We start from the raw sequence: 144,179 nt of genomic DNA on the forward strand, positions 1-144,179 counted from the left end.
CCCATCCCTAGAAATGGTGGCGGTGCCTAGCAAGACCACCCACCAAATCATGATGCTAGCTACAGCCGGCATTTCCATGGCGGCGATGCTGCCATAGAAAGGCAGGTGGGGATTAGTGATGGGGAACCGTTTCAGGCCCCCCTTGTGTTGGGGGGAGGTGAGGGTGCACTTGGGGGGTACCCATGGTACCACCCTACATTTCACAGCACTACGTGGCAGACACCGTGTTGTGCCTGCCACGTAGTGCTGTGAAATGTACAACATGGCATATTGACATCACGGCAGGTGCTGCTCTCAGCCATCCCCCATCCTGGTGTAAACCGGGACCATCTGCCATGCATGCGGCGGTCCCGCAAACCTGATCATGATGCGACCGCCACCAAGGTGGTCAGATCATGATTATTAACATTGCAGCGGGTGCTGCTGAGAGCAGCACCCGCCGCAATGTCAATATGCCATATTGTACATTTCACAGCACTACATGGCAGGTACCACACAGTGCCTGCCACTTAGTGCTGTGAAATGTAGGGGGGTACCATGGGGGTACCCCGCAATGGGTCCCCGTCACTAATCCCCACCAGCCTTTCTATGGCAGCATTGCCACCATACAAATGCCGGCTGTAGCCAGCATCATGATTTAGTGGACGGTGCCTGCTAGGCACCGCCACCGTTTCTGGCTATGGGGACCGCCCGCCAGGCAGCCTGTAACATTGCTTTTGGCAAACCCATAGTGGACGGTCCACAGTCCGAGCGCGATTCCCTCCACCATCGTAATATGGCAGGGGAAAATGGCAGGGGACAATAGCGGTACAAATGCGGAAGGACAACCACCGCATGGCTGAAGGTGACGGCCCCTCCGCAATCATAATCAGCCCCTTAGTGTATTTCTGTTCAGCAGTTTATTTTTGTATTGGACAGCAAACGTTTCTATGGTAATTAAAATGGTAATTTTTACTATTGCCCTTCTTCTGCCACTACTTGACGGTTCAGCATAAAACTTTCCATGAAAGAGCAAAAGTGAATGACCTTTTATCTTGGAAAATTTGGTGCAGTGTCATCAAATGGTACAAGGTTATTAAGAAAAAAATTATGTCCTATGGAAAGTCTATCTTACCCACACCTACCAGGGCACTACCGCATGGCCACTGCCAAACCTTTTGTCTTTACCCTCCAATATATTTGCTGAATTTGTTTTTGCTGGCCTTAGGACTTTAATACTGCTAACCAGTGTTAAAGTGCATTTTCTCTCTCCTCTAAACATGGTAGAATTAGCTTACACCCATTTGGCATATTTAACTTACTTGTATGTCCTTAGTAAAATGGTACTAGATGTCCCCAGGGCCTGTAAATTAAATGCTAATTAAATGCACCTCAGCAGCCATGCAAACCTATCTAAGGCCTGCTGATTCCCTGTCCACCCCTTCCAAAATGTCCCCGATGACGATGGTGGACGGTCTCCCCCCCACAAGTATGGGCCCTCATCGAGACATGCTGAGGGAAATACATGAGTCCCAGCTGGCGATAGAACAATGACTAGGGCCGATCACCACTGATCTGAACCTCCTCACCGACGATCATGGGAAACTTGCGGACGGGATGAAAACCAATGAGTCTGCCATCCTTACACTTTACTTATGCCAATGGAAAGCTGAATACACCGCTACCATTGCGTAATTCCAATGGCAAATTGAGACATTGCAGGAACGCACAGAAGACGGCTTAGAGAGGGCGCATTGAAACAACGCTCCAATTATCGGGCTGATTTAGGAAATTGAGAGTCCCAATGCCTAACACTTTTGGGTGAACTGGCTGAAAACTACGGTGGTGCCGCCTGATCTCTCTGCGTTTTTCACTGTTGAGAGGGCACACAGGGTTCCTGTAAAGAAACCACTACTTGGGGCACTACCGTGCTCAGTGGAAGCCCGCATCCTGAACTACAGAGATTGAGATACCATCCTCTGAAGCGTGTGAGAAGCAGCACCGATCCTAGCGGATGATGTTCGCATATCCCTGTACCCTCAATACACACTCTCAGTCCAGTACCGGAGAGCTTCATTTCAGGTGGTTAAACAGGGACTCTGAGTGGAGGGCCTCTCCTATGCATTACTTTTCCCAGCTAAACTCAAGGTGATCCATGACCACAAGAGCAGCTTTTTTGATATGCCAGACGCAGAGTGGGACTGGATGGTGCAACCTTTCCTGAACTCACATGGATTGGAGGACCCGATCCCTGCCGCCCAAGAAGCAACGGCTTTCTCGGAAACGTCAGCAGGGACTGTGGCAGCAAAAGCAGAGGAGCGCAGCCCGATGCCAAGACAAGGTCTGGAGGGTCAAAAACCAGCTCTTCTGTCAGCAACATCCCTCTAGGATACTCAATCACCTTCCAGTAATGCCTCTATATCAAGCAGTGCTTCCAATTCAGACTCGGAGGGCAGCATGGCGTTGTTTTCTTCTATTACACAGCAGTCAGCTAACGACTTGCTGGGGTAGCAACCTTGAATGTGCTATCGCTGGGGTGAGAATAGTATGGGGATCTGAATGATGACTGGAGGGCATGTTTTAGCCCTCTGGGTATACGTTGCCACCCTGCTGCCTGCAAGAGACACGAAGATGATACAATATATGCGGGAGCAACTACTACACGGGTAACTCCCTGTCCCTGCAACTGTGAGGTTTTTATTTTGTACCCCACAGCTATATAGTATACGCGGGGCGTTTTCTGCTTCCTCCCCTACAGAAGGCATGTTTTGTATAATTTGGATGATGGGCTCATGCCTGGGTGTTACTTTGTCCCCATAGAAACGGTTTGTTCACTATACAAATGATTCTCTTGCGCAGGTCACATACCCCACAGTTGATTGTACGTACTATATTGTTTACATTTTATTCTTAACAGGTTTGGACAAATGAGACCTTCTCGCTGGACCTTGTATTAGGGGATATTCCTGTTAATGTTAAAATGGCATCAACCGAACTAATGTATATGCACCAAGATGCTCTGAGTTGGCACATGTATGATGTTTTATACCTATTTGAAATAAGGGGAAATGTAGGTAGTAAGTCACTAAAACATTCTTATTTGGAATGTACGTGTTATGGGGGCTGTACATAAGCGATATAGAATACTGGCCCAACTACACCACTGCTGGGTACATGTGATATGTTTGCAAGAAACACACCTGGCCATGCATTAGGCCCTTAAACTACACAAAAAATAGAGAGGGCAATTGTTTCCCACCTCGTATTCTGCTTTTTCACAGGAAGCCACGATTTGGATGTGCTCTGGGGTCCCATCCAGAATACTAAATTTGATGCACATGGTTGCTATGCCCTCCTACAAGGTACTTTGTGTTAAATGCCTGTAGTGTTGGGTAGCATATGTGCTCCAAATATGGAGCTGGATGTATTCTTAGCACATTTATCCAGGGTTCTGACAGAATGGGCAGAGTACCCCTGGGTATTGGGTCACGATTTTAATGCAGTACTTGACACAGAACGGATTGCTCACTCCCGTCGCTGCCAGGCATGAGCTTGATTATGCAAGCCAAGGCCTTGCAGCATTGGGTACAGGGGTGGATGTTGTGAGTTGTGTGGCAGAGTTGCAATGAGGGCATGTATGAATATTTATTCTATTCTCCCTCACATACACTACATGCATGACTTGACCAAATCCTTTGCATCCCTCTAAACCCATATAACGTATGCAAGGTATCTTGGCAAAACCCTATCTGACTATAACCCACTGGAAGTGACACTCCTGGGAAAGGTTGCCAACGCCTGTGCCTAAGTAGCACCTGCACACATGGCTCTTAGAAAATGGAGCATTCCGGGATACATTGGCCACTAGGTTATATACGTATATACAATGTTAGGTCTTTAAAAAATTTAAAAAAGGTGAAAGCTATAGGCACAATAATGGGGGCCCGCCAAATAGTCGACAGTGAGTTTGCTCGCAATGAGGACAGTGTTGTACCTCTGGAGCAGGTAGCAGCATCGGACGCTTCATGTTCACCGGGATTACAAACAACTAGAATTGAATATGCAGAGCTTCTAGAGAACCTGCGTGTCATAGACGATAGGACATATATGCAGAAAATACAAAGTGAACCAGATGAATCTAGTACGCTCCTCACCCATTTACCCATATGATTCAATGATCACCCTTGCCCTATCCTGTCCTTCTTATTATTACTCCACAGATGACCACCTCTAACACACAGCTCGACATTAACATATCGTTTTGCAACTTTCATGCAAATCTGTACACTACATGCCCCTGACCAGCACTCCTACAGGGTCTGTCTTTTCTATGGCTGCCAGTTACAGATAGAGAGACCATTGCTGCTCAACTGATGGTGGGTGAGATCCGTAAAGCCCTTAAGGACCCACTGTGTAACAAATCCCCGGGTACAGGTGGCCTCCCAGTCAACTTTTATGCAGCTTACTGTGTACAGCTGATTCCACAGTTGGATAGGTTGTATAAGACCTCCCTGGAGGAGGGTATGCTACCCCCAACTACTAGACAGGCATTGGTAATCTCTATACTAAAACCTGGTAAGATCCCAACAGATATATCCTTCTATAGACCACTGGCATTGCTCAAAAAGGAATATAAAATCTTCAGCAGTTCCTAGCACATAGACTCCTTCCACTGTTACCCAAGATCATTCATATCGACCAGTGTGGGTTCACCCCTGGTCATGCAACCTCTCTCAATATCTATAGGTTGGTGTTCAGACAGAAAATCAAGTTGGAAATGTGGACTTACACAAATATCGAGTTGGAAATATCGTGATTCAGAAATATCAACAGCAAGAATATCGTGGTCAAGAATATTGAATTAAGGTAAGAAATCTTGTTTTAAAAAAATATAGAAGTCATTAATATTGTTTGCAAAGCTATAGTTGTTTAAAATATCGATTGTTTAATTAGTGTTATGTATTTCATTGTATACTTTAAATATATGAGATGTTTTTTTTGTATAAGTATTGTTTATATTTTTTAATATATGCGTCAAATTTTCAGTAGGTATCAATTTTATTTTAATTACATTTTGAGTTTTTTAGTTCTGTAGCGGGTTGTGTTTATAGAGGAATAGGGAGGGAAGTAATTTAGTTATAATAAATTAATGATTATTTTAGATTTATTTAGTGTTAATTACGGGAAGTAATTTATTATTAATTGGTTGTTAATTAATATTAATTAATTAATAGATAATTACTGATGGTAATTGTGAGGGAAAAAATAGGTCTGGGTTGTGAGGTTTATAGGGGTAAAGGGTGGGAAGTAATTTATTTTTGATTAATTAATAATTAGTTGTTAATGTATTTTAAGTTACTGATTGAAAATTAATAATGGAAATTCTGTAATTAATTTTAGGTGCGGGTTGTGGGGTTTATAGGGGGAAAGGGTGCAAAGTACTTTATGTTTAATTAATTAATAAATAGTTGTTAATTGATATTAACTAATTCATGGAGAATTAATTATGGTAACTTTGTGATTTTGTTTAGGTGTGGGTTGTGGGGTTTATGGGGTAAAAGGTGGAAAGTCATTTATTTTTAATTTATTAATAATCCGCTCTTTAAAAAGAATAATTAATTGATTAAAAATTAATTACAGAAATTGTGTAATTCTTTTTTGGTGCAGGTTGTGGGGTTTATAGGGTAAAGGGTGGGAAGTAATTTATGTTTAATTAATTAATAATTGGTTGTTAATTTATATTAAATCATTAATTGATAATTAATTATGGTAATTGTGTGATTTTTTTTAGGTGTTGGTTGTGGGGTTTATGGCGTAAAGGGTGGGAAGTAATTTATTTTAATTGATTAATATTTAGTTCTTAATTAATATTGATTATTTAATTAAAATGTAATATGGAATTTGTGTAATTAATTTGAGGTGTGGATTATGGGGTTTATAGGGGTGAAGTGAGGGAAGTAATGTATGTTTAATTCATTAATAATTGGTTGATCATTAATGTTAATTAATTATTTGATATTTAATTAAGGTAATTGTTAATATTTTTTGCGTGTGGGTTTTACTCTTTTAGAGGTAAAGGTGTTGAGTAAAATTATTTTACTTACTTTATAATTAGTTTTTCTATACTATTAGTGTTTTAATTGAAAATAAGTTTTAATTTTGTGATACTTTTTTTACAGTTTAATTTTACCAGTGCTTTGTGGGGTTTATAGGGTTAAAGTGGGGGAAGTTTATCAATTTTTATGAGATTTAATTTGTTTTTCAATTAATACTATTTCTTTAATTGGTTATTGATTATGTTAATTATGTAAGTAATTTATTTTTATAACATTTAGATGCGGGTTATGAATTGTGTGGTGTTATTGGGTAGGAGATAAAAAGAGTAAGGGGCCGATTCCGATCCTGGAAAAATATTCCCCGTACGAATCGTATCTGGATTTTTTACCGTACGAATCGTACAAGTCCCGTACAAACTGGCAAGTACGATTCGTACATGAAAAAGTCCATACGAATCGCATTGGGTAAATTCCCCGACACGTCCTCGGGTCGGAAAAGGTGTCCGACATGTCCCCGGACATTTTTACGTCCGAATCTGAAAACTGAAGTCTGAGTGCGCAAGTACGATTCGTACCGTCCGTCCGATTGTACAACCGTATGGTAAAAAGACCGCCCGGAGCGAACTCCTATAGCAACCATGGCGAGGTCCAAACAGGTGCCCGGTACGCGCCAACACCCCCCCCAGCCCCCTGTATGTACGTGCCGTCCCCCCCTCAGCCCCCCGTATGTACGCGCCGCCCCCCCCCAGCCCCACGGATGTACGCGCCGTCCCCCCCAGCCCCGCGGATGGACGCGCCGTCCCACCCCCAGCCTCGCGGATGTACGTGCCGCCCCCCCAGCCCTGCAGATGGACACGCCGTACCCCCAGCCCCCCGCGGATGGACGCGCCATACCCCCAGCCCCCCGCGGATGGACGCGCCGTACCCTCACCCCCGCAGGTACGGCGCGGAGCCCCACCCGTGTATGTACGGCACGTACCCCCACCCCCGTAGGTACGGCACGTACCCCCACCCGTGTATGTACGGCACGTACCCCCACCCCTGTAGGTACGGTGCGGACCCCACCCGTGTATGTACAGCACGTACCCCCACCCCCGTAGGTACGGCATGTACCCCCACCCGTGTATGTAGGCATGTACCCCCACCCCCGTAGGTACGGTGTGGACCCCCACCCGTGTATATACGGCCCGTACCCCCACCCTCGTAGGTACGGTGCAGACCCCCACCCGTGTATGTACGGCACGTACCCCCACCCCCGTAGGTACGGCACGTACCCCCACCGCATAGCGCTGGGGGTCCGCACCGTACCTACGGGGGTGGGGGTACGTGCCGTACATACACGGGTGGGGGTACGTGCCGTACATACACGGGTGGGGGTACGTGCTGTACATACACGGGTGGGGGTACATGCTGTACATACACGGGTGGGGGTACGTGCCATACATACACGGGTGGGGGTATGTGCCGTACCTACGGGGGTGGGGGTACGTGCCGTACATACACGGGTGGGGGTACGTGCCATACATACACGGGTGCGGGTATGTGCCGTACATACACGGGTGGGGGTACGTGCCGTACCATACACGGGTGGGGGTACATGCTGTACATACACGGGTGGGGGTACGTGCCATACATACACGGGTGGGGGTACGTGCCGTACCTACGGGAGTGGGGGTACGTGCCATACATACACGGGTGGGGGTACATGCCGTACATACACGGGTGGGGGAACGTGCCATACATACACGGTTGGGGTACATGCCGTACATACACAGGTGGGGGTACGTGCCGTACATACACGGGTGGGGGTACGTGCCGTACCTACGGGGGTGAGGGTACGTGCCGTACATACATGGGTGGGGGTACGGCGCGTCCATCCAAGGGGGGGCTGGGGGTATGGCGCGTACATCCGCGGGGGGCTGGGGGGACAGCGCATACATCCGCGGGGCTGGGGGGGGCGGCGCGTACATACAGGGGTCTGGGTGGGGACGGTGCGTACCGGGCCCCCTATTCCGCTCGCATCCCAGCGTCCTTCGCTTTTCCGGCACTTTTTGGGTGCCGTAAAAATATTGCCGTCCGGACTGCTGTCGGTACGAATCGTACTTGCTGGGACGTAAAAACATGCCTAACTCCATCCGGACGTCACGTCCGCGGAGTCCCGGATCACATTCGTATGGATTTTGCTGTCGGTCGGTGTTTTTTCCGACTCGTACGGAAATGGTGTTTCCGTACGAATCGTACTTGCAAGTTTGTATGGTGTTTTTACCGGGTACGAGTCGGACGGAGAAAACGCTCCGACCGACGGTTCGTACCCGGTTTTTCCAGGATCGGAATCGGCCCCTAAATGTATGTAATAATTAATGTTTTTGATTCTAAATAATTTCTATTTACAAATATTTATTTGTCTGAAAATTATTTTTTATTTTACTTATTATATTATTGGTAGGTATTTGTCATGTGCATTTAACATTATAACATGTTTTTTATTTGTAATATTAAATATATTTGTATTTTAATTTTCAATATTTTTTTTATTTCTCTTGCTTTTTAAATATTTTTGTTGTTAATAATTTTGTTTGTTTTTACTTTTGAACTGACGAGTGAGAATATTAATTGTTACCCCTTTCCAATCCAACATTTTCCCTACTGTTGCACTGATTGGAGAGGGATTAGTAAATGTATCTTGCCACTATCCAAAACTTTCCCTACTGTTGCACTCACTGGAGTGGGAACAGTAAGTTTTATCCCTCCACTATCCAACACTTTTCCTACTGTTGCACTGATTGAAGTGGGAATAGTAAATTTTACCCTCACACTATCCAACACTTTTCCTACTTTTGCACTCACTGGAGTGGGAATAGTAGGGTTTACCCCTCCGCTTTCCAACACTTTTTCTTCTGTTGCACTCATTGGAGTAGGAATAGCAATTTTTTTAACCCTACACAATCAACAATGTCCCTACTGTTTCACTCACTGGAGTGGGAATAGTAAGTTTTACCCCTACGCAATCCAACACTTTCACTGCTGTTACACTGACTGGAGTGTGAATAGTAAGTTTTACCTCTCCGCTATCCAACACTTTCCCTACTGTTGCACTCTTTGGAGTGGGAATTTACCCCTCTGCTATCCAACACTTTCCCTACTGTTACACTCACAGGAGTGGGAATAGTAAGTATTACCCCTCCGCTGTCGAGCACTTTTCGTATTGTTGTACTCACTGGAGTGGGAATAGTAAGTTTTTCCCCTACGCTATCCAACACTTTTCCAACTGTTGCACTCCTTGGTGTGGGAATAGTAATTTTTACCAGTACGCAATCCAACATTTTCCCTACTGTTGCACTGACTGGAGTGGGAATAGTAGGTTTCACCTCTCTACTATCCAACACTGTCCCTACTGTTGCACTCACTGGAGTGGTAATAGTAAATTTGACTTGTCTGCTATCCAACACTTTCCCTACTGTTACACTGACTGGAGTGGGAATAGTATTTTTTACCTCTCCACTATCCAACACTTTCCCTACTCTTGCACTCACTGGAGTGGGAATAGTAATTTTTACCCCTACGCAATCCAACACTTTCCCTACTGTTACAGTCACTGGAGTGAGAAGAGTACGTTTTACCCCTTCACGATCCAACACTTTCCCTACCGTTGCATTCACTAGAGTGGGAATAGCAATTTTTAACTTTCCGCTATCCAACACTTTCCCTACTGTTGCAGTGACTGAAGTGGCAAATTTAAGTTTAAGGATTTTTAAATATTTTAATGTTTAATGTATAATAGAATGTGTTTTTAATAGATTTTATGTTAGTGGTATATTCACTGAAAACCACTAGGTTTTAGGGAAAGTTATAGTTAGTTGGACATTTCACTTGTACAAAACCAGAGAAATTCCCCCGTTATAGTTAGTTCAGCTAACTATAACTCGCGCCCCCGCAAAGCACTGCTGATGACGTCACATATTACATCACTCATGACATCTCAAATGACATCACTGATGACATCACTGATGACATCATCCAGTGACTGTGTGCTTCTGTAAAGTTTAAATATATTTAATATATATATGGAAAGGCGTTTTGAAGAATGAGTGGGTGTCTAAGTGTCTGAATGGATAATTTAGTAGGTGCGTGACTGACTATAAGTGAGTGATTAAACGTATCTTACTGAACGCATGGGTTAGTGACTAAACTGTGTGAATGTCTGTATCAGTCTGTCTGTTGTTGTGTAAGCGTCCTGCATGGGTTTGCGAATAGCTACATGAGTGTCTAAAAGGGGTATTGATTGGTTGTCTGAGTATCTGTATGGGTGCCTGAGTGTTTGTGTGGGTGGGGTGTGTGTGACTCTGTGCATAGATGTGTGAGTGGGTGATTCACTGGGTGCATAGTTTCAAGAATACATCTGTGATGGACTGTATGGGTGGGTGAGTGTGTGTATGGGTGTGTTAGTGAGTGAATGTATATCTCAGTGGTACATGTGTGAGTAACTACATATGTGAAAGGCAGTATATATGTGTGTTGAAGTATATAAATGTCTATAAGTGAGAGTGTGTGATTGTGAGAGTGGCTGTATGAATGAGTGTGTGCTTGTATCAGTGATTGTATAAGAGCATAAGAATGTGCTAATATTTGTATGAGTAATTGAGCTGGTGTGTGTATAACTGTATAGGTGAGTAAATAGCAGTGTGATTAATTATTTGCATGACTGACTAGGTGTCTGAGAACCTCTATGGATGAGTGGCGGTGTGGGAGTGTCTATATAGGTGTATGAGTGCATATGATAGTCCTGTACTGATTGACCATAAGTATGAGTGACTGTATGGGTGAGTGAGTGGATGTGTGTGTAAACCTCAGAATCAGTGAATGGGTATGTACTTATTGGTGCTGGAGTGTCTATGGTTTTGAGAATGTCAGTCTGTAATTTAGAGTGGGTGTATGAAAGGTTATATTAGGGTGTGAGAAGATGCATCAAATTATCACATGGATGATGTCATCAGTGATGTCATTTGAGATGTCATCAGTGATGTCATCAGTGATGTCACTGACCATGTCATGAGTGATGTAATATGTGAGGTCATCAGCAGTGCATTGCGGGGGCGCGAATTATAGTTAGCTGAACTAACTATAACGGGGGAATTTCTCTAGTTTTGTACGAGTGAAATGTCTGACTAACTATAACTTTCCCTAAAACCTATGGTTTTTTCAGTGAATTTCTAAGGTTTTTTAAATGCTAATTTCTAACTATAACGTGCCTGAAACCTATGGTTTTTTAGTGAATTCCAAAGGTTTTTTAAATGCTAATTTCTAACTATAACATGACTGAAACCTATGGTTTTTTAAGTGAATTTCAAAGGTTTTTTAAATGCTAGTTTCTAACTATGCCTACAGAGGTAAAACATGTGAAGAAAGAAGAAAAAACACACAGAAAGACGCAAAAGAAATGCAGAAAGAAGCAAGTCCACACAGACGAAGAAAAGTGCAGGAAGAAGCAAGACGTGCAGAAAGAACCAACAGAGGAGCAGAAAGAGGCCTTGTTGCAAAATTATCCTGTGCCCACAACTTTTTCAGATGGGTACCGGTGGTAACTGACTTTGACTAACAAGACCTAGAGAAAGTGCTATGCTAAAAGACACTTAGAATACAGTGAAAACACCTACATACACTAGGGAACACTATGCGTTAGGGTCCCCCTGTGATTAGCATGACCTCCTCTGTAAGCCCCTAGTATATAATAGGGCAGGGGGATTAAAACTAGGCCTGGGCAAAAATGTTGTTCCGTTCGCAGAAATTGCGATAAGTTGACATTTCCGCGTTCCGCGGAGAGCGCGAAAATGTCAAAATTTCCGCTTTCCGCAGCTTGGCGATAATTTGTTTCTTGCTCGCGCTGTAAAATAATACATTCTAGCACGCACGCGATCACCTTGCCTCAATCCCTGCGTTCGCCGACAAGTTTTCTTGATCCGGTTGCGTTCTCCATGAGATGTTGGATTGTTTTTAGCCATTTGCGCTGACTCGCGACAGTTCGCGCCCGCAGTGACGTCATGCGTCACGCGTTCACGTCTTTCTTTTTTCGCGATCATGCACCGCGAGAAAACTCAAAACAAGATGGCCGCGCCCGCTAGCATCCACATGGGTAAGTTGCCGACCCGCAACCATGCAGAAAATCTCGCGAACATCTGGGGAAAAAAATTCCGCATCTTCGCGATATTTCCGCTTGTTTGCGATACTTTTAGACATTTTCGCGATAATTTGCGAAAGTGGATTTCGCAAATTCCGCCCACCCCTAATTAAAACTACCTCTTAAAACGCGCCACAGGGCATGTTTGCACACGTCATCTCAGGCCCCGTCCCCTCCCTTCCCCACTGTGTAAACACGCCCTGTGGCCATTTTTAGTTGGGAGATTAAGTTCATTTGAATCCTGATGGTCCCTCGGGTCCAACTCGCCCACTAGGTACCTCCAGTATTTATTTTATTGGCCCCCCTTCTTTTTCTAATTTATTGGCCCTGGGGACCCCATCCCCCAGGGCCTGCCCCCTAATTTTGTTTTTTTTAAATATAAAATTTGGAAGGGGGCCGCGTGACCCCCTCCCAAGGCCTTAATCGGCCCCGCGGACCCCAACCCCAGGGGCATGGCCTTTTTTTTTTTTTTTTATTCATTAGGAGGGGGGCTGCGTTGCCCCCCTCCTCAGGCCACTTATGGCCCCGGGGACCCCATCCCTCGGGGCCGGCCTTTGTTTTTTATTATTTTTTTATTAAATATATTTATAGAAACACCTAAGACATGCTGGACAAACCGTATGTACCTATCACCATGACGATTTGCGTGATATTCATTAAAAGGTGACTATGCAAACAATGAATCCACGTGGAATGTATTTACAAAACTAGTGAAGCTCTGACGTGTCTTACGCCCTACCGTGCCTAATCCCGGCGCCCCCGCCGATGAGTACTCTCCAAGTAGACACCCTTGTTGTTTATTTATACAAACATGGGTAGCTATTGACAGGCACATTTAATACACATGCACACCAAGCCATTCAAAGGGAATTCGACAAAAATTCAACCAAAACTATGCAAGAAACCCCTCTCACGGTTAATAAAACACACATCCACTGCCGGATGTGTAATACTTTTTATTTTACTCTCTGGAAAGGAGACAAACCACACTTGAGAGTCACAGCGCGCTCCTGCCTGAGCCCAATGCCGTGTTACACCCACCAGTGCCTTCGCACGGGTTATATTGCAACATCTAACGTGCCTTCCTCGATGCCTATGTTATAACGCACAGCGCTATGCCATACATATTACAATCTGGGATCCATATCTTTGTCACAGTGCATATGCAACGTTACACTCCCCAGCACATATTTTATATTATAACTTTAGAGATTAGTTAGGTTACACAACACTGCCCTGTGCATATTACACTCCAAGTCGCATATCGCATAGCACACGCTAGTGCCTGTGCTATCTCGTGCTCTCCAATGGATCTGTCATTGCACACAATGTATTGCATATTATATTTCACGCCCCCGGTTCATCTTATATCACACTTTTTGGTGCATAGTTTATACCATACACTATATCTAGTTTTCATTTTCAATCGTGCTCTTAGGGCTATGTTCTATATAACACTGCGTTCATCTACCCTTTTTACGGGCATTACATTTTGCGATGGGGGTGGAGGGTCAGGGGGTGTTTCTGCCTAGTGAGCCCGGAGTCACAGTCACAAACGTCCTCTTCTTCCTGAATAAAAGTAAGATAATGCTGCATACTTGTTCATATTTTAAGCAGTTCGCATAGACACACATTTTGAAAACAATGACGTTCCTAATACCCACCTTCTCTGAACAGTAAGCTTGCTGCCCCATCCACCTCCTCCCTGTCCTCTGTTGTCTGAATCCATGGACTAGCCTCTTCCCTCCTGCCATGCATGGTCTGATGTGCTGCCACTACCCTCCATTTAGCATGATGTACCAGTCCACTCCTTCTGCCCTCCATTGCCCAATTCTATGCCCCATCATTGACCTCCTGCTTTGCCTCTGTGCTTAGCTTGCTGCCCCTATTCTCCTTCCCCCTGCCCTCTGATGTCTTTGTGCATGCCCCTGCTCCATCCTTTTTGCCCACCATGTTCCATGGACCTGCCACTCCTATCTACCCTGAGAGTTCTGTTGAGCTGCCACTCCCCTCCCACCTGCTTAGCATTGTCAGATGACTATAACATGTCCCTGCCACCTCCACCCTGCCTGTCCACATGCCATGCCCCTATCCCCTTCATCTTGTCCTCCATGGTCCAATTTACTGCAACACCCTTCTGCCCTCCCTGGTCTGTTGTGCTGCAACTGCTCCTCCTGCCTGCCCCGCGTGGTCTGTTGTGAGACCCCATCCCCTGAACTCTCTTGTCTGTGCCCAGGTGCTGACCCTCCCTTCTATCCTCCATGGTCCTTTGTGCATGCCCCTGCACCCTCCTTCTTGCCCATCATAGCCATTGTGCTGCCACTAACTCTCCCGCTTGCCATGCATGGTCTTCTGTGCTGCCACAGCCCCTCCCACCTTCCCTGTGTGGTCAGCTAGCTGCCCCAGACCCCCTCCCACCTTCTCTCCATGGTCTCTGTGTATGCCATTATAGTCTCACTGTTGCTCTCCATGGTGTGTCTTGTTTCTAGTGCCCATCCTGCCTGACCTCCATGGTCATCTTGCTGCTCCTGCCCTGCCCCCTTGCCCCCAGCCCTCTGTTTCCATGTGCAGACCCCTATTCCCTCCCTCCTGGCTTGTCTGTTCCATAGTAATGCCCCTGATCCATCCCTCCTGCCCTTTATGGTCTGTTATGCTGCAGCTTTCTCTCCTGTCTGTCCATTATGGTCAGCTAGCTACCATTGCCTCTTTCCCCTCTCTTCTCCGTTGTCCATGTGCATGGTCCTGTCCCCTCCCTATTGCTTTCTATGGATTGTTGTGCTGCACTCCCGTCCCGCATGCCCTGTGTGGTGTATTGTGCTGCTGCAAACCCTGATGCCTGCCCTGTAGGGTCAGTTTGATGCCCCTCTCCATGTCCGTCTGTCCTCTGTTATCCGAGTCCAGGTACCTACCCCGATTCCTCCTGCCTTCCATGATCCAATGTACCATACTTGCGAACATTTTGAACTCGGTAAGAGGGAGATTTTGAAAAAAAACTGGGGTATTGATTTTCCCCTTTGAGTTACATTGAAAAAGAGGAGATTGTAAACAGGAGCCAGATCAAATAAAGCCCATTTGAGCTTAAAAACATTTGACATTGATGGAGCGCAAAAACCCTGGTAACGGGAAAAGCAAACCCTTACCGATATCCTTCCTTCGTCACAGACCCGGCGTCACACTAACTCATTCACACATGTAGTCATTGGTGGGGCCCATAACACCAACACTCACACTAACCATTCTCAGGTCTGCACACAGTTGGAGGGATGAGCGGTTCAAGCGCTCGACATGTGGGGGAACTACCTTATCTCCTATAGGGAAAGAAAAGTTATTTTACAGAATATACATCAATATCTCTTCAACCTACAGATCTCAATCCTAAACAGCAAGGCACTCCTCCCACGTGGCCAATGGACCAAATAGTTGGATTGGTTGATGGTGATCTAGAACCAGCGAAAACACATTTTAAGATTTTGATCTTACCCTTCTCAATAAATCACAAACTCATTCTTTGTCAATCAAATCTCTTTATCTCAAATTTCTTAGCAAAGTTAAAGTTGCATTTGGAGAGTTTATATCAAATTTCAATTAAATCGCAGAACATCATATTTACCTATTTTGACTATATGTAGTCCTCTAAGTCTGTTGTCATTCATCAAAGCAGATTAATGTTCCAGTTCTGTGCTCAGCACGCCACAGTCTCAAAGATCGACCACGACCAGAGACGTGCAAGCATCCGGCAATGCCCATAGAATTAGGAAAAGTTCGTAGTCATCAGACAAATGGGCAGCATCCGGACCATTTAGGATTCAGGAACGCAGCAGTCACCCTAAGTCGTAGAGTTCGCGTAGTGTCACCATCGTGGTCATCGGTCAGTAAAGTAGAAAAAAATGGGGTAGCGGTAGGTTCCTCTCTATTCTGTCATGTACTTATATAACAAAATAACTATAAAAGTTACATTTTGGTAATTTCATACAATCGTGATTGGTCGGTTGAGATCGTCCGACGGGATTTAGCACATTTTGAGTGGTGAGGTCACAGTTCAGTCCATTCCGTTTTCTTTTGTAAACGTCCTTTATTTTGTCACTTGGCTGTTGTCCCACCGTGGCCTTGTCTTAGTACAGTAGGTTACGGGTCATGCAAAAAGGCTGCAGTCATCTTTGTTGCACATGCTCTGTTTGCTCCGCACCTCTTGGGACAGTGGCCACATCGTCATGTCATGTCGGCGGCCATATTTATTTAGGCCCAAACGCCAACTTAAGTGAAACAAACACAAAAGAGTAATTAATGCATAGAAATAATAAATCTAATGTTAACCCCTTACTAATCCCTCTATGTGCTTGTATTTATCTAGCGTATAGCAACATTTAAAGCGTTTATATTCACCCTTTACGTTGTCTTCTCGGGCAACATTACAGTGACATCACAAAAGCAACATATACCATGGAATATTCTATTTATTACATATACTACTGTAAGTATGCGTACGGATTTTAGTTATAAAGGTTATTTAGCCATGCAAAATGCAAATCCCACATATATTTTGTATATTAATAATGTTGATTAATAGAACATGCAAACTCATTTAATATATTATACTTAATAGATTATTCAATTAGTGTTCTAATGCAGAATAGGGGGGGTATACAAAATGTTGTACTACCCGCTCCATCAACGTTTCCTGGCTGAATTGGGTCTGTTGGCATGTATGGTTGTACTACCACTGCCTCTTCCTTCTGCCCACAATGGTCTATTATATTGCCACAGCATCTCTTGCCAGTCCTGTATTGTTGGTTTGTTGCCCCTGTTCCCCTTCCCACTGCCCTCCATAGTCTGTTGTGCTGCCAATGCCCTTCCTGCCTGCCCAGTGTGGTCAAATTGTTGCCTCTGCACCCTCCTACCTGCCTTCAATTTTCAGAGTCCGTGCCCCTGGCCTCTGCCTCTCAACAGTATCCTAATGAACAACTAGATTGCTAACATTCTATATTTATTACAAAAGTGTGGAACACCTCACGTCATCTTGATGTAATCAAAACTGTAATACCTAGAGCATTTCCTTTAGAAATTACATATATGAGAGGGTCTTATTTGCATCAAAAATATGGTTAGTGCTCTAAAAAACTAAAATGAGAACATATTTTCTGAGTTTTCAAATAGCGACAAAGCGCTTTTAAATTATTTGTTATCTTTATGTTTTTTTATCCAGTTGACCACTTGATTAAATGTTGCACTTAGGGGAGAGGATGTGGTGTTACTTCCAGAGCTGCAGACTTTGCCCCTTTGGAACCAGGTTGTAGTTTCTGCTTCAGCTCAACATTCTGTGATTCTGGTCAAATCACTTAATCTCCCCATGTCTACAACCACAATGAATTTGATCTTGTGTGATGTAACCAATGCTCATGTAAAGCACTCCAATACCTGACAAGTCTGCACTATATAAAACTGCAAAAACACAAAAAATAAGTGTTTTGCACACTTCTGTCATTGGGCTACATGTGGGCAACATCTGGGTGATATTTGTGCTGCATTTGGGCTCTTTTGTCTCTGGTGGCCATCTTGAGAGATTTATTTGTTATGAAGTTTCCTAATTTCCACATTCACTGCAGTCTCCTCAGTAGGAAATGCTTTCAGTTTTTTACTTTGATTCCATCAAGAAGGTATTCATATATGTCACACATTTGCCATAAATTCTGAATGTTAGCACTCTAGTTGCTCATTAGATCACTGTAGTAAAGCTACTGCACACCATGGAAGTCTGCTGCTGGTATTAAAAGTGCATGTTTCAGTCTGCATGTCAGAATTGTTTATGAAATAGAAGAGGATTTGAGAAGTCAAAATGTGCCCCAATGTTTCTTTCTGCAGCACTAATCATAATTTCTATGGCAAAATGAACCCCCTCATTCTGTACCTTTGCAAATTAAATGTTTTAAGTGTAAACACTTTAGTCCAATCAAGATGGCTTCAGGTGTGCCATACTTTTGTCATAAGTAAGACTGTTAGCGGTCTAGTTGTTCGTTAGAACACTCTGGGACATTCTGTCATTGGGCTATACTTGGGCTACATCTTGGTGATATTTGTGCTACATGTGGGCTCTTTTGTCTCTGGTGGCCTTCTTGGGAGACTTATTTGTTATGAAGTTTCCTAATTTTCTCATTTACTACAGTCCCCTCAGTACGAAATACTTTCCGTTTTTTACTTTGATTCCATCAAGAAGGCATTCAGATGTGTCACACATTTGCCATAAATTCAGAATGTTAGCACTCTAGTTGCTCATTAGATCACTGTAGTAAAACTACTGCTCACCAGGGAAGTCTGCTGCTTGAAAGTGCATGTTTCAGTCTGCATGTAAGAATGTTATAATGAAATAGAAGAGGATTTGAGAAGTCACTCAAAATGTACCCTAATTTTTCTTTCTGCAGCACTAATCATACTTTCTATAGCAAAATGAACCCCCTCATGTTGTTCCTTTTTAAATTAAATGTTTTAAGACTTACCACTTTATTCCAATCAAGATGGCTTCAGGTGTGCAATACGTTTGTCATAAGTAGGACTGTTAGCGTTCTAGTTGTTCTGTAGAACACTCTGGGAAGCTGTAGTAGAACACAAAGGAATCAACTGACAGTCTCCGCCCTTTTTGGATGTACATGTTTTACTGAGAATGTTAGACTTCATTATCACATGACTGAGAAAGATAATGTCAATGTACAGAAAATATGCTCTCAGTTTAGCTTATAGATCACCTTCCAAACCTCTGTGTGGAAAAGCATGAGAAAATAGTTTTCTCTCAAACATGATTCATGATATCACAGCAGAAGGCTTTTTCACATGGTAAAATCACCTTAGAACACACCAAAGTTCCTACAATGAGTATGGTACCATCAACAAATGATTTATAATGTAACTAAAGTCTTAAATCCTTCTATTAACTGCAATGCTTTTTAATCAGGTGCTAGCATGTATATTGGTCCCAAGATGACTTCCAACACTTCTTGGATGAAGTGCTGATAGCCAATCAGATCTGACAATGAGATGTGTGGTTAGGCTCCGCCCAGATATATATGTTATTTTGATTTTGATTTTCTCAGGAACTACTGAACGGATTTACACCATTTAAGCAAAAGGCACGACTCTGAACCAAGGTCTACTTTTCTGCCAAATTTGGTGTAATTCCGTTAAGCAGTTCGGGCTGTAGCTGCGGCTAAAGGTCCTATGTGAAATTGCATGGGGAAAACATTTTTGGGACCCCCTTTCTTCTCAGCCCCCGCTAAACGAATCATCCCGAGACTCTCAGGATAGAAACGGACCGGAGCTGGCCAAAAGTTTTGAAAATTTCGCGAAGATTTGCCAAAGGGCGCCAAAGTTATTCCAAATAGAATGTTGCGGATTCCCAATGGAAAATAGGTCCTAACTATAACTACCTGCTGGCGACCGCCAGTAGGTAACATATATATATATATATATATATATATATATATATATATATATATATATATATATATATATATATATATATATATATATATATATATATATATATATTATCTACTGGCGGTCGCCAGTAGATAGTTATGGTTACAACCTAGTTTCCATAGGAAATCTCAAAATTCTATTTTGAATAACTTTGGCGCCGGTTGACGAATCCTCGCAAAATTTTCAAAACTAATGGGGCGCTCCGTTCAGCTCCTACCCTGAAAGTCTCGGGGTGATTCGTCAAGCGGGGGCCGAGAAAAAGGGGGGGTCCCCTTGCATTTTTCCATAGGACCTTTAGTCGCAGCTACAGCCCGAACGGCTGAACAGAATTACGTGAAATTTGGCAGAGAGGTAGCCATAAGGTCAAGGAAGTGCCTTTTGCAGGTCTGGTGTAAATCTGTTCAGTATTTCCCGAGAAAATAGCATTTAAAAGCATATATATGTGGGCGGAGCCTAACCACACATCTCATCCTGAGATCTGATTGGCTGTCAGCACTTCATCCAAGAAGTGTTGGCAGCCATCTTGGGACCAATATACATGATAGCACCTCATTAAAAAGCATTGCAGTTAATAGAAGGTTTTAAGACTTTAGTTACATTATAAATCATTTGTTGATGGTACCATACTCCTTTTAGGAATTGTGGTATGTTCAAAGGTGATTTCACCATGTGAAAAAGCCTTCTGCTGGGATATCATGATTGAGAGAAAAATATTTTCTCATGCTTTTATCACAGAGGTTTGGAAGGTGATCTATAAGCTAAACTGAGAGCTTATTTTCTGTAAATTCACATTATCTTTCTCAGTCATGTGAGAATGAAGTCTGACATTCTCAGTAAAACATGTACATCCAACAAGGGCAGAGACTGTCAGTTGATTCCTTTGTGTTCTACTGCAGCTTCCCAGAGTGTTCCAAAGAACTATTAGAGCGCTAACAGTCCTACTTATGATAAACATATGGCACACCTGAAGCCATCTTGCTTGGATTAAAGTGGTAACTCTTAAAACATTTAATTTAAAAAGGAACAAAATGAGGGGGTTCATTTTTCCATAAACAGTATGATTAGTGCTGCAGAAAGAAAAATTAGGGCACATTTTGAGTGACTTCTCAAATCCTCTTCTATTTCATTAAAAAATTCTGACATGCAGACGGAAACATGCACTTTCAATACCAGCAGCAGTTTTCCCTGGTGAGCAGTAGCTTTACTACAGTGATCTAATGAGCAAAAAGAGTGCTAACATTCTGAATTTATGGCAAATGTGTGACACATCTGAATGCCTTCTTGATGGAATCAAAGTAAAAAACTGAAAGTATTTCCTACTGAGGAGACTGCAGTAAATGTGGAAATTAGGAAACTTCATAACAAATAAGTCTCCCAAGATGGCCACCAGAGACAAAAGAGCCCAAATGTAGCCCAAATATCACCCAGATGTAGCCCAAGTATAGCCCAATGACAGAATGTCCCAGAATGTTCTTAAAAACAACTAGAGCGCTTACTGTCTTCATTATGACAAAAGTATGGCACACCTGAAGCCATCTTGATTGGAATAAACTGGTAACACTTAAAACATTTAATTTAAAAAGGAACACAATGAGGGGGTTCATTTTGCCATAGAAATTATGATTAATGCTGAAGAAAGAAATTGATGGCACATTTTGAGTGACTTCTCAAATCCTCTTCTATTTCATTAAAAAATTCTGACATGCAGACTGAAACATGCACTTTTAATACCAGGAGCAGACTTCCATGGTGAACAGTAGTTTTACTACAGTGATCTAATGAGCAACTACAGTGCTAACATTCAGAATGTATGGCAAATGTGTGACATATCTGAATACCTTCATGATGGAATCAAAGTAAAAAACTGAAAGCATTTCCTACTGAGGAGACTGCAGTACATGAGGAAATTAGGAAACTTCATAACAAATAAATCTCCCAAGATGGCCACCGGAGACAAAAGAGCCCAAATGTAGCCCAAAATCACCCAGATGCAGCCCAAATATAGCCCAATGACAGAAGTGTGCAAAACACATTATTTTGTGTTTTTGCAGTGTAATATAGTGCAGACTAGTCAGGTATTGGAGTGCTTTACATGAGCATTGGTTACATCACACAAGAACAAATTCATTTTGGTTGTAGACATGGGGAGACTAAGTGATTTGACCAGAATCACAGAATGTCGAGCTGAAGCAGAAACTTCAACCTGGTTCCCCAGTTGCAAAGTCTGCAGTTCTGGAAGTAACACCACATCCTCTCCCCTAAGTGCAACATTTAATCAAGTGGTCAACTGGATAAAAAAACATAAAGGTAACAAATAATTGAAAAGTGCTTTCTCGCTATTTGAAAACTCAGAAAATATGTCCTTATTTTAGTCTTTAAGAGCACTAACCATAATTTTGATGCCAATAAGACCCTCTCATATAAGTAATTTCTAAAGGAAATGCTCTAGGTATTACAGTTTTGATTACATCAAGATGAGGTCAGGCGTTCCACACTTTTGTAATAAATATAGAATGTTAGCAATCTAGTTGTTCATTAGGATACTGTTGAGAGACAGAGGCCAGGGGCACGGACTCTGAAAATTGAAGGCAGGTAGGAGGGTGCAAAGGCAACAATTTAACCACACTGAGCAGGCAGGAAGGGCCGTGGAAGCACAACAGACTATGGAGGGCAGTGGAAAGGGGGGCAGGGGCAACAAACCAACAATACAGGACTTGCAAGAGAGGCTGTGGCAATGTAATAGACCATTGTGGGCAGAAGGAAGAGGCAATGGTAGTACAACCATACATGCCAACAGACCCGATTCAGCCAGGAAACGTCCAATGTTTTTAAGCTCAAATGGGCTTTATTTGATCTGTCTCCTGTCTACAATCTCCTCTTTTTCAATGTAACTCAAAGGGGAAAATCAATACCCCATTTTTTTTTCAAAATCTCCCTCTTACCAAGTTCAAAATGTTCGCAAGTATGGTACATTGGATCATGGAAGGAAATGGGGTAGGGACATGTACTTGGATAACAGAGGACAGGAGGGACATGGAGAGGTGCACCAAACTGACCCTGCAGGGCAGGCATCAGGGTTTGCAGCACCACAATACACCACACAGGGCATGCAGGACGGGAGTGCAGCACAACAATCCATAGAAAGCAAGAGGGAGGGGACAGGACCATGCACATGGACAACAGAGAACAGAGGGGCAAGAGGCAATGGTAGCTAGCTGACCATAATGGACAGACAGGAGAGAAAGCTGCAGCATAACAAACCATAAAGGGCAGGAGGAACGGATCAGGGGCATTACAATGGAACAGACAAGTCAGGAGGGAGGGAGTAGGGGTCTGCACATGTAAACAGAGGGCTGGGGGCAAGGGGGCAGGGCAGGAGCAGCAAGATAGCCATGGAGGTCAGGCAGGATGGGCACTAGAAGCAAGACACACCATGAAGAGCAACAGTGAGACTGTGATGGCATACACACAGACCATGGAGGGATGGTGGGAGGGGGTCAGGGGCAGCTAACTGACCACACAGGGAAGGTGGGAGGGGCCATGGCAGCACAAAAGACCATGCATGGCAAGTGGGAGGGTTGGTGGCAGCACAATGGCTATGATGGGCAAGAAGGAGGGTGCAGGGGCATGCACAAAGGACGATGGAGGATAGAAGGGAGGGTCAGGACCTGTGCACAGACAAGAAAGTTCAGGGGAAGGGGCCTCACAACAGACCACACGGGGCAGGCAGGAGGAGCAGTTACAGCACAACAGACCAGGGAGGGCAGAAGGGTGTGGCAGTACAATGGACCATGTAGGACAGGAGGAAGAGGATAGGGGCATGGCATGTGGACAGGCAGGGTGGAGGTGTCAGGGACAGGTTACAGTCATCTGACAATGCTAGGCAGGTGGGAGGGGAGTGGCAGCTCAACAGAACACTCAGAGTAGATAGGAGTGGCAGGTCCATGGAACATGGTGGGCAAAAAGGATGGAGCAGGGGCATGCACAAAGACATCGGAGGGCAGGGGGAAGGAGAATAGGGGCAGCAAGCTAAGCACAGAGTTTAAGCAGGAGGTCAATGATGGGGCATAGAATTGGGCAATGGAGGGCAGGAGGAGTGGACTGGTACATCATACTAAATTGAGGGCAGTGGCAGCACATCAGACCATGCATGGCAGGAGGGAGGAGGCTAGTCCATGGATTCACACAACAGAGGATAGGGAGGAGGGGGATGGGGAAGCAAGCTAACTGTTCAGAGAAGGCGGGTATTAGGAACTTTATTGTTTTTAAAACATTGTGTCTGTGCAAACTACTTAAAATATGAACAAGTATGCAGCATAATCTCACTTTTATTCAGGAAGAAGAGGACGTTTGTGACTGTGACTCCGGGCTCACTTGGCAGAAACACCCCCTGACCCTCCACCCCCTATTGCAAAATGTAATGCCCGTGAAAAGGGTAGGTGAACACAGTGTTATATAGAACATAGTCCTGAGAGCACGATTGAAAATGAAAACTAGATATAGTGTATGGTATAAACTATGCACCAAAAAGTGTGATATAAGATGAACCGGGCGTGAAATATAATATGCAATACATTGTGCGCAATGACAGATTCATTGGAGAGCGCGAGATAGCACAGGCACTAGCGCGTGCTATGCGATATGCGCCTTGGAGTGTAATATGCACAGGGCAGTGTTGTGTAACCTAACTAGTCTCTAAAGTTGTAATATAAAATATGTGCTGGGGAGTGTAACGTTGCATATGCACTGTGACAAAGATATGGATCCCAGATTGTAATATGCATGGCATAGCACTGTGCGTTATAACATAGGCATCGAGGAAGGCACGTTAGATGGGGCAATATAACCCGTGCGAAGACAAGTGTGGCATGACATATTCACGGGGTGGTGTTACAGTGCACATGGGCTAGAGAGTGTCATAGCATATGCACTAGCTAGTGGAATACAACACAGAGGTGTGTGGCACTCGGCAGGCAATGGTGGGTGTAACACAGCATTGGGCTCTGTCAGGAGCGCGCTGTGACTCTCAAGTGATGTTCGTGCCCTTTCCAGAGAGTAAAATCAAAAGTATTACACATCCGGCAGTGGATGTGTGTTTTATTAACCGTGAGGGGGGTTTCTTGCATAGTTTTGGTCGAATTTTTGTCGAATCCCCTTTGAATGGCTTGGTGTGCATGTGTATTAAATGTGCCCGTCAATAGCTACCCATGTTTGTAAAAATAAACGACAAGGGTGTCTACCGGGATTAGGCACGGTAGGGCATCAGACATGTCAGAGCTTCACTAGTGGTGTAGATACATTCCACGTGGATTCATTGTATGCATAGTCGCCTTTTAATGAATATCACGCAAATCGTCATGGTGATAGGTACATACGGTTTGTCCAGCATGTCCTAGGTGTGTCTATAAATATATATTTTTTAAAAATAATAAAAAACAGTGGCCGGCCCTGGGGATTGGGGTCAAAAAAATATAATTAGGAGACAGGCCCTGGGGGATGGGGTCATCAGGGCCAATAAATTAGAATAAGAAGGGGAACCACACAGCTCCCCTTCTTAAAAAATTAAAATAAATAAAAGACTGGCATCGTGCCGGAGGCCATGCCCCCTCCGTGCAGCACTCTGCAAACGCGCCCCCAACAGGCATCTCCAGTATGCGCCAGGGAGCTGCGCTGCAGACAGGTGTTCTGAGGCCAAGCCCCTTTTTACACCTCTCTGCAACGCAGCTCTGTGGCGCTTACTGGAGGTACCTAGTGGTCTAGTTTGACCCTAGGGACCCTTAGGATTCAAGGGGACTTAATCTCTCAATTTAGAACAGCCACAGGGCGCGTTTACACAGTGGTGAAGGGAGGGGACGGGGCCTGAGGTGACGTGTGCAAACACGCACTATGGCACGTTTTAAATTGGGGATATCATTTCCCTTCAATACTGAGGGCCCCTGGGGGCTAACTAGCCCACCAAGTGCTTCCAGTAAGCGCCACTGAGCTGCATTGCAGAGAGGTGGTCCAGGCCGTGCCACTTTTTACACTTCTCTGCAACGCAGCTCTGTGGCACTTACTGGAGGTACCTAGTGGGTTAGTTGGACCCTAGGGACCCTCAGGATTCAAATGAACTTAATCTCCCAACTAAAAACGGACACAGGGCGTGTTTACACAGTGGTGAAGGGAGGGGACGGGGCCTGAGTTAACGTGTGCAAAAACGCCCTGTGGCCTGTTTTAAGATGTAGTTTTAATCCCCATGCCCTATTATATACTAGGGGCTTACAGAGGAGGTCATGCTAATCACAGGGGGACCCCAACGCATAATGTTCCCTAGTGTATGTAGGTGTTTTCACTGTATTCTAAGTGTCTTTTAACATAGCACTGGCTCTAGGACTGGTTAGTCAGACTCAGTTACCACCAGTATCCGTCTGAAAAAGTTGAGGGTACAGGATGATTTTGCAACAAGGCTTCTTTCTGCTCTTCTTTTTGTTCTTTCTGCACGTTATCCTTCTTCCTGCACTTTTCTTCGTCTTGGAGGACTTCTGTTGCTTCTTTCTGCACTTCTTTTGTTTCTTTCTGTGCATTTTTTCTTCTTTCTTCACATGTCCTATCTCTGTAGGCATAGTTAGAAATTAGCATTTAAAAAACCTTTGAAATTCACAGAAAAAACCATAGGTTTCAGGCACGTTATACTTAGGAATTAGCATTTAAAAAACCTCAGAAATTCACTGAAAAAACCATAGGTTTCAGGGGTGTTATAGTTAGCTGGACTTTTCACTTGTACAAAACCATTGAAATTCCCCCGTTATAGTTAGTTCAGCTAACTATAACTCGCGCGCCCGCAATGCACTGCTGATGACGTCACATATTACATCACTCATGACATGGTCAGTGACATCACTCATGACATCACTGATGACATCTCAAATGACATCACTGATGACATCACTGATGACTTCATCCTTGTGATAGAGTGGCAGACCTCCTCTCACCCTAATATAACCTTTGATACACACATTCAAAAATAGACTAACATTTTCAAAACAGTGGACATACCAATACCAGTTACAACAACCTCTTCAGTAATTCTAAGATCCACATACACATCCACTCATTCACCAACAGTCCTATACAGTCACTCATACATGTACTCACTCATCATATGTACTCATAAACCTATACATCCTGTTACACAATGACACTCATCCATAGAGTTACTCACACACATAGTCACTCATGCTAATAAAGAATCAAACATACATTTACTTGCATATACAGTTATACACACACCACCACACTTACTTCTACGGAAACTTACACATACTTAGTCTTTTAAACAATCACTTATAGAAACACATACTTATTCATACAGGAACTTTTTCAATCTCTCACTCTCACATATACTCACATATATACACCAATAGTCACATATACTAGTTTAAAACATATGTAGTTACTCATAAAGACACTATTGAGACAGTCATTCACTCACTAACACACCCATACACACACTCATCCACCTATACAGTCCTGCACACATGCTGTGTTCAACACATACAAACAGTGAGTCACTCATTCATGCACCTATGCACTACGTAATACCCCCCACCGAACCATGCAGACACTCAGACTGATACTCAAAAAACCAACTAATAACCTATATAGACACCCATGTAGCTACTTGCCAACCCATGCAGCCACTTATACACAAAGTGAGAGACTGATACAGATATTTACATATTTAAACATTACTCACTAAGCCATGTATTCACTATGATACACTTAATCAGTCAGTTACACAATCAATTTAAAAAAAACCCATCCATTTAGACACTTATATACCCATTTATTCTTCCATCGACCTTGAGATATACATATATAAAACATATTTAATTTTCAGAAAAACACACATTCACTGGATGATGTCATCAGTGATGTCATCAGTGATGTCATTTGAGATGTCATCAGTGATGTCATGAGTGATGTCACTGACCATGTCATGAGTGATGTAATATGTGACGTCATCAGCAGTGCATTGCGGGCGCGCGAGTTATAGTTAGCTGAACTAACTATAACGGGGGAATTTCAATGGTTTTGTACAAGTGAAAAGTCCAGCTACCTATAACACCCCTGAAAGCTATGGTTTTTTCAGTGAATATATATATATATATATATATTTATATATATATATATGTGTATATATATATATATATATATATATATATATATATATATATATATATCAGCTCCACACTATCGGTCGGTAGTCGTACCGAGTCACAGAAGACAGCACTCACGGGGGAGAGTTCCAATAAGTATTTATTTCAGGAACTCTGGGCGCACAACAGACGCGTTTCGGCAAGTCGCCTTTTTCGATGTTTAGCACGAAACGCCAATATCGCCATTGCCTTATATTCATAGTTCGCGCTCAAAATTGACAATCAACACAGTGAAAGGACTAATCTAGAAAGACTCTGCAATCAGGGTACTAAGAATTCGCCATCTTTGAACGTTCAAAGTAGTGCCATATCACCTAAAGTCAACGTGTTATAACGTATGATACGATGTACATTCATAGATACAATTCATAGAATGACAAAGTTTATAATAGCGCCCTGGATGGGCATAACATCATGTATGAACACACAGCATGAACAGAATAACTCTCATGGTGCAATGGACGGCGGCTTCCAAATTTCTTAGTAAACGCAAACATGCAATAAATACAATTTTCCAAATAATTCAATTGAAAAAATCATTACTCAAATACAGAAACAGACAAAGATATATATCAAAGATATGTTCATATTTCATTCATTAATCACCTAAATGGACAGCTAATTCTTCACTACTATTTAGACCATATGGATTCTTACTCTGCAGATCAATTATGTAACGTGATTCAAGACGTCTAAGTCTTTGAATCCTATCACCCCCTCTCGGATTAATGGGTACATGATCTAAACAGAAGTATGTTACCAGGTCTCGATCCCGTTTATGACATTGATTGAAATGTCGAGCAACCGGGTAAGACTCATCCATGTTGGAAATAGCCCGCATATGCTCAAGGATCCGAATCTTGGCAGGTTGTATGGTACTGCCGATATATCGAAGTCAAGCAGTATACAGTGTATGGTGTGGTGCATGTGAGAAATTTGGTGATCTTCCTCGGTGTCGTGAGGCCTGGAACATTATAAGATAGAACCCTTTTGCTCTTCTTACAGGCCTTACACTTACCACAAGGAAAAAAGCCATTAAGCACCCCAAATGGTGATTTTAAGTCCACAGTGTGCTGATAACTGTGTACCAAGGTATCTCTGAGGGATCGAGCCTTCTTGAATGTAATCAGAGGGTTTGGAGGTAAGTCACTACCTATGATGGAATCAGATAGGAGGGTCGGCCAATTCTTTCTCAGGATACGTTTGAGATGGCCTGCGTCTTTCGAGAATGTGGTGATCATCCTGAATTTACCTGTGTTGTCCTCTTCCCTAGGCTTACTTTGATCACTTAAGAGGTCACTTCTACTCATGTGTTTGACTTTATTGAGAGCTCTGGTCAGTACCTCCTCACTGTAGCCCCTTTGTCTAAAGCGGCCAATGCTCTCTTTAGCTGAAAATTCAAAATCTAGATCCCTGGTGTTATTCCTCCTTAAACGTAACAGTTCTCCAAAAGGGATACTATCAATCAGTTTTTTAGGATGGCTGCTTGAAGAGTGTAGAATAGCATTCCCGGCAGTTGGTTTGCGATACAATTTCGTATGCAATCTACCCTCAGCTATGAATACATTGAGGTCTAAATAGTGAACTGATTCTGTACTAACTTCCCCTGTAAATTTTAAGTTCACATTGTTGGCGTTTAGAACTTGTATGAACTCTGATGCCAATTCAGGGGAGCCCTTAAAGATTATAAAAAGGTCATCAATATAACGATGCCACACCACTACTTTGTCCGTCCAAATTTTGTTGTTTTCTGCCCAGGCCACCTGCTCCTCCCACCAGCCTACGAAAAGATTCGCATAGCTGGGGGCGAAGCAGGTGCCCATCGCCGTCCCAGAGACCTGTCTATATAGCTGTCTTTGATAGATGAAAATATTATGGGTCAAGCAAAAATCAATGAATTCCACAATCATGGCATTATGATCCATGAAGCACAATGGGCGATTGGCTAAGAAATATTTCACTGCTTTAAGCCCATCATTGTGTGCTATACATGTATAAAGACTGGCAATATCCAACACCATTAAACAAAAACCTTCTTCCCACTTAACTTTTTCAATATGCACAAGAAAATCTTTGGTATCCCTGAGATACGATTTTAATTGTACAACCTGTTGGAATAGAAAGTGATCAATGTAGATGGACAGATGTTCAGTAAGACTACCCATGGATGCCACTATGGGTCTTCCAGGAGGGTTTGTTATGTCCTTGTGGACTTTAGGTAGATTGTAAAAAGTCGGAATCGTAGGATTCAAGCACCTCAGGAACAAATGTTCGTCCACGTCCAGTAAGTTCTTCCTATACCAAGTAGATATCATGAGATGGTAGTCTGTGATGCCCTAATTGTAGAGTTGCACACTGGTTTTTTCATAATAGGAGGTGTCAGTGAGTTGTCGGCACACCTCCTGGTGATATTGCTCTTGGGTCAATAGAACAATGTTACCTCCTTTGTCCGAAGGTTTACAGACAAGTGCATCGTCTTTGCACAGTTTATCTAGTGCCAATTGTTGTTTTCTGGAGAAGTTGTTGTTGCCCCTACGATATTTAGCTTCACTCCGGAAACGGATCAGGTCCTTCATGACCGAGTCCGAGAATGTGTCCACCGCATCTGTAGGCATTTGTGGGAGAAAGACAGACGTTGGTTTGAATGGACTGTTTCCCCCTTTCTGTGGTACATCAGGATCAGCCAATAGTGGGTTTGGCTGATAGTCGTCTCACCGGCCTCCACATTCATTTCCAATAAACTATCCATAGTTCGTAGTACTCCAAGGTCAGTTTCCGTTAGATTTTCTGTAGGTTTTTCTTTTTCACCAGCGCCAATGGATTGACTCTTTTTCATAGTTGGTTTCAACTTGAAATACTTGTGTAACTTTAACTTGCGAATGAACTTGAATAGATCAATCCGTGTTTGTGCAAACTCCATTTTTCGTTGGGGACAAAATGAAAGTCCTAGTTTCAAAACCGATATCTCAGTTTCTGTGAGGATTTTGGGTGTAAGGTTGATGATTGTAAGATTGTTTACATCTACCTCCGCTTGTTGAAACCCTTGTTGCTGCGAGTTACTGGTGGCGAATAGTCGTTTCTTGCGGCCCCCGGCCCCCGCCCCCCGCCTCGTCTTCCTCTTCCTCTTGCCGAGGATTCCGGGGGTTTGCCTTTGCCCCCCTGTTGCTGTTGTTTCCGAATTAGTTTGAACTCTTCGTGAAAAGGGGTGGCCTCAGCACCGTGGCCTCTCTCTGTATCTTCGCCCGATGTCTCACCCCCTGTGATATCTGATTCGGTAGTGTCGCAACAGTCCGCTAATACCTGTATAGGTTTTTTCTTTAGTTCTTTTCTTGGATTGTCATATTTTTGAGCAAAAGTTAGTATTCGTCCAAGATTATAGTCGCGCTCATCGCGCTCAAATTTCTCCTCCTTATTCAGGAGGGAAATATATATATATATATATATATATATATATATATATATATATATATATATATATATATATATATATATATTCCAACCAAACCCGACTCCCATAAAAATCGGACACCGACACTGGAGATGCTTTCAGCCATCCGGCTTGGGTATTTATTCTTTTTAGCTAGGCGTTTTGGCACAACTGCCTTGCTCACACAATTTAACGCAAACGAATAGTTTAATTTTATACACAAGTCACAAAGTCACATGTTCAGTTCCTGAATGGACACGGAAGACAGACTAACACTTATTTCAAGTAATGCCGATTAAAAAACACAATGGTTTGTTTCATAACATAGTGCCTAACTCTCATTTCTCTTAATTTACTTTAATTCCTATAAAATTCATTCAAGGAAATAAAAACCCACAATACTTAATATATTTACAATTGTCCAAAGGATTGTTTAAAGGGAGAGAGAAAGTGACATTATTTCAAACACAAGTGCATTAAAATATTGGTACAGCAATATAGAATTCATTCATTTCAGTGTTCATAATTATCACATAGTTATCATATAGTCTCCTGGGCGAGTGCCTCTGTCCCGTATTCAATTGTTCATCTATCATTCTTTCGATCGGGCACATCGCAATGACTATTTCCTGTCAATCCACTGTTGGGGCCTTGACAATCAAACCAGAGGAAAGAAAGAGACATGTAATGACATCACTGTAGGACACATTCTTCATAAAACAAACTATCTTCATCTCAATAAATATTATGAATTTTACTAATATAAAGTGCCAGTGCTTTGCTCAGTGCAATCTCGTGTGCAAACAATGCTCAATAAGGTGCTAGTGCCTTCTTATGTGCAGAGACCGCAATTAATAACAAAGTGCAAGTGCAATACAGTACTTTACCATAGAAAAATCCGTAGTACAATTTTTATTTGTGTCCTATCATTCCTCCACTGGTACATCTAATAAGGCATCTCATTATAACTGTGGCTTTTCAAAATGATATGTAAAGGAAACTATCTATTTATTTGTGACTTAATGAGAGTTAAAATTACTTTAAAAAAAGCTTAAAAAAGCTAAAAATGCTCAGGATGGATACCTCTATATCAAATGTACATGTAAATCTTCCTCGACATTCATGCCATGTGGGCTTTTTGTATTGAACATCAGTATATATTTTGACTCCAGTTTCCGTAATTTTCTTTCTCTGTCTCCCCCTCGTTGATCCTTGGGGATTTGATCAATAGCAAAGTAAACTAATTCACTGGTATTGCCTTTGTGGAATTCGTTCATGTGGCGAGCCACTACATAGTTCTTGTCATTGCTACCTATTGCCCTAATATGTTGCAGAATACGTACGTGAACCATATGTATGGTACTACCTACATACATCTTAGGGCAAGAGCATTTCAAAATGTAAACTACAAAGTCACTCTTACAATTTAAAGGTTTTCTTAATTTCCAAGGGCTGTTTAGGAGAGGGGAGGTTACCTGTTGTGTGTTCTTGCCATGCCTACAGGCCTTACATTTAAAACATTTATGGAAGCCCGGACTTACTTTCAGCCAGCCACCTCCTTTCTTGATCTCCAGATTAGTTTTAAACAAATCATCTCTCATTGATTTAGCCCGGTTGAATGTCACCAACGGCCTTCTTGAGATTGTCCCATGTAATATTGGATCCTGTTTGACAAGGTGCCAGTGTCTACTCAGGCTGTCTCTCACCCTAGCCTGGTATGCACTGAAACCAGTGATCATACGGATCTCACTCTGAGTGTGTTTCTTCTTTTCCTCAGCTTTTCTGATATCTGGTTTTAATAATGCACTTCTCTCCAAGCGGTCTACTTTTGATTTTGCTTGATTTAATGTTTCCAACTTGTATCCTCTTTGTAGAAATCTGTGTGTTAAAGCTCCCTGGGCCTGACCCAGAGAAACCACTTCACTACAGTTTCGTTTCATTCTTAAATTCTCCGCATAAGGGATACTCATTTTTAGTTTAGTTGGATGGAAACTGGCCGCGTGCAGAATTGAATTGCCCGCGGTTGGTTTCCTATATGTACACGTTTGGATTGAGTTCTGTGCAATATATACCTCTAAATCTAAGTACGTCACTCTCTCTGTGCTTATTTGTTCAGTGAATTTTAAATTTAAGTTGTTTACATTAATACTGTCAATGAACTTTTGTGCTGATTCTCTGGATCCATTCCATATGATGAATAAATCATCAATGAACCGAATCAGTTTGATGACATGATCCCTCCGTTCACTAATGTAATCAACTCTGAGCACCTGCTCCCCCCACCAGCCCATATGCAAATTGGCATAGCTGGGGGCGAAGCAGGTGCCCATCGCCGTGCCCTTCAGCTGTTTATAAGTATCACCTCCAAATAGAAAATGATTATTATTGAGACACAACCTACACATCTCCAACAGCATGTTAGTATGTTGGTAGAGGTTAATTGGTCTCAAGTTTAAGAAGTGTCTCATTGCCCTTAACCCATCCTCATGGGCAATGCTAGTATACAGGCTCACGACATCTAGTGTTATGAGGAGATAAGAATCTTCCCATCTTACGTCTTCCAATTTATTCAAAAAGTCCCTGGAGTCCTGAATATATGCTGGTAATGCTCTCACATACAATTGTAAGAATGAATCCAGGTATCTAGAAGTTGGTTCAAAGAGACTCCCTATGGCGGAGATGATGGGCCGCCCTGGTGGTTTCTCCTTATGCTTATGAATTTTTGGTATCAGATATAGTATAGGCACCACTGGTTTATCCACTTTCAGAAAAGAGTATTCTGATTGGTTAATTAAACCAATCCCTCGCCATCTTGCCAGGTCCTTTTCATATTTGAGTTTAACTTCAACCAAATTACTTTGTGGAACCAATGAGTAGCATTGTTTGTCTCTCAATTGTGTGGCTGCCTCACAATTGTATGCTTCCAGAGACCACAGCACCAAATTAACCCCTTTATCGGCCTGCCTTACTACTATATCTTGTCTATTTTGGATTTTGACCATCACAGATTGATATTTTTTGTCAAAAGCTGTCTCATTTTTCAAAAAATCTTTACTCGAGCTTATAGATATTTCCTTCAAGTCCTTAATTACCAGGTCAGAAAACATGTCTAACACATCTTTAGGGGTATTAGGTGTGAAGGTAGATTTTGGTCTAAACGTAGTAGCTGAGCTATCAAATACATCTAAACAAAATAGTTCATCCGCCTGACTAATCTGTTCTACCACACTTGCGCCTTCCCCTTCTCTTATTAGCTGTTGACAATCAAATAATACCTGCATGTCACCAACTTCTAGGTTTCCTGGATCTTCACTGATCAGCTTTTTGATCTCCTTTTGATTGGTGATTTTCATGTCATAGAATTTTTTAAGTTTCAATTTCCTTATAAATTTGAAGAAGTCGATACGCGTTTGCGTATAGTTAAAATTTGTGCGCTTACAAAAAGAGAGTCCAAGTGACAAGATTTTCATTTCGTCATCTGTTAGCATCAAATCCGTTAGATTTATCACAGTTGGTGCTACTTCTTCCACCCCTTGCGCTGGAACTACTTCTTCTTCCCCGATCGCAGTTCCATGCCTGCCCCGTCGGTTTTTTCGTTTGCGTAATTTTCTTTTCTTTGATTTTGAAACGATGGTCGTAGACTTTGAGTCCGGTCCTGATATAAAAAACCGAATTCTTCAATTACAGCTGGCGGGTTTGTCATTACCATTGGTTGCGATATTCCATCCTCAGAGAGTGAGTCTACATCAGAGCTTACGACTGAGCTGAGATCGGATACTTCACCTGGGTTATTTGTGGACATACTATTCACTACTTGCTTGCTTACTATACATTCACCTTTGAGAGCCGTTGTTTACGAATGGTGTCAAAACGGCGTGCAAATGTATAGATTTGGCCACGCATATAATCTTGTCTATCCCGTTGGAATTTAGTGGCTTTCCGTTCTGTTATTGTTTGCTCATATTTCTTAAGGCGAGTGTTGAGGTCAGGCTTGAATTTATTCATCCCCTCCTCTTCCAAGCATTTTAGTAAGTCCGCTTCTAATATAATTATTTCTGCTAGTATCTTTTCACGATCTTTCACAGCATATTTTATCAAAATTTTCATCATGTTCTCTGACGCATGCGCGTTGTTCAGCGCGTAGATATATATATATATATATATATATATATATATATATATATATATATATTTTCTACTGGCGGTCGCCAGTAGATAGTTATAGTTAGGACCGTGTTTCCATAGGAAATCCGCAACATTCTATTTGGAATGACTTTGGCGCCGATTGACGAATCCTCGCGAAATTCTCAAAATAGGTGGGCGCTCCGCTCCGATCCTTTCCTGAAAGTCTCGGGGGGATTCGTCAAGCGGGGGCTGAGAAAAAGGGGGGGTCCCAAAACGCGTTTTCCCCATGCATTTTTCCATAGGACCTTTAGTCCGAGCTACAGCCCGAACGGATGAACAGAATTACTTGAAATTTGGCAGAGAGGTAGCCCTCAGGTCAGGGATGTGCCTTTTGAAGGTCTCGTGTAAATCTGTTCAGTATTTCCTGAGAAAATAGCATTTAAATCAATATATATATCTATAGGCGCGCTCCGAGCGCGTACCGTAAGCTTACCGTACGCGCACGCCGCCGTGCACGAGCGCGATTCTGATTGGTTGTTAGATCTTAGTAAACATTCGAATCGGTCAAAACCAGGAAGTGTCGGCCTCCCTTTTGTCTCTCGCAGTCTGAGGGGGGGAAAAGCAAAGGTGGAGAACGTGAAAAGGGGGCAGGGTGGACAGTTCCTGACCCCCTAGCCTTTGTCAGGGGGTCCCAGAAGGACCCCCAAGGGCAAAAATTAAATGTAATTTTTTTTCGAAAAATCGCGGAATGCGCGCAGCGTACGCGCACGGCGTAAACGGAAAAATTCCGCGGACTTCACGTAACGATTCCGCGACTTCGCGTACCGTGCGCGCACGGCAAACATTTTTTTTTAAAAAAACTTAGCATTTAAAAAACCGTACAAATTCACTGAAAAAACCATAGGTTTCACACACGTTATAGTTAGGAATTAGCATTTAAAGAACCTTGCAAATTCACTTAAAAAACCATAGGTTTCACACATGTTATAGTTAGTAGGACATTTCACTCGTGAAAAACCAATGAAATTCCCCCGTTATAGTTAGTGCAGGCAACTATAACTCACGCGACCGCAATCCTCTGCTGATGACGTCAGATATTACATCACTGATGACATATTTGTTTTTCTGAAAAAAAAATATTTGTAATATATGTATAGCTAAAAATTAATGGAAGAAGACATGGGTAAATAAGTGTCTAAATACAGTGATGTAATATCTGACGTCATCAGCAGAGGATTGCGGTTGCGTGAGTTATAGTTGCCTGCACTAACTATAACGGGGGAATTTCATTGGTTTTTCACGAGTGAAATGTCCTACTAACTATCACATGTGTGAAACCTATGGTTTTTTAAGTGAATATATATATATATATATCAACCATTACTGCTCCACCATTTGAGGGCCTCACACGACGTTTCAAATACTCCGTTTATTGTTGGAAGACATCAAAGGTTTGCTCACAGAGTCTCTTAAAAATAAGGGTGGGCGTAGTTCGCGAAGTAGCACTTCGCGAAGCTACGCAAAGTGAAGTTCGCACTACGCGAGCTACGCGTACCACTTCGCGAACTGCGAAGTAACATGTTCGCACTGTGCAAGATGTTGTTTTCAATGATTGCACAGTGCGGACAAGCAACCGGCACTGTGCAATCATTGAAAATGGCATCTTGCACAGTGCGAGCTGTAGTTTTCTGCTGCTCGAGTAGATTTTTACTCGAGCTGCAGCTTTCTCAACGCGAACTGGTAGTTTCTCATCGCGAGCGGTCGCGAGCATACGCGACCCCTCGCAATGAGAAACCTGACCTTCTCGCGTTGGGAATCTCGCCGGGAGGTTTATTTTCCATGCTCGCGATCGCGAACAAGGAAAAAGTCTCGCCAGGATGTCATTTTGCTTGCTCGCGGTCGCCAACTTGACGTTGAGGACCGCGAGCAAGCAAAAAATGACCGCAGCACTACGCAACACTATGCTACGCGTGTTCGCACTGTGCTACGTGCAGTTCGCGTAGTGCGAAGTAGCGCGAACTTCGCAAACTACGCGAGCGTAGCGTAGTGCTTCGCCCAGGCCTACTTAAAAACAAAATTTCAGTATTGCCTCTGATTTTAATCCAAACATGTTTCGGGCCACAATGCCCTTGATCACTGGCGTAGGCAACAGGGAAGGCAGTCACAGATTAAGCGCACCTGCGCGATCTTAAATCACCGCCCCACTGGGCGGGAACTCCAGATGCTTCCTGGTAGATAGAGTTCTACCACAAATAACGTCCATAGTGGGTGCTGCCAAACCCTTCACACTAGTAATATTTTCCTCAGTGGGTTGTTTTAATTTCATCTCTGCCGCCACCTTTAATTTTCAGTGCCTTCCAACCGGTTACGTCGTTCCCAGCGCTTCTTGTCTTTTGAACTGTGGACCTGCTGGGATGCAGCGGGGCACCTCGCGATCAAATTTTCAGTATTGCCTCTGATCCAGTGGGGCGGTGATTTAAGATTGCGCAGGTGCGCTTAATCTGTGACTGCCTTCCCTGTTGCCTACGCCAGTGATCAAGGGCATTGTGGCCCGAAACATGTTTGGATTAAAATCAGAGGCAATACTGAAATTTTGTTTTTAAGAGACTCTGTGAGCAAACCTTTGATGTCTTCCAACAATAAACGGAGTATTTGAAACGTCGTGTGAGGCCCTCAAATGGTGGAGCAGTAATGGTTGATTTTTAAGCGGTCGGCTCAAGATCGCGAGGTGCCCCGCTGCATACTAGCAGGTCCACAGCGCAAAAGACAAGAAGCGCTGGGAACGACGTAACCGGTTGGAAGGCACTGAAAATGAAAGGTGGCGGCAGAGATGAAATTAAAACAACCCACCGAGGAAAATATTACTAGTGTGAAGGGTTTGGCAGCACCCACTATGGACGTTATTTGTGGTAGAACTCTATCTACCAGGAAGCATCTGGAGTTCCCGCCCAGTGGGGCGGTGATTTAAGATCGCGCAGGTGCGCTTAATCTGTGACTGCCTTCCCTGTTGCCTACGCCAGTGATCAAGGGCATTGTGGCCCGAAACATGTTTGGATTAAAATCAGAGGCAATACTGAAATTTTGTTTTTAAGAGACTCTGTGAGCAAACCTTTGATGTCTTCCAACAATAAACGGAGTATTTGAAACGTCGTGTGAGGCCCTCAAATGGTGGAGCAGTAATGGTTGATTTGTAAGCGGTCGGCTCAAGATCGCGAGGTGCCCCGCTGCATACTAGCAGGTCCACAGCACAAAAGACAAGAAGCGCTGGGAACGACATAACCGGTTGGAAGGCACTGAAAATGAAAGGTGGCGGCAGAGATGAAATTAAAACAACCCACTGAGGAAAATATTACTAGTGTGAAGGGTTTGGCAGCACCCACTATGGACGTTATTTGTGGTAGAACTCTATCTACCAGGAAGCATCTGGAGTTCCCGCCCAGTGGGGCGGTGATTTAAGATCGCGCAGGTGCACTTAATCTGTGACTTCCTTCCCTGTTGCCTACGCCAGTGATCAAGGGCATTGTGGCCCGAAACATGTTTGGATTAAAATCAGAAGCAATACTGAAATTTTGTTTTTAAGAGACTCTGTGAGCAAACCTTTGATGTCTTCCAACAATAAACGGAGTATTTGAAACGTCGTGTGAGGCCCTCAAATGGTGGAGCAGTAATGGTTGATATATATATATATATATCTATATTATCTACTGGCGGTCGCCAGTAGATAGTTATAGTTAGGACCTATTTTCCATAGGAAATCCGCAACATTCTATTCCCAATAAGTCTGGCGCCGATTGACAAATCTTCACAAAATTTTCCAAACCTTTGGCCAGCTTCGCTCCGCTCCTACCCTGAAAGTTTTGTGGTGATTCGTCAAGCTGGGGCCGAGAAAAAAGGGGGGTCCCAAAACACGTTTTCCCCATGCAATTTCCCTTAGGATCTGTTGTCGCAGCTACAGCCTGAACCGCTGAACGGAATGACACCAAATTTCGCAAAGAGGTAGTCCTCAGTTCAGACTCGTGCCTTTTGCATAAATGGTGTGAATATGTTCAGTAGTTCCTGAGAAAATGAAGGTAAAAAAGTTAGTTATATCTATGGCCGCGGAGGATCCGCGACCGTACACGCACCTTAAGCGCACCCTCCCCGAACCAAGCGCGCACCCTCCCGATCGCGCGCTGAATGCTAATTGGCTGTCGAGTGTCTCTCTACATTCGAAACCAGGAACTGTTGGCGGCCATTTTCTGCCTCGGTAGAAACAAGGCTGAAGAAGCAAGGGGAATAAGTGTGTAAAACATATAAAGGGGGCAGAGTGGAAATACTCTGACCCTATAGAGGTGCTTAGGGGGTCCCAGAAGGACCCCCTAGGGCCCCCTTTAAAAAACAAAAAAAACGGCTAATGCGCGCACGGTGCGCGTATCCTAACGCGTTGGGTGCACGGATTCTCACGCGTTGGGTGCACGGATCCACAGCAATGTTTTTTGAAAAAAGACAAGAAATCATTGGTTGTATGACTACTTTCTTCACTGAAAGGTAGGGTGTATATTTCTGTTTTTTAAAGGTATGATTGTTATTGGTTAACAAAAACAGATTGTAAGGAACATTATATATGATAAGCTGATATGTTGAAAAGTCAAGCACACTTCCTGTCTTGTTTAGTAATATTGTGTGCTGAACTTATGACCTGTGATCTCAGTGCAGTGTTCCATGACCTGTTTCTATGGTAACAGGCAGAAGGCAGATTGGGGGAAGGGTTGAAATGTATTTCAGTTGGAAAGCGTTGAAATGTTTAACCAATAGAAATGTGTGTTTGCTTTTGAGTTTATGTCTGAAGGATTGTGATTTGATGTTTACATGTATATGTGTGGAAAATGAAAGGGAAACTTATCCATTCTTTTTTTTTGCTGAGAGGTGAACAGTGCAGAGATTCTGTAAAAGAAAATATGGTGAGTGATTGATATACTTCTTAATCTACAAAAGAACTTGAAAGATGAGTTATTTAATTGTGAGAGGATGTATGTAGACTATTTTGATTTTAATCAGACTAATGTATTTCTCCTGCTAAAGTGTAGGGAGTACTTTTTTTCTCTACAATGTGTGTGCATGTAGAAACCATTTTCTGATAAGCATTTGTGTTTTGCATGTGTTTGTAGACAGATAACTGTGATGTTTTTATATTTTGGTAGAATTAGAAACCAGTCATTGTTTATGAATTTGTGAAATAAGTTATGTTATGTTTCCATACTAAAATGTAGTACTACTTCTAGATGAAGAAATGTGTTTTGGTATAGTGCAAGGGATAGTGTTGTTTGTCTAGAATCACACAGTGAGTCTGTGTGCATTTGGGAACCACTGTGAGAGAAGCATTTGGTAACATCGTGTATTTGCTGACAGATAACTGTTTTAACTTGTCATGTTGTGAAGTTTTAGTAGCATTAGAAGACAGTTATGGCTTATGATTTGGTTAAATGAGTCAGGCTTTGACAGAAAAGTGCAGTCCTGAAATATGTAGATTGTGTGTAGTTCCCTTACCACTTGCACTGCAGTGAATGAGTTTTGGTAAACTTCTAGGGATAGTGGTGCTTGTCTAGAATCACACTGTGAGTCTGTGTGCATTTGGGAACCACTGTGAGAGAAGCGTTTGGTAACATCATGTATTTCCTGACAGATAACTTTTGTAAAACCTGTCATGTTGTGAAGTTTTAGTAGCATTAGAATCCAGTCTTTGCTTATGCGTTGATTAAATGAGTCATGCTTTGACACTGATGTGCTGTACTTAAATATGTAGATTGTGTTCAGTACCATTAACTCTTCTAGACTAGTGAATGAGTTTTGGGAAACTCCTAGGATAGTGTTGTTTGTCTAGAATCACACTGTGAGTCTGTGTGCATTTGGGAACCACTGTGAGAGAAGCATTTGGTAAAATAGTGTATTTGCTGACAGATAACTAATTTGAAACCTGTCATGTTGTCAAGTTTTAGTAGCATTAGAAGCCAGTCATTGCTTTGCGTTGATTAAATGAGTCAGACATTGACAGTAAAGTGCAGTTGTGAAATATGTAGATTGTGTGCAGTTCCCTTACCACTTCCACTGTAGTGAATGAGATTTGGTAATCTGCTAGGGATAGTGTTGTTTGTCTAGAATCACACTGTGAGTCTGTGTGCATTTGGGAACCACTGTGAGAGAAGCGTTTGGTAACATCGTGTATTTGCTGACAGATAACTGTTTTAAAACATGTCATGTTGTCAAGTTTTAGTAGCATTAGAAGACAGTTATGGCTTATGCGTTCATTAAATGAGTCAGGCATTTTACAGTAAATTACAGTCGTGAAATATGTAGATTGTGTGCAGTTCCCTTACCACTTGCACTGTAGTGAATGAGTTTTGGTAAACTCCTAGGGATAGAGGTGCTTGTCTAGAATCACACTGTGAGTTAGTGTGTATTTGGGATCAGTGTGAGAGAAGCATTTGGTAACATCATGTATTTGCTGACAGATAACTGTTTTAAAACCTGTCATGTTGTGAAGTTTTAGTAGCATTAGAATCCAGTCTTTGCTTATGCGTTGATTAAATGAGTCATGCTTTGACACTGATGTGCTGTACTTAAATATGTAGATTGTGTGCAGTACCATTAACTCTTCCAGACTAGTGAATGAGTTTTGTTAAACTCCTAGGATAGTGTTGCTTGTCTAAAATCACACTGTGAGTCTGTGTGCATTTGGGAACCACTGTGAGAGAAGCATTTGGTAACAACGTGTATTTGCTGACAGATAACTATTTTCAAACCTGTCATGTTGTCAAGTTTTAGTAGCATTAGAAGCTAGTCATTGCTTATGCGTTGATTAAATGAGTCAGGCATTGACACTAAAGTGCAGTCGTGAAATATGGAGATTGTGTGCAGTTCGCTTACCACTTCCACTGTAGTGAATGAGTTTTGGTAATCTGCTAGGGATAGTGTTGTTTGTCTAGAATCACACTGTGAGTCTGTGTGCATTTGGGAACCACTGTGAGAGAAGTGTTTGGTAACATCGTGTATTTGCTGACAGATAACTGGTTTAAAACATTTCATGTTGTCAAGTTTTAGTAGCATTAGAAGACAGTTATGGCTTATGCGTTGATTAAATGAGTCATGCTTTGACACTGAAGTGGTATACTTAAAGATGTAGATTGTGTGCAGTACCATTAACTCTTCCAGACTAGTGAATGAGTTTTGGTAAACTCCTAGGATAGTGTTGCTTGTCTAAAATCACACTGTGAGTCTGTGTGCATTTGGGTAAGGATTGTGAGAGAAGCATTTGGTAACATCGTGTATTTGCTGACAGATAACTGTTTTAAAACCGGTCATGTTGTCAAGTAGCATTAGAAGCCAGTCTTTGCTTATGCTTTGATTATATGAGTCAGGCTTTGACATAAAAGTGCAGTCCTGAAATATGAAGATTGTGTGCAGCTCCCTTACCACTTCCATAGTAGTGAATGATTTTTGGTAAACTCCTAGGGATAGTGGTGCTTGTCTAGAATCCCACTGTGAGTCTGTGTGCATTTGGGAACCACTGTGAGAGAAGCGTTTGGTAACATCGTGTATTTGCTGACAGATAACTAATTTAAAACCTGTCATGTTGTCAAGTTTTAGTAGCATTAGAAGCCAGTCATTGCTTATGCGTTGATTAAATGAGTCAGGCATTGACAGTAAAGTGCAGTCGTGAAATATGTAGATTGTGTGCAGTTCCCTTACCACTTCCACTGTAGTGAATGAGTTTTGGTAATCTGCTAGGGATAGTGTTGTTTGTCTAGAATCACACTGTGAGTCTGTGTGCATTTGGGAACCACTGTGAGAGAAGCGTTTGGTAACATCGTGTATTTGCTGTCAGATAACTGTTTTAAAACATGTTATGTTGTCAAGTTTTAGTAGCATTAGAAGACAGTTATGGCTTATGCGTTCATTAAATGAGTCAGGCATTTTACAGTAAATTACAGTCGTGAAATATGTAGATTGTGTGCAGTTCCCTTACCACTTGCACTGTAGTGAATGAGTTTTGGTAATCTGCTAGGGATAGTGTTGTTTGTCTAGAATCACACTGTGAGTTAGTGTGTATTTGGGATCAGTGTGAGAGAAGCATTTGGTAACATCATGTATTTGCTGACAAATAACTGTTTTAAAACCTGCCATGTTGTGAAGTTTCAGTAGCATTAGAATCCAGTCTTTGCTTATGCGTTGATTAAATGAGTCATGCTTTGACACTGATGTACTGTACTTAAATATGTAGATTGTGTGCAGTACCATTAACTCTTCCAGGCTAGTGAATGAGTTGTGGTAAACTCCTAGGATAGTGTTGCTTGTCTAAAATCACACTGTGAGTCTGTGTGCATTTGGGTAAGGATTGTGAGAGAAGCATTTGGTAACATCGTGTATTTGCTGACAGATAACTGTTTTAAAACCGGTCATGTTGTCAAGTTTTAGTAGCATTAGAAGCCAGTCTCTGCTTATGCTTTGATTAAATGAGTCAGGCTTTGACACAAAAGTGCAGTCCTGAAATATGAAGATTGTGTGCAGTTCTCTTACCACTTCCACAGTAGTGAATGATTTTTGGTAAACTCCTGGGTATAGTGGTTGTTGTCTAGAATCACACTGTGAGTGTGTGTGCATTTGGGAACCACTGTGAGAGAAGCATTTGGTAACATCGGGTATTTGCTGACAGATAACTATTTTCAAACCTGTCATGTTATCAAGTTTTAGTAGCATTAGAAGCTAGTCATTGCTTATGCGTTGATTACATGAGTCAGGCATTGACACTAAAGTGCAGTCGTGAAATATGTAGATTGTGTGCAGTTCCCTTACCGCTTCCACTGTAGTGAATGAGGTTTGGTAATCTGCTAGGGATAGTGTTGTTTGTCTAGAATCACACTGTGAGTCTGTGTTCATTTGGGAACCACTGTGAGAGAAGTGTTTGGTAACATCGTGTATTTGCTGACAGATAACTGTTTTAAAACATTTCATGTTGTCAAGTTTTAGTAGCATTAGAAGACAGTTATGGCTTATGCGTTGATTAAATGAGTCATGCTTTGACACTGATGTGGTGTACTTAAATATGTTGATTGTGTGCAGTACCATTAACTCTTCCAGACTAGTGAATGAGTTTTGGTAAACTCCTAGGATAGTGTTGCTTGTCTAAAATCACACCGTGAGTCTGTGTGCATTTGGGTAAGGATTGTGAGAGAAGCATTTGGTAACATCGTGTATTTGCTGACAGATAACTGTTTTAAAACCGGTCATGTTGTCAAGTTTTAGTAGCATTAGAAGCCAGTCTTTGCTTATGCTTTGATTATATGAGTCAGGCTTTGACATAAAAGTGCAGTCCTGAAATATGAAGATTGTGTGCAGCTCCCTTACCACTTCCATAGTAGTGAATGATTTTTGGTAAACTCCTAGGTGTAGTGGTTGTTGTCTAGAATCACACTGTGAGTCTGTGTGCATTTGGGAACCACTGTGAGAGAAGCATTTGGTAACATTGTGTATTTGCTGAGAGATAACTAATTTAAAACCTCTCATGTTGTCAAGTTTTAGTAGCATTAGAAGATAGTCTTTGCTTATGCATTGATAAAATGAGTCAGGGTTTGACACTAAGGTGCAGTACCATGTACTATTCTGTTCACTGTGGCAGAACTGAAAATTTAAAAGTTTTATCTAAGCACTGTCCTAGAAGTAGTCTGATTATTTAGTCAGTTTCTAAGTACCAAATAGATTGATTCAAATGTCTATGCAGTATGCATGTAGTGTTCTAACATACTATACACTTGTCTTTTACACCTTCAATTCCCTAGTCAGTATCCATACACTTCCAGGAAACACCCTGTCACTTCCTTTGCAGTCCTCTAGAGACCCATTCAACAGCATGTACTAATCCATTCACTGTGCCAAAACCCAAACACTTATAAATTCACCAAGACACTCTCTTTCGAGTACTCTAATGATTCAGTCACTGCCTAAGTATTCATGCACTGAGCCAGGTCTTAGCACATGGACTTCTTCAAACCCCTATCCACTATGCATGCAGTCCTCTAACCACCTACACACTTGTCTTTCACACCTTAAATTCCCCAGTCAGTATCCTTTCACTTCCAGCAAACACCCTGTCACTGCCGTTGCACTCCTCTAGTGACCCATTCAGCATCATGTACTAATCCATTCACTGCACCAAACCCTAATAAATTCACCCAGGCACTCTCCTTGCAGTACTCTCATCATTCAGTCAGTACCCAAAGACTCATCCAGTGACCCAGGCCTTAGTATATGGACTGCTTCAAACCCTTATCCACTATGCATGCAGTCCTCTAACCACATACACAATTGTCTTTCACACCTTCAATTCCCTAGTCAGTATCCATACACTTCCAGGAAATACCCTGTCACTCCCTTTGCAGTCCTCTAGTTACCCATTCAGCACCATGTACTAATCCATTCACTGTGCTAAAACCCAAACACTTATAAATTCACCAAGATACTATCTTTCCAGTACTCTAATCATTCAGTCAGTGCCTAAGTATTCATGCACTGAGCCAGGCCTTAGCACATGGACTGCTTCAAACCCCTATGCACTATGCATGCAGTCTTCTAACCACCTAGACACTTGTCTTTCACATTTTCAATTTCCTAGCCTTTGCACTCCTCTAGTGACCCATTCAGTACCAAGTACTAATCCATTCCCTGTGCGAAAAGCCTAGCACTTATAAATTCACCTAGGCACTCTCCTTGCTGTACTCTAATCATTCAGTCAATACCCAAGTAGTCATGCAGTGAGCCAGGCCTTAGCACATGGACTGCTTTAAATGCCTATGCAGTATGGATGCAGTCCTCTAATCACCTACACAGTTGTGTTTCACACCTTCTATTCCCTAGTTAGTATTCATACTCTTCTAGCAAACACCCTGTCACTCACCCAGTGTGTCTCCTTATAGTACTGTAATCATTTAGTCAGTTAGCATGTAGTATTTTAGTGAGGTAGGTTTTAGGGCATGAACTGCTTCAAAGTACTATGCACTATGCATGTAGTGTTTTAACGATCGTCACACTTGTGGTTCAGGGCTATAGTTTCTTAGTCAGTTTTTATATAAAATGTGTTTGTACAGTAATGGAATAGTATAAATTTGAAAGTTATTAATATACATTTATTTGTGATTCTTTTTTACAGATACAGAACAGGAGTGTTTCTCATCTGTTTGCACTCTTCTCGTGCAAGATTGTTTGGATGAAGGGTCCTTAGGTGTTTCATCATACTTGCTGTGCTGGCAAATCTTGCGAGTGACGAAGGTGGCATTGGTCTTTGTTTGCCCCTTGGGAAAAGTAAAAAATGTCCTCACCACTGAAGAAAAACATTGTGGGGGTGGTGCCTTCTGCAAAAAAATGTCCTCAGTTTCGGTAAATATTTTAAAGCGGCAACATTTACAGCATCCATGGTCCCCACAGGAGTGTTCCGCCTTGTTGTTTTGTAATATTGTTGTTACATTTTGTTTATTAGTTTATTGTTCATATATATGTTAATAAAAAAATAAAGTTTGAAAATAGTTTATCGTTTATATATTTATTATTATAAAAAATAAAGTTTGAAAAAAAAAATAATAACGTTTTTGGTTGTTCTCTTAACTGCTGTGTGACTCTTTCTTGTTCTTATTACTGTTATTTGATGGAGTCCACCATGGTGTTAAATTTTGGGGCACTTATCGCTGGAATACTGGTGATATCTGCAGTTTGCACCAACTTCTGAATAGTGTGTTAGATTTATCTCAACTTTACTTCCGTTAAAGTGCTGATAATGAAATGGAGAGTAGCCGTTCCCGTGCAAAAAGACACGAGGTGCACCTTTCCGATTTATTCTAAATACTAAAATCATGTATTGAATTGCACTGAGGTATTGGCTGCACTTACAGTGTACGCACAAAATCTATTATTTATTTATTTATTTATTTGTTGGTTTGTATAGCGCTGGAATCGACTCCAAATGGAGTATCTCTGCGCTTTTCAGGAACCGGTAAAGCAAAGATAAGAGGAAAGAGGAGCTAGATCTCATTTCTAAACAGCACAGTTTTCAGGAGTTTCCTGAAGGTGAGGTGTTAAGAAATCTCATTGTATTTATATTGATTGGGAATAGTGTGTCAGGTGCTGGATCTTGACGTGATACACTGCTCAGTTCGTATATTGTTCTGCACACGAAAAAAATCACATCACAACTTTCACACCAATTGCAATGCGAAACAAATTCCGGCAATAAGACACGTTAGCACCAGGGATTTTACACCTGCTTTATGCTGATGTTAAGCAGGACAACTACCTGCACCATGAAAGGGAAGACAGCCAAGAGCCACACCAGAACACCCACAGGTGCCATAGAGTCAATGAGCATGATACAGGGATACCCATGAGGGCCAGAAGACTCATCTCAACAACTCCAGGACCGCCAATGCCCCCCAAACCCACATCTTAGTAAGTGTGTCCCTGTGGTCATTGTCTTAGCATGATAGGCATGAGCCCTGCAACATCACAGTGTGCTGTCACCTCAGCGTTGGCAGTGAGCCTGCATGTGTAGCTACGTACGCATCCTACTGCATGCACAACTGGCGTGTGCTGGTCTGGGGTTCACAGGTCAGTGCAGGGGTGTGCCTATCCGGCAAGGGGAACGGGGTGTCTCGGACATGTCCGTGTACAGGAAGTGCGGTAAGTGTGTCTCTGTGTTCTGGTGTGGCCTTCTACAAGAGCCGCAGCAGTCGATGTTGTAAAGTGGCATGCACCACCTCCAAACCGCACTGTGATGTTGTAGTTGGAATGTAGCAGGACATGCGCAAATAGGCATTACAATGGTGTGCCGTACGAGTGCACGAGATACAACAGCCCACCGTACAAAAGTGTGGGGGCTCATGGGAGGAAGGAGCAGCCGTTTGGCAACATAACACACAGTCAACTCGACCATGTGCCACATCCATGATGACCACAGTCGCAGACATCCCACAACACCAACGACTGGCCTTTGTACACATCCTGTATGAATGCAGCATGGTTTTCACTTCCATGCTCGTTCAGTGGTGTGATGTTGCCGGGTTGTGTGACTTGTGCTCCTTGTTGGTGTGTTTCATTTTGGCCATTGTTAGTCTATATGTGTGTTGTACTTAATTGTGCATGTGTGTCATTCTGCCCATCTCCCCCCCTCCCCCCCACTCCCTGCTTCTTCTTCTTCCTAGTGCTGTTGTGTCTATAATTGTGTTGCTGCACACATAAATACATGTAAAGAATAAATTAGAATAGTTCCTTGATTCTTTTAGGTTTCAAAACTTCTCTATTGGTTTCTTTTTAATTTTCCATATGAACCGTTTTTTTAATATTCAACAACACATAGAAGTCAGAAGTGCAACGTATTCTATCAACACACTTTCTAGAACATTCTACAACACGTGCAGGTTAAAAGCTCATCAATTTTTTAAAACTTAACGAGTTCACGATTGTTTTAAGTTCGAACAGTGCCTTCCAAATGCATGTAGCAGGTGTGGTTGAGCTGAGCAAATTTTATCCTATGATATGTACTCCACATTGATACAGCTTTTTCTTAACCAATCACAAAGATGCTTTTCCACAAAACTAATGTGTACCCTACTTTTAAAAAAGAATGCTTTTCATGATATCTTTAGAGATAAGTTATAGATAGGAATTAGCATTTAAAAAACCTTTGAAATTCACTGAAAAAACCATAGGTTTCATGCACGTTATAGTTAGGAATTGGCATTTAAAAAACCTTTGAAATTCACTGAAAAAACCATGTCATGACCATGTCATGAGTGATGTAATATGTGACGTCATCAGCAGTGCATTGCGGGGGCGCGAGTTATAGTTAGCTGAACTAACTATAACAGGGGAATTTCTAGGGTTCTGTACAAGGGAAATGTCCAGCTAACTATAACGCCCCTGAAACCTATGGTTTTTTCAGTGAATTTCTAAGGTTTTTTAAATGCTAATTCCTAACTATAACGTGCCTGAAACCTATGGTTTTTTCAGTGAATATATATATATATATATATATATATATATATATATACATATACATATACATTTTTTGCATCTTTATCTCCATGGTTTGGTACTTATATCCAAAAAATATATTGAATTATTGACAATCTTGCATTATTTGCACAATTTTTGTGTTTATATTATTGCGTAATTTGCACATTATTTGTATATATATTGAATTTTAATCTAAAATATTTGCACTTTATTGCGTTATTTGCACGGTCAATGAAGATTGGATACCATTGAAATACTGACTATGGAGTTTTATGTACTTTATACTAAATAATGATATGTATTCATATATGTTTTGCATAATTATTATGTTATAACATATACATTATTTGCGCCTGATGTTTTTGGATTTTAACCTGTTATTTAGTTGCACAAGATGTTTAATGTGGTCCAATATGAAATGTTTGGAAAACAGACTGTCTAAGTTTGAGTAATGTGTCTTCACTTTCTAAATGTCACATGGTGCAAAAAAATGGTGAAAAAAATGCAGCCAATTGAAAGCCTTGATGTATAAAATGGGCTCATTTTATTTAACTGATTGTCTGTGAGCAAGGGCGGATGCCCGAAACGCGTCAGATATTTGTGAAGACTCGGCTTTAAAATAAATTAACATCTATTGTGCCTGACTTTGGATCTGCGTGGTTTCTGCTTTCCGTGGACACGGATTCTTTGAGACTGCAAAAGTGTGGGAGGACAGGGGACAGGAAGAGTGTGGGAGTGCTTTCCGACTGCCCCCAGGGAAAACTACGGGACAAAAGTATGACACTATTTCACGTAGCAGACATGGAGCGAGCAGAATCCTGTTTATTCTACCTGGCATTTCTGGTCGATAGCAGATGTACTCAACCCTCTGTGTACTTTTAATTACGTTTTTTTAATTCTATGAGAGGTGGTTGACGCCATATGATATTAATTAGAAATGGGTGTAATGTATTAAGAGCTGTGTTTTAATTTTATTGCCAAAATTCACACAATTTCACATTCTGCAAGTTATTTCTGCTTGAGTGAGCAGTTGTTTAGAAGTGTAATCTAATTTGATTGAATGTATTTCCAGCTCGGATAGTATGCTTTCTATATCCATGCACTAAGCACTATATATGCTGCGAAAAAATGGCATCCATCAGATTGTGAAAGGCTGTTTCACAGACGAAATGTTTCTTTTTCAGCTGCATGGTCGCAAGGGACCCTTTTCATTAAAAAGAAGCCGTAATCTTACAAGCTTCGTGTACGTGCCTTTTTCCTGTTGGAGCAAAGGGTTTTTTGCATATATATAACAAGGCAGGTGTGCCAAAACGCGTCAAGCGTAAGAAGAACAAACCTAAGCTGGATACTCCTGTGTCGGTGTCCGACTTTTAATGAAGTCTGGATTGGTTGGAATATATATATATATATATATATATATATATATATATATATATATATATATATATATATATATATATATATATATATATATATATATATATATATATATATATATATATATATATATATATATCCCATGCTTGCAGTCTCAAAGAATCCGTGTCCACGGAAAGCAGAAACCACGCAGATCCAAAGTCAGGCACAATAGATGTTAATTTATTTTAAAGCCGAGTCTTCACAAATATCTGACGCGTTTCGGGCATCCGCCCTTGCTCACAGACAATCAGTTAAATATATATATATATATATATATATATATATATATATTCACTTAAAAAACCATAGGTTTCACACATGTTATAGTTAGCTGGACATTTCATTCGTAAAAAACCATTGAAATTCCCCCGTTATAGTTAGTGCAGGCAACTATAACTCACGCGACCGCAATCCTCTGCTGATGACGTCAGATATTACATCACTGTATTTAGACACTTATTTAACCATGTCTTCTTCCATTAATTTTTAGCTATACATATATTACAAATATTTTTTTTCCAGAAAGACACATGTCATCAGTGATGTAATATCTGACGTCATCAGCAGAGGATTGCGGTCGCGTGAGTTATAGTTGCCTGCACTAACTATAACGGGGGAATTTCAATGGTTTTTCACGAGTGAAATGTCCAGCTAACTATAACATGTGTGAAACCTATGGTTTTTTAAGTGAATTTGCAAGGTTTTTTAAATGCTAATTCCTAACTATAACGTGTGTGAAACCTATGGTTTTTTCAGTGAATTTGTACGGTTTTTTAAATGCTAAGTTATGTCTTTTTTTTAAAGTTTTTTCACCGTGCTTCGCGCACCGTGCGCGTGCTGTGGGCGCTTGGTGCACTTCGCGCACCAAGTGCCCACGATGCGTTGTTCGTGCCGTGCGCGTACGGTGCGCGCACCCCGCGATTTTTTGCAAAAATAAATATTTTTTTTTTACCCTTGGGGGTCCTTCAGTGACCCCCTGACAAAGGCTAGGGGGTCAGGACCTGTCCATCCTGCCCCCTTCTCACGTTTTCCCCCTTTGTTTTTCATAGCCTCAGACTGCGAGAGACAAAATGGCGGCCGACACTTCCTGATTTCGACCGATTTGAATGTTTACTGACATCTAACAACCAATCAGAATTGCGCTTGCGCACGTCACCGTGCGCGTACGGTATGCTTACCGTACGCGCACGGTGCGCGCTTATAGATATATATATGCTTTTAACTGCAATTTTCTCAGGAACTAATGAACAGATTTACACCAGACCTGCAAAAGGCACATCCCTGAACTGAGGACTACCTCTCTGCCAACTTTCAAGTAATTCTGTTCAGCCGTTCGGGCTGCAGCTTGGACTAAAGGTCCTATGGAAAAATGCATGGGGAAAACGTGTTTTGGGATCCCCCTTTTTCTCAGCCCCCGCTTGACGAATCCCCCCGAGACTTTCAGGGAAGGAGCGGAGCGGAGCGCCCCACCTATTTTGAAAATTTCGCGAGGATTCGTCAATCGGCGCCAAAGTTATTCAAAATAGAATGTTGCGGATTTCCTATGGAAACACGGTCTTAACTATAACTTATATATATATATATATCGCCAGTAGATAGTTATAGTTAGGACCGTGTTTCCATAGGAAATCCGCAACATTCTATTTTGAATAACTTTGGCGCCGATTGACGAATCCTTGCGAAATTTTCAAAATAGGTGGAGCGCTCCGCTCCGCTCCTTCCCTAAAAGTCTCGAGGGGATTCGTCAAGCGGGGGCTGAGAAAAAGGGGGGGTCCCAAAACACGTTTTCCCCATGCATTTTTCCATAGGTCCTTTAGTCCAAGCTGCAGCCCGAACGGCTGAACAGAATTACTTGAAAGTTGGCAGAGAGATAGTCCTCATGTCAGGGATGTGCCTTTTGCAGGTCTGGTGTAAATCTGTTCAGTATTTCCTGAGAAAATAGCATTTAAATCAATATATATATCTATAGGCGCGCTCCGAGCGCGTACCGTAAGCTTACCGTACGCGCACGCTGCCGTGCGCGAGCGCGATTCTGATTGGTTGTTAGATCTTAGTAAACATTCGAATCGGTCGAAACCAGGAAGTGTCGGCCGCCATTTTGTCTCTCGCAGTCTGAGGGGGTGAAAAACAAAGGTGGATAACGTGAAAAGGGGGCAGGCTGGACAGTTCCTGACCCCCTAGCCTTGGTCTGGGGGTCCCAGAAGGACCCCCAAGGGCAATTTTTTTTTTTAATTTTTTTACGAATAATCGCGGAGTGCGCGTAGCGTACGCGCACGGTAGAAACGGAAAAATTCCGCGAACTACGTAACGTGGGCGCGGTGCGCGATGTGCACCGTGCGCGCACAGTACGCGCACGGTGAAAAAACTTTAAAAAATAAAATAAATATATAAATTAGCATTTAAAAAACCGTACAAATTCACTGAAAAAACCATAGGTTTCACACACGTTATAGTTAGGAATTAGCATTTAAAAAACCTTGCAAATTCACTTAAAAAACCATAGGTTTCACACATGTTATAGTTAGCTGGGCATTTCACTCGTGAAAAACCAATGAAATTCCCCCGTTATAGTTAGGTCAGATAACTATAACTCGCGCGCCCGCAATCCAGTGCTCACGACGTCACATATTACATCACTCATGACATGGTCAGTGGCATTACTCATGACATCACCGATGACATCATCCTTGTGATAGAGTGGCGGTCGCGCGAGTTATAGTTATCTGACCTAACTATAACGGGGGAATTTCATTGGTTTTTCACGAGTGAAATGCCCAGCTAACTATAACATGTGTGAAACCTATGGTTTTTTAAGTGAATATATATATATGTGTATATTTATATAGGAAAAGCATTTTTTGTGTTTCTAATAACTTTGGCCTCGATTGACAAATATCCACAAAACCTTCCAGGAAGGTGCTACTTTTGACTAGTTTGTGCATGGAAAGGTTTGGCGTGATCTCACAAGTGGGGGCCCAGACAAAAGTGGGGTCCCAATACTAAAAATCCCCATGCATTTGTCATTTACTTCTTTAAGAAGGGCTATAGCATAAACTGGTGAATGGAATTACATCAAATTTGGCAGTAAACTAGACCTTGGTCCACAGATGTTTTAGTTATTTGGTGTAAATCTGTTTACTAGGTTTTATGTATACATATTATTAACTGCAGAAACAAAAAGTTGAAATAATAGTTATAAGGAGGTGAATATGTCAGTTATAACATTAACATTTCGAACTAAGAAAACCACAGAAATTCATCAGTTATACTTAGTAGTACTAATTATAAGTTGCACACCTGCGATGCACTGCTCATGACCTCACATATCACATCACTCATGACACAAAATGTTATATGACATCATTAAGACAAGGGATGGCCTCACTTTTTAAAAATGCGGCCCTGGGAGGTGGGGCCTAATGATGCTCGGGGAGGATGGCCACATGGCCCCCTCCCTTTCATAATAAGGTATAGCCCTGGGGAATAGGGTCCCTGGAGCTTGTAAAGACTCGGTGAGCGGGCCGAGTGGCCTCCCCCTTTTTATTTCAATTTTGGCTCCCTGGGGATGAGGTCTCCGGGCCCACTTAGGTGCAGGGAAGGGGAGCCATGTGCCCCCCCTTCCTGCATTAATTATTGGGCCATGGGGTCCCTGAGGCCTAATCAAGCTTGGGGGAGCTGGGCCATGCACCCCCTCCCCTTTTTCATAAAATACAGCCCTGGGGAAGGGGGCCCACCTCCACATTAAAAACACCCAGCCCTGAGGAATGGGTTTCCCAAAGCCAAAAGAGACTCAGGGAGGAGGGTTGCTTGACCCCCTCCCCTTTCAGAAAATGGACGGCCCCGGGGTATTGGGTCCCCAGGCCCTGAGGAGGCTCAGGGAGGGGGGCTAGTGAGCCCCTCCCCCTTTTTAAATTATATGTGGCCCTGGGGATTGGGGTCCCCCGGGGCTATTAGGACTCTTGAGGCAGGCTGCATGCCCCTGTCCACTTAGACTTTGGCCCAGGGGGATGGGGTCCCCAGGTCCAAATAAGGGTGGGAGAGAAGGCTACATGCCCCTTCACCTTAATGTGTTTGTTTTGCCACAGAATATGTGGTCCCTGGGGCCCAAAGGCCAAAGGCCAACCCAACACTGCATGCCAAAGGCAGTGAATGGTGTGGGGTTAGCAGCCTGCTGTCAGTTTGGCCACAGGGCCTGGTGGATGGCCAAGCCCTGTGGCCAACACTCAGCTGCACACAGCCAAATACTGTGTGCGGCATGGGGATGGCTGCATGAGGGGAATTGGAATCAGGATGCACAAAAAGGTAAACAGAGAAAGCAACCTTCCTCTATACTGCGAGGGCTGAGAGGAACTCTCCCATGTAATAACACTAGACCACAAAAAGTACTCCTCTGGTACGTAAATCGTATACACGATTTACCTCAGGTGGACCCTGATACAACAGTGATGGGAAGTTCCTTTTTTTTTTTTAAACAATTCTTTATTAGATCATTTGACTTATTTTACATAACCCCACCCCCCCCCCACCACCCATCAGCTTACAGGCGTTACAATTTATTTGTATAAATATACATTTTACAAAAGAAAAATTATATCATAGCTTCATTTCATCCTAATTATTCAATACCTTCTATCCAAACTCTAAGTGGATCCCAAATAGCTAGACCTTTCTTTTTCTTATTCATACCCTTGCCTCTATATATAGCTGTTTCAAAGCTATAAGTTGCAAGTAAGCGTGCCCGCCATTGTTGAAATGAAGGTGGTTGTGGGTCTAACCAGGCCGACGCTAAACAAATTCTCAATATTGACATTGCAACAAATATAAATCCCCTTATTTGAGTTGATCGAAGATCCCCTTCCACGCCCAGGACTATTTCTGCAGTTGTTATTTCGATATCTTTTTTAAGAGTTTTAGAAAGAAAGATCGAGATTTCCCGTCTGATGGTGTAAAGTTCTTTACAGGTGGCAAACATATGTATTAAATCCACTTCAGGAAGTGCACATCTTGGACATTTCGTCCCTTTGCCCTTGCTCTATTTGGAGATCTTTTTGGGGGTGTAATATAACTGAAAAAAGGTCTTGTAAAATTGTGCTTGTAATTTAGTTGATAATAAAATAGATTGTGAAATGTTAAATGCAGTTTGAATGGAGTTTTCAGAAATTTCTAATTTATCCTGCCATGTCTGAAAGTGTTTATCAAGATGATCAGGTAAGTTAATAATTAAATTATTGTAAATTTCACCAATTTTAATAGTATTATTCTTTATAATCATGTCTATTAACTGTATTCTCTGAAAAGCTCTGTTGCCACCCCCTTTTTTCGACAGAAAATCTCTTATTTGCAGATACTTGAAAAAATCGCGATGTTCTAGTAAAAATTTATTCTTTAATGATTCAAATGTTTTAAGCCCGGATAAATTGAAAAATAAGCCAAGTTTGGTGATTCCTGACATAACCCAGCATTTCATACATGAATCTGAAAAAATTGCGGGGAGATTCTGATTATCATAGATAGTTGTATAATATGAAAATCTACCAATCCCCAATATTTTGCGTATGTTACCCCAAACATGATAGATTCCTTTAACCCCTTCCCTGCTCATGACGGAACCGTTCCGTCATGAGCCACGGTTGGCGTGTGCTCATGACGGAACGGTTCCGTCATGACAATCCTGTCGGCGGCCGCTCCGCCTGCGCGGCGCTGTTTCCCCGCCTGTGCGGGGCGACAACGCAAATGGGCGGAGTCATGACGGAACCGTTCCGTCATGAGCACAGCTCAACTGTGGCTCATGACGGAGCGGCTCCGTCATGAGCACAGGCCCACCGCGCTGCCCCCCTGCCCCCCCCAGCGCTGCAGCGGAATGTCCGCAGCAGCGAAGGGGTTAAGAGTTTTAAATCGGACTTTCTTAAAGTGACAGTCATAAGTCAAACGCCAAAGATGATCTCCCGTTGCGACCCCGAGAATAAGTTCTTGTGGGGTTGGAACTCTACCTACAGGATTTAAGGTGAGATTTGGAATTAGAAGCATTCGACTATAGTTAAGTGTACTAGCCCACCAGTATGCTTTAAAATTAGGTAGGGCAAGTCCACCTCTATCTTTGGGTAAGTTAATGAATTTCATAGCTCTTCACGATCTACTGTACCCCCAGATGAAACGAGAAAAGATATGATCCAGTTCTATAAATATATGCTTATCAAAAATCAAACAAATACTTCTAAAAAAATATAAGAATTTAGGAAAAAATATCATTTTTATTAAGTTAGTCCTTCCAAAAATTGTTAAATGTAAATTATGTAGTCTCCTCAGTGATAAGCTCGTTTGTTTCAAAAGTGAGTTCATGTTTAAGCGGACTAAGTTATTGAGAATAGCAGTGATATTTACCCCAAGGTAGGTCGCGTTTTCAACAATCCTGTCATCAACACAATTAATTTGATTATTAATAACTATTTGGGTTTTATTTTGGTTTAATTTATAACCTGAAACTTCACCAAAGTGGTTAGCCTCTATTTCAATTAAATTTATAGCGTCTCTAGGGTTGGTTATGGTTAAAGCAATGTCATCAGCATAGGCTAATGTTTTGGTGTCTCCATGGGGGGTCCTCACTGGTGTTATTGCTAGATTTAATTCTAATCTCCGAATAAAAGGATCTATGTAAATGGCAAAAAGCAGTGGGGAGCAGGGACAACCCCGCTTCGTACCTCTCGTTACTTTAAAATTTTCGGATATATCTCCATCGGTCATGTCAAAGAGTGTGATGACTCTCTGCATATGATCGATGGTAGATCTGCCAGGAACAAATCCATGTTGCCGAACCGATATAATTTTATGTATTAGTGGGGCAATCCGACTAGCAAGTATTTTAGAGTAAATTTTGGAATCGTTGTTAATGAGGGTGATTGGACGATAAGCCACTACCTCAGTTGGATCTTTATTTTTCTTTGGAAATATGATTATTTTTGCTAGTGCCCAGGATCCTGGTGGCTGTCCACCATTAAAGACCTGGGTCATCAGCATTATAAGTATCTTTTTTAGTTGTTTGCTAAATCTGGCATAAAATTCAGACGGAATTCCATCAAGCCCACTTGCTTTACCCGGGGGAAGACTATTAATGGATAGTAACATTTCAGTCCATTGCGGAGCCTCTGCCAGGCTATCTCTGTCTGTTTGGGAAAGTTGAGTCCATATAACCGTATCCAAATAATCATCAATTTGAGATTGATTTTTATAAGTTTCGGTGTAAAGATCCGAATAATATCTTTTAAAACAATCTCTAATTTCTTTGGAATCTTGGGTGAGGCCTTTAATAGGATCATTAATTTCTTTAATAATACTATCCGTATATTCCTGTCTGGCCCGAATTGCAAGATGATGGCCAATATTTTCCCCAAACTCATACATTTTTTGTTTATTCTGGGTAGCTTTACTAATTGCTTTATTGGAAAACACTTCTACAATTAGGTTTTTTGTAATGGCAACATCTCTGATTGCCTCTTCAATGTTAATATTATCCCGAATTGCCGTAATAAGCCCTTCCTCTTTTTTAGCTAGTTCGTTTTGTAAGTTTTTTAATTTTAATTTTTCCTCTTGATTGTTTCTAATAGAAAATCTCAGAGTTTCTCCTCTGATTCCCGCATTAAGGGTATCCCAAACAATTTCCAGCGATGCACTACCAAGGTTATTTTCTAAAAATTCGGGGATCCAATTCTCTATAACCTTACAATATTCTTTATTTAACAGAAGAGCCCTTTCGAAAGTCCATCTATTATGTTTTGATTCTATTTTACCAGTATCGAGACATATGGTTAAAGGGTTATGATCGGACAATATCTTAGGTAGTCGATCTATGGGGCTATGTATGGCTATATTGTGGGATGCAAATATATAATCCAGCCTTGCAAACTTGAGATGTGGGTTAGAAAAAAAAGTGTATCCTGAGTTGTTTGGGTACATCAATTGCCAACAATCAGATAATCCATGTGTTTTACATAATTCTTCGAGGGCTCTGAAAACTTTTGGTTTTCGACCTAAATACTTAAATTTGTTGTGCCCCAGTGCCCAATTTGAAGGAAGATTTAAGTTAAAATCGCCACATATAATCAATGGTAGTGGCCAATGGGCCAATTCATTAGATAGAAATTCTAAGGGACCTGGGTCATCATCAACACAGCCATATACTGAGCAGATAGTTAGTCTTTTCCCCACACCATACTTGCATTCGGCAATTGCCCATCGACCAGATTTATCTGCAGTTGATTTGCCAAATTGAAGGCCCCCCCTGCGAGCTAAAATTGCAACTCCCCGTGTTTTGGTGCTCTGAGTTGTAGCCGTAATCACTTTATACCCAAGAGTTTTTAAGACTGCAATTTGGGACCTTTCAATATGAGTTTCCTGGAGACAGACGATGTCTGCCCCTATTGAGTTGAGACCTACAGCAGTTCTCTATCTTTTATTTGGATCATTTAGGCCACATATGTTAATGGTTAGAATTTAAATTTTACTCATTTTGAAGCATTAAGGGTACCAATTACCTAGCCAAATCATTACGCCTGTAAGCCCTCCCCATCTCGCTGCCCCCCCAAACCCTTTAAAACAGATTAGGATTGAGTGTGTAAATGTGAAAAAAAAAAACCTGTGTCCCCTTCCCCACCCCCCATTTCCACCCCCTAATTCCCCTAAGGGTGGCTACCTGGTTCAAATTGAACCAGATTGTGGGCATTATTGCGATCAGAGTGCAACAGACGGCGGCTGACGTGACATATTTCTTTGTTTCCCTTTTTTTTTTTTTTTCCCCTTTGCCTGTGTATTTTTAGGTGCTCCCCTCCCTCTTTGTCAATTATATCTAGCATGTATTAACAATCCCCTTATATCTAAATAGATGTAGATTAGATAGTTTTTAGAAGATTACGGTTATTTTTTGGATTTGTTTTTGTCTGGGATTGTAATTTCTCTTAGGTAAGCTTCAGCTTGAATCTCACTGGTAAAGCTTATTGTATTGCCATTAAAGGTTATCTTTAACAATGCAGGATTCTGTAGATAGACAGATGCGCCAATGCGTTCAAATGGGGTAAATAATTGTCTCATCCTCCACCTTCTTTCAACAGTAGCATGGGCAAAATCTGGTCTACAAAAGAACACAAAGTCTTTAAATTCTCTTTTTTTTGTCGGGCGAGCAAGATCAAAAATAGCTTCACGTAACAGAAAATTGCCAAAGTTAACAAGAAACGCTCGAGGATACTGTGTTGAAGGCTGTGTTCGTTTGGAAGGTATCAAGGGAAAGCGATGGGCCCGATGAATTTCCTTATTAAAATCCCACATTTGTAGCTCCGGAAACGATTCTTTTATTAGTGTGATTATGAAGCCCCTTGGATCATGTCCCTCAGAGTTCTCCGGAATCCCGAGAAAACGTAAATTATTTCATCTGGCTCTGTTTTCTTGATCTTCAACCTTCACCATTAGGTCTTTAATTATACCATCCTGTTCTTTCCCAAGTGTTTGTAGATTGCAGACATCTTTTTCCAAATTTTCCGTGCGTGTCTCCACAGAAGCCATTCTGTCCGATATCTCTAGACAGGTTTGTCCAACTTTTTGTATTGCGCCTTTAAGTTTCTGGATGGCTACATGGTTTTTCTTATTATCATGTTTGACATCTTCATGAAAATTCTTGATTGATTTTATAATATCGCAGAGGGAAAGTTCTGATTGATCTCGATTATCGTCACTTTTCTCTGTTTGCATATTTTTAGATGTTTTGGGTTTTCGCAGACCCTTCCCCATGGGGCTTAAGTTTGTATCGGGCTCTTGTGGTAAGATATTCCTTGCTTTGTGGTTTATTTGTTCAGAATTACTCCCTTGATCTGTGGTATCTTCAAGCATTAGTTTAGTTTGTCTCTTTTGTCTCTTTTGTCTGTCCCTTTTCTTTTCTTGTTTCTTCTTTGTAGAGCTGCCTCTGAAGGAGGTATTCTGCTTCTTTGCATTGAGTTCTGGTAATTCCAGATCTGACATAATAGATTCAGAACTTGTCTGTTCCAGTTTCTGTTGCTCGCTTGAGGTTGAAATTGAGGCACCTGTTTCGTAGATTTCAGAACCCGAACTTGAATCAGGATCGGGTTCTTGTAACATAGGGTGAAGTTTGTTCTGCTCTTGATCCCGAATGAGATTTTGAGGCAAGTTGGTATATTCCAGGCCTTGAGTGGTCTTGATAAGGGGACAGTCAGAGCGGTCAGAGCAGAGACTTATGCCAGTACTCGGTTTTTTTAGCGTTACGATGGCCATGGCTAGTGGTGTTTCTATTTCTTGCGCCCCAGTATGGTTCATCAAGTTCATTTGTACCGTTCGATTCATGTACTTCATGTGCTTCATTTAGTGCCATTTGTGAAATACTCAGCGCTTCTCTCACACCCGGCGGACTCTCTGTGCGAATGATAGTTAGGGGGTTAATACCCTCTGCCCCTAGTTTTTTGTTGCTAGGTTTCAGATTGAAACTAGGTTGGCTGTACCCCTCTACAGGACCTGAAGATATTTTGGCAACAGTATTAAAGATGTTTGATATTCGGGGTTGAGCAATATCTGATTGTCCGCTACTCCTTGCAGCAATTTTTAGATTTTTAATTGTTTGCAGCCGCTTCGCTTTTTTCTCAAGCAAATCAGTCGTATCTCTAGTTTCAAGAACGTCGCCGATCTTAACCATGTCTTTGTTCTTGTCTTTATCCTTATCCTTATCCTTATCTTTCTCTTTACTTTTCAATTTTGTTGTGACTTTGGTTTTAGCTTTCTCCCTCTCCATTTCGGTATCTTTCTCCCTTTCTCTCCCCAGCTTGACCCTCAACCCTCTTGTTTCTGGGCCGGTATGACCACTGTAAGTCTCCTGAGTAAGCTGAGTAGGCTGAGTAGGCTGAGTAGGATGAGTAGGGTGAATAGGGGCATCTTGACCCCCCAGCAGATCCCCTTCCATATTGGTGTCGTTTTTCTGCTCTGGGTCGATCCTTTGCTCCTTTTGCTCCCAGCCCTGTTCCATCATTCTAGGTAATTTTGTGAATGGATAAGTAATTTCCGCCCTAAGTGTTACCCCTCTTTCGCTTTTGTTCGTGCACTCACCTCTGAGCGGATTACGTGGTCGCTTGAGTTTCTGCCACCTCCTCTCATCCAACACCACTGTCCCAGCGAGCCGCGTATGCCCTATGAGGCAGGAGAAACGAAAGCCGATACGCCGCATCAACCAGCGTCAGCCGCCAATGCTTTCTAATGCTCACTGACGTTGCGTAGGCAGCGAGGCGCAGGACACCGTAGGATTACCGAAGGCCAGGTGCAGCAAGGCGGGTACAACCGCCGGAACCGGCCCCTGCCGCTGCCACTACCACTTGCCACGCCACGAACAGATCCGTCAGATCAGGCAGACATGCAGACGTGCAAACAGGTTAGACTCCGGACTTTCTAACGCAACCATAGGCACAACTTTGTCGATATTGAGAGATGTTGAATTATGTCGTATGTCTTTAATGGTCTCGATGCTTCGATGATTGATGCTTGATGCTCGGTTTACCTTACATTGATGCTTGACTGATTGAGCGAATTCTTCCACCACTGTGTATCTCCCTGTATCTCCCTGTATCTCCTGGTAACCGCTGTAATAGCAGCTATAGTAGCAATCACAGAGAGCGTTGTAGGCTGTAGACTGCAGACGCTGTAAATATCCGACGCTGTAGACATCCGCTATCTAGCAGGTAACGTAGTTTATCCTCGTTGAATGCTTAACCAGCTTAGCTTAGACTCAGCTTAGACTCACCAAAGTCACTAGAGGCTTTTCGCAGAAGTCTGTGAAGGAGTACATGAGCGTGTCCGTTTTTCAAAGCAGATATGCAATCAAAACTTAAAGAGCTCTCAGGTCAGCCTGTGCCTGTGCCGGCTCATACTCGGATCACAGTGACGCCATCTTGCCTCAGTGCTCTAGAACACAAAGGAATCAAGTGATGGGAAGTTCCTATATGAAGCTAAAGGTAGTAACCCACTAGGGAGTGAGGAAGGAAACAAATTATTTTGTTTTATTTACCCTCACACACACTAGTGGTGTCATGCTTCATCATCGGGTCACCCTGACGCCTAATAGTCAGGATGGGCTTGACCATATTCCAGGGAGCTCTTAGTGAAATTATTGGCCAGGGGGAATTAAAGATTAAAAATCCAAGGGCAGATACCAGTTTCCCTTTATTCTTGGATCTGTCAGGGATATTAAAAATATAGAGCGAAGGGTCAATTAGGGTATTATGGTCCTAAGACCCTAGTGCCAACATGTTTCAGTCCACTTATGCCCCTAAAGGGTGCTGGACTCTCTTCAGGGCAGTGAAAACGTCCTCCCTGGAAAGAAAAAACATTAACAAGGAAAATCCCCTACACTGTTATTTATAAAGGGCAGGTAGCTGCTCCTTTTCTCAACAAGAGTATTTTATCTTTTCTGATGCTCCATCTGTGAAAATTAAAACACAATGAAACCAAACATAGTGTATCATTGCTGTATAAATTACTACTTACCCAGTGAGATGTGCTTATCAATGCACCTGTGTAGTCCTAACAGGCAGGAGAAACAACACATCATCCAACAAACCTATTTGGTGTGTGTAGGATATTACCATTTAGCTTTACCACACTCAGCTAGTTGGCCAAAGGTAGTGTGGTGGTGGCATGTGTCACATACTGCTAATATCCACATCCTTGTGCGTGTGAAATCACTGTGAAAGAAACCCGTGTCACTCACTCCAAACAGCAAACTCTGCTATCAATCGCCGTGTTTCACATACATTCAATACATTCATCCTGCACTCCTTACCCCGATGTGGGAGAAGATGTACATCACAAGGAACCTCATGTAGTAAAAAGGGGGTAGCCCTGTAGTCATACACTATTAATTGGTAATTAGGCAAAGCCCAGCACGTTGAATAAATATATGTGAAGGGAAACAAAACAAGAAAAAACAGCCAGATTACTGTCAATGGAACTTGGCCCCATGTTGGAGCAAAGCAAGCACGTACCTGTAGTCGGGTAGAAATGCCAGAACTACTTACACCGTCAAGGGTCCTGCCCCGCTCCGTAACCTGATCAGCATGGGTCCCTGGGCTTTTCGCATTAAGGAACCGGGAAGAGATGCTTTAAAAGACCCGCGAGAACATGGGAGAACTGATGAGGATCCCACCCCCTCGGGGATCCCGTCGCAGCCATGATGCGCGGTCCACGTAGAGTGCGTCATCAATGGACTAGGTACGCTGGGACATGTAGCTCCCAGAAATAAGCATCGCCCGGCTGAAAGTGCCATATTTAGTTAAAAGAACGGAGAGTGTGATGAAGGTACAATCCTTAAACAAACATACCATAAATGAATAAAGAATGGATTTAAAAGTATTTCATTGTATTTATGAGTCAAATATGATGTGGGCCAGTTAAGTTGGTGTATGAGGACTACGGGAGCCCGGTCTTCTATGTGAGGCTCCATTCGTGTATCGACGGTGTCCGGTTGGACCCGGAATGTTGATTGGTAATCAAAACTATTTAAAACCATTTACAGGATAGTCGGAACAGTGACATTTTACCCTCTTCCCATGTCGTCTAGGCAAAGCTGGAGTTAGTGTAACTTTATTAGTACCCACTACTTGTCATGCTGCAAAACTTTCTAAAACCCGGCCTTATGAAATGATAAACGTCTGTTGTGGACGTCACAAAATGCCAGGAATCCTAGTTATAAATGGAATCGTTTTTTAAGACAGCTGGAAAAAGGCAGCGTTGTCCTGTTCACTTCCGCTGTGGTCATTTTCTATTTAATTGATTCCATGGTATGAATCATTCAATCCAGTCACGTGGGTCTTTAATCGGTAAACCCACTGTTCTTCTTGTTCTAGGAGTCTTTTGGTAAGGTTACCAGTACCCTTTACCTTCTCAATGACTGTCGATCTTATGTCATTGTCAGTGTGTTTCTTCTCCAGGTAGTGAGCTGTAAGTTTAGTGGCCGTAATTGCTCTTCTAACCTGTGCTCACTTATGCGCACTTTGACCTTCCTTCCAGTCATGTCAATATACATAAGCTGGCATGGACATTTGATCAGGTATATCACATTGTCGCTATTACAATTAGTATGTGACCGTTGTTCCCATACGTGATGCATACCTAGATCGATCTCTTTGGTGTGATCAGTGAGGGGGCATGCCACGCAGGACCCACACGGGTAGTGACCCGTAACTGGTGGGTTATTCCAGAGTGTGATCTGGTGAGTGGTTTTGGATCTCAGTAAGTTGGTATGTATTAGTGTATCCCTTAGGCTTTTATTTCTCCTGAATGAGAACAAAGGGCCCGATTCACAGAACTAACTGAAGACAAAATCCTAAACTTACTACCATTTTGGTATTCACAGAAGGCACTTACTCATTTTGGTATTCACAGAAGGCACTTACTCATTTCCGTATTCACAGAAGTTAGGAGTCCTAACTTTAGGACTCCTAAATGCCTTCTGTGAATACCGAAAGTCTTAAAATTAGGATTTTTCTCAGTTTAGTAGTAGTATAGTTAGGACTCCTGACTTTAGGACTCCTAAATGCCTTTTGTGAATACCGAAAGTCTTAAAATTAGGATTTTTCTCAATTTAGTAGTCCTAAGTCTAAACTTAGGACTACTAAATTGAGAAAAATCCTAATTTTAAGACTTTCGGTATTCACAGAAGGCATTTAGGAGTCCTAAAGTTAGGAGTCCTAACTATACTACTACTAAACTGAGAAAAATCCTAATTTTAAGGCTTTCGGTATTCACAGAAGGCATTTAGGAGTCCTAAAGTTAGGAGTCCTAACTATACTACTACTAAACTGCGAAAAATCCTAATTTTAAGACTTTCGGTATTCACAGAAGGCATTTAGGAGTCCTAAAGTTAGGACTCCTAACTTCTGTGAATACCGAAATGAGTAAGTGCTTTCTGTGAATACCAAAATGAGTAAGTGCCTTCTGTAAATACCAAAATGGTAGTAAGTTTAGGATTTTGTCTTAAGTTAGTTCTGTGAATCGGGCCCATAGGCTTTTTGAAAGCTAATTTGTTGGATGTCAGCACTGACCACTATTGATGTTTTTTTTATATCATTTGATGAGGAATTATATGTTGCAACACATATAAGTGTATCCTTTTCTTCTTTATGGTGGGATTCCAGCAATGCCTCTCGTGGTGTGTTTCGTGATCTTCTCTTGGCTTTCTCAATAATCTTTTTTGCGTAGGCCCTCTGTTGTAATTTTTTGCACAGTATTTCTGCTTCATCTTTATAGTCTTTTAAATCAGCGCAATTCCTGCGTATCCGGAGAAACTGATCGATTGGTAAGTTCTCTCTAAGGGCACGGGGATGTGCGCTGTCAAAAGTGTAATAAACTGTTCCTGTCAATTGGTTTAGTGTAAAAAGAACTAACCAGTGTACCACCGTTAGCACTGAGTTTCACATCCAGGAACGAGACCTGCTCACTGCTGGAACTCATAGTGCACAGCAGGTGCGGGTTCAGCTGATTCATCCACCCAGGAAAGTTATTTAGATTGGTTTGATCTCCTTTCCAGATAACAAGGATATCATTGATGTATCTGAACCACTTACAGATGTTATTGGAGTAAGGGTTGGTGGGCCAGATGTATTGGTCTTCGAATTGACCCACATACAAACATGCTATGCTTGGTGCAAAGGTGCTGCCCATCGAAGTTCCATGGACTTGAAGATACAACTGGTCCTCAAAGCTAAAGAGGTTTTCAGTCAATTCTAGGTGCATCAATGTGATTACCCAGCTGACAGGGGCATCCCAATTCCAATCTTCCTATCTGAGAAGGTCCTCTACCACACGGATGCTTTCCTCTTGTGGAATGCTAGTATATAGCGATTCCACATCTAGGCACACCATGGTGTTCTGTGCCTGGTCATATGTTACGTCTGTCGGGAGCTTGAGCAAATGTTTGGTATCTTGTACATACGATCTGTTCCATGTGACTAGGGGACGCAAAAACCAATCGGTATACTTGGATAAGGGTTCTAAAAGAGACCATATACCAGAAAGAATGGGCCTGCCAGGAGGTGGTAGTTTGCCTTTGTGTATTTTAGGTATTGTATAAAACAATGGTGTCCTGGAATCATCAGGATTGAGGAATTCATATTCCTTTTTCGTGATCCAATTTCAGTCTAGTGCATTAGTAGTCAGTGTGCTGATCGTCTCTTTAAGCCATGCCGTTGGGTCTCTGTTGATTTTTTTATAATACTTGGTGTCAGCCAAGAGATTCATACAAGCTGTTCTGTATGCCGTTGTGCTCTGGATTACTGCTGCACCCCCTTTGTGGGCAGGCTTAATAACGATGTCTCTTCTTGTGCTCAAGATTTTAAGGGCCTCTCTCTCTCTTTTGCTGAGATTGTTGTAAGTTTCCCTTCTGGGTTGTAGTTGCTCTACTTCTTTTGAAACGACCTCCTCGAAGGCAATGACCTCTGGGGGCATTGGTTAAGCAGGCGGGAAAAAGTTGGATTTGAGGGGTAGAGTGGTGTGGGTGTTGTCTTCCTCAGGTTTCTTTTTATCCATTGTTAGAATCCGGGTTGTCTGGTTGGCACAGGTAGGTACTTGTGACAAGCAGGGAACCTTTCCTCTAGTCAGGGTAAGGGGTTACACTACTAAAACAACCCCTTGCTCACCCTCTAGGTAGCTTGGCGCGAGCAGACAAGGCTTATCTCAGAGCGTTATAGATTAAGCATTTGTGAACACATACAGTAACAAAGTGACAACACTACAAATGGACACCACACAGGTATTTATATTAAAAATTAGGGTTCTTTATATAGGATTATCACAAGACCATTAAACGATTAAAAATACACAATACGGTTACTTAGTTGGTAGAAGATTGCTTAGTTTCTCTTAAGTTCTTAAATGCAACATTTTAAGTCAATGTACCTTAGATGTGACACGCAGGGCAACGAAAGTGTTGCAGCGATGCAGATGCGTTGAAGTTCTTGGTGCAAAAGAAATAAAGACGTGATCTTCCAGATGCGTTACGCTTCTCCGATTTTGCGAGAAGGCTCGACTCGATGCCTCAGCTACAGCGGCGTCACCCTTGACGAGATGCAACAACAGCAGCCTTGGCAGCGGCACTCTTCTCCGACGTTGCGAGACGCTTCCGCTCGATGCGATGCTGCAGTGGCGCCACCCCTTCTGCGAGATGCGACGACAGCGGCTCCGACGGCAGCACGCTTCTCCGTGGATGCGAGGTGCTTTTCTGGTTGCCGTGCAATGCGACAACTACGATGGCTGCGATGGCGACACGCTTCTTCCTCGATGCGAGACTCTTCTCTCGATGCGGTGCAATGCGACAGCTACGATGGCTGCGATAGCGACCCGCTTCTTCGGCATTGCAAGACACTTCCGGAATGATGCGAGACGCTTCCGCTCGATGCGATGCTGCAGCGGCGACACTCTCTGCGAGATGCGACGGCAACAGCTCCGACGGCGGCACGCTTCTCTTCCTTGCGTCGCGCTTCCAGCTCCTTGCGACATGCAGTCCCTCAGAAGGCCCAACAACAGCAGCAGGCACTTCCAAAAGACTCTGGGGAGCTGGGGGTGAGGTCCACTGGTCCTGGGACTTCGTTAAGGGGGCAAGCTCAGTTCAAGCCCTTGGAGATCTTTTCAAAGCACAAGTTGAAGCAAAGTCTTTAGTAGTCTTTCTCCTCTCCTTCAGCAGCAAGGCAACCACTGCAGGCCAATCCCCCAGGTCAGGGACAGTTACTCCTCCTACAGCTTTCCCAGTTCCTTCTCCTCTGGCAGAGGTTCTTCTTGTTTCAGCAGGATCTAATTTCTTGGGAGCAGGGTCCCAATACTTATACCCCTAATTCCTTTGTTCCTCTGGGGTTGAGGGGCCTTTGCCCAGTCCAAACCAGTTCTTGAGCACTCTGTTGACATGACTCTGCCTTTCTATTCAGGTTGCAGGGCAGAGCCATCAGCCGCTCCGCAGGAGGTGGAGCCAGCATTGTGGTAGCAGAGCACAACCCTATTCAGAGCCCAGGTGTACTCCTCCCACCCATCTGACTGCCAATCTTCCTATTCACCACCAGGCTACCTAGCCCTGCCCCTCTGGGTTTCCCCAGCCCTGTCACTCACACAACCAGACAGGCAGATACACATCACAGCAGAGGCGGGCTGAAATGGTCAAGCAAGCAAATACCAACTTTCTAAAAGTGGTATTTGCCAACACAGAATATTAAAATAAACCTTACTAAAAGATGTATTTTATTATTCTGAGTTCAGGCATACTAAACTCGAATTTCTACCATGTTCCCTGGGTCTGTTAGGATCATAGAATGTAACAATTCTAGCAGCCCATTCTGGCCTATGGAGAACTGGTAGTCTTACAATAGTGAAAAACGAAAATGGCTGTAATTCACTATTAGGACATGCCACACACATCAGGGCTTGTCCTACCTTATGCTTACAATGCACCCTGCCCTTGGGCCTACCATAGGGGTGACTGATATGAAGTTAAGGGAAGGTTTAGGGACTGGTAAGTGTGTGCACTCACCCAGTCAGCATGACAGTGCCAGACTGCACGCAGGCTCTGCAATGGCAGACCTTAGATACCTTTTACCAGGCCGCTTCTGTGGGTGTCACAACCAGTGCTGCAAGCCCACCAGCAGCATTTGTATTTACAAGCCCTGGCACTCCTGGTGCACTTTACTGGGGTCTGACAGTAAACCAAATAAGCCAATCATGGAATCCAACCAACATATACATTTTAAATAGGGAGCACTTGCACTGTGGCACTGGTTGGCAGTGGCACAGTGCTCTGAGCAGCTAACACCAGCAAAACACATGAGGCACAGCGACAAAAAGTGGAAGGGAGACTCACGCCAAGGTGCCAGGTCTAACATCCATAAAGAAGGTTTTAATCTGGATCTTTTGGAAAAACTCACTTAGTTCACAGCGTAACTGGAATTTATCCAGGAACGCTGTGGGTACAAACCCAAGTCCCTTTTTAAGGATGGAAATTTCATCAGTGCTCAAAGTGCAATCCGTGAGGTTTACCGCTAGTCCCATGTCGCACTGGTGCTGGGGTATTGGCCTCTGGCTTGGCTCCGGGTATTCACAATTGTCTTCTCGTCTTCCTATTGGACTTTTTTGTTCATATTGTTTCTTCTTCCTCTTCTCCCGCCCTGTCCTATAAAACGATTTTGATTGAAGCTGGGTTGGAAGAAGGGCCCTGCTTGATACAGGGGAGGTGCTTGAAAAGGTACTGGGCCGAATGGACCTGGCCATGGGTACATTTGTGGTGGTGGATAACCTTGATTAAAGTTACCTCTTCTCGATCTTCTTGGTCTACCTCTCCAGCTTTTATTGGAGCCATCACTGGACACCCCATCCTGTTCTGAATCTGAATTACTAGATTCTCCAAGGTATGATGATCCTGAATCTGAGTTGTCTTTGCCTTTATAATCATCTTTGATATAGGGGTACACTTTTTCATGAGCAAATTTTTTCAGGTCTTTTTGCAACTTGTTGACTTTGCTCTGCATAAGATAGTCCTTGTGTTCCCCAATATTTTTGTTGACCTCCTCCAATTATTTCTTGAAGAGGGTGATTTTAATTTCTGTCATCAGTAGGTCTTCACTGGTCTTAATCTTAACCAGGAGGGCCTCAGAGAGACGTTTAGCGGTGTTTATAATGAGGATCAACCAATTGTGTGTGCACCGCCATGCGATTAGTGACCACTCTTATTTGAATAATGGGTCATCCAAGAAACTCCTGGGAGCGTTGGTAACCAGGAGACCTGTGTGAATGCCTGTGGCCAACCCCATTCTGTACACGATGAAAGGCTGTACGAGTGGCTGCCTGCAGGAGGGTTAGCTGCCTCTGGGTGGGTTGGTCAATTGAAATGTCATCCGTAATGTCGTAAATGAAGCAATAAAACATGTCATGAATGATGCAATATGTGAGATCATAAGCAGTGCATGGGTGGGGATTATAATTATCCCTGCTAACTATAACTGGTGTATTTCTGTGGTTTTAAAACGTTCATGTTGTCACGGAGATGTTCACCTAACTATTTAATATTTTGCTCATCTAGTTAAAGAATGCGGTTATTCTGTTCGCCGACTTCCTGTGTTTGAATACAGTTCCGCGTTATTGCTTTTTAATTGTTTTTACTTCCCATTTATATGCTTGCAAAGACACACCAAACATAATCACAGCAAACAAGACAAAGAAATAAAGCTTAATGGCAAAAATAGCCTCCTTTGCAATGTCATTTAGCATGGCTTATTGCAATATTGTAGTTAGAGAAAGAGTAGATAAAAAATGATTTCGAATGAAAGTACATGGACAATAGAAATGAGACATTCATAGCAAATATTGCCTTCAAAATCAGCTGCAGGCTACCACGTTTGTTCATAATCCAGAGATAATATAAACAAAGTGAAAATGTTGGTTACATTATGCTAATACATAAATGTATTAAATAGAGCAATTTCAAAATGAGAACCTTTAAAGAGCCTAATAATCAATTTTTCGATATTAATATGAGACGACATTTGAAATGGTCTCAACAAATGGGGTAAGTTATATAAATGTAATCTTTCACCACAACTATTCAAGATATATTGTACGGTCTTAATTTCCTTATGCCGGAACACAAATCCACGCGCCATTTTCATAATCACATTTCTGGCCATTTATTATCTATCCAGATTTTGAATATATGTATTCTTATCAGTAATATGAATAGTCCCTTTCTGTTTTCTCGTCTGCATCAGAGCGTTATATCACTTCGCAGTCAGTGAACAGCAACTTGGTAAGTTCGACATTGGTACAGAGGACAAACGTTGAATATATGAACCGCTTTACTCGCAGTGGTAGTTGTGTCTACTGGCGTCAAGACCTCACCGCACCAACACTCATTGAAAGCTGTGAAGCAGCTTTTACTGCATGAAAACACAATGTGATTGTTAGGTAGTCTTAACATGCGGGCTGCCAATGGGCATGTCCGTCTTGAAGCAAATAATGCGGAGAACTACTGTAAGATTCACTAGTATCTATCTGCAAGCTTCAGCGCAAGGACAGAACAATATGAACTGTGTATGTAGAAAGGGCATCGTTTATTATTGCATCTCTGAAGCTGGCATCACCCAGAGCAGGCATGCTGTACACACTGCACCAGGGGCCAGATAGAGCAATGCGGGTGGGATCAAGGCGAGGGCATGATGGAGGTAATGTTTGGCATATGTTGAATATCAATGGCAAGAAGTTGACATTATGCTGTTGAATGCAATGATAGGTTTATTTCTGACAACCTGGGAATTGATGGCACAATTCAGCTCACTCTGAAAGCAGTTAGCTATGGCATGATAACGCCATCTTACAACATGCCTGAGCTTTAATAGTAGGATATGCCAATAGGCGGTAAACACTGGCCATCTGATAGTAGTGATAAATCTTTACATACACAAGACATCCATGGTGATGATGAGGGCCGCCCTTGCTAATATCTGACCTTGAGATATTAGTAACATTCTTGTCAACGTATGGTGGTCCTTGGCATGATGGAAGCCACCCCTCGTATAATGCGGGCCTTGATATAGTGGCAGGTGGGTGATCACGGTTTGATGATGCCACCCTGGGCGTGATGCAGGTCCTTGTATACTTCTGGTCATTCTTGGCCCATTAGGGACATCTATTTCTTGACGACAGCCACCTTTGATATAATACTGGCCCTAACATAGTGGTGGTAATTGTTGCAAATTTGTGGGCATCCATGATGTGAGATTTTGATAAATGGGAATGCAAGGCAGCATTTACCTATGTGTGTGATGAAAATGACATTGATAGTTTAGCATCAAGCATTTTTTTAAACTAAAATGGGAAGCTGGTATTTTATTTCAAAGCGAAAATGATTGCTGTTTGTTTGAAGATAAATGACTTTCCATCATTAAAATTATGGATTTGATAGTAAAATGTGTATATGTATTCAATATGAAAGATGGCGTTTGAGAAAAAAAATCAACTTGCGTTTCCAAATATACATTAACGTACAGAGTTTATGACAGTGACTCTGTACTTTTGGTTAACTTATTCCTTTGTTTATAAGATGGCGTCTTTCCGCAGATCTACTCTAAATGCGATACTTGCTTAGCACCGAATGTCAGCATGTCAGGTTTTTTGCAAATTCATTAAATGAGGGAAGGAGAGGAGGAACAAAACTTTCACCAATTTAAACTCCCAAAGGACATTTTTCTCCCTGCTAATGTAAAAAATGCTGAATATGGCAAATAAGGCATGACATTAGAACGTTTCCCTCAACAGTATATATTTGGAATTTGATACAAACCGATTCAGGAAAATTTGACATAGTTGCATTTCAAAAAAATGTGAGGGTTTTGAAGTGTTATTCAGAGTGAAACCTTGTATATGTTTTCAATAACTCGCAGCCTCTCTCTGGATAGGATTCAGTAGAAGATTTCAGGATCTAACGTTTTAAAAATAATCATAGCCAGTATGAACAAGGAGTATGTTTTCTCTCTTTCCAAAGAGATATGTGAATCCTTGGAGGATTAAAGGAGCCAGGCGATCTGATTGGCTGATGGCAACTGAAAACATTTGATGAAGTGAATACTACAGACTGCCAAGAATTGAAGCAGGTGGCCATAACAAAATAAAAAAACATATCAGGGGAGTATAAGTGGCATGGGTTGCATTCGTTAACACAATGGAAGTTATGGAGTAGTCCTGGGGGCAGCCCATGCCCCTAAAAGTTGAAAACAAATCTTTTTTTATTGTGAGTTACATGGATAAAGAACTGTGTATTCAGGTCATGAACTCGTGAATGGATCCACACATTTTTTGAGAAATGTATTTTTGTTTAGGAGAATCCTAGAAAAATTGAGAAATTAATCGCGAACAAACAAATTCACAGAGCAACTGTGGATGGTCAAAGACTGATTGCAGTGATCAGAACTATAGAATAACCTGTGCCAAGTACGCAGAGCATAAGCAAAGGCCAAACACAACTGGCTCATTGGCACAGTGGATGTTTCAAGGCCGTAGAATTCACCAAGCAGACAAAAGCCACCAACTAAACATGGCCGAAAGCTGTGCATATTTAATTCAGTGGAATGGGAGTTGATGGATATGGATAAGTGGATTGTGCTGTTGGTTCAAATGCATAAGAGCTGGCTGACCTATGGACTAGGGCATGGCCTAGACATAAGCCACACCCTGTGCATATAGCCAGCTGCAAATGTTGAAAAACGAATTGAAAAACTAGGCACTTTTACAGGGCCTGTGGGTATACTGTGGCCATGCACAGAAGGGTTTGGCCACACAATGGGTTTTCCATATGGGAGTCTGAGCCGAGAACATGTTGGCAGGCTAGGCCGATCACCCAGCCTCCTGAGCAGTGATAGGCCATGTCAAGCAAGTTTTGGCCTCAGGATGAATTGGCTGCAGATATGTGCTGCAAGGTCATGTCACAGGGCAGGACCTGTGCACATTCCCCTCTGCATATGGCAAAAGGTTGTGCGCAGCATGGGTAGCCCTCTGAGGATGCACAGCAGCAGTTGGGTGCATGGAAATTTGAGGGCATGACCTCTGGGCCACCATTGAGGGGCAGACAAATTTTGGTTCCAGCGAGTTTAAGGAATAGCATAACATAAGATTTTTTTTGCATGAAGAATATCATCAAAAACAGACATTCAATGAAAAAACTTTATTAGGTGTAAGTTATGGTTTCTAATGCTTACAAGATTATAACATTTCAGAGGTTTTTCAAATCTCAAATGCTCCCAGTTAAAGAGAAGTTATGGTTAAGAAGCATAGCACAAACCCCCTGAAATTGTCTAATTATGGCTACATTTGGAAACTGCAGCAGATGACCTGCCATGCACTGCTCAATTAGGACTTGCTTATCAACACTCTGACTTAGTGCCGGATTTAGAGTTTGATGGACAGGTATACTGTCACAATTGTGACGATTATCCTGTCCACTTTATTACAAGTGCATTACAATAATGCTCTTAGTAAGGCAGACAGGATATTCATCACATTTGTGGTGGAGTAACCCATGGTAAATCCGATCCAAAATATCAGCTTTCACGTTTTGTACAAATTCATGAAAATGAGTGTGGGAAGAGGAACAAAACTGTAAATCTGAATCTTGTTCCAATAGGAACTTTTTCTGACCTCTGCAGCAAACATTTGTAAATTAAACAGAAACTAAAAATCCCCCTGAAATTGACCAGTCATGGTTAGCTATGCAAGCAAAAACGATGGCCCCCTTGCACTGCTCATTACTGCACAAACATCACAGATTACAATTACAATTACATAGTTGATATCCCACTGAGGACTCAAATTACATCCCACTGATTACTCAAATTGCAACCGATAGCATCTGTTATGATCACAAAAAACATTATTAAAGAAGTGTGGAAACTGTCACCTGGACCCTATCCACCAAACCGTTGTCTGCCTGGTTGACGAACCTTATGTTTTCTGTCAACTGAGCTCCGTCAAAGGAAAACATTTTCCAACAGCTTTATGAAGTAGGATCTCACTCAGTATTTAGGGGGGGATGGTGTAATTTATTTTTTGTTCCTGTCTATCACTGCCAAGTAAAACCTGGCAGTGAGGGACAAGAAAAATAAATTACCCTCAAACCCTTCAACAAAATGCTGATAGTGTGGAGGTCAGTAGTTGTTTTTCTATAACTTTGGGTGTTAGTTTCTGAAAAAAAAAAAAAAACAATTACATTTTGATGAATATTCTTCAAAACGGGGGTTGAGTGTCAATAGGGTAACCCGAAATGCTACTAGATCCGGGTGAAAACTGCAGTATAATAGTGAAATGGTCACAGTAGCGACAATTTTAAAGCACAAAGATGAAACCATTCCCAGGATCACATTCACGTGTCTGCAATAGATGCAATTTATTCTCAAAACATTAATTGTTTGTTAAAGACATCACAATTGTCTATACACTTGAAAGAACGGTGCTCAGGATGAAGGGAGAGAATAAAGTGCTCAGGGTAAATATGCGTTTGCGAGGGTTGTAAAAAAGGGAAGGTAATGTGACATATATACATTTTATTTACATGATGAAACCTGTTAAGCCTATAACAGGCCAATTATTGCAACAAAAACACATAGCAGTGCGAGGTCGCTGATAACAAATCTCAGTCGTCAAAGCTAGTTTTCAAAAGGAGCAAAAGTCAACGTTTCAACCCCTTCCAGTAATCGAGGTAGTTAAGTCCTTAGCAAGGGGTCTTCATCAGGACAGAGAGAGGGAGCGCCTAAAAGGAAGTGAATACTCCGTATTAGTTGTATGATGCCTCATGGCCAGATGTGAATGCACATTAAAACAGACAATAATTAACCAATCTGGGAACAGCGAGAGAAATCAGGCTGGGAAATGTGGTAGATGGGCTCCGTAAATCTCCTAAAACAGAGAATGTTAGGCTATAGAAGGACTAGGTCTAACATGGCAGTGCCTAGCAGACCAACATGTAATGGATAAAACGTACTCAACATGTGACTAGAAGCGCAGTCAGTCACCTCAATACAACCATCCAACACACGGACGGTGGTGGTTCAAAAGATCCCACAGTGTCACGGGACAATCCTTATGTGATAAACTGAAATATTAAAAGTTACAGAGGGATTGGATCGAGAAATAAAAGCTACACAGGCATTGGATCAAGAAAAAGAGGAATGAATGAGTCAAGACCAATCAGATTAGGGATGGTCTACCTGGTTCGAAAGTACACGTGCACCCAGAGTGTGCCTAATGACCTCAATTAAAGATGTGACCATGGTGATGATGGCATCCAAATCCAATACCATGCATTTGGATAAGGTAACATGCATGTCTAATTCCACATTTGCGGGACAGCGTGTGATCAAGTCCCAAGTAAAACCCGAACGTTTAGCGCTGCACACATAGTTCATGCAAAGGGTAAAATGTCACTACGTAGATTATAGCAGCCTAGATGGTAATGACTCGCTTGCCCGGAGTGCCATTAACACCTCGTTAAAGGGATAAAACTCGGAGCCAAGCTCCAACCACTTTTGGTGCTTACCTTCCGGAAATCCTGAATTTCCCAGGATTGATCTAAAGACAAAAATAACACCGTCGGACTCAATGACGGTTCATTGAAATGTTTGTACATTGAAAGGAACCACCTTGATGGTGGTTCATTTCAATGCACAGAGATGATCGCTGGGCCGTAGGTCATCTCTAAATTTCACAGCCAATTGTCTGTTAGCATGGCTAAGGTAATGTCCACCGCCCCCGATAGATGAAATTCCTTCGGTCAAACATTAAAACAAGACCTACGTTTATAGATTTCCCAAAAATACAAGTATAATTCCACCCACCTCTCTTGTGCTGTGTGTGGTAATATTTTTTGATGATATGATAAATAGAATAATTTCTTTATTGCAGCTTTAAATATATTCACTTTCCATAATTTTTGAGAAAACAAATAGTTTGCTGAATATAAGCTGTGAAGTGAGGTGTCAGGAAAATAATTAAATATGTTTTTTCATGTCACTAAAATTGTCCGGTCACAAGATGCGTCCCTCTTCCATTCCTAGCTTTTCACCCCCAACTTGAAAATGGTGGATGAGAACTATTACAACCACATGACCACTTGACCAGGGCCATGGCACTCTTTTGGGTAATGATACCTATTGTCATTGAATATATGTAATACCTCTCAGATGGTTGTGCATTAAGTAAACCTTAATATTTAAACAGGATCCGAAACAAGGTCACATATTTAAAAGAGGCTGAGTCTGCATCATGGGAGATGCAGCCTCTTAACTTACTCCATATTCCTGAATCAGCCTTCTGTTTTGCTCTCAGCATGTGCCAGTTGCTGATCGTTAACAATTTACTGATCTCGTGACGCACCTGAGATGTCAGTTGTGCAACGGAACATGAAAGACGTCTGTTGCACAATGTTTCCTCCTTCTCAACTCCAGCTATGCTGGGGAATAGTCGGAACACCGCGGTCTTAACAACGGGTGTTCCAGGGTGGGGGGAGTTGGGGGGTTGGAGAGGGGGGAAGACCGTTGTCTCCCACCAGTTTGTTGTTTTTGGCCACCTACAGGCCGCTGTCCACAGTGTTATTCGGTAGCTCCACACATCTATTCACCTTTGGCACTGAAACGAGACTCATCGGACCACGCACCCTTTACTCCACGACTCAGACCCTGCCACGGCATCTCACATGGGACCCGGGCTTATCCGCGCTTGCACCCATATATCCATATACCACTCACCTTGATGGCATCCACCTTCAATAGGGCCCTCCACATCCTTTCCTGGAACGTTAACGGCCTACTTGATCGTATTAAGCATAGGGCTGTCCTTTGTTGCGCTCACCGTCATGCGCCTGACATCCTGTTTCTGCAGGAAACACACCTCCTGGGTTCACACTGCACCTTCCTCGCTCAATATGGGTTTGACAGGTCTGGCATTCTGGTTTTGCACGGGGTTCCTGGGGGGTGGCCATAATACTGTGGCGGGCACTTCCCTTCATCCTGGCCCGAGTCGAGATGGACACCCAAGGTCAATATGTGGCCCTGACGGGTGCAATTGAGGGGCAACCACTTAACCTCTTATGTACATACATACGGGTGCAATTGAGGGGCAACCACTTAACCTCTTATGTACATACATTCCCCCTGCCACCACGGCCTCTGCCCTTCGCCACCTCACATCGATAAACGCTTCCTTCCCACCGGGTCTGGTGGTAGTTGGGGGTGACTTCAATGCTGTCCCACAGCCTGCGAGTGACGCAACGGGTGCTCCGTCGGCCTCCCGCCTAGCTTCGGCAAAACGGTTATCTGATTGGTCCTCTGCACTTGGGTCTTTGCGATGCTTAGAGGGTGTGGAACCCTCGTAAGGAACAATACACCCACACTTCGGCAGCCCATCACACCCATGCCTGTATTGACCTGTTCCTACTGCCTGCCAGAGACTGTCAACTATTGTCCAGGGTCCATATACTACCTAGGGGTATATCCGATCACTCCCCTGTCTCCCTCAGTCTGGGGACCTCCTCTCATGGCACCTGTACGGTATGGCAGATGAACGCTTGGTTCCTGCAAGACGCCGACTTAGCCGCATCCCTTGGGCGGGAAATGGAGCTCTATTTCTCTACCAACACAGGTTCTGTCTCCTCGCCGGGAACACTGTGGGAGGCTGGTAAGGCTGTACTAAGGGGTGTGGCTAGAGGCCTGGTCCACGTGAAGTGTGTGGAACAGTCAGCCCGGCTGGCACTGATGGAGAACCAGGCGGCGTGGCTGGAGGAAGCCCAGGCCGTCAGCGATAGTGAAGATTCAGCTCGGCAGCTCAGGCTGCTCCACGAGGAGATACGTCAGATCTCGCTAGAGTCGGTTAAAATGTTATGGCGCTCCTCTGTGGCGCGCGTGTATGGCTGGGGCGATAAGAATGGTAAATTGCTTCACAGTTTAGTGTCCTACCCCAGAGCCAACGTATTATTCCGGAGATCCGGGCCGAGACCGGGGCTCCCCTTGTCACAGCTCAGGCCATTGCTCAAACCTTCGCCAGGTTCCATGCGACCCTGTATACGGCCCGACCTCCACGGACCTCCTTGGCAGAGTTGCTGGCCCAGGCTGGAACCCAACTGCCCCGCCTCTCCCAGGCAGCTTCAAAGGCTCTTGACCTTCCCTTCACTCCGGAAGAGATGCATGGGGCCATCTGGCTGTTGCGCCCCGACAAGACGCCCGGGCCCGACGGCTACCCCCAAGAGTATTATGTGGCCTTTCGAGACACACTGGTTCCCCACTTAGTGGCCCTATTTAGGCATGTGGTGGAGGAGGGTCTCTTCCGGCAAGAGACGGATGTGGCGACAATTGTGGTCATCCCAAAGACACAGCCACCTTCCCTTGATTGCGCAGATTATTGCCCTATTTCCCTTATCAACACCGAAGTCAAACTCTTTGCCACGGTGCTGGCCCAGCAGCTCCATCCTCACCTGCACGACCTGGTTCACCCAAACCAGTGCGGCTTTATGCCTGCCCGGCATACCCGGCATTGCATACGCCGCCTCCACCTCACCCTCGCACACTGCCATCACCTGGCGTTGCTTTTTATAGACTTCGAAAAAGCATTCGACATGGTGGATTGGCGCTATCTCGAGGAGGTACTCCTCGGCCACGGGTCCTAATTAACGGTGTGCTGTCTGAGGTGTTCCCCATCCAGAGAGCCACGCGCCAGGGCTGCCCACTCTCGCCGCTACTATTGGCTCTGGCGATGGAGCCCCTGGCCTCCCTCACCCCCAAATCCAGGGTTGGGCCTGGGATCCCAGTCACACCGACAAGATAGCCCTGTACGCCGATGATGTCCTGTTGTACCTGGCGGACCCGGAGAACTCTGGCCCGCGATGTTTGCCTGCTCTTTCAGCATTTGAACGGGTCTCCGGCCTCAGGCTTCACCCGGCAAAGTCCACGCTGGTTCCCCTGCACCCATCCCGGGCGTGCTTTGACTGGCAAACGACTATTTCTCTGTGCAGACAATCGTTCAAGTACCTGGGTGTGTGGATTGCCCTCCTCCCAGAACTTGAGTGGGCCCTGAACGTCACACCCTTGGTTGCCAGAGCCAAGGTGGGCCTTAGGAAATGGCAATCCCTCCCCCTCAACCCCCTGGGCCAGAGTACCCTCTTCAAAATGATGGTCCTTCCTCGTTTTCTGTACATCTTACAAAATATCACTGCCCATCTCCCCGGTAGTTGGTTTCGGGGAATAGACGGCGTCATCACTCGGTTTTTATGGGGAAGCGGGAGGCCGCGAATGTCCTTAGCACACTGTCGTATTCCTCCCTACGATGAGAGCCACCAATCTCCACCTCTACTACCTGGCCACACGGTTAATCGTGATCCACGACTGGTTCGCGGGCGGCTGGTCCGACCCGGCGTACCGGGTGGAACTCCGGTCGATGGACTTTGCGCACATTCAAACATATCTATATGGGAGCCCAGTGCCGTGGGATCTTTCCCCTGTCACCAGGGTGGTGCTGGTGGCCTGGCGCACAGCCCTACGCTACGTACGGTGGGACCGGAGACTCACCAGGCAGATGCCCTTGTGGAGCGGAGCGTGGTTGGGGGGTGTCTCATCGCTCCAAGGTTTTCGCCAGTGGGACCTAGTCGGGGTCTCGTTATTAGGGGGCGTCTGGGTGGGGGACCATATCAAATCCTTTGCAGACCTACAACAGCATCATTCCCTCCTTCCATCCCAATTCTACAAGTACCTGTAGCTCAAACACGCCCTCCACATGCACATTCCTTCCCCCACTGCCCTTCCGGAATTCAGCTCCTTGGAGGCCCAGTTGATGATGGGGAACCTTGGCAAAGGGGGGGTGTCACGGATATACCGATCCCTGGTGAACAATGGTCCCGCTTCCCTCGACCGACTCCGTGCCGGATGGGAGGGATGACTGGGCCCCCTGGAGGAGGTGAACTGGAGAGATGCACTGATGGCCCCAACCTCCTCCAAATTACATATTGTCCAACTTTACTACCTCCACGTGGCATACCTCACCCCCACACGCCTGTACAGCGCCCGCATGCACCCTTCCCCAGCCTGCGCCCGTTGCAGTCACGCTCCAGCGGACTTTTATCAAGTGGTGTGGCAGTGTCCTGTTCTCGAGCCGTTTTGGCGGGGGGTGGAACTTGAGCTTACGCAGGCTCTGGGTTGGGAGGTTCCCCATTACCCACTGCGTCTGATCCTGGAGGTGTTTGACAGCCTAGATGGGTCCCGGGCAGATAGGCGGAGACAGTGGAGTATGGAGTGGACTGGTGTGGAGCCCAGGAGGAGCCCCTCTTCGAGGCCCGAGGGTGTCCTGACCTTTTTGGCAAAATTTGTGGTAAATGGTTTAACTTGCTGTCCGCTTGAGAGGTCCGAGTCTGTTGGAGAACTATTTACTGATGGGCAAATGTTATATTTACTTCACTGGTGCTCTTTGAGTCGCAGACAGTGTGCTTCGATTGTCATTCACTCTAATCATATGTTTGATTTGCTATCGATGTATTGTTGTATCAAAGATGCAATAAAGTTGATTATCAATACAAACAATGGGTGTTCCGATGATCCAAGCGCAACCACGCTTGCCTTAACCATGCATATGCCTAAACCCAGCATATGCATGGTTAAGACTGTGCGCTGTCTAGCTGCTGGCTAGATGGAAGACAGAAGCAGAATGATGGTGCAGTGAGGTGAGAGGGTGGCAGCTGGGGAGTCGGGGTAGGTTTCAGGGCAGTGGAAGGGGTTGAGGTAGTTTAAGGGACTGGGTGGGGGTAGTGTAAGTAAAGGGGCAGGGTTTTAGGCCTTAGGGCAGTGGGAGGGGAATGGGTAATGGGGTAGTTTTTAGGGCTGGAGGGTCGGGGTAGGTGTCAGGGCAGTGGAAGGGGTTGGGGGTAGTTTAAGGGCCAGTGCTTGGGTGGGGTTCTACATAGTGTAAGTAAAGGGACAGGGTTTTAGGCCTTAGGGCAGTGGGAGGTGTATGGGTAACTGGGGTCGTTTTTTAGGGCTGAGTAGGTTAGGGGTAGGTTTCAGGGCAGTGGAAGGGGTTGGGGTAGTTTAAGGGACAGCACAGGGAGTTGGGGGTAGTGTAAGTGTAAAGCCAGGGTTTTAGGCCTTAGGACAGGGGGTGGGGAATGTGTAGAGTCAGCACTGGGTGGAGGGTCAGGTTAGTAAAGGGGTAGGGTTTTGGGAACAGCATCGGGTGGGGGAGCAGTTTGGGGGGGTGGGGGGTCGGGTAGTGGTGAACTTAGCCACACATACCCCTTTACCATTCATGCCTATATCACAAAATTGAATGGTAAAGGCATGTGTGGTAAAGGAATGCATGGTTAAGACCCATTTGTGGTTCGGACTGCGTGGTAAAGGCGCCTGTGGTTTATGCATGCGTGCTTCTATCATATAACCTTATAGCACAAACAATATTTAAACAGGATCAGAAACAAGGTCACATATTTAAAAGAGGCTGAGCATGCATTGTGGGATTGGCAGCCTCTTCATTTACTCCATGCTCCTAATTCAGTCTTCTGTTTTGCTACCAGCATGCACCTGTTGCTGATCGTTCACAATTTACTGACCTCCTAATTCACCCGAGATGTCGACTGTGCTACGGAACATGAAAGATGTCTGTAACATAGTGGTTCCTCCTCCTCAACTCCAGCTATGCTAGGTGCAGAAGAAGCAAACTTTGTATGTGTAGCAGTCACGCAGATATCCCCAAGGCTCTATCTTATTGAGCCGATCGAGAAAAACAGCCTCACCTCTCTTGGCTTAGACCAACTATTTAAATCTCCCTCAGCCTGTATCACAGCATCGATAAGCAAAATTAAAAGATCTTTTTTAAATCATAGGATACTTGAGCCATCTAAGTTAAATTGCTCAAAAACGCTTGTAAAATTATATCTAGAGAGCCCAATTGAACAGGAAGGCGCCCCGGGATATTTATGCTTTGAGATCAACCCACGCCACAGATTTATCCTAGTAAGGTTCCGTTTGAATCTCATTTCTTTTATGTTTTCTTTCCCAGCTGGTTTTTACTCTTTAGCAGATCTTCCACCCTGTCCGTGGGAAGGTTCCTCTCCTCAATTTAATTTACACATCTTTCTTTTCTGTACATTTTATAAGACGCACCGCAAAAGACTAATTTGGCCGCTTATGTGCAAATATGACTTTATCCAGTGTCGTCCGGCTTGTATTTTTTACAATCGCTATCTAATGAATTAGTTTGTTTTACTGTGGCTTAACATCTACTCCTTTCATGGAAGACTAGGCGGCTGAACCATTTTGTCCTATGAATTATGAATTTTATTCTGTTTTTAAACTCACTGTCTTAAACAAATTATTGTCACCATTTGAATTGTGAAAGCTGTATTTTTAGAATGTACATTTCATATTGTGTTTTCTGTACTTTTGTGATCCTAATAATTTTAAGTATCAAATAAAGTGATTTCACTGACTGACTGAGTCGATCGAGACTGTTCATTGTTCTGCGTCAGAAACTATTACAACTAATTGAGCTACCGGTGCACAGGTAATAAACACCCTTTTCAGGACAGATGCTAGCTGGGAAAGCATGATGTTCTAGTCAATGTAGATCCCCATGCAGACTGTGCTTATCTGCCAACATGGCTGCTGACAATACAAGCTAATATCCCGTAGTGAACAATCCGCCATGGTGCTAAATACAGCTGCTGCTTTTGTCTCCCATCACAGAGAAGCCTTTCAGTAGCTCCTTGTCGGTTATCACAATGATTGCACATCATACTCAGACTATGGCAATACATTAGAATTTACACAAGACCACAATACAGTCTGCGATCTTCCTTTCAAGAACTCAAGTTTAAAAATCATGCAGGTCTCTTGTGAACAATTTTGACTGACTCTTCTACTGGGTCAAGTGAGTCACTTTCTGATAGATGGCTCAATTCCAAAATGTATGTAAACATTTACATATAAATATCACAAGCACAATACATTTTGTAGTGGTCAGAATCACTTTTGTAATTCTCTAAAGTTGAAAAGCACTTTTAAACATATTTACTCACAAGTTATCCATGCAAGTGAATCACCTGAGGGTTGCAGGTGAGTTTAGATCAACAACAAAAGAGTGTGTCCATCAGATGTGAACAAGTGCAGGGCAATTTGGAAAAGTGAATCACTGTGTTTTTAAAAGAACCCTCACTCACCAACCTAGTTGGTGACATGCTTCATCATTGGGTTCCCACCGGAGAGACCGAATGTCTCCCCGGTGTGCTACGACGCCTGAATTACAGCGGAGCTGGTTTTTTGTGTGTGGATGCAGTGCAAAGGGTGATAGTGTAAGTTTAAAATATGTCACAGTTTCAACCAATAATGAATTTTAATAGTGGTAAACCGGACACAGTTAAAATGGTGTGGCGGACGATAGGAACTGGTGATAATTAGACCAGCTACGTCCTAAATAAAGTGCATAGTGAGAAAAGTGGTCAACATGTTTCTGCTTCTTGCGTCAGTGCACGAAGCATTCGTCAGGACCTAAAGTGAGACCACCACGGCGGTATACGCACGCTAAGGCGTACCCTAACCTGTGGGGTCAGAAACCGCTTAAGACTTACGGTCGAGTTTACCCTTCAGCAATTTCTGAGAGGTTCAGTTCTGTTGGAGTAAAAATAGAGAAAGACAACACAGAACAAACAAACAGTGATTCACGTCATACATATATAATTTCACATAAAAACAGACTTGGGCTAATCACACAAGTGTAATAAAGATATTTCATGCACACACATGGTGGGAATTTCCCATTGTTCTGAACCTACGGGGAGCAAAATTCACTAGTATTAGCCCGTGTTCAAATTGTAAAGGCATGTGGTGCTCTTTAGCGCTATCACTAATTGTGCCGGAACAGTGATACACCCTGTTTTTGGGGGTGAAACGGCAAAGCGGCATAAATGTATCGCCTTCACACTGATGGTCAGCACTGCATTATGGCCAACTTCTAGGAGGCGTTAGGGAAAATAAAATGCTTGGTTTGTGATGGAGATTCAAGGGTTAATGTATCATATGGAATTGTGAACATCAAGAGAGCCGATCACAGTGCTTACGTGATGTTCAGTTCAGTTTCACTACATGAGTCCGGGTGGGAGGCGGGACTTATAGTCACACTCTGGACGGGGAGCGAAAGAAATAACAAGAGTTAAAAACTTACACGGTTGGAGTAAAGGTATAGAGATCCGTCCTGCAGCACCTCTACTTACTACTCCAAAGTCACCAGCCCTCTGCAACACCTATTTGGCCCTCCTGCGGACTCGGATGTTGATATCCGGAGCAACCGAGAGGAAGAAATAGTGAGCGTTTGCCAATCGGAAGGCGTCACGTCATCACGTGAATCACGTGAGACGTAGACGCGATGGAAACAAACTAGACTGCTGCTTGTCAGGGGGCAACGTGATAATTGGTAAACTTCCGGGAAAAGATAGCTCGTTGTGTAGAGGTATGGTGACCAAAGGATTAGAACGAGGCTATTTGCGTGAACCTGGTTATGCGTACAGCCTGCAAAACAGGTTTACATATCAGCTCTTGTCCACGGCAAAGACTTTTGGGGAAAAAAACGTGGTTTCGCGTATTGCCGTATTTAAATATGGTAATACTCTCGGCATAGAGCCAAAGGATGAGTGTTAAAATTATTGCCTGGTGCGTGTTCAGTAGAGTAGGGGCTTAGTCTAAGTCTAAGATATGTCCCCTAGCTCAGTTTCTAGTGTTCTACGCCCGTGGAAATGAAAATTAAATTTAATGCATGTGCTCGGGGGGGCGTGGCTAACCGAGCAGCGAGATGGCCGCTCTCTGAGCGAGCTCCGCCGGCTGCACACAAATTAATCCTTCACAATCCTGCGCGACGCTGCTGAGGGGCCCGGATTCCGTTTGTAACTGATGCGGCAGCCCGGAGGCACGACCGAGTAAATCCTTGCCGCTCGAGAACGGCTGCGCGCGGTGACCTGGCGACCGCGATCGACGCCGGCCTGCCGGCTAGAGCCCGCCTGACACCGCGGAGCCCGAGGCGGCTGTGTAACCTGACCTGACCCCGGGGATTCCCAGGCCCGCGGAGATCGGAGGTGAGGAGGCCGCCCTGACGCCCTTGCTGCGGAGCTGGGGGCCACCGGCGAACACTGTGTGGTGCTGCCTGTGCGTGGAGTGTGGGAGCGGAGCGGCCATCCACCGGGGATCGCGGATCGGGGGAGGATCGGGGCTGCAGCCGAGGAGCGACGCCGCCATTTTGTAATGTGACTGGGGCGACTGAGCTGAAACTGTGCTCCCGCTGCGCTGCACAGCCCACGCTGTACATGCCCCTTGATTGCTGCACCCTGGGGCCCCGGCTGCTCACCGCTGCGTGTGCGGGTGTTGATCGCACCCTGGCGCCAGGGCTCTGCTCCCGGGCATAGAACGACGTGCTGCCGGCCTCGGCCTGCTCCCGTTGGGGCCCCCCACGCTCTGTGTCCTCACCTTGGAGACCGTAGACCACGCTTGGAGGGGTCGCCGTCGGACACTGGGCAGCCCACTGGTTTTGGAGCTTCTGTACCCTGGCTCCCTCTTGAAACACCTCGTGCTGTGCCTGCCAGTCCTAGGGGCCTACGCAACGCGCCGGTGAGCGCTTCCTGCCGCGGACTGTGCTTGGCGCCCGGCGCGGGTCGACGATGGGGGGCACGAAGGACGCAAAACAGACCAAATTGGCTTTCGACCAAAAACAGAGGGCCAAGCAGCAGGCGGTGGACACGGGGGCCACGTCGTCACCCCCAAAGAGCCCTGCAGCCGAAGTCGACTTTGGCGCTTTGATGATGGAGGTCAGGTCAAGCCTCAGGAGCATAGACACAAAGCTGGATGCCATGGCTGTACAACTTGAGGCGGTAAAATCTAAAGTGGACGTGCACGACACGCGGCTAGACTGCCTAGAAAGCAAACATACTGAATGTGCCGAGTTTCAGCAGCAGGCGAAAAACCACATCACAAATATTGAGCGTGAGCTGGAGGCCATGCGAGCTAAGGCGGACGATCTGGAAGCGCGTTCCCGGAGGTCCAATGTCCGAATTACGGGCATCCCAGAGACGGACAACACCGGAAAGATGGAGGTCTTTGTGTCTGATTTGCTACACGAGCTGTTCGATCCGGACCTGTCCCAGGTATTCACGGTGGAGAGGGCGCACAGGTCACTGGGCAAGAGACCGCCACCAGGCGCCACCCCACGCCCTATATTGGTCAAGCTACTCAACTTCCAGGATAGGGACCGCATCCTGCAGTTGGCCCGGGAAAAAGGCAAGATCATCCATAAAGGGAATCACATCTCGTTTTACCCTGATTTCACCCCCCTCGTCCAGGCAGCCAGAAAGGAGTTCATACCTGCGAAGAAGCTCCTGATGCAGGCCGGAGTCCAATACTCCTTACTCTACCCAGCAAAACTAAAAATCTTTCACGAACGAACTGCTCACTTCTTCACTGACGCCAAGGAGGCCCTAAATTTCGCTAAACACATCGGAGGCCCTGGTGCCAGACGCAAATCACCGAGGCTGGAGGAGGACGTGGCCCGCATAAGCGACAACGATTGAGGTACAGGGGGTGCAGTCATTTGGGTTTGCCCCTTCCACTACAGTTGACATTTGCTGGACTGTTTGGTCCCCTCTAGATGTGCACTGGGGCCGCTACTGGACCTGTTGGAGCTGGCCCGCTCGTGTCGGGTGGGTCTTGGTTGCTGATTGTGTCGCAGGTCTGGGGCGCGCTGGACGGCATACTACTCCAGTGCTGTGTGTTCCATACCGCTGGGCGCCCCTCGGGGGTCGCGTGGGTTCTTCAGTGTGCGGCCACCCTGTGCATTCAGGGGTGTCAGCTAGGAGCACCTCGCCCCATGGGGAATCTCCTGTTGTTTTTGTTCTCGATTGACTCAAGTGCGTTTCAGTGCACATATGGGATTCTAGCGCAACCTATTTGGGGGGTTGGCGTGGGTGGGGGTTGGGAGGGACTTTTGTTTGTTTGTTTACCGGTGCTGGTGCAATGCATTGCAATTTATCATTCCATGACTGTGCTGCGCGGGGGCGAGCGGTGGTCTGGGCCTGTTGGTGCGTTGTGGGGGGGCGGGGAGGTGGCCTGGTCGCCCTGGCTGTGCCGTCAACATGGGGGGAGTTAAACTGTGGACTTGGAACATTCGTGGCCTTGGGGACTATAAAAAAGCCAGGTTGATGCATACTATGTTGGCTAGACACAATGTAGATATTTGCTTGTTACAGGAAACTCACATTAACTCTGCCCCATCGCCCAGGCTAAAACACCACAGGTGGTCGCATGTGTATTCCGCCATATACTCTAACTATGCCCGGGGGGTGGCTGTCCTCGTACGGAGGGGGCTGGACTGGAGAGAGCATCATTGTGTACTGGATAAGGAGGGTCGATATGTACTGGTTCATGGCTCATTGCAGGGTAGGCCGCTGGTTTTAGCCGCTGTATATGGCCCCAATGTGGATGACCCTGAATTTTTCCGAAATGTCTGGGCGCAAATTGTGTTGCTTGACTGTGACCTGATAGTGGTGGGGGGTGATTTCAATGTGGTGTTGGATGATGATTTGGACAGAAGGGGCACTAGTAGGCCTACGCACACGAAGGCGAGACAGGCGTTGCTGGATGTGCTCGAGGAGGGGAGACTGACTGATGTGTGGAGACTCCGACACCCAGGAGTGAGACTGGGGACCTGTATAACGTGCCACCACGACGCTTGGTCCCGTCTAGACTTTTGGCTGCTGTCCCCTGAGGTGGCTACCTGGGCGGGGGAGGTGGAGATTCAGGCTAGGTCGCTTTCGGACCACGCCCCCTGCATGCTAGAACTGCGTATACCCAACGTGGCCCCTAGGGCGTTTTCGTGGCGACTGCCGCCCCACGCTCTTACGGATCAGGTGTTCACGGAGGAAATTAGGGAGGACATTATTAAGTACTTCGAAGAAAACGAGGGTTCAGCCTCCTCTGAGGCCGTGGTGTGGGACGCCTTTAAGGCGGTAATACGGGGCCAGTGCATAGCCCGGCGGGCGGGGGTGCTACTCTCCATACGCCGGACACTGGCTAAGTTAGAGCAAGAACTCAAAGAGCTGGACTCGGCCTTCTGCCGGGACCCGACGTTGGCTAACGCAGGTAGTCTCAAAACAAAACTATTGGAATACAATGAGGAGACGCAGAGAGAGGTGAAATTCTTGGGGAAGCAGGCGGAGGCTCGTAGGTACGGGGAGGGTGATAGACCGAGCAGAACACTGGCTAGGCTGATTGCTCCCCAGGCTCAGGCACACTATATACACACCATCATGTCCAGCGAGGGGACGCAGGTCACGGGCCAGGAGGCGGTGCTAAAGGCCTTTGCTGACTTTTATGCCTCTCTATACACGTCCAAACACTCGGCTGCCTCGACTTCCCTGGACGATTTTCTCGACTCTATAGCCCTCGTCTGGTTCAATGACAACCATAGGCAATACATGGACCTGCCTGTCTCGGCTCAGGACATAGCTCAGGTCATTAAAAGCATGCCAGCTAATAAGGCTCCCGGCCCGGATGGACTTACTACAATTTTTTACAAAACATATGCTGAAGAACTAGCTCCGAAATTGCACTCTGTATTCGTGGAGGCGCTGGAGCTGAATGCACTCCCAGACTCCATGCGCGAGGCACTCATTGTCACTCTCTTAAAGCCCGACAAAGACGAACTGTATCTTGACTCCTATCGGCCCCTATCTCTCATAAATGTAGACGCCAAAATCTTTGCCAAGGTCATAGTGGACAAACTACAGCCGCTGCTGCCGATCATTGCTCTCCCAGACCAGTCGGGGTTTATCCCTGGCCGTGCCACCTCGCACAACCTCAGAACACTATTCTCCATCCTACATTATCTTCACCCCTCCGTCCAGGCCGCGGTTGTGTTCTTAGACGCGACTAAGGCCTTTGATTCGTTAGAATGGCCGTACCTCTTCCGTATCTTAAGCAGGATGGGATTCAGTCGTAACTTTATTAACCTCATCCAATTGTTATATGACAGACCCCGTGCGCGGGTGCGAGTTAATGGCCTGATGTCCGAACCCTTTCCCATCTCCAGGGGGACTAGACAGGGGTGCCCTCTGTCGCCCCTCCTCTTCGCTATTGCGATGGAACCACTGGCGGCCAGAATACGCCAGCACCACACGGCGAGGGGGATAGGCTTTAGCTCTCGCAGCCTGCTGATCTCGCTTTATGCAGACGACGTTACTCTGTACGTTTCCAACCCCGCAGAGAATTTGAATCCCCTGCTCCGAGAATTTGTACGATTCGAGGGCCTGGCGGGCGTGTCTATAAACTGGTCCAAGTCCGTTGCATTCCCTCTCACTGACGAGACAGCTCCACCTCCTTCGGACTACCCCCTCCGTTGGGAGACTGATGCGGTCAAATACTTGGGTATTTGGATTAGTCGGGACACGCAGGAACTATGGTCTCTGAACTTCGGCAGAGCGGTCGACTGGCTGGAGCGGAGGGTGGAGGTCTGGAACAAACTTCCCCTGTCCCTGGTGGCGAGGGTGGCGCTGGCGAAGATGGTAGTTCTCCCGAAATTCCTTTATCTGTTCGTTAATCTCCCGTTGCCCATGACTGCATGCTTCCACGCACGGGTCCGCTCACTACTCGTGTCTTTGGTATGGGCCGGGCGGCAGGCGCGGACCTCTTGGGCTTTGCTCACGCTCCCGCTGCGGCAGGGAGGCCTTGGAGCACCTGACCTTAAGCTTTACTCGCTGTGCGCTCAGGCTCAATTTCTACACTTCTGGGCGTTCCCCACCCCCTACCAGCCGCACGTGGCGGTGGAATTGGCTGCGGTTGCCCCGCTGCCGCTTCGGGTGGCGTTGTATGGCGGGGTGTCCCGCCCCTCGAAGGAGGTGGACACCGTTGAGATGATCCGCTGGTCATGGAAGGAGCTACGCCGGAGGGCGGGCCTTCCCTTGCTCTATGCGCCGGCCATACCGCTGCGAAGCAATCCGATGCTGCCCTGCCTTAGCGCTAGGGGAGATACTCTTACGCTCCGGGGGAGACGGGTGACCACTTTCGCTGACCTTTACCCTGATGGGACGTTTGGTGAGTTGGGTGTCCGCTCGGATGGCCAGCCTACCTCGTTCTCGGACGAGCTCCTGTATCACTCTCTCCGGGAGTCCTGCAAAAAGATGTGGCCTCAATTCCCCGAGGAGCCTCCGCAACTGGATGCCCTTCAAAACTTGCTGTCACGACCCTCCCCCGCGAAGCTGGTGTCCAGACTGTACAGCTGCATGCAGGAGCAGGCACCGCTCACCGTGCCTAAGGCCAAACAGGCTTGGGCCACAGATCTGGACGACGCCCTGTCAGATGCCATGTGGGAATATTGCTGTAAGCAACTCACAGAGCTGTCACCGAACTATAGACTCCGACTGGTCCATTTTAAATTCTTGCACCGGTACTACCGTACACCAGTGCTGCTGCATCGCATGGGGATCCGCTCTGACGCTTCCTGTTGGAAGTGTGGCGGCGCTGACGCGTCCTTCCTTCATGTGGCGTGGAGCTGCCCTAGGCTAGTTGAGTACTGGTCGAGCATCTTTGAGGCCATCAACCGCATTTTACATAGGACTGATGAGCCCTCTCCGCTTTTGGGGCTCCTGGGATACGTTAAAGACACCGCACCCGCTGACAGGAAACTGCACGCGATGCTGCTGCTTTACGCTAAACGTCAGGTGGCGATACACTGGGGCCGTGGAGCCTTGCCTACGTTCGCCGCATGGGTTCGTGACGTTGCGTATGGTCAGACGCAGCTCACGACCTACTGGGAGTCGATGCCCACCGCATCCAGGCCCAATGACATCTGGGAACCATTCCTGCAGTGGACAAGAGAGCGGGCGGATTTGGCTGCATCTGTGGACTCCCCCGGGACGGGTGTTTCGGATGACATGGGGTAGGCCTTTGAGCCCTACCCACACCGTGATGAGTGGATGGATGCCTGCTTGATGGGTGCGCCTGGGGGTAGCGGAGTGTGTTGCTTTTGCCGGATCCCGTGCCTGCCGCATGCCTGTTGGATTTGTCGTGTTGCCTCCCCTCCTCATCCGGGAGATCTGTTGCCTTGTCCTGCTGCGTCCTCCCCCCCCCCCCCCTGCCCTATGGCTGCTGCCCAGTGATCCTCCTACAGCCACCGATGATACACATGGTCGTCCCTCCAGGACGGACGGGTCCTAGTACGTGAGCCCCTGCGTGAGCAAGCTGTGAGGTCTGTTGGTTTATTGCACAAGTTCTGCACCGAAAGTTTTCTGTTTCCCTCCGATTGTTGCGGGGGGGTTGGGAGAAAAGGTGGCTGTGGGTGATCTATCAATACATTACCTTTTACATGAGCTGCGGTCCCGGTACTCGCTGGAGCGATTGGGCGGGACCGGGTGCATAGGATTTGTTTTTAGTCCACGAAGCCCGCAAATGTAAGGCCTTCCACTCTTCACTGACTACGCCATTGTACCGCTCATCAATGGCATTGGTGTGTATCTCCCTGTATGTTACGATGTTGACATTACTTATGACTTCTGCCATGGTGCGCCTTAACTGGACACACTTGTCGATATCGCGGCCTGCCTCCGGGTTGTTGGCGTGACGCAGTGTAATCATCACTTTGCTAAATAAAGGCCTTTCAAAAAAAAAAAAAAAAAAAAAAATTTAATGCATGTGCTCTAAACCCATGAGAAAGAAACACATTTTACATTTTTTATGAAACACATTTTAATGAAGGCAATTGCGAGATTGTGTGGAATATTGCCTATTGAGTGTTCAATGATGCCCAGATTAGTTCATTTGAAGGGCATCTACCACGAGGAACATAGTTACGAGGTGTCATAAAGAGGGAGCAGAACCACAAGGTGACTGGTTAGGAGTTTCATTGGCATATTATCTTTATGGCTTATTATCTTTTTAGTACTGTGCCCCAAGGGATGTTATCGTTGAAACCTGTGGTGTGACTGGACAGGCGATAGATCCAACGTTGTTCCTTTTCGAACAGGATGTTGGTCGCTCTGATCCCTGGATTAATTTGTTCAATTATAGTCCAGGTTAGGTCGTCAGGGGTGTGTTTGAGGACTGAGTAGTGTTCTGTCATTTTGGTGATGCTCTTCCCACAGCGGATTGTACTTCTGTGTTCGACAATGCGTTGTTTGATTTTACGTGTGGTCATTCCAACGTATCTGATCCCACACGGACATGTAAGTAGGTAGATGACATTGGATGAATTGCAGTTCGTGTGGGTACGTTGACTCCACACTTTGTCTTGTTCCAGATTCAGAGTCTTGCTTGCTTTTGTGAGGTGGCACACACTGCATTGCCCACAAGGGAAATGCCCTGTTACTTTGGGAAGTCCCCAGGATTGTAGGACAGACGGGATGTTGTCAGGTGGTGATATTCGTGGTCTCGTGTGTACTAGGGCATCTTTTATGCTTCTTGCCTTCCTGAAAGAAAATAGGGGTTTTTCCCATTTCAAGTTGTTACTCAATAGGATGCCCCAATTTTTGCGAATGGATTTGGTGACAGCATTAGAAGCCGTGCTGTAAGTCGTTACACATGTCAGAGGGATATCTTCTGTTGTTTTTACTGAATCCTCAAGTAAAGCCTCTCTGTGTTGATTTCTAGCCCTCTTGCAGCTGCGTTTTAGAATTTTATCTGGGTAACCCCTTCTTTTCAGTTTTGTTGAAAGGTTATCAGATTGAATGCGAAAGTCTTCCATGCGACTGCAGTTGCGTCTGATACGCAAAAACTGCCCAAAAGGGAGGTTTTCTCTAAGCGGTCGAGGATGGAAACTTGAGAAGGCTAAGAGATTGTTTTTTGAGGTCGGTTTGTAATATGTTTTTGTGAGGAGCTTGCCTTCACACTTGGTAATAGTGAGATCCAAAAAGATTATTTCATTCTGGTCATATGTATTGGTGAACTTCAGACTTGGATCGCAGGTGTTGATCCATTCAAAAAACTTGATGAGTTGGATTTCAGGTCCTTTCCAGATCACCAGGATGTCATCTATATATCTTTTCCAAAAAGATATATAGATTGAGAAAGGGTTGTTGGGAGTCAGTATGTACTTCTGTTCGAAATCATACACGTAAAGGCCTGCCACACTAGGAGCAAAGGTACTCCCCATGGAAGTACCGGTAGCTTGGAGGAAGAGGGTCCCCTTATATTCAAAGAAGTTCTTTTCTAAGGCTAGGGTTGCACAGTCAACAATGAACTGTTTCGAGGTCTGAAAATCCCAGGGACTCATCTCCAAAGTTTCACTGATAACCCTTATGGTATCTTTTTGGGGGATGCTGGTGTATAGACTTTCTATGTCTAAAGATACCAGGAAGGTTGGATCGTCTGTCAAGGTTACATCTTGTAAAAGCACCAGCAGACTCTTAGTGTCTTTCAAGTAGGTGGATGTGCTCTGGATCAAGGGTTTTAAGAAAAAGTCACAGTATATAGAAAGAGGTTCCAGAAGGGAACCAATTCCAGAAACAATGGGACGGCCAGGTGGAGGGGACTTATTCTTATGAGTTTTAGGTAACGTATAAAAGTAGGGAATAATCCCTTCACTTTTAGTTAAGAAGTCAGCCTCATGTCTGCTTATATGACCGTTGGACTCTGCCTCCTCCACTAGGTTAATAATCGTTGTCTTCAGGTCGGGGGAGGGGTCAATGGTTAAGGGGGTGTAACTGACCCTATCCGCAAGGAGGCGTCTGCATTCAGTATCATAAGCTGATGAATCCTGGATTACAAGACCCCCACCCTTGTCAGCTGGTTTGATGACAATGGAAGGATTAGACTGGAGGGTTTTCAGTGCCTGGAACTCATCGGCACTCATGTTCTTGAAGGTGCCAGTGTCTTCATAAGCCTCAATGTCATTGAATACTGCCTGCTCAAAGGCAATGAGTTCTGCTGGGACAGTATGAGGCGGTGGAGTGAAGGTGGATTTTAGTCGTAATCCTGTGTCACTCTCTGGCAAGGAAGGACTACTGGCTTGATGTTTTTCAAAGAAATGTTTGAGTTTTAACTTTCTGAAGAAATCAGACAGTTCACAGTGTAAGCGAAAACGGTCAAGGCGAGCGGTTGGAACGAAACCTAACCCCTTCTCTAAGACTCGTTTTTCAGTATCTGTGAGTACGAGGGAAGACAGGTTAGTCACTAAGGTCTCTGGTTGCTCGGTCCTGCTTGCTGAGCCCCCGACTTGCTCCTCGTGTTGATCCCTGTCTCCTCGTCTGGTCCCCAGTGTACCTGATTTCTTCTCCTTCCCCTGCCTCTTCGGCCTCTCTCTAAAAAAGGGGGGCGGTACATATTGGGTGGATATGGGGGAATCGGCATGAAAGCTGGATTCCAACCCATCATGGGGAATTGTGGAGGTTGATGGTATTGGTTGGGGAGGTTGGTGCCTTGATGAGGAAAAACAGGCCACTGTTGTTGGTAATTCTGGTACCTACCCTTACCCTCTGTCTGCTCTTGAAACTACCACTGCTTGAACCACTGGTGGTGGATGTATCATCATCAGATGTATTGTCTGAGTAGTTGGAATTACGTTGCGGTGGTGTATAGTTTGGTTTAGCATAGGGGTATACCTTGGTGAATGCAAAACGTTTAAGGTCTTTTTGGAACTTTTGTGCCTTGGATTGTGTCAGGTTATCTTTATACTCGTTTATTTCTTTATTTAGTTCATCAAGCTTCTTCTTATACCCTGTCAGGGTTGTTCTGAAGTGGGTTTCAGTGAGTTGGATCTCGACCATTAATGCTTCGGACAGCCTCAGGGCCGTCTTAATGATCAAGACCAGCCAGTCACGGGTACAGTGCCAGGCTATTTGTGCCCATTCTTTCCTGAAGACAGAGTCTTCTAGAAAGATGCGTGGGGCATTGGTCACCAATAAACCTCTAGGAGCTATGTTGTTACGTAAGTATTCAGTAAGAATAGTGCCGTGTAAGATGGTGCGGATGCGGTCACGTTTTTGCTCAGATAGTTTATCCCATTCTGTTGTTTGTGAGATAGTCTGGGCAATGGACGGGTCTGAGAAGAGGGAGGGGTCAGCCAGCAGGGCATCAACCTCCTCATCAGTGTAGGTTAAACCAGGATTCTCCATATTGAAACCAAGCAAAAGGACAAAGAAATTTCAATTTTGAACACCAAACTATGGGTCAATGTAGTTTTTGTCCAAGAGAGCAATATTTCAAAGAAAAAATCTCTCGCAGCTGTGCGCTGCCGAAATATAAATTAACAACAGGAGAGAGAGGGAGTTTTTTGGAGCCACTCTTAGTCCCCCAGGGCTAGTATAGATCAACAACAAAAGAGTGTGTCCATCAGATGTGAACAAGTGCAGGGCAATTTGGAAAAGTGAATCACTGTGTTTTTAAAAGAACCCTCACTCACCAACCTAGTTGGTGACATGCTTCATCATTGGGTTCCCACCGGAGAGACCGAATGTCTCCCCGGTGTGCTACGACGCCTGAATTACAGCGGAGCTGGTTTTTTGTGTGTGGATGCAGTGCAAAGGGTGATAGTGTAAGTTTAAAATATGTCACAGTTTCAACCAATAATGAATTTTAATAGTGGTAAACCGGACACAGTTAAAATGGTGTGGCGGACGATAGGAACTGGTGATAATTAGACCAGCTACGTCCTAAATAAAGTGCATAGTGAGAAAAGTGGTCAACATGTTTCTGCTTCTTGCGTCAGTGCACGAAGCATTCGTCAGGACCTAAAGTGAGACCACCACGGCGGTATACGCACGCTAAGGCGTACCCTAACCTGTGGGGTCAGAAACCGCTTAAGACTTACGGTCGAGTTTACCCTTCAGCAATTTCTGAGAGGTTCAGTTCTGTTGGAGTAAAAATAGAGAAAGACAACACAGAACAAACAAACAGTGATTCACGTCATACATATATAATTTCACATAAAAACAGACTTGGGCTAATCACACAAGTGTAATAAAGATATTTCATGCACACACATGGTGGGAATTTCCCATTGTTCTGAACCTACGGGGAGCAAAATTCACTAGTATTAGCCCGTGTTCAAATTGTAAAGGCATGTGGTGCTCTTTAGCGCTATCACTAATTGTGCCGGAACAGTGATACACCCTGTTTTTGGGGGTGAAACGGCAAAGCGGCATAAATGTATCGCCTTCACACTGATGGTCAGCACTGCATTATGGCCAACTTCTAGGAGGCGTTAGGGAAAATAAAATGCTTGGTTTGTGATGGAGATTCAAGGGTTAATGTATCATATGGAATTGTGAACATCAAGAGAGCCGATCACAGTGCTTACGTGATGTTCAGTTCAGTTTCACTACATGAGTCCGGGTGGGAGGCGGGACTTATAGTCACACTCTGGACGGGGAGCGAAAGAAATAACAAGAGTTAAAAACTTACACGGTTGGAGTAAAGGTATAGAGATCCGTCCTGCAGCACCTCTACTTACTACTCCAAAGTCACCAGCCCTCTGCAACACCTATTTGGCCCTCCTGCGGACTCGGATGTTGATATCCGGAGCAACCGAGAGGAAGAAATAGTGAGCGTTTGCCAATCGGAAGGCGTCACGTCATCACGTGAATCACGTGAGACGTAGACGCGATGGAAACAAACTAGACTGCTGCTTGTCAGGGGGCAACGTGATACTTGGTAAACTTCCGGGAAAAGATAGCTCGTTGTGTAGAGGTATGGTGACCAAAGGATTAGAACGAGGCTATTTGCGTGAACCTGGTTATGCGTACAGCCTGCAAAACAGGTTTACATATCAGCTCTTGTCCACGGCAAAGACTTTTGGGGAAAAAAACGTGGTTTCGCGTATTGCCGTATTTAAATATGGTAATACTCTCGGCATAGAGCCAAAGGATGAGTGTTAAAATTATTGCCTTTTGTTTGTTTCCATCGCGTCTACGTCTCACGTGATTCACGTGATGACGTGACGCCTTCCGATTGGCAAACGCTCACTATTTCTTCCTCTCGGTTGCTCCGGATATCAACATCCGAGTCCGCAGGAGGGCCAAATAGGTGTTGCAGAGGGCTGGTGACTTTGGAGTAGTAAGTAGAGGTGCTGCAGGACGGATCTCTATACCTTTACTCCAACCGTGTAAGTTTTTAACTCTTGTTATTTCTTTCGCTCCCCGTCCAGAGTGTGACTATAAGTCCCGCCTCCCACCCGGACTCATGTAGTGAAACTGAACTGAACATCACGTAAGCACTGTGATCGGCTCTCTTGATGTTCACAATTCCATATGATACATTAACCCTTGAATCTCCATCACAAACCAAGCATTTTATTTTCCCTAACGCCTCCTAGAAGTTGGCCATAATGCAGTGCTGACCATCAGTGTGAAGGCGATACATTTATGCCGCTTTGCCGTTTCACCCCCAAAAACAGGGTGTATCACTGTTCCGGCACAATTAGTGATAGCGCTAAAGAGCACCACATGCCTTTACAATTTGAACACGGGCTAATACTAGTGAATTTTGCTCCCCGTAGGTTCAGAACAATGGGAAATTCCCACCATGTGTGTGCATGAAATATCTTTATTACACTTGTGTGATTAGCCCAAGTCTGTTTTTATGTGAAATTATATATGTATGACGTGAATCACTGTTTGTTTGTTCTGTGTTGTCTTTCTCTATTTTTACTCCAACAGAACTGAACCTCTCAGAAATTGCTGAAGGGTAAACTCGACCGTAAGTCTTAAGCGGTTTCTGACCCCACAGGTTAGGGTACGCCTTAGCGTGCGTATACCGCCGTGGTGGTCTCACTTTAGGTCCTGACGAATGCTTCGTGCACTGACGCAAGAAGCAGAAACATGTTGACCACTTTTCTCACCATGCACTTTATTTAGGACGTAGCTGGTCTAATTATCACCAGTTCCTATCGTCCGCCACACCATTTTAACTGTGTCCGGTTTACCACTATTAAAATTCATTATTGGTTGAAACTGTGACATATTTTAAACTTACACTATCACCCTTTGCACTGCATCCACACACAAAAAACCAGCTCCGCTGTAATTCAGGCGTCGTAGCACACCGGGGAGACATTCGGTCTCTCCGGTGGGAACCCAATGATGAAGCATGTCACCAACTAGGTTGGTGAGTGAGGGTTCTTTTAAAAACACAGTGATTCACTTTTCCAAATTGCCCTGCACTTGTTCACATCTGATGGACACACTCTTTTGTTGTTGATCTATACTAGCCCTGGGGGACTAAGAGTGGCTCCAAAAAACTCCCTCTCTCTCCTGTTGTTAATTTATATTGCAGGTGAGTTTGCCACAGTGGCTGTTCCCTGATCGAATATGGACACCCACAAACAACCAGCCTCAATGTTGTTGGAATTCCCATAAACACCTTTCGTGTCTTAGATCTTCAGAAGCCACCTTTTCTTCTAAAGGCGAACAAATCTCTATGATTCAGTCTCACTTGTTGTTTACTGTACGAGGTCCCTTGCTCTGATTTTCCAAGTTGCCACTAAAATGTGGCACACTGGTTTTGTGACTGAGGGGTCAGCATCATACAACCTAAAAAACATAGCTGAAGCCTTAAACTTTGCATCAAGAGATCAAGACACATTTGGGAATACTGTGGACAAATTAGTAGGAAGTGCTACAGGTTTTCAATGGACTCTTTGTTGTAGTGGCATGTGTGATCAGAAGATGTTGCTCAGGTTTTTAGCCAAGGGCTAAAATAACATCACAGTGACCCATGGAAAAATTGCCATTCTTGTGGTTTGTAAAATTGGAAATATATGGTTCTTGGGTCCTATGTTTGTATAAATTTCTCCCCGAATGAGATGGGATGGACTTTTTACATTATAAAAGCTTTTCCAGTGATGATTTATGGTTGGTGTCCTTCTTATTGGTCCCATTTATAGGAGTGTATATGTTTTTATTATTTACACATTATCATTAACACAAATGTTTTTGTATTCTTGCTGTGTCTTTTCAACAATTGTCTTTTATGGTTTGTAATAATCCAAATAAAGATGTATTTGATTGATTGTTTGATACTCCATACCCATTGTCGCTTCTTTGCTTTTGTCATCAGTATTTCCTCTTGGAATAGTGAACAGTTTTTTAAAAGGTTTCACAGGTTTTCCACATCAAACACCCTTAGCTTCTTTGTGAGGATTCAAACATCTTGAGCATCTCTCTATCTACAAATGTTCACTCCTGGCTCACTGTACTGTTTGTTGTTTGGGCAGCATAACACTTAACAGCCCATCCATCCGCAGAGTTCCTCTTTCTTTACACTGTAGCATAAGCGGCTCCTCGGCTAAGGCGGAGGAGCATCGCCTGACTGACTTAAATAGGAAAAATAAAATGATAATAACTATTGTTATTATCATTTTATTTTCCTATTGAAATGAGTGGCTCTCGGGGCGGGGCTGGCCAGAGCATGGAGAGGAGTGCTTTGTACTCCTTAAGTGGACAGGACTGCTTGGCTAGCCCTCTGGGGCCAGCCACATATTCCTGCACACTTTGCATCTTCCCCACTAGGCTGCATTACACAGCCTGGTGAGAAACAAGCAAGGCCTCCCAGTCCCTATTCGAGCACCGTGGTTCGGCGCTTAGACCAATCACAGTGCTGCATTGCAGCGTTGTGATTAGCTATGGGGAGCCTGGGAGCTTCCTGCTCCTTCCTACAGCCGGTGGAGACAGGAAGAAGAGGGCGCTGAAGAGGCCGGCCGGCCCAGGTAAGGGTTTTTTCCCCCTATCCGTCCAGCCCCCCCGCACTCACCCACCCCCACTGGCCTCTGCCCGATTACTCCCGAGCAGTAGCAGCCACCACTGCAATGTAGAGGATGAAGCCAGGGCTGCAGAGAGCACAGCAGTGCAAAAGCACTCTGAAAAGCTCATTAATTTCTTCCAAAACAATCGTACACTCACACCAGTGCAGGTTCCTATAGAAACTGTAGAGTTCAGATCCATTTGCAAGGATACTTCTGTGTATGGAGGATAGAATCCTCTCAGCCCTCTGCTGTTGACCTTTGGAGAAACAGAGTTTTGTGACATCTTATGCTGCAAGCAATAGAATTATCAGCAGAATTTTCATTAGGCATTTGAAGTAGGTATCCCTAAGTAAAGACAGGTTTTCACCTCTTTCAAATAGCCATGTGCAAGCATAAATCTTGTCTCCACAGCCCAACTGTTCTGAGGCTCGCACCTAATGATCTTGGACTTCTAGATGGTGATTTTCAGGTCATTATTATGGAGCAGTGCAATTTAGGCTCCACCCTTATACAACACAAATATGACATTATATTCACTGTGTGCCTTAATTTCATTTACGTGTGTTAAGCTTTTAAACATGTTAATGGACTGAAACCATTGTAGGAATGACAGATCTTTACACGTGTACACTAATGTTGAGTTGAAGCATGTAATCATGCACTTTTTTATACACGTTTTCTACATCTACTTCCTATTACACATGCATATGTATAATCATGTACTCAAATTCATGCTAACTTAGTCTGGCTTATAGGCCTCAATTGAAATGCCTTTTTCCTTGCCAGCATATTTTCTCTTTCATTATCATGTGTATTATGATTTTCCATTGTTAGAGAAAGGCTTATTGTTTGTATTAGACTGCTGATAGCGAGGCCTGCAGGGAAGAACTTGGCAATGAACATGGAGAATCAATGGTCAAAAGAGGCCTACTGTTCATCATGTACCAGGACGGAGAGATATTCAAGGTTGAGAATTACAGTCAAAGTTTCTATGCAATGGAAAACCAAAAGGGATGTTACAGATGCACTCAAGTAATAAATCGGTTTGTTCCTAGTGGTGTGAAAGGAGATAAGGACCTTTCGGAATTTCCTCATACTTTTAATTGGTGTTCTCACAGCTAAAGCAGGCCGATTCTCTTTAGACTTCAAGGGGTGCAGACCACTCTGCTTGCCTTATTCTTGCAAGGGTTCAGCTTTATGCCGAACACTTATTTCTTTTTTCGAGACTTCTACCGAGGTCTGATCATGCTGACACCTTATATGCTCCCTAAATAGAGATCCTTGGTAGATGTTCCTATATTTTTTCTATGTTTAGAAGAGAGAAGGGGAGTTTAATTGTGGAACACCTGTTTGCTTTAATCTGTTACTTTATTGTTGAGGCTGTCACAATTCCGTATCTCACTTTATTGCGGCTCAATCTACTGAGATATTTCAGCCTTTCTGCTGTATGTCTGTACCTATTGAACTTACTTTTGGTTTGCTTCTATACTGGATTGATTGGTGATCCAAAATAAAACTCTTTAACCATATTTGCCGATTCCTGGCCCTTATTATGGAGTCACATTGGCATCACAAGTTAGAAATGTATGGTTGATGTCTTCTCCATTTCACTGCTTCACATTATCCAACAAAGGTCCATACAACCAATGGGTAAAAATCATTGACAATGGTGTATGTGCCAGCAAGCTTTCCATGATTACAGTAATATTTTTTGATAGCTTTCAATTAACATCGAAGAGCCTTTGTACTGCACAGCAACAGAACAAAATCAGGAGTAAAGAGAAGAAATGGAATTGGAAACTCATTCAGGTAAAGGGATACTGCTATTTTCGGTAATGTTGTTGGAGTACAAACTGCCCAGGACTGAAGCCTAAAGACACCCAGGTATCCCTGCAGAATCTCATAGTGTCTGAAATGTCCAATGATAAGTAATATCTACCTTACCTCTGACATCATACCACAACCTTGCGTAAGCAAGTAATAGCCTTAGCTGGGCATTTTTGCATTATTGCGGATCTTAGGGTTTATGAATAGCACCCTATAATGAATAAGTGTAAACCATTTCATTCACTCAGTTCACAGTTGTTAACTACCCATGTTTGACTAGAAGAGATCTCCTTTGCTTAATTTGAATAGACAACTAATACAACTGAAAGTTGGGCAATGCATATCCCTTTACAAATGCCTTGAACAGTTTTTTCCATGTTAATACTGGACCCCTATTCCTCCATATAAAACTGATAACTAAAGCCTTGCCATTAGTAAAATATTTGATCTTCATGGAATATTATTTGATAAGAAGTTGAATTTAGGAGAATTACAACCTTTGATAAGTTCATCCAACTAAAAAACGTAATTAGAATTGTGGCCCACCTTCTCAAATATGGTTTTACCTGTCATTTAATTCTTGTTAAATTTTTATGGTGACTTAATCTAGGCTATGGATTATTATTACACCTACATACCTACATTTTTGTTAAACATGGGGAGCATGATAAGTACAGTTTCCTACTATGGCTTCAGGCTTCGACTCACCAGTCTTGTACTCTCCTATCATCCAAAATTTGACAACTAAGATCTCCAAACAAATTACGCAATCTCAATAATAAGACGTATGCACCACCAAAGTTTCTACTCAAAACAGCCAAGTGTAAAAAGCACAATCCACTGCTTTTTCCTCAAGCTATTTGCACATTTTTTAATGTACAGGTCAAACAACACTAGTGAGAGGGGAAGCCTTGTCTTGCACTTCTCACTATTACAATTCCCTGAGTAAGATATCTGTTAAAAAAATCTGTCTATTGTGTATACATCGTTGCTTCATAGCACGGAAAATTTGTCTCCACTATCCCATACTTCTTGAAGATCTTCAATTAATGCCTCCAAACAGCAAAATCAAATGGTTTAGCATTTAAATACACATGTAACACCAAAGGGATTCTATGCTTCTATATTATACAGTAGGAACTATGAGTTTCTATTCAGGAGATACACAATATCTATTCTTTTTGGTATTCAAGGGAATATAACAAACATATTTAGTGGTTATGCAGGTGCCCACACACTTGTCAGATTAATGGTTGCTCTTGGTAACTTTGGTGGTGGCATACATAGATCAAGGTGGTGTCTGGTAGTTTCTTTCTTACTCCAATGAATTGAACTAATACATCTTCGAGATAAAGAAGAGCACTTCTGGTCAACATCACTATAAAGCTCCTAAAGCACCTAGACATAATCTCATAACAATGACGCAATGGTGGAAACGTTTCTTAAGATGTACTGTAATTCCTTTAAGCCTTCCTTGATACCTCCATAGACACAGGTATCCTTGGCCCATCATCAAGTAGCAGCTGATTAAAGGTCATTCTATGACCACTCAGGTCACTGTATCACTTAAATGAGTATTGTGTTGGATAAAGGCCATGAACCTAAGACACATTTTGGTCCCTTCCTACTCTGTCACTGATTCTGAAATGCTATATGGGATTGGCCATTCCTACAAGATCTTCCAGCTCTGCTCAGCTGATTAAGTCTCAATACACTAGCCACAGAGTGCCCCTGCTGTCTGGGACCACATAGTCAGAAATGTGCATTTTTGGGGGGCTTTTGTGAGTTCTTATGGCCTCCCTGCTTCATTAAACAAAACAAACCCATCACTGTGCTAATGGATGAAGCAGTGATAATATTGTTGCAAACGTGCTTTAAGGAGCATGTTAACCTGCACTAAAATGTTAGTAAATGTTCTTTACAATTTAGCAAATTAGGGGTTTATTTGCAAGCCACCAGCTCCACCAGATCATCACTTTTTGTGACTCTTTGGCACCACAAAATACTAAATCATATCCATGAGGCCACACAAAGCCACTATCTGTGGCTGTGGATGGCCTCACAGATTAGTATAGAGGATTATTATGGAGTAAGGCAAGGCAGCACAAAGTGCTGTGTTGCCTCACTTTGCATTTGGGAGGCATTCCATGGGCATTGCCGTGGGTTTTCCCATGCAACACCCATGGATTTTGATGCTGCCCCAGATTTACTAGATCATGTAAGCCTGGGGAAGTGCCAAATCCTTACACCTCCCATGGTGAGGTGTAACGATGACAAATTTCTTTATTTCTACTCGCTTTCCCCTCTTTCTATGTGTGCTGCATTCTGCAGCACACATAGAAAGAGGAAATCTCCTCTTAGGATCGTTTTTGTGCAGGAAGGTGCCCTTTCCTGCACAAAAATAATACTTCCGACAACACCGACACCCTTTCACCATGGTTCAACGGTACCTGTGTTGGCGCTAGGCAGCCGAAACGGCGCCAGCACAGGGTCAAGGACAGAAATGCATCATATTGCACTACTACCCTGCCCACGCCAAGTCTCTATATATAAGGGCCTTAATGTTTCCCTGTGTGCTGCACATGTGGGTTTGGTTTTCCTGAACTTACAAACACAAAATAATTATAATAATTATGAATAGCTTCCCACACAACCACAGCTTTATTCACTCTCTAGCATTTCTAAGCTGCAGCTAAGTGTTCATCATTTCATTTGAACTCAGCTAATGATTTCTCAATTAAGTAATTGGTGATTATTTTTCATGCACGAATAATAATATTTCTTTCATTTTAGGACTCTTCTGTCACGTTTGACAGCAGGAGCCTTGCCTCGTGATATGGAGGCTATATTTATAGATCTGGGCCCTTGCCTGGCTTGCATAACCATTATTCAAGGAAGGTTCGCCTTGAGTAAATTAAGCAGACACAATCAGACTGATGTCTCCCTAAAGTGAAATCAGTCTGTACCTGTAATTCTTTGTTGCTTTTATTAGATTATGGAGAAGTGTCACTTTTCACTTATGCATACCATTGTTAGGAATGACTCATGATTGAAATCCAGGAACATGAAAGACACAGCTAGGATCATATAAAATGCATACACAAGGATGAAGGAAGTTCTTACACATTAGATGTGGATCATTGAGAAAGCTTTATGTGGATCAGTGTGAATGCTTGAAAGATTTAGAAAAGACACAGAGTGGATCACTTCTCGGTTATGGCAGCAGATTTAGATGCAGAACTGTAAGAATGCTTGACAGATGTAGTGCAGACGAGTGCAAGCCTTTTTTACTCTGGTATGGATGCTTAAGTGATGGAAGAAACAATGCACAGGAGTATCAGGAAAGAAATATAGTGATTAACTTGAGATTAATGAGATTGCTAGATTCAAAGGGATTTCAAAGTTTACCAAGATGTACCTTTGCTGTGCTGGCTGTGTGAAAGGGAGAGGGTAGGAATGAGCCATATTTAACATTAAATGTCAAAATCCTGTCCTCTCCTCGTTCTGGTTCACATTGTGCTGCCTTATGACAATGCTGGCACCCTTCGGTTTAGTGCAAGGGTGCCTGTGATGTAGATAGGATTATTTTTGTGCAGAAAAAGCAATCCTTAGCGGAATTTCCCTCTTACTAAGTGTGCTGAAAGAGAAAACAACGAGGAGAAATGAGGAGAAAGATATTTCTCTTCATCATGCCTCTGGTGGGAAAGCACACAATTCGGATGTATTTCCAGGTCTACCAGTGTTGGTAAATCTAGGAATGCATCAGAATACATTAATGGATGCACATGAGCCCACACACTCCACTCATGTAACAGCTCCACCATGCAGTGTAATACAAGTCAGGGACTTTTACAAGATTTACCAAACCACAAACAGTGGCCTTTCTTGGCTTGGTAAAGCTGTATCCAGGTTTTGTGTCACACTGTGTTGCCTTGCATGATGCAAGGGTGACATGAAATGTTGATAAATTTGGCTCAAAGAATGGATTTAGTCAGACAGGATGCAAATGTATATATGAAGAGGGGGGTCCCTTCCGAAACTCTGTCCTTTACATTCCAGGAGTGGGCCAGCTGCTGACCCTAGTTTTCCCTGGGTTCAGTATATAGTGTATCTATTCCAGAAATGGCTAAAGAATAATTGTATGCAAGCAGAAATTTCTACTCACTTCTTGAGTCAAGTCAACGTTTATTGTTGGATTGATTAAAATCATTACAAGTGCAAAAGTCCCAGTACAAAATAGAGCTATCATTAAAAAGATTAAAAGAGTAGACAAAGTGCAAAAAAGGAACAGTAAAAAGTATTTTTACACAAGCTAGAAGCAAATTGTTAAAGTAGGCAGTAGTTTAAAAACATTGGGGTACAGCTCAAATGTTCAGTGTCTACAGAAGTGTGTTGCAGGAGGAGAGGTAGGTGACTTGATATATGTCCAAGTGGCAGTTAGGTGGCTTTTTTCTTTTTCAGGGCACTCTCAACTCCATGGAGGTATTTTACAGTCTTGGAGATTATTCTCTGGTCTGCTGAGTTGAGGCAGGCCAAAATGGCTTGCATACAGGGGCGCACCCATAACTGAATCCAAAGAGGGTGCATCGTTTGTCGATGAATTTCTAAGGTGGAATTGCAAAGGCAGATGGTGTGCACCAGTTCTCCAGTAGCAAGCCCACATAGTTGACAACTCATTACCCCTTCTGCCCTCATCCACGGCCTGTTGTGTATATAAGATGGGAAGATCTCAAGGCGGTAGTTCAAATATTTCCTCTTTGTGCTGCAGTTTAAAACTTCACCCAGATATTGCTGTGGTCTCAGAACCTTGTAGCTGTTCAGTATTGACCAGGCATGGGATTGTTTTCTAGGTTTGCCCTGTCCTCTAGTGAGGAAGTTATTTTGGTTGTTTTATTAACAGATTTCTTTAAGATGGCGTGGCTCACTGCTAATTTCCATAGTTCTGCCAACCCAATAGGGCAATTGTTTTGTTGAGGTAGCCTGGTGCTGGTGAGCATGATCTTTTATAGATTTCCTCCCAGATGTAATGGTTGATTGTGTTTTCCCCAGCGGTTTTCAAATAGTAGCAGAAAATAGCATATTCCAGAGTCAAGAAAAACAGTGGACAGCAGAGCATATGTTGGGAAATGTAATTTTCCGTGCAGCATATTTTCACTCTTAGACATATGGGGCATGACTCCAGGCATCTTTTATACTGATGTACAACAGTGCAGCAAAATCAAGCCACAAGGTCAGAGCAAGCAGCAGGGACTAGGCAGCGGAGATTATCATTGGATGGAGTCTCCCACTCACAGCTTAAAGTACCTTTCCACTAAGTTTAAAATTGTGGCAGAATGGCAAGAACAAGTTAGTTCTGTGGTTGAGACTGTGAAATTTCCCCATACTAATAACCAGGCATCAACCCCATTTATCAAGGCACTATGGAGGTCCTGATTCTGAAATATCCAAGAAGGTCTATTGACCAGATGTACAAAGCATTTTTGTGGCTGTAAAAACTTTGATTCAAAGTTTGTGACAAAAAAATGCTTTTTGTGAAATACTGTTGCAGGGATTCTGCTCATGCACAGAACTATGCGCAGGAAATCAGGACCTCAGTGAATTGCGGTTTACCCAAAAACTCACCTCAGTACCCAGAGCCCCTATCCGAATAGCATCAGTGTCTCATTCGTTCTCCGTATCATCTCGAAGCTACCAATGATTAAACAACCCAGAACAAGCAACTTAGAGTACTCTTAGGAATGGTGGGAATCAGAAACACTTTTTCGTTATTATTCTCATATCAGTCCACAACAAGAGTAATCAGAGGCACGGTATAGTTTAAAATGTTTATTTTTATCTACGTGCCCTAATGTGCAGTACTTTGGCTAACATAAGCAGACAAATGATTAAAAACAAAACCATCAGCATTGTTACAATACCATAGAAAATGAAGGGAGAAATCATATTACAAATGATAGTGGAATACAACCACCCTTCCTTCGCTAGTTAGCTAGTTTTATGAAACTAATAGAAGGTCTCTAGGCTTGAATGAAGAACCCCATACCGTAAATATCAGCTTAGGTGAATCACATCACAGCTCTGCTCTGTGTCTGGAAAAGGTTTTCTCCAAGTGTCTGAATCATGCATGTAAATGCAATATTAAAGACACCCGAGTTTCAGATATTTGCAGCTGTGTGCGTGTTATGGCTAGAGCGTGTGCCGATCAACCTGAATTTAAAAGCATACATTGTTATTTGACCTTGACGGCTTCTGCACATTGTGTTCAGACTAAGGTCGCGGTGTACGTCTAGGGATGTGAACAACAGACCGTTCTCATGTGAAGAAAAAGCAAGCATGTAGTTTTTCTTGTAATACCAGCTACCTGCAGTGTCGTGTGCAAAAGCAGCAAAGTGGCAAGATGGCGTTTTACATCTAAGGCGCTTATGCTAACATAGCAATGTGTGTACATGGAACTCCGTCTCCACTACAATACTAAACCCATTACCAAGAATTGTAATAATTTTCTTACACCAACAACTTTATAGAAATAACTCTTTCTCTTGTTAGAATAATGCTTGCTAGTAACGTTCTATCAATAGGTGGCATAGGCTCTTTTTCACTCACGGTCAAATGAATTGTTCAAATTCTTTATGCAAAAGAAATGTGAGGTTTGGTTGGTTCCATCAAGATGGCAGCCGTGATTTTGAGGTATTCACGAGATGAGGAGCTCACTTGTGATGTGAGTGAGACCTTTGTAGAGAGTCTCTCCTTGACATTGATGTCCAAGAATAGCAACCTCTACTCCCCTGTCTTCCCTGGCGAAATATTTCTGATTTCCCCAATGTCAGGCAAATTAGGCCAAATGTACTATGTTTTATGCTTCACAGTTTAACAACCAAAGTTGCTGTGTTGTTTGACAGGCAGGCAGGAGAACAGAGCCATATCTACTAAGATGTGATGTTCCTATTGTTATCTCCTGAGCTGATGCAATTTAGGCCACATAAAGCTCTTGCAACATAGTCCCATTGTGCGTATGTGATACCTTGTATAGTTTTTGTACTGGAAGCATATCCTTCAAATAGTTCATGCAAAGCTTGGACATAATTTGAAGCTTTTCTAACTTTGTGGTATAAATAACATGCAAAGACCACATTTTCAAAAAGTTATGCCTGCCTATATGAGGCCTACATTTTAGGTATAAAGACCTGCCTTGCTCTTTAAGTAGCTACAACGTGGCTTCAAAATGCATTTGTAGTTGCAAGAGAAAGTACAAAGACCTACTTTGCACTGTGTTAAGCCTACTTTCCAACTCTAACTAACAATTGTACTGGAACTTAAATCTCAATTCAAGACTTTGTGCTGGTTTGTGTCACTGTTTATGAAACTGCACTGGTGTAACGCCTGGATAGATCTGGACTTTTGTATCAAGGAGATGTTTGTACGGTATTACAATTCATCCATTAATCCTCTGCTATTTGGGTTCTTTCATTTTATAACAGCAGATGAATTTGCAGGACACTTAAAGTCAACTGTACTATTGACTGGAAGCTCCTAAAAACTAAGCAGACTGTGGTTAATAAAATGTTCTATCTATAATGCTTCCTGTGTTATTTTAGGTATTACATGCTGTTCTTGTCAGACAAAGAACATGTTGGCTTTGCCTTATTTACATCTGATGCTGGCAAACATATTTGGCCTCCTTCACCTGCCCTATCTTGCTCAGGTCAGAAGTTTTAGTAATTGAGAGATATGGAAGAGGTGATTTCTGATGATGCTGAATTATTGTCATATGACAAATGCCATCATTAAATGAAAATTTGACATGGATATGAAGAGATACAGTACTAAGCCAAACTGATACATTCTAGAACTGGGTTTGCTCTGGGATATTCTGGGTGATACAGAAAAAAATCTCCTGACTTCAAAAGAGACATTCAATTAATAAAGAGGGACTAGTGGGCTTTTTTTGGAAGGAGGTCGAGCATACATGCCCAATTATATAGTAGGAAAAAAGGGTATGCAGTTCCTCTAGTGGTAGGACAAAGGAAGGCGATATGTCAATCAGCCTCAAAGTATGTGCTGCTCCGGATTGTTTAGGAGGAGAGGAATGCTTCCTATGAGAACTAGGGCCCTCACACACGCAGCCAGCTAGGTGTCATGCTTCATCATATGGGTCTGCTCCTCGTCGGGTCGGGGATGCAATTCCCGACAGGCACCCATAGAGGGGCTACTTAGCGGAGACCTTACCGTATGGTGCAGTGGGGGTAAGGGGCCTTAGGAAGTGTAGATGTGGTGAGAAGTGATTAAAACAAGTCGGATAGTCCAAAGATACTTTTATTCAGACTGGCTATCCACCTGATTAAAAACATGGAAAGAGTGGCGGCTATCTGAAGTTATGATACAGTTTAACTACGCTCAACTCTCTCCGATGGCATCCCTTTGCCGGCGGAGAGGGGTAGGTTTGACGGCTCACATCCTGGAGCCCAGGGTAGGTTTGACGGCTCACATCCTGGAAGCGATACTTTGATCACTATTAGGTTGCTTTGAGATACCGTGGGTACTCTACTCACAGTACTGAGATGTGGTAGGTAGATTACACACCTACCACCACACTGTGTAGATAGTTTAACCACTAGGTCCTGATGAATTGCCATGGATCCTCCTGACCAATCGGCATGAAACACGTTGACCCATAGAATTGAGCGTTCAACTTGTTTTAATCACTTCTCACCACATCTACACTTCCTAAGGCCCCTTACCCCCACGGCACCATACGGCAAAGAACATAAGATCTCCGCAAAAGAGCCCCTCTATGGGTGCCCGTCGGGTATTGCAGCGCTGACCCAATGAGGAGAAGGCCAATATGATGAAGCCTTACACCTAGCTGGCTGTGTGTGTGAGGGGCCTAGTTCCGACAGGAGGAATTCCCCTCCTCCTAAACCATCCAGAGCAGCACATACTTTGTGGCTGATTGACATATCTCCTTTCTTTGTCCTACCACTAGAGGAACTGCATACCATTTTTTCCATCTTCAAAAGAGACATTGATATTTTTCATTCTTAAAGTCCTACTCCTCAGTTTGAAATTCCATTGATAAGAATGCTATGATAAATAGGAAGCTAATAAGGATAGTGAGGGCTAAATTGATTTGAAAGAAGATACAATTTATTGACATGAAGCTCAATTGGTGAAATAAATTTAAAAAACGGGAAATTATGTTTGATTTCATTTGTTGACTATGCTATTTCTATATTCTAACTTTATTATTTTCACTGCCTGCACTGAAGCAGTCGGGAAATAGATGAAAAGATTACTCCTGCTCGCAGGGAGCAGCATTACTAGCTGCTTTCTGTGGGCGGGAGCAGTGCTGGCTCCTGCTGTATGTGGGGAGCCAGCTGGGGCCACGGAGTCTTGGTGCAGCCTACGGCCCCCGACGACAGTGAGGCTGTGTGTGGCAGGGAGGTTGCATTTACGTATGGTAATTAAATATAACTTTGAGTAAATAAACAAATTAAAATTCACTGAAAAAAACACAGGTTAAAATAAAATTATAGGTAGGTGTCATAAAATGATCTGTCAACATAACATTATAGTCAGGTGAATTTGTCAATGACACCATTAACGTTTTGAACTAAAATAACACAGGAATTCACAAGTCATAGTTAGCAGCACTAACTAAAACTTGCACCTCCACCATGCACAGCTTATGACCTCACATATGACATCACTCATGACAAGTTCTATGACAATTATTTTTGACATCACTGACGACCTCTCAAATGACGCTATTGATTACATTTTTCTCTCCAACAATTACTACTAAAACATTTGCCTTCTTCTGTGAAGATGCCTTTCACTGTGGTGGACATCTGCTCACAGAAATGATAAAGAGAGAAAGAGACCTCCAACTGTAGATTTCTTATGTGAGTATATTACTGTAGTAGTAATTTCAGTACTACAAAATGCACTTTGTAAAACATGCCTGTAGTCCATAAAATTAATTAAAGATGAAAATAACTGTTTGCCATAGCCACGTGAGGCTAGGGTGTATCCACTTTGCAGAATTGTAGCTTTTAAAACCATTATTTTGATACTTGCTATGTTTCTAACCATGCAAACAATATAGATTACAGTTTTAACCCCCTTAGGTTGTTGTAAGATGCCCGTTAAATAATCAGTAAAACAGTATCTTCAGATGAAATAATGTGATTGAATTGAATCCCACACAAAAGAAATTGTTGTTAGAGAATTTCAAGCTGTTAGTTTTATTTGAATAGTGTACAATTAAAGTTGTTGACACTATTCTAAAATTGGATTTCACACTAGGCTTGTTCCATAGCAGTTTCTGTATTAATTAGTTATTCTAAATAAACAAAGGCCATGCGCTAATTGGAAACAGATGATATCTAGTTCGAAAAAGAGCCTCATAAACAATGCAGTCAAATGAGCAAAAAAGACACTGAAAGAACTTAAAGAAATGCATGTGCAACAAAATGAAATGATGAACACCACATAGTGTCATGTGTACATAAATAATTCTGATATAATTGGATGTTAGGTTTATTCACATCTCTCAATTTATTAGTCAGTTGTTAACCTCGTGTTTTCAATCCAGCTCTGTTTCATAGCGCTCATTACAGTGATAGCCCTCCCTTCTCTCTTGTTTAAGGGGTCTTAGTGTATATAAGGTACAGTGCTATCCTTCACAGGACTTTGTGCCTGATTACGAGTACGGTGGTCCACCGTTTGCTGGATTATGACTCTCTGAGTCTTCCGGCGGTAGACTATCGGCTGTGCCAGGGAACAGCCGTTCCCTGGCAGTGGCGGATGGGCAATGCAATATGCTAAGCAGGACTAGCGTAGTCCTGCCCAGCATATTATGACTTTCCCCACCACCAGCCTTTTCTTGGGCGTGAGCCCACCATGAAATGGCTGGCGGTGGAGAAACAAAGGGGGTCTAACAGGCCCTCCAGCCTCCTGCCATGGGGATGCATTCAAGGGGACACAAAATGTGTCCTCTGCTTGCATCCCCAGTTCCAGCATGGCATGAATTTCACAGTCCATGCCATGCTGGAAATGTTTTTGCCATTGCTATTGCGGTGCATCTTTTTCAGGCACCGCCATTGAAAAGGTAAAAAAGGCCGTCCGACCTGCACAAGTTAAATTCATGATCAGGCGGGCGGTCGTTGCACGACTTTGGTGCTGCTGCACCGAAAAGAGCCGGCACAACAGCGCCAAACTCATGATCATGCTCTTGATGGAGATTCCAGAAAGTTGGCTGCCTCAACTGATGGGAGACGGGCCAGAAGCATTTTATTTCTTCCCTAGCATCAGTTTTTTTCCTTGGACATTGCATTATATTTAAAGGCAAAATTGCTTTTGTTTTCCATCAATGCCTTTTTTAATGTATTTTTCTACAGATTCCATATTATGATTCTTATATTTCTATTTATAATATTTATTTGGGTTCACTGATAAAATATCAAGGTCAAACATATCGACCTACAAAATTATCTAGTCATAAATATTGACTACAAAAATATTGAGAACCTATACTTCAAAAGGTAAGTACAAAAATATCGGCAACAAATTATTGTTTTCAATATTATTGTTGTATCAAATATTGATGTTTAACTATAGATAAAACAAAATATTAAAAATAAAATATATTGAATACTAATATTAATTTAATCACATTTTATTATATATAATGTATATTGTAACTAATATGAAGAATAGACATATATATAAATATATATAAAATATATATATATATATATATATATATATATATATATATATATATATATATATATATATATATATATATATATATATATATATATATATATATATATATATATATATATATGAATGAATACTACTCTCACACCAGGAATGACGACGCCATGTCTAGACAATATCGCTCAGATTTTAATCAACGGCAATGTCGGACGCGTTTCGCCTGAACCAGCAGGCTTGTTCACCAACAAAGTTTTGTCAAAAAAACACCATTTTAAAGCCGTGCACATGATCAATCACATGATGAACTACAAATAAAGTGCATTGAAAGACAGACTCGTAGTTCATTTAGGTTAAGTTGAAAACAAAAGCAGACATTTGCGGAATTAATCTCAATTCAAATTTAACTAATATCACAGATATTTCAGCGTAAATACGCACAAAAGAACAGTGCTGCTTGTTATGTTTCTCACATACGGTAAACCCTGAATAAAGCCCTTGTGGGCATACGCAATGATTCTTACTGTTGTCTAACTAATTAAGCCCCAGTGGGCATACACTACATGATTTTCCAACCTCTTAAAAGCACATCATGACTTTTCTTATTATATAGAGTAAAATGCTGCCCCGTGTAACCTCACAAAACATACAATTTATACAATACCTACATTTAAAATTGACATAAAAAGAGAATGCAGAAAGAGAGCAGCAACAACATAATCCTAATGACTTGGGTTTCAAGCCTTCATAGGTGTGTAAACAGGTCCTCTTCCATGTTGAGGCCTGTCGGGGCTCTGCTATTAAGCTCTAGGATATAGCGGGACTCCAGTTTTCTAAGATCTTTTTCCCTATTGCCCCGGTTTTCTATTTAATACCGAAGGTACACAAAAGTCTTACTAACCCGCCAGGAAGGCCCATTATTTCAGCTATCAGGAGTGCCTTTGAGAACACCTCCAAGTTCATTGATTCCTTTCTATGCCCAATGGTAAAATTGTTGCCCTCTTATATACAAGATACGGGTGACTTCTTGAAAAGCATTTACGATATACCATGGGAGGAGGACATGCTTTTAATAACTATCGATGTCACTACATTATACACTAGCATTAGACATGCAGATGGCCTGAATGCCGTGAAACACTTTCTAGGCACACGGCATATTTCATTATGGGCCCATACACAAATGTTGATCTCCAAGACAGAAACTTGTTTAAAAAATAATTTTTTTCTTTTTAATGCTGAATTATTTCACCAGCAATGCGGGACTGCTATGGGCACCTGCTTGGCCCCCAGCTATGCGAATTTGCATATGGGCTGGTGGGAGGAGCAGGTGCTACTGCTAGAACATCAGGAGATTTGGCATAACAACATATTGCAATGGAGTCGGTATATAGACGACTTGTTTGTCGTCTGGAAAGGTCCCGAGACACTAGCCAGGCAATTTGTGAATCAACTGCAAACCAATAATTCAAATTTGAAATTCACTAGTAACATCAGTGATTCTGAAGTCAATTTCCTTGATCTTACAGTTTATGTAAAAAATGCCAAGCTACAAACTAAAATTTATCGAAAACCGACGGCAGGCAACACGTTGCTTCATGCAACTAGTTTCCATCCGTACAGCTTGATTAGAAGCATTCCCTATGGGGAATGCTTGAGAACTAAACGTAACTGTAGTGATCCTGAAGTCAGGGAGATTGAATTAATAAACTTACAATCTCGCTTCAAATCCCGAGGCTATGGAGATGATTGTATTGATGCAGCGATTCACAAGATCAAGAACAAAACGAGGGAAGATATTTTGTTTAAAAACACAAGGCCCAACAAGAAAGTAAAGAATAGGGAAATTATATCGAACGATTGCAGAATGATAACAACTTATAATAAACAGCATGGACAAGTAAGGAATATATTGTCGAGACATTGGCATTTAATTCGTAATGACCCTATTCTGAACAAAATAGTATCGGCCAGACCCTTAATAACTTTCCGTAGGGCCAGATCATTCAAGCAAATGTTAGTGAGTAACATGGCACCCAAACCCATTGTTGTATCTTCCAAAGCTGCTTGGCTGCAACGTAAAAATGGTTTTATCAAATGCACTAAGTGCAAAGCGTGTCATCATGGCAAGAACACCTCTAAATATGTAACGGGCTGCTCGAAAAAAGAAAAGAACATCAAAGGACAATATGACTGTAAAACTGATTTTGCCGTCTATGTACTTAATTGTCCATGCAATCTATCTTACGTGGGCAGTACTATTTTACTGTCCACAAAAGAATTTTGCAGCATCTTCGAGCTATCAAGAATGGGGACAAGACGTACCCTGTGGCTCGTCATTTTGCAAAATACCATGAAAATAATGATGCAGGCCTCACGTACTTTGTCATTGATGCGATTGCGCCCAATATTAGAGGGGGCAATAGGGAAAAAGATCTTAGAAAACTGGAGTCCCGCTATATCCTAGAGCTTAATAGCAGAGCCCCGACAGGCCTCAACATGGAAGAGGACCTGTTTACACACCTATGAAGGCTTGAAACCCAAGTCATTAGGATTATGTTGTTGCTGCTCTCTTTCTGCATTCTCTTTTTATGTCAATTTTAAATGTAGGTATTGTATAAATTGTATGTTTTGTGAGGTTACACGGGGCAGCACTTTACTCTATATAATAAGAAAAGTCATAGTGTGCTTTTAAGAGGTTGGAAAATCATGTAGTGTATGCCCACTGGGGCTTAATTAGTTAGACAACAGTAAGAATCATTGCGTATGCCCACAAGGGCTTTATTCAGGGTTTACCGTATGTGAGAAACATAACAAGCAGCACTGTTCTTTTGTGCGTATTTACGCTGAAATATCTGTGATATTAGTTAAATTTGAATTGAGATCAATTCCGCAAATGTCTGCTTTTGTTTTGACAAATTAACCTAAATGAACTACGAGTCTGTCTTTCAATGCACTTTATTTGTAGTTCATCATGTGATTGATCATGTGCACGGCTTTAAAATGGTGTTTTTTTGACAAAACTTTGTTGGTGAACAAGCCTGCTGGTTCAGGCGAAACGCGTCCGACATTGCCGTTGATTAAAATCTGAGCGATATTGTCAAGACATGACGTCGTCATTCCTGGTGTGAGAGGAGTATTCATTCATATTTTGGACTTGGTTTGCGAGGTCTACTCGACGACGCACCTGCTGATTAGGAGCGCGGTGGCTGTTCGCAAACAGTGTGGAAATATATATATATATGTGTATATATATATATATATAACATATTGGCAGAAAAGTCCCTGGATGCTTGCTGAACGGGTCCCTGTACCGCATTCCTGGCAGACGCGGAAAATATGCCACACGACCACTTGCTGCGAAGTAATCCAGGGATACAGCGGGGTTCACTTCGGGAGACTTTTATTCGCAGGTAATAACAGCAGTATGCATTTCGGAACCTACGCCTTCCTAAGATGCTGTTCATTACTGGCTGTCACCTCCTCCCTCCTTTGAACATGCTTGGATGCTCCCATTGGTGGGAGATCAGCTGACCCTGCAGTAGTCCCGGCAGATGCAGTCTAGTAGACGGCTACTTCTCCTAGCATGCACCAGATAGTATTGGTAAAACAGCAGGATCCATGTTGCTCGCATGAGCGCTGAAAATACTACGCAAAGGGGGGGCGGAGTAACGGTAGATGACCCCGTAAATACAGTGACACAGACTCCCTCCGGTCCCCAACGTCCAAGCCCCAAAAGGTGGAAACAGATCCGGGCCGTAAATTGACTCAAGCACCTCATTACCACTCCAACTCCTCAGAAAAAATTAGCACGGACCCAGATAAGTGCTTCAATAATGTATTTTCTTATGCCAAAGTCTTCCATTATGCATTTCGACCGAACTAGCGGCCTTGATCACATATATATATATATTGTTCTTCGAGGGATCGGATGACCCAGGCCCGCCCTTCAGTTCGAGCTACACAAGGGCAGCTGCAGCACAGGTTGTGACTTAACATCCGATGGGGTGCATTGCCATCCCTACCCTTGCCCGGTGGATGCTCAATTCTGGGGGCTGGAGCATTGAGGGGACTCAAGGGAGTTCCATGACACTGCAGTGATCACGACTCTGACATCAGCATGTCCCGCACATCGCTGGTAATCCACATGGACCTTAAAAAAAAAACGCCACAGAGCCCTTACCTGGAGTAATGCATTCTGGGACTGGTGGTTCCGATGAACAACCAGTTAGTGCACGGTCACATGGATGGGGGCGGAGCAAACTTTACATCAATGAGAAGAGGGAAGGACATTTAAAAACGGAGGGGAAGGAAAATCCTGTGAGGAGCGCCATCTGAGGAAGGCCATAGCCATTAGCCTCTGCTTCTTCAAGTTGGAGGAGTTGCTGTGTATATATATATATACACACATATATATATTATCTACTGGCGGTCGTCAGTAGATAGTTATAGTTAGGACCGAGTTCCCATAGGAAATCTGAAAATTCTATTTTGAATAACTTTGGCGCTGGTTGACTTATCTTCGTGAAATTTTCAAAACAAATGGGGCGCTCCGCTCAGCTCCTACCCTGAAAGTCTCGGGGTGATTCGTCAAGCGGGGGCTGAGAAAAAAGGGGGGTCCCAAAACACATTTTCCCTATGCATTTTCCCATAGGACCTTAAGTCGAAGGTACAGCCCGAAGTGCTGAACGGAATTACACCAAATTTGGCAAAGAGGTAGTCCTCAGTTCAGACTCGTGCCTTTTGCTTAAATGGTGTAAATCCGTTCAGTGGTTCCTGAGAAAATCAAAAGTAAAATCACATATGTATCTGGGCGGAGCCTAACCACACATCTCATCGTGAGATCTGATTGGCTGTCAGCACTTCATCCAAGAAGTGTTGGCAGCCATCTTGGGACCAATATACATGATAGCACCTCATTAAAAAGCATTGCAGTTAATAGAAGGTTTTAAGACTTTAGTTACATTATAAATCATTTGTTGATTTACCATACTCATTTTAGGAATTGTGGTGTGTTCTAAGGTGCATTTACCATGAGAAAAAGCCTTCTGCTGTGATATCATGAATCATGTTTGAGAGAAAACTATTTTCTCATGCTTTTCCCACAGAGGTTTGGAAGGTGATCTATAAGCTAAACTGAGAGCATATTTTCTGTAAATTTACATTATCTTTCTCAGTCATGTGAGTATGAAGACTGACATTCTCAGTAAAACATGTACATCCAAAAGGGCAGAGACTGTCAGTTGATTCCTTTGTGTTCTACTGCAGCTTCCCAGAGTGTTCTAAAGAACAACTAGAGCGCTAACAGTCCTACTTATGACAAACATATGGCACACCTGAAGCCATCTTGGTTGGAATAAAGTGGTAACTCTTAAAACATTTCATTTAAAAAGGAACAAAATGAGGGGGTTCATTTTGCCATAGAAAGTATGATCAGTGCTGCAGAAAGAAAAATTAGGGCACATTTTGAGTGACTTCTCAAGTCCTCTTCTATTTCATTAAAACATTCTGACATGCAGACTGAAACATGCACTTTCAATACCAGCAGCAGACTTCCCTGGTGAGCAGTAGCTTTACTACAGTGATCTAATAAGTAACTAGAGTGCCTTCTTGATGGATTCAAAGTAAAAAACTGAAAGTATTTCCTACTGAGGAGACTGTAGTAAATGAGGAAATTAGGAAACATCATAACAAATAAGTCTCCCAAAATGGCCACCAGAGACAAAAGAGCCCAAATGTAGCCCAAATATCACCCAGATGTAGCCCAAGTATAGCCCAATGCCAGAATGTCCCAGAGTGTTCTAACGAACAACTAGAGCGCTAACAGTCTTACTTATGACAAAAAGTATGGCATAACCTGAAGCCATCTTGATTGGAATTGGCGGTCATGTTTCTAGATGCAGAAAAGGCATTTGACCGAGTCTCCTGGGACTTCCTTTGGGCTGCTTTATCATGGTCTGGTGTCGGCGTCGGATTCATAAGGGCAATACAGGCACTTTATCGGTCACCTACAGCCCAGCGTAGAATTAATGGAGGGCACACATTGCCAGTGCAGATCAAACGAGGTACCCATCAGGGGTGCCCATGCTCACCGTTGTTATTCGCGGTCTATATTGACCCGCTGATCCGTAGGCTGGAATTAAATGATCAAATTGTTCCGATTAGTATCCAGGGCCAATCGTGTAAATCCTTAGTCTATGCGGACGATGTAGCGATTGTGACTCCCTCCCCTTCTAGAGCTATTATGGAAGTAGAAACGGAAGCCGAGCTATTTGGTCAGATCTCGGGATATGCTCTAAACGGCCCCAAAACACAGATAATAAAAAACAACCAGGCGATCTGTAATGATGTGCGGGTAGGGAAATCGGCGGTGTATCTCGGGATTAGCATTTCGGCAGACTTAGATAAAATTGTAGAGCAAAATATAGAGACTATAATAGCGAAATGTAAGATAGATCTTGATAGGATTCACAATCTACATCTGTCCCTGGTCGGACGTTCTAACGTGATTAAAATGTTAATTTTGCCTAAATTTCTCTATTTATTTAGGACAATTCCACTGATATTCGAAGGTAAATGGTTTGTGGCAATTGGAAGTTTGATTAAAAGATTTATATGGGCAGAAGGAAAAACTAGGAGAGCCCTCCGTTTTTTAAGTCTCCCTAGGGATAGGGGTGGATGGGCAGTTCCGTATTTTAAGCTATATTACTGGGCTGCAGCTATTCAGTATATGAGAGGACTCATGGGTGGAGACACCTTAGATATCCAGGTTAAGGAAGCATCAATTGATATATATGCTATACTGATAGGTGAAGATGCTGGGAAATGCTTCCTGAAATATACAGATCCTGGATATTACAAAAGAACAAGGTTTAAGACACTTATAGCAGGATTTAAAATTTGGGCAGCACTCTGTAAAAAATTGGGACTGGGTAGATTTAATGCCTACACACGGATCGAAGGGAATGATTCTCTTCCAGTAGAAATATTCGCAGATGGAGTTATTGGTGATTGGGGACGGCTGGGGATATGGAAACTGGGGGATTTTATGGGAACTCATGGGGTGTTACAGTTCACCGAAATTCAAGAGAAGTATGGTATCCCTAGGAATAATTTCTTTAAGTTTTTGCAAGTCCGAAGCTTTGTGATGAATATGAAGGGTGGATCTGCCGGCTTTAGTAGAAACAGGGTAATGGATGTGATTGAGCGTGGGGCAGAATGCTCTATTAAGAAAATTTATGCTGAGCTATCTTTGTTAAACGGTGATGATCTGGGAAAATATGGAAGGAAATGGGCAGATAAACTTCAGGTCGATCAGGACTGCTTCCAGGACTCTCTTGAACTCGGAGGGACTATACTTTGCTCAGCTGCATTACAGGCCCAACATTACAAGACAATCTATTCATTATACCACACACCCGACAGGATCACTCAATGGGGGGGAACAACAGGAATTATGTGTCCCCGGTGCGATAGCAGCGAGGCTGATATTGTCCATATGTTCGCGTTATGCCCTCAGCTTAATGCACTGATTAGATCTATCGAATCTTTCCTAGATGCAAACCTAGGAATAAATATTACTCTTACGCCAGTATGGATTCTCCTTGGGGTAGGAGGTGGAAACGAGCAGGCAGGTTCGTCTTACTTTTTGTTTGTGGCTATGTCAGTTTTAAGAATCTGTGTGGCATCAGCATGGTTAGATAAGTCAGCTCCAACATTTCATCAATGGATAGCTAGATTATTGTCAGCATATAATTTGGAAAAAGGGATATATGATAGGAAGGGGAAGAAGGGAAGAATGTTAGGTAAGCGTATTTGGGAACCTATTAGGAGCTGGAAGGAGCAGGCTTCTAATTAAGGAGAATGTTTCAATATGATTCTGTATGATAATTTTCTTTGTTGAAAATCTTTTTGGGATAATGTATTGTATTTCTCTCTCTTCCTGTCTTTGGTTTCTGTGATTAATGTTCCTTCTGGATATGGGGGTAGTGCTTTGTGCAAAATATATTCTGATTTTGTGGATAAACAGAAAAACTTAATAAAAATATTTTTTTTAAAAAAGGAACAAAATGAGGGGGTTCATTTTGCCATAGAAATTATGATTAGTGCTGCAGAAAGAAAAATTAGGGCACATTTTGACTTCTCAAATCCTCTTCTATTTCATAAAAAAATTCTGACATGCAGACTGAAACATGCACTTTGAATACCAGCAGCAGACTTCCCTGGTGAGCAGTAGCTTTACTTCAGTGATCTAATGAGCAACTAGAGTGCTAACATTCAGAATTTATGGCAAATGTGTGACACATCTGAATGCCTTCTTGATGGAACCAAAGTACGAAACTGAAAGTATTTCCTACTGAGGAGACTGCAGTAAATGAGGAAATTAGGAAACTTCATAACAAATAAATTTCCCAAGATGGCCACCGGAGACAAAAGAGCCCAAATGTAGCCCAAATATCACCCAGATGTAGCCCAAGTATAGCCCAATGACAGAATGTCCCAGAGTGTTCTAACGAACAACTGGAGCGCTAACAGTCTTACTTATGACAAAAGTATGGCACACTTGAAGCCATCTTGATTGGAATAAAGTGGTAACACTTAAAACATTTAATTTACAAAGGAACACAATGAGGGGGTTCATTTTGCCATAGAAATTATGATTAGTTCACCAGAGACAAAAGAGCCCAAATGTAGCCCAAATATCACCCAGATGTAGCCCAAGTATAGCCCAATGACAGAAGTGTGCAAAACACTTATTTTTTGTGTATTTGCAGTTTTATATAGTGCAGACTAGTCAGGTATTGGAGTGCTTTACATGAGCATTGGTTACATCACACAAGATCAAATTCATTTTGGTTGTAGCCATGGGGAGATTAAGTGATTTGACCAGAATCACAGAATGTTGAGCTGAAGCAGAAACTCAAACCTGGTTCCCCAGTTGCAAAGTCCGCAGCTCTGGAAGTAACACCACATCCTCTCCCCTAGGTGCAACATTTAATCAAGTGGTCAACAGGATAAAAAAACATAAAGAATACAAATAATGTAAAAGTTCTTCGTCGCTATTTGAAAACTCAGAAAATATGTCCTCATTTTAGTTTTTTAGAGCACTAACCATAATTTTGATGCAAATAAGACCCTCTCATATATGTAATTTCTAAAGGAAATACTCTAGGTATTACAGTTTTGATTACATCAAGATGACGTCAGGCGTTCCACACGTTTGTAATAAATATAGAATGTTAGCAATCTAGTTGTTCATTGGGATACTGTTGAGAGGCAGAGGCCAGGCCAGGGGCACGGACTCTGAAAATTGAAGGCAGGTAGGAGAGTGCAGATGCAACAATTTGACCACACTGGGCAGGCAGGAAGGGCAGTGGCAGCACAACAGACTATGGAGGGCAGTGGAAAGGGGGGCAGGGGCAACAAACCAACAATACAGGACTGGCAAGAGAGGCTGTGGCAATATAATACACTATTGTGGGCAGAAGGAAGAGGCAGTGGTAGTACAACCATACATGCCAACAGAGCCGTTTCAGCCAGGAAACGTCCAATGTTTTTAAGCTCAAATGGGATTTATTTGATCTCTCTCCTGTCTACAATCTCCTCTTTTTCAATGTAACTCAAAGGGGAAATTTAATACCCCAGTTTTTTTTCAAAATCTCCCTCTTACCAAGTTCAAAATGTTCGCAGGTATGGTACATTGGATCATGGTAGGCAGGAGGAATTGGGGTAGGGACATGGACTCGGATAACAGAGGACAGGAGGGACATGGAGAGGTGCACCAAACTGACCCTACAGGGCAGGCATCAGGGTTTGCAGCAGCACAATACACCACACAGCGCATGCGGGACAGGAGTGCAGCACAACAATCCATAGAAAGCAATAGGGAGGGGACAGGACCATGCACATGGACAACAGAGAACAGAGGGGAAAGAGGCAGTGGTAGCTAGCTGACCATAATGGCCAGACAGGAGAGAAAGCTGCAGCATAACAGACCATAAAGGGCAGGAGCGACGGATCAGGGGCAATGAGACTATGATGGCATACACACAGACCATGGAGGGGAGGTGGGAAGGGGTCAGGGGCAGCTAGCTGACCTCACAGGGAAGGTGGGAGGGGCCATGGCAGCACAGAAGACCATGCATGGCAAGTGGGAGGGTTAGTGGCAGCACAATGTCTATGATGGGCAAGAAGGAGGGTGCAGGGGCATGCACAAAGGACCATGGAGGATAGAAGGGAGGGTCAGGACCTGGGCACAGACAAGAGAGTTCAGGGGAAGGGGCCTCACAACAGACTGCGTGGGCCGGCAGGAGGAGCAGTTGCAGCACAACAGACCAGGGAGGGCAGAAGGGTGTGGCAGTAAAATGGACCATGGAGGACAGGAGGAAGGGGATAGGGGCATGGCATGTGGACAGGCAGGGTGGAGGTGGCAGGGACAGGTTACAGTCATATGACAATGCTAGGCAGGTGGGAGGGGAGTGGCAGCTCAACAGAACACTCAGAGTAGATAGGAGTGGCAGGTCCATGGAACATGGTGGGCAAAAAGGATGGAGCAGGGGCATGCACAAAGACATCGGAGGGCAGGGTGAAGGAGAATAGGGGCAGCAAGCTAAGCACAGAGGCTAATCAGGAGGTCAATGATGGGCCATAGAATTGGGCAATGGAGGGCAGTGGCAGTGCTCCAGCGCGGAGTGCAAAATCCCTCCCTACCGTTGCGGACCAAAAGATCTCACACACGCACACTATCCATACATTCGCTGGTGGGGCCCATAACACCAACACACAGTCACCATCAGTCCGTACGAGAGGCGATTATCCTTCCAAGTGCTGGATAATGAGGGAGGAAGATACCACTTTACCCTAATGAGCAACAAACCTACAAACCCTTCTTATACTCATTAGGCCCTAGATTCTACATTTGGTATTCCCCTCATGACCGGCATGGATTTGTTAGTTGTATATTTAAGTGAATTTCTAATACTCTAATTAACCTTTTCATTAACACATTTCAATGAATAAACAACCCAACTCATTTCTGTAGATGTTCAAATCCAAATTTATATTAATATTGCAGATTAAATCATTCAAGTTGCCATTCATATTTACCTATTCTGGCTAAAGTCGTCCTCTATGTCAAATCTGGCAATCTCGCAAATCTATGACCATCAATTTAGTAGGTTAAGATCATCAGGATTTTGGGCATTAATTCAGTCCGTCAAAGATTCAGGCTAACAGCTGTCCTGCAGTGTCACCGTCCTCTTCGTCAGCATATCATCAGGAAATCGAAGGAGCGGCCCTCCAACCTCTCTATTCTATGGGTTTTATAATAATTTCAATAGCAAAATGTAACAATATTGAGTTTTAAACTGTTCTGATTGGCTGATCAGGGGTCAACCTCTCCGTTCCCATAAGGTTTAGTCCATGTTGTCAGCATACTTGCTGGTTCCGGTTCTTTAATAAAGCCTTTTGTCTGTAGCGCTGGCACCTTTCCCAGTGGCCTTGATAAGTACAGCTTGCCTGGGGTCAAGACAGGGCCATTGTTGCTCACCTTTTAGCGCAGGCGCACTTCACCCAAGCCTGGTTCAGCGTCGGCAGTTGGGTTAGGCACCAAAAGCAGCCATCATTTGATAGGCCAGAATAGTCAACTTAAGCAAAGAAACACAAAAACGTAATTAATATATAGAAATGACTAATTAAATGTTATTCCCTCGCTAATACCCATTTGTGTGTGTATTTATCTAGCCAAAAGCAACACTCAATGCGGTTTATACATACTAAATAAAGCACGAATCACAATTTCATCACCAAAGCGACATATATCATGCAATGTTCTAATTATCTACAATTATTATGCGTACGAAATTTAGTTCACGTCATTAATTAGGCCATGCAGATGCAAATCCCACGTGTATTTCGGTCATTAATAAGGTTGACTAGTTATTTCCACATCACTCCAAACCATTAGTACGATTATGATTAATTAATTAATCTAATTAATAAAACAACATGCAAAATGGGATGGGTATACAAAAATGTTGCATAACCCGCTCCAGCAGCAGCACATCAGACCATGCATGGCAGGAGGGAGGAGGCTAGTCCATGGATTCAGACAACAGAGGATAGGGAGGAGGTGGATGGGGCAGCAAGCTAACTGTTCAGAGAAGGTGGGTATTAGGAACTTTATTGTTTTTAAAATGTGTGTCTGTGCAAACTACTTAAAATATGAACAAGTATGCAGCATAATCTCACTTTTATTCAGGAAGAAGAGGACGTTTGTGACTGTGACTCCGGGCTCACTTGGCAGAAACACCCCCTGACCCTCCACCCCCCATCGCAAAATGTAATGCCCGTGAAAAGGGTAGGTGGACGCAGTGTTATATAGAACATAGTCCTGAGAGCACGATTGAAAATGAAAACTAGATATAGTATATGGTATAAACTATGCACCAAAAAGTGTGATATAAGATGAACCAGGGCGTGAAATATAATATGCAATACATTGTGCGCAATGACAGATTCATTGGAGAGCGTGAGATAGCACAGGCACTAGCGCGTGCTATGCAATATGCACCTTGGAGTGTAATATGCACAGGGCAGTGTTGTGTAACCTAACTAGTCTCTAAAGTTGTAATATAAAATATGTGCTGGGGAGTGTAACGTTGGATATGCACTGTGACAAAGATATGGATCCTAGATTGTAATATGTATGGCATAGCGCTGTGCGTTATAACATAGGCATCGAGGAAGGCATGTTAGATGGGGCAATATAACCCGTGCGAAGGCAAGTGTGGCATGACATATTCACGGGGTGGTGTTACAGTGCACATGGGCTAGAGAGTGTCATAGCATACGCACTAGCTGGTGGAATACAACACAGAGGTGTGAGGCACTCGGCGGGCACTGGTGGGTGTAACATAGCATTGGGCTCAGCCAGGAGCACGCTGTGACTCTCAAGTGAGGTTCGTCTCCTTTCCAGAGAGTAAAATAAAAAGTATTACACATCCGGCGGTGGATGTGTGTTTTATTAACCGTGAGGGGATTTCTTGCATAGTTTGGTCGAATTTTTGTTGATTCCCCTTTGAATGGCTTGGTGTGCGTGTATATTAAATGTGCCTGTCAATAGCTACCCATGTTTGTATAAATAAACGATAAGGGTGTCTACTTGGAGAGTACCCACCGGTGGGGGTGCCGAGATTAGGCACGGTAGGGCGTCAGACACGTCAGAGCTTCACTAGCGGTGTAAATACATTCCATGTGGATTCATTCTATGCATAGTCGCCTTTTAATGAATATCACGCAAATCGTCATGGTGATAGGTACATACGGTTTGCCCAGCATGTCCGAGGTGTTTCTAGAAATATATATTTTTTTAAAATAATAAAAAACAAAGGCCGGCCCCGGGGGATGGGGTCCCCGGGGCCATAAGTGGCCTGAGGAGGGGGGCAACGCAGCTCCCTCCTAAAGATTTTTTTTTTAAAAAGGTCATGACCCAGGGGTTGGGGTCCCCGGGGCCGATTAAGGCCTTGAGAGGGCTAAATTTATTTTTTTCAACAAAAAAAATTAGGGTGCAGGCCCTGGGGGATGGGGTCCCCAGGGCCAGTAAATTAGAAAAAGAAGGGGGGCCACACAGCCCTCCTTCTTAAAAAAATAAAATAAATAAAAGACCAGCATCGCGCCGGAGGCCACGCCACCTCCTTGCAGCACTCTGCAAACGCGCCCCCTGGCCAGTTGTAAGTTGGGGAATTAATTCCCCTTCAATACTGAGGGTCCCTGAGGGCCAAATAGCCCAACAGGTATCTCCAGTATGCGCCAGGGAACTGCGTTGCAGACAGGTGTTCTGAGACCACGACCCTTTTTACACCTCTATGCAACGCAGCTCTGTGGCGCTTACTGGAGGTACCTAGTGGGCAAGTTTGACCCTAGGGACCCTTAGGATTCAAGGGGACTTAATCTCTCAACTTAGAACGGCCACAGGGCACATTTACACAGTGGTAAAGGGAGGGGATGGGGCCTGAGGTGACGTGTGCAAACCCGCCCTGTGGCGCGTTTTAAGTTGGGGAAATAATTCCCTTTCAATCCTGAGGGACCCTGGGGGAAAACTAGCCCACCAATTGCTTCCAGTAAGCGCCACTGCTCTGCGTTGCAGAGAGGTGGTGCAGGCCGTGCCCCTTTTTACACCTCTCTGCAATGGCGCTTACTGGACGTACCTAGTGGGCTATTTTGCCCCTAGGGATCCTCAGTATTCAAGGGGTCTTAATCTCCCAACTTAAAAAATGGCCACAGGGCGTGTTTACACAGTGGGGAAGGGAGGGGACGGGGCCTGAGGTGACGTATGCAAACACGCCCTATGGCGCGTTTTAAGGTGGGGAAATAATTCCCCTTCAATCCTGAGGGCCCCTAGGGGCTAACTAGCACACCAGGTGCTTCCAGTAAGTGCCACTGAGCTGCGTTGCAGAAAGGTTGTCCAGGCCATGCTTCTTTTTACACCTCTCTGCAACGCAGCTCTGTGGCGCTTACTGGAGGTACCTAGTGGGCTAGTTGGACCCTAGGGACCCTCAGGATTCAAATGAACTTAATCTCCCAACTAAAAACTGCCACAGGGCGTGTTCACACAGTGGTGAAGGGAGGGGACGGGCCTGAGTTAACATGTGCAAACAAGCCCTGTGGCGCGTTTTAAGTTGGGGAAATAATTCCCCTTCAATCCTGAGGGACCCTGGGGGCCAACTAGCTCACCAGGTGCTTCCAGTAAGCGCCACTGCGCTGCGTTGCAGAGAGGTGGTCTAGGCCGTGCCCCTTTTTACATCTCTCTGCAACGCAGCTCTGTGGCGCTTACTGGAGGTACCTAGTGGTCTGGTTGGACCCTAGGGACCCTCAGGATTCAAGGGGACTTTCAAGGGGACTTTATCTCCCAACTTAAAACGGCCACAGGGCTTGTTTGCACAGTGGGGAAGTGAGGGGACGGGGCCTGAGGCGACATGTGTGCAAACACACCCTGTGGTGCATTTTAAGTTGGGGAATTAATTCCTCTTCAATCCTGAAGGCCCCTGGGGGCCAACAACCCCACCAGGTACCTCCAGTAAGCGCCACTGTGCTGCGTTGCAGAGAGTTGGGCCAGGCCACGCCCCTTTTTACACCTCTCTGCAACACAGCTCTGTTGCGCTTATTGGAGGTACCTGGTTGGCTAGTTAGACCCCAGGGACCATCTGGATTCAAGGGGACTTAATCTCCCAACTTAAAACGGCCACAGGTCGTGTTTGCACACACGTCACCTCAGGCTCATCCTCCCTTCACCACTGTGCAAACGCGCCCCATAGCGCGTTTTAAGAGGTAGTTTTAATCACCCTGCCCTATTATGTACTAGGGACTTACAGAGGAGGTCATGCTAATCACAGGGGTACCCCAACGCATAGTGTTCCCTAGTGTATGTAGGTGTTTTCACTGTATTCTAAGGGGCAGATTTACAATAACTGGCGCATCCCTGCATGTCAGTAGGGATGCGCCAGTTATTGTGCGTCACAGCTCCGCCACCATGGATGCGCCGCATTTACAATGCGCCTCACCATGGGGCAAAAACGGACAGATGCGTTACGCATCTGTGCTGTAAAGGGGGAGCATTGCTGGAATTGCGCCGCAAGCGCGACGCAGCTCCAGCAAGGCTCGGCGGTGCCCTATCTTTGAAATGCTGCGTCAATTCTTACACCTGCTTCAAGCAGGCGCAGGGTTTTGACGCAGCATGGGCTTAAAAGTGACTGAGTGAAATCTTTTAGATTTCGCTCAGCCCCTTTTAGGAGGCGTTCCTGCACCGGAACGCCCCCCCCCCCCTGCGCCGGGACACCTACTTCTGGCGCAGGGCTTTACAACATGACCCATCTTCCAGATGCGTCACGTTGTAAATACCCCACAGCATGGTGCCTCTTTTGCGCTGCCGCTGCGTCACAGAAGTGACGCAACGGCGGCATGAAAGAGGCGCAAGGGGCTTGTAAATCTGCCCCACAGTGTCTTTTAGCATAGCACTGGCTCTAGGCCTGGTTAGTCAGAGTCAGTTACCACCAGTACCCATCTGAAAAAGTTGTGGACACAGGATGATTTTGCAACATGGCCTCGTTCTGCTCCTCTGTTGGTTCCTTCTGAACATGTGTTGCTTCTTCCTGCACTTTTCTTCGTCTTTATGGACTTATGTTGCTTCTTTCTGCATTACTTTTGCTTCTTTCTGTGTGTTTTTTCTTCTTTCTTCACATGTGCTACCTCTGTAGGCATAGTTTAGAAACTAGCATTTAAAAAACCTTTGAAATTCACTTAAAAAAAACATAGGTTTCAGGCATGTTATAGTTAGAAATTAGAATTTAAAAAACCTAAGAAATTCACTGCAAAAAACCATAGGTTTTAGGGAAAGTTATAGTTAGTTGCACATTTCATTCGTACAAAACAGGAGAAATTCCACAGTTATAGTTAGTTCAGCTAACTATAACTCGCGCCCCCACAATGCACTGCTGATGATGTCACATATTACATCACTGATGACATGGTCAGTGACATCACTGATAACATCACTGATGACATCATCCATTGACTGTGTGTTTCTGTTAAGTTTAGATATGTTTAATATATATAGGGAAAGGGGTATTGAAGAATGAGTGGGTGTATAAGTGTCTGAATGGATAATTTAGTAGGTGCGTGACTGACTCTATAAGTGAGTGATTAAACTTATCTTACTGAATGCATGGGTTAGTGAGTAAACTGTGTGAATGTCTGTATCCGTCTGTCTGTTGGTGTGTAAGCGGCTGCATGGGTTTGTGAATGGCTACATGAGTGTCTATATGGGTTATTGATTGGTTGTCTGAGTATGTGTATGGGTGCCTGAGTGTTTGTGTGGGTGGGGTGTGTGTGACTCTGTACATAGATGTGTGAGTGGGTGATTCACTGTGTGCATGATTTCAAGAGTGCATCTGTGATGGACTGTATGGGTGGGTGAGTGTGTGTATGGGTGTGTTAGTGAGTGAATGTATATTTCAGTTGTATATGTGTGAGTAACTACATATGTGAAAGGCAGTATATATGTGTTTTGGAGTATATAAACAGCTATAAGTGAGAGTGTGTGATTGTGAGAGTGGCTGTATGGATGAGTCTGTGTTTGTATCAGTGATTGTATAAGAGCGTAAGTATGTACTAGTATTTGTATGATTAAGTGAGCTGGTGTGTGCATAACTGTATAGGTGAGTAAATGGCCATGTGATTAATTATTTGCATGACTGACTAGGTGTGAGTACCTTTATGGATGAGTGGCAGTGTGTGAGTTTCTATATAGGTGTATGAGTGCATATGATAGTCCTGAACTGAGTGACCATAAGTATGAGTGACTGTACGGGTGAGTGAGTGGATGTGTGTGTAAACCTAAGAATCAGTGTGTGGGTATGTAATTATTGGTGTTGGAGTGTTTATGGTTTTGAGAATGGCAGTCTGTAATTTAGAGTGGGTGTATCAAAGGTTATATTAGGGTATGAGAAGATTCATCAATTTATCACATGGATGATGCCATCAATGATGTCATCAGTGATGTCATTTGAGATGTCATCAGTGATGCCACTGACCTTGTCATGAGTGATGTAATATGTGACGTCATCAGTAGTGCATTGCAGGGACGCGAGTTATAGTTAGCTGAACGAACTATTAGGGGGAATTTCTCTGGTTTTGTACGAATGAAATGTCCAACTAACTATAACTTTCCCTAAAATCTATGGGTTTTTTCAGTGCAAATCTATATATATATACATATATATATATGTGTCAAGTTGTATTGAAGAATGAATGGGTGTATGAGTACTGTATGGCTGATTTAGTAGGTGTGTGACTGACTGTATAAGTGAGTGATTAAACATGCCTTACTGCATGCATGTGTTAGTGATTAAACCGTGTGAATGTTTGTTTCAGTCTGTCAGTTGGTGTGTAAGCGGCTGCATGGGTTGGAGAGTAGCTACATGAGTGTCTATATGGGTTATTAATTGGTTGTCTGAGTATCTGTATGGGTGCCTGAGTGTCTATGTGGGTGGGGGGTGTGACTCTGTGCATAAATGTGTGAGAGGGTGATTCACTAGGTATATGGGTTCAAGAGTGCCTCTGTGAAGGGCTGTATGGGTGGGTGAGTGTGTGTATGGGTGTGTTGGTGAGTCAATAGATGTCTCAGTGGTACATGTGTGAGTAACTACATATGTGAAAGACAGTATATGTGAATGTTGGACTATATAAATGACTATATGTGAGAGTGAGTGATTGTGAGAGTGGCTGTATGGATGAGTGTGTGCTTGTGTCAGTGATTGTATAAGAGAGTAAGTATGTGTTAGTATCTGTATGAATAGGTGAGGTGGTGTGTGTGTATAACTGTAAAGGTGATTAACTGGGAGTGCGATTGGTTCTTTGCATGACTGACTAGGTGTGTGAGTAGCTCTATGGGTGAGTAGTGGTGTGTGAGTGTCCGTATAGGTATATGAGTTCATATGGTAGTGCTGTATTGATGATTGACTGCATGTATGAGTGACTGTATGGGTGAATCAGTGGATGTGTGTGTAGACCTAGGAATCAGTGAGTGGGTATGTAGTAACTGGTATTGATGTGTCTATAGTTTCAAAAATGGTAGTCTGTATTTTAGAGTGGGTGTATGAAAAGTTATATTAGGGTATGAGGAGATGTGCCAGATTATCATATGGATGATGTCATCTGTGATGTCATCAGTGATGTCATTTGAGATATCATCAGTGATGTCATCAGTGAGGTCACTGACCATGTCATGAGTGCTGTAATATGTGACGTCATCAGCATTGCATTGCGGGTACGCGAGTTATAGTTCAACTAAGTATAATAGCCAAATTTCTTTGGTTTTGTACTAGTGAAATGACCGACCAACTATAACGTCCCTGAATCCTCTGGTTTTTTCAGTGAATTTCTAAGGTTTTTTAAATGCTAATTCCTAACTATAACATCCCTGAAACCTCTTTTTTTCAGTGAATTTCCAAGGCTTTTTTAAATACTAATCCCTAACTATAATGTCCCTGAAACCTGTGTTTTTTCAGTGAATTTCCATGGTTTTTTTAAATGCTAATTTCTAACTTTGCCTACATAGGTAGAACATGTACAGAAAGACAAAAATAATGGCGCAGAAAGAAGGAAGAGAAGTACAGAAAGAGGGAAGAGAGGTGTAGAGAGAGGAAGAAAGGTGCAGAAAGAAGCAACAGATGTGCAGAAAAAGGCCTATTTTGACTTTACCTTACCACAGACTCATACAAAATAGCCTAATCACTAATCCTTCTCCCAAGATGTCTTAAACATCACTTTTCTCTTGAAGTTTCACTAGTACTCAGAATGTTATGCCTACCAAATATAAAACAGCAATCCTAAGCATATCACTGTTGTAAGTCTGACCAAGTTTGTAAAGGGAAGCATGTGTGTGTCTTTGCTTTTACCTAGTGACATGTTACATAAAAATAAACATACAAATACTTGAATACCTGTGTTTCAAGCAGCATACTCTGTAAATGTGTGTACAAAGAGGTAGAAGCAAGAGAAGTGCAGATAGAGGCAAGAAAGGTACAGAAAGGGGGAAGAGGCGTGCAGAAAGAGGCAAGAGGGGTGCAGAAAGAAGCAAGTGAGGTGCAGAAAGAGGCAATTCTACTGCAGAAATAGGCAAAAGAGGTGTAGAAACAGGCAGGAGAGGTACACAAAGAAGCTAAAGACGTGCAGAAAGAAGGCAAAAGAAGTGCAGAAAAAGGAAGTAAGGTGCAGAGAGAAGCAACAAAGTTGCTGAAAGAGGCAAGAGGGGTACAGAAAGAGACAAGAGAAGTGTAGAAAGATGCAACAGAGGTGCCGAAAGAGGCAGGGGAGGTGCAGAATAGGCAGCAGAGGTACAGAAAGAGGGAACAAGGGTACAGAAAGAGGCAAGAGAGATACAGAAAATTGCAAGAGAGGTACAGAAAAAAGCAACAGGGGTGCACAAAGGGGCTAGAGGGGTACAGAAAGAGGCAAGAAGATTGCAGAAAGGAGTAGAAGTGCAGAAAGAAGCAACAGAGGTGTTGAAAGAGACAAGAAGGGTGCATAAAGAAGCAAGAGAAGTGCAGAAAGAAGCAATAGAGTTGCAGAAAGAGTCAAAAGAGGTTCAGAAAGAGGCAGGAGAGGTGCCGAAAGAGGCACGCGAGGTGCAGAAAACGGCAAGGGAACTGTAGAATGAGGCAAAGAGGAATGCAGCAAGAGGCAAGAGAGGTACAGAAACAGGCAGTAGAGGTGCAGAAAGAAACAAGAGATGTACAGAAAGAAGCAAGAGAGGTGCAGAAAGAGGCAAACGAGGTGTGGAAAGAGGGAAGAAGGGTGAAGAAAGAAGCAAGAGAGATGGAGAAAGAAGCAAGAGAAGTACAGAAAGAAGCAAGAGGGGTGAAGAAAGAGGCTAGAGAGGTGCAGAAAGAAGAAAGAGGATTGCTGAAAGAGGCAAGAAGGGTACAGAAAGAGGCAAGAGAAGTGTAGAAAGAAGCAACAGGGGTGCCGAAAGAGGCAGGGGAGGTGCAGAATAGGCAGGAGAGGTACAGAAAGAGGGAACAAGGGTACAGAAAGAAGCAAGAGAGATACAGAAATTTGCAAGAGAGGTGCAGAAAGAAGCAACAGAGGTGCACAAAGGGGCAAGAGGGGTACAGAAAGAGGCAAGAGGGTTGCAGAAAAAAGGAGTAGAAGTGCAGAAAGAAGCAACAGAGGTGCTGAAAGAGACAAGAAGGGTGCAAAAAGAAGCAAGAGAAGTGCAGAAAGAAGCAATAGAGTTGCAAAAAGATGCAAGAGAGGTGCAGAAAGAGGCAAGCGAGGTACAGAAAATTGCAAGAGAGGTGCAGAAAAAAGCAACAGGGGTGCACAAAGGGGCTAGAGGGGTACAGAAAGAGGCAAGATGATTGCAGAAAGAAGGAGTAGAAGTGCAGAAAGAAGCAACAGAGGTGTTGAAAGAGACAAGAAGGGTGCAAAAAGAAGCAAGAGAAGTGCAGAAAGAAGCAATAGAGTTGCAGAAAGAGTCAAAAGAGGTGCAGAAAGAGGCAAGAGAGGTGCAGAAAGAGGCACGCGAGGTGCAGAAAATGGCAATGGAACTGTAGAATGAGGCAAAGAGGAATGCAGCAAGAGGCAAGAGAGGTACAGAAACAGGCAGTAGAGGTGCAGAAAGAAACAAGAGATGTACAGAAAGAAGCAAGAGAGGTGCAGAAAGAGGCAAAAGAGGTGTGGAAAGAGGGAAGAAGGGTGAAGAAAGAAGCAAGGGAGATGGAGAAAGAAGCAAGAGAAGTACAGAAAGAAGCAAGAGGGGTGAAGAAAGAGGCTATAGAGGTGCAGAAAGAAGAAAGAGGATTGCTGAAAGAGGCAAGAAGGGTACAGAAAGAGGCAAGAGAAGTGTAGAAAGAAGCAACAGGGGTGCCGAGAGAGGCAGGAGAGGTGCAGAATAGGCAGGAGAGGTACAGAAAGAGTGAACAAGGGTACATAAAGAGGCAAGAGAGATACAGAAATTTGCAAGAGAGGTGCAGAAAGAAGCAACAAAGGTGCACAAAGGGGAAAGAGGGGTACAGAAAGAGGCAAGAGGGTTGCAGAAAGAAGGAGTAGAAGTGCAGAAAGAAGCAACAGAGGTGCTGAAAGAGACAAGAAGGGTGCAAAAAGAAGCAAGAGAAGTGCAGAAAGAAGCAATAGAGTTGCAGAAAGATGCAAGAGAGGTGCAGAAAGAGGCAAGCGAGGTACAGAAAATGGCAAAGGAACTGTAGAATGAGGCAAGAGGGATGCAGCAAGAGGCAAGAGAGGTACATAAACAGGCAGTAGAGGTGCAGAAAGAAGCAAGAGAACTATAGAAAGAAGCAAGAGAGGTGCAGAAAGAGGCAAGAGAGGTATGGAAAGAGGGAAGAGGGGTCGCAGAAAGAGGCAAGAGAAGCGCAGAAAGAAGCAAGAGAGGTACAGAAAGAGGCAAGAGAGGTGCAGAAAGAGGCAAGAGATGTACAGAAAAAGGGAAGAAGGGTGAAGAAAGAAGCAAGAGAGGTAGAGAAAGAAGCAAGAGAAGTACAGAAAGAAGCAAGAGGGGTGAAGAAAGAGGCTAGAGAGGTGCAGAAATAGGGAAGAGGAGTGCAGAAAGAGGCAACAGGGGTATAGAAAGACACAAGAGAGCTACAGAAAAAAACAAGAGAAGTGCAGAAAGAAGCAACAGAGAGGCAGAAAAGGGCAAGAGAAGTGCAGAAAGAGGCAAGAGAGGTATAGAAAGAGGCAAGAGGGGTGCAGAAAGAGGCAAGATGGATGCAGAAAGAAGCATGAAAGGTACAGAAAGAAGCAACAGGGGTGCAGAAAGAGGCCATATGGGTGGAAAAAGAAGCAAGAGAAGTGCAGAAAGAAGCAACAGAGGACCATAAGGAGGCAAAAGAACTTCAGAAAAAGGCAAGAGAGTTACAGAAACAGGCAAAAGGGGTGCAGAAAGAGGGAACAGATGTGCAGGCAGAGGCAAGAGAGATGCAGAAAGACAGAACAGGTGAGCAGAAAGAGGTAAGAGGGATGCATACATTTGCAACAGAGGTGTAGAAAGGAGCAAGAGCAGTGCAGAATGAACCAACAGAGGTGCATAAAGAGGCAAGACGGGTACAGAAAGAGGCAAGAGAAGTGTAGAAAGAAGAAAAAGAGGTGCGGAAAGAGGAAGGAGAGGTGCACAAAGAAGCAAGAGGGGTACAGCAAGAGTTGTGCAGAAAGAAGGAAGGGAATTGTAGAAAGAAGTAACATAGGTGCAGAAAGAGGAATGAGGGTTGCAGAAAGAAACAATTGAGGTGCAGAAAGAGGCAAGTCTACTGCAGAAATAGGCAAAAGAGGTGCAGAAAGAGGCAGGAGAGGTACACAAAGAAGCTAAAGAAGTGCTGAAAGAAGGCAAGAGAAGTGCAGAAAAAGGAAGTAAGGTGCAGAGAGAAGCAACACAGTTGCTGAAAGAGGCAAGAGGGGTACAGAAAGAGACAAGAGAAGTGTAGAAATATGCAACAGATGTGCAGAAAGAGGCAGGAGAGGTGCAGAATAGGCAGGAGAGGTACAGAAAGAGGGAACAGGGGTACAGAAAGAGGCAAGAGAGATACAGAAAATTGCAAGAGAGGTGCAGAAAGAAGCAACAGGGGTGCACAAAGGGGCTAGAGGGGTACAGAAAGAGGCAAGAGGATTGCAGAAAGAAGGAGTAGAAGTGCAGAAAGAAGCAACAGAGGTGTAGAAAGAGACAAGAAGGGTGCAAAAAGAAGCAAGAGAAGTGCAGAAAGAAGCAATAGAGGTGCAGAAAGAGGCAAGAGAGGTTCAGAAAGAGGCAAGCGAGGTGCAGAAAATGGCAAGGGAACTGTAGAATGAGGCAAGAGGAATGCAGCAAGAGGCAAGAGAGGTACAGAAACAGGCAGTAGAGGTGCAGAAAGAAACAAGAGAAGTACAGAAAGAAGCAAGAGAGGTGCAGAAAGAGGCAAGAGAGGTGTGGAAAGAGGGAAGAAGGGTGAAGAAAGAAGCAAAATAGATGGAGAACGAAGCAAGAGAAGTACAGAAAGAAGCTAGAGAGGTGCAGAAAGAAGAAAGAGGATTGCAGAAAGGGGCAACAGGGGTATAGAAAGACACAAGAGAGCTACAGAAAAAAGCAAGAGAAGTGCAGAAAGAGGCAAGAGACGTACAGAAAGAGGCAAGAGGGGTGCAGAAAGAGGCAAGATGGATGCAGAAAGAAGCATGAAAGGTACAGAAAGAAGCAACAGGGGTGCAGAAAGAGGCCATAGGGATGCAAAAACAGGCAAGAGAAGTGCAGAAAGAAGCAACAGAGGACCATAAGGAGGCAAAAGAACTTCAGAAAAAGGCAAGAGAGTTGCAGAAACAGGCAAAAGGGGTACAGAAAGAGGGAACAGATGTGCAGACAGAGGCAAGAGAGGTGCAGAAAGACAGAGGATGGGAGCAGAAAGAGGTAAGAGGGATGCATACATTTGCAACAGAGGTGCAGAAAGGAGCAAGAGCAGTGCAGAATGAACCAACAGAGGTGCAGAAAGAGACAAGACGGGTACAGAAAGAGGCAAGAGAAGTGCAGAAAGAAGCAAAAGAGGTGCGGAAAGAGGAAGGAAAGGTGCACAAAGAAGCAAGAGGGGTACAGCAAGAGTGGTGCAGAAAGAAGCAATGGAAGTATAGAAAGAAGCAACATAGGTGCTGAAAGAGTCATGAGGGTTGCAGAAAGAGGCAAGAGAAGTACAAAAAGAAGCAACAGAGGTGCAGAAAGAGGCAAGAGAGGTGCAGAAACAGGCAGGAAAGGTGCAGAAAGAGGGAACAGTGGTGCTGAAAGAGGCAAGAGGGATACATATATTTGCAGAGGATGTGCTGAAAGAAGCAAGAGTGGTGCAGAAAGGACCAACAGAGGTGCAGAAAGAGGCAAGAGGGGTACAGAAAGAGGCAAGAGAACTGCAGAAAAGGCAAGAGAGGAGCAGAAAGAGGAAGGAGAGGTGCACAAAGAGGCCAAAGGTGGTACAGAAAGAAGCAAGAGGGATGCAGAAAGTAGCAAAACTAAATGAAGAAAGAAGCAACAGAGATGCTGAAAGAGGCAAGAGAGGTGCAGAAAGAAGAGAGTGAGGTTCAGAAAGAGGCAAGAGAAGAGCAGAAAGTGGCAAGTGAGGTGAAGAAAGAGACAAGAGAGGTATAGAAAGTGGCAAGAGAAGTGCAGAAAGAGGCACTTGAGGTGCAGAAGGAGGCAAAATAACTGCAGAAAGAGGCAAGAGAGTTGCAGAAACAGGCAAACGGGGATGCAGAAGGAGGGAACAGGTGTGCAGACAGAGGCAAGAGAGGTGTAGAAAGGCAGAAGAGGGGAGCAGAAAGTGGCAAGAGGGATGCATATATTTGCAACAGAGGTGCAGAAAGACACAAGAGCAGTGCAGAATGAACCAACAGAGGTGCATAAAGAGGCTCAATGGGTACAGAAAGAGACAAGAGAGGTATAGAAAGAGACAAGATAAGTGTAGAAACAGGCAAGAGAAGTGCAGAAAGAGGCACTTGAAGTGCAGAAAGAGGCAAGAGAGGTACAGAAAGAGGCACAAGAAGTACAGAAAGAGGCAAGAGAAGTGCTGAAAGGTGCAAGAGAGGTGTCGACGGAAGGGAGTGAGGTGCAGAAAGAGGCAAGTGAAGTGCAGAAAGAGGCAAGAGAGGTACAGAAAGAGGCAAGGGAAGTGAAGAAAGAGGCAGGAGAAATGCACAAAGAGGCAAGAGAGGAGCAGAAAGAGGCAAGAGAGGTGCAGAAAGAAGACAGTGAGGTGCAGAAAGAGGAGGAAAGGTGCAGAAAGAAGCTAGGGAGATGCAGAAAGAGGCAAGAGAGGCACAGAAAGAAGAGAGGTTTGTGCACCATTATTACCAGTTTAACACCCACATTTTGCAATAAGTAACACGTGACCATTACAGCTTTGCAAAGGGCCTTCCACCACGCTGTAACACATGACGCTGTATTTTTGGGTACATTTGAACCGTTTGATCTTGAAACAAGGCTTTTTTTGGTTCAAATCTGCAGATTAGGCAGCAGATGATGGAATATTTGGAAAATGCGGAAAATGTTTAAATATGTGAAAATTGATGCACCCGAAAAGTCACATAATTCCAGTGGCCCTACTCATACCTCCGACTAGGTCCAAAAGTGCTCCTCAGTGGCTACTTCATTTTTTGTGTCTCATTGAGTTTATAATGTATTGTCTATGGAAACGAGGAAGACTAAACCTGAGGTTACCACTCCACAACACAGACTACAATACCACATAATTACTCTCTCAACCACATAATCCTACTCCACATAATTCCTATACACTAAATACCACATAATTTCTATTCATATAATTTCACTACACAACATTCCACATAATTCCACTACACACAACGTACATCCACTCTACACCCAAAAATATTAGTAAAAATCTCTTACATTTACAACGCCAATAGCTCTAACTCTCGCAAATGTGAGACCTATTCTTACAAATGCTTCTTTGCTTCATTAATGTGTTTGCAAAGTGGTGCATAAAGGGGGCTGGGCATCTGACCAGCACTCAGGAATTCCACTGCGTAGGACTTACAGGAGGTACCAGGAGGGCTTTTTAGCCCCCAAGGTCCCTCAGGAGTAAAGTGAACTTCATCCCCCAATCAGTACTGTGCCTGGAGGTGCTTTTGTAGAGTGGTGGAGAAAGGGTGGATGTGGCCTCCAAAGACCTCTTAGCAATCCCACTGTGTGGGACTTAGTGGAGGTAATAGGAGAGGTAGTTGGATCCCAACTACCCCTCCTATTACCTCCAGTAATTCCCACACAGCGGGACTGCTAAGTTCTCATTGCAGGCCACGCCCCCTTTCCCTACCACTCTGCAAACGGATGGAGATTAAAGTACCCTTCACTGCAGGGGTTAGTTAGGTACCCACTAGCCTACCTGATACCTCCAGTATGCCCCAGATAGTGGGATTGCTGATAGGTAGGCACGCTATGCCCCCTTTGTCCACCACCCTACAAATGCACCTCCTGGCATTCTCTTGGTTGGGGGATAAAGTCCCCTTTCCTCCTGAGGGTCCCTGGGGGCCAACTAGCCCTCCTGTTACCTCCCATAATCCCCATACAGCTGGTTTGCAAAGAGAGGTCCGAGGCCACACCCCTCCTGGTGCTCTGCTGCTCGGGGGATAAAGTCCACTTGTGTCCTGAGGTTGGTGGCAACTCCTGAGCATGCATTATACTTTGGTACTATGTGTGAGATTATTGACCAGCACTTCACACAACACATTTTAAAATTGTTACATCACACAAAGGTAAAATGTACTACTCTAACTATAATAAATGCAAAATTAGATAAAATATTGCATTACAGAGTTCCATTCCCACTACAATTAATAACACACTAGAAAATATTTAGATGACAGAGAGATAAAAGGTACTATTCCCACTACAATAAGTGCAACAGATGGGAAAGTTCTGGATTGCGAAGGGGTACACTTTACTATTCTCATTCCACTAAGTGTAAAAGTAGGGAAAGTGTTGGAATGTGGAGGGATAACATTTACAATTCCCACTCTAATGAGTGCAAAAGTAGGGAAAGCATTGGATTGCGGAGGTGTAACATTTAATATTCCCACCATAGTCAGTGCAACAATAGGGAAAGTGTTGAACTGCAGAAGGAAATAATGTAATATTCCCAAACAGTCAGTACTGCATTAGAAACAAACAAACTCCCTGCATAACAATAAAATAATTTCAAAAATAAAATACAAGAATTAAAATATAAATGATAAAAAACACAAATATAAATCAGATAAAAAATATTTAAAATAAATACATAGTATAATGTTAAATACATATCATAAATATTTACAAACCTTATACAAATTAAAATTCAAAAATAATTTTGAAATAAAAACATATTTTTATTTAAAAATTATTTACTGACAAGATAAATATTTATTACATAATTTTTCTTTCAGTTACCGCCCACCATATACACCTACAAAGCTTACAAGCAACACCTAAAACTTAACTTTAAAAAGCTAATTATTTACAATAGTAACATAAATATTTAACAACATACTATCATTAAATTAAAATCAGTTATATTCAAATAAAATACATTTGCAATGTACGCTCACAAAATATTCAACACTCTCCTAAAATTTAATAAAAATGCACAAACAACATAATAAATGTCATTTTATTCATTATTATCAATTAAAAATATTAAATCCAACCTAATTAAAATTGTATTTACTTCCTACCATATACCCCACAAAACCCAAACCCATATAAATCAATTACACAAATAACAATATTAATTATAAATTGAATAATGATTTTTAAATAACAATATTCATATTAATTCCTTAGAATTAACTTAATTCCCACCCTGTACACTTGTAAGCACAACACCCCACACCTAAAGTAAAAACAATATTCACACAATTAACATAATTAATTTTCAATTACATAATTAATATTAATGAACAATGAATTATTAATTAACATTTAATTACTTTCCACCTTGTACCCCTATAAGCCTGACAACCTGCACATAAAATTTATATTTGAAAACAATATTTTACACTATTAACATAATTAATTATCAATTAAATAACTAATATTGTTGTGTAGTTCCTATAAAAAGCATACAGGATCTGCTCGTTTAGACAACATACACTGTAGGATTGGTGTCAGACTGATTCTGAACACCCCCACCGGATATGTTGGCCTTTTGTCGCAACTAGCTCACAGTGCCACTAGAATCTCCTCTTACCAAGGACAGAATAGTTCCTGGCAACCATCGAACATGACAACCCCGATCCCTCAGGACTGTTGAAACAATATACTACCTTTTGCTCAGTCACTCGTGCTTACTTAGTCTGTCTCAGAGAGATACACAGAATAAACAGGCTGGGCGTTTTCAATAAGCATTTATTGAATGGTTGTTATTCTGGCGTAAAAGAAATGAGCAGCAATTACTGTTATACAGTGTAAGATATAGATGATCAGCAGTCCTATAAAGGTAAATGGATGGTATAGTTCTACCATCTTACAATATTCATGAATACATTGGAGTATATAAAACTCATGATAAAAGATGGGTACTCCTACGATGTCTCCCTTACTAGATGTACCTAAATGTACCTAGCCAGTGTGTAGGTGTTAAGCCAAGAATACCTCTAGGATTTAGTCAACCCCATTACCTGAAGTGAGAGACTGTGGGCCACATCCTGGTCTCGAGTTGTACACCCCGCAAGGGATGTTTTAGACCACTACAAGCTGTAGTGTCTGCATGCAGGAACCTCAGAGTCTCTGGTCAGTGTGTCGTTCGGGAAGTCTTGGTCTCCTCTATCTTATCTTAGCAAGATGTGATGTATATATACCCGTAGGTCTCCCAGGGGTCCTACCTTGCTGTGTTACTGTGTCGGCTTCAGGATGACGTTGGGAATGAACTTTATACATAGATTTTATACAGGGGATGGTAGTCCTGCTGTGCTTCCAAGAATCCTCATGCATAATATATGAGGTTTCGAACTAGGGAAAACACGCGTTCTGAATGCAGTGTAGTATCTAGGTAAAAGGCAATGTAGGGAAGAATATAGGTGAAGGGTAATGACATTACAGAGGCCTCTATTATGGTACCTATCTGGAAGAGAACAATATTAATTGATCATTATTTATTAAATATTTAAATTAACCTACTTCCCACCCTGTCCCCTTTAAACTCCACAACCTTCACATGAAATTTAAATAAATAAAAATAATGACACCATTACCACAATTAATTAAAAAATAAGATCCATTAAAATGAATCATTAATTTGATATAATTAAATTACTTCACACCCTGTGCCCCAAAACACCCACAACCTACTATAGTACTAAAAATAACGAAAAATTACTTACTTTTTTAATTTAATAAATACAAAAAATGTACAAATACATTAAAAAACATAAACAATAACTTTCCC

Source organism: Triturus cristatus, chromosome 5_1 (assembly GCF_964204655.1).
Source record: "Triturus cristatus chromosome 5_1, aTriCri1.1, whole genome shotgun sequence".
In the NCBI taxonomy this organism is placed as follows: domain Eukaryota; kingdom Metazoa; phylum Chordata; class Amphibia; order Caudata; family Salamandridae; genus Triturus; species Triturus cristatus.